Source organism: Pinus tabuliformis, chromosome J, assembly GCF_031772625.1.
Source record: "Pinus tabuliformis cultivar Carrire ecotype Pingquan chromosome J, CPIR1, whole genome shotgun sequence".
Lineage (NCBI taxonomy): Eukaryota > Viridiplantae > Streptophyta > Pinopsida > Pinales > Pinaceae > Pinus > Pinus tabuliformis.
This window is the reverse complement of record NC_142295.1, coordinates 2,869,574-3,013,752: the sequence shown is the minus strand read 5'-3', so window position 1 is coordinate 3,013,752 and position 144,179 is coordinate 2,869,574.

Genomic DNA, 144,179 nt, shown 5'->3' with positions numbered 1-144,179 from the left:
AGCTTGTATAAGTTCTTCACATTAACCACAATCTTCTTCACCTATCTTGTGGCTATGTGTCTCAGGAATGTTGTTCCTTTTCTAAAGATCACATCATAACCACGGTCTTCCAAAACTGCAATAGAGACGAGATTGTTCTTTAGGGCCGGAACATACATGACATCTTTGAGCCCAAGGGGGGGGCCTAACTCCCTCTGAAAGGTGACTATACCAATCCCGGTCGCACTATACCTTTCGTCATCCCACATCTCGATGTGCATATGCAAATATTTCTCCTCCAGGTCACTAGAAAAGTCTCTATTCCTCGTCATGTGGAACGCTGCACTTGAATCCAAGTACCACATACTCCCCATCATTGTGTTGACCATGAATGCAATGAGGGTAAAGTCAAGCTTGAACTGTGAAGCGAAATCTTCACCTACTGCTCCTCTTGAGGTCTTATTACTTGTCTTCCTGTGTGGACACTTCATAGCATAGTTCTTGAGTTCATGACAATGGAAGCATTTAATTTTTGACAAATCTTTCTTCTTGTACCCTTGACTGCATTCTGGTTTGGATTGGGATTTCTTCCCTTTTTTCTTTTTTGCCTTTCCATCCAATGAAAATTTTTCTTCATCCTCACCCTTGGATGAAGTCCCATATCTAGTATTTTGTCTTATTTCCACCTATACCAAATCATACCATAAGCGCTCCCAATTTGGTAGTTTCTCCCTCCCATTCATTGAATCTTTATAGTTATTCCAGCTCTTGGGAAGGCCTAGAAGGGCTAGGCTTACCAAGTCTTCTTCAAAGACATTAACACTGACCCGGCCAAGTTCATCACGACATTGTGTAAACTTGCTCAGATATTGCGGAATTGTTTCATTCTTTTTCACCTTGATACTTCAAAGTTCATCCTTGAGCGCCAACTTCTTGTGGTCGATACTTTTCTCAAGCAATTATGTTAGTGCTTTCTACATTGCGAACAAAGTTTCTTTTCTATGGAGATTCGAGACAATATGATCCCATACTCCCTCTAAGATTATTCTCCTCACCTTGGCTACATCTTTCTTCCACTGAACAAGGTTCTGGGAATCAAATGCTTATGGTTTTGCAACATCTATCTTGATGTATTCTAATACTCCAATGTCATCCAATAATGCCTCCATGCAGTCCTTCCATGCAACAAAATTAGAGGTGTCTTCCAAGGCATACTATAGCCTTATTCCATTGAAGGCCATCTTCTCAGCTTTGAAGAAGCCCTCCCACACTGATCTTCAAGTTAGAACCTCTGAGAAACAACTTCGAATTTCCTCCTCTAATGTGAATCCAACTTTGATACCATGTAGAAATTAGGTTGTAGATTTGCAACTGCTCATGAATTTTTAATCAAAATCACAAGACACAAAGCTACTCTACTACTCTGTGGACATTAATTCACAACAAAACTACTCTACTACTATGCGGACATTAATTCACAAGAACAAAAATCTCAGACATGCAAGAAGAAATAACACACATGCAACAAGTATTTTCATCTAGGGAAAACAATCTGCTAAAAACCCCAATTCCTTCTTGCATTAATAAAATTAATACAGATGTATTACAATTTATTTTCTCAACTGAGTTCACCCTGCAAGTGCACAACCTATCTCTCTGCTCATTGAAGGCCTCTGACCCAGACTTAGTCAAATTTTGCCTCAGCTTGAGCTCCTATTTCCTTGCATTGTTCCTTGAGGAATTAGACCCTATTATTTAGGAAATTCCTCTAATTGAATTGCACAATTCCTTAGGTTGATCATCTGACTACATGCAACACCTATACACTCAATACTAGTCTACAACTGATGTTACACTACCTTGGAATATCCACCTCAATTGGGTAACTCGAATTCTCTACATGCACTAGCTATTTTGGGTTGATTGATCAGTTAACTGGATGATTACTGAGTTTGACTAAAGTCTTACTGCTTAACTGACCTTCCACTAGTTCCTCCAAAAGTTGGAACAAGTTTAACTAAAAACAATATGAGATAACTGACCTTGATTGCTAAAAATTAGCAATCACACATGCAAAACTGAAATCTAACTTCTCCACCTCAAATTTACTAAGTAAATTGGGTGACACAAGCCATGTCACACAATTAAAATCATCCAAGTTAACTACTGATGTGGAAATTCAAATTTTCTCAATTTAATCAAGGCAAAATCAATTTGAGAATTTCTTGCTGCATTTTTCAACACACACACACACAAAGAGAGGGGGGGGGGAGGGGAGACAGTGGGAGGTGGGAGATAAAGGGAGAGAGAGGAAGGAAGAGAGATGAATCAAGAGAGATAAGGAGAGAGAGAGATGGAGAGAGCGATGAAGTTGGAGGGGGAGAGAGAGAGAGGGAAGAAGAAAGACATATTGGGAGAAAGAAGGAGAGAGAGAGTGACAAGGGAGAGATGAGAGAGAGAGAGAGAGAGAGAGAGAGAGAGAGAGAGAGAGAGAGAGGAGAGAAGAGGGATAGAGAGAGATATAGATAGATATGGAGAGAGTGTGTGTATGTTTGGGGGGTGAGATAGAGAGAGAGAATAAGAAAGAGACACATAGATACAAATATAGATATTATATAGTATTATATAACCAACCTAGATCCATTTTAACCTTGGATCTGCCAAGCACCCAGAGGGATCAAATATCTCAAGGTGAAAACCTTTCCTTAAGATTTGCACTAAAAAAAGAGGTTTACACCTTGAGATATTTGATCCCTCTCGAACCTTGATAGATCCGAGGTTAAAATTACTCAATTAATTCAATATTAGGTTGATTAGTTGTTAGTTATTTTGGAAAAGTTATTGCATGTGCAATGAAGGCATACAAAAAGATGTATTAATAAAATTGGGTAAATAATATGAAATATATTTGGGTATCTCACTTATATAACCATTTTTCACAAATTCAACCTAATTTTATCCCTTTACATAAGTGTTTTTTAATATATATATGTATGTCACATGAAAGCATGGTCTCTTTTAAGGATTTCGGTTTACCACCTTCGCACATAGTATATAAATGAGATTATTCACATGAAAGCATGGTCTCTTTTAAGGATTTCGGTTTACCACCTTCGCACAAAGTATAAAAGTTCATTTACAAAAAGCCATGTTTTTTTTTGGTTTTGATTTATCACATTCAAATATGATAAATTAGCTTTTTAAGTATTTCTAATATATTTAAATAGATATAACAAAATGTTTTATTTATAATCTATAAATTAAAGTATTCAATGGAATGAAATTATTTCTCAATATTAATATTTAAATGTAATAGTCAAGTCCCACTAGCACAACCGGTTGAGGATGGGCCTCGTTAGCAAGGCGATTGTGGATCAAACCTCACAGAGGCTATTTTGCCCATCCTAAGGGGAGGAGACATGCTAAAAATCTAGTCAACTTAGGGTTGGTGTGGCCCAGGCCGAGTGCGATCCTTGGGTGACTTTGATGGATTAGATGCCCCTGGGTCGCAATTTCTCAACCCACAAAACAAGCCTAGAGGATCACAGACAACTTGAGAAACAAAGAAAAATATATATTTAAATGTAATAAGAATATAATAGTTAAAAATAATAATTCTAAATATTTAATTTATTTTTAGATGAGTAAGTTAGCCATTAGGTTCAATTCCTATATAAAAATACATCAAATCTTAATGATCACTTTATTAATAATTAAAACTTGTTACAATTAAGTCTCTAGAACCCATTAAATATGGAAATTTACAAAGATCCAACAAATATACATTAAATCACATTGAGTCACTACACACAACTCTAGATATGGAGTCATTTTGGACAAATCTTTGCAAAGAGTCACCTTCTCGAGACTTCATCAATATATAAGCTTTAACAATGAGAAGCTCATTTCACATGATAAATGTGGTATAATAAAAAACTCAACGTACCAAGTCACTTAGCTATATATATTAAGTGACGAGGAGCCACATATAAGCTCCACTAAAAGACCCTAACAAATATAATAATGCCAGGGGTGGAAGGAGGGGGAGTTTATCATTAATCCCAAAGGAAAATTTGTCATCAAGTACTCCTGGAGGTTGGGCAAGAAGACCAACAACCAAGCGGAAATGTATGGTCTATTATTATGCATAATTCTGGTTCAAGATATGGGAATCCCCAAATAGTAATATTGGGAGACTATTTGATTAGTATACAACACCTAAACAACGATCATATCCTAAAGAGAATCACCCCAAGCTCTTTCTTCAAAGAATCGATCATGCTTTACAACACTTTCTCTCGAAATTTTTCTTTCTTATTCTCAAAGGCCAAAATATAGAAGCAGATCATCAAGCTAACCTAGCATGCCTCCTTAATGTGGGTCAGACTAAAATAAATGGCTCTAGGGGCTAGAGAACTATACCTTAGGTATTAAGAATGATTTTAATGAATCTGATGCCAATCTCACCGCATCAAACTCTTGGTGGCATATTAATGGAAAATTAAAGGCTATGAAATTATACGTAAAGGGCTATGTTTGTTGGTGTCATGGCTGCAGTTGAGCAAGTGAACCATGCATGGGAGGCCTCCTCTTTAAATTCACACTTTCCATCCTCAGCGTTAGGATGGAACCACTTGCCTCGTATTGACCCAACACTTCTCTTTGTATCGAGTCCTGAGAAGCTATGCATCATGAATTTTAATGGTGATACGATGGTCTTGTATGTGAGGTTAATGGCTCTCATATTAAATTCAAGGCCTGTGTCTAGCTCCCTGATATTTATGAAAAGGTGAAATATTCGTGGGTGCATCCTCCAAATCACTCCCATATGCAATGTGTGTCAATCCATTATGAAATAATTGTTGTACTTGCTACTCCGAGTGACGATGGGCTCTACAATCGGCTCCCTATGAATGCTTGTTATTTCAATATCAATGGGTCCTTTAATGGTAGTAAGGTCAATTGGAGAAATATCCATCCAGGGGCTCAATATACTTATCAATCCATGTAGATAATTAACAACCACTAGGTTCGTGGTTGCCTCAAAATTTTGGACACCAACAATAGTGGATGAATTTCTCAAGTTTTTTATATTTACTTGAGCTTTTCTATTATTTGATCTCCTTTATCCACTAGGTATAAAACCTCCACTTTCCTTACATTTCTCTACCTTTGGTTGTTGGTTACCCTTCACTGGACATTCTCTCTTCCTTGGGTTTGCTCAATTTTCCCAAATGTTTCCCCTCTTGTCTTTGTTATTTCTGCCAACTATGTGCTTGTAGACGTCTCCTGCACCCCCTTCAACAACTCTATCACCCCTAGTTTGAATTCCTTGAGCAACAGAGAATCATTTTCTTCAAGTGCTCTCTCACCTTTTGACATTGAACCTCCTTATTGTGTTATTTCTACCAACTTTGCACTGGATGGAATCTCCTATACCCCATGTGACATCTCTAACACGTCATGCTCGAAATTCCAAAACCCAACCTTCTTAGTCACCTAGGCCCCCCATTCTGCATTATCAACCATGCTAACTAGAAATGACATCTCCACTATTGTTGGAGGCAATAGTTCCCGTAACATATGCAACAACCGAATTGAGGCCCTTCATATGGAGAACATGGATATCAAATGGAAATTTCATCAATAAGTGATTTTTCTTATCTTCCTCACTGAGGAAATTAGTCACTAAAAGACATCATTTCCCATCAAGATGACGAAATTGATGCTCTACGGTGATAGATAAAGCACCTAAAGAAAAAACCTCGACCTCCAGAGAACCAGGACATCACTAGTATTTCTTCAAGCCCCCACACAGGAAATATGAAATTAGATCTAAACAAGCCTCCAGAGGAGGCTTTCTTCTTCCTTTAATAATGGGTTCCTACTGTAAATGTGTCCTTCTATTAGCACAAATTTGTAAGACCTATGCATGCCAACTTGCTATTATAGTTTGTTTCTATCATAGTTTTTTTCGGTCTATCAGATAGTTCCTTTGTGGAGGATCCTATGAAAGAAAATGCAATGTATTGAATATCCCGTGTATTCGCTATAGGATTCCTCTACCAAGTTGTAGTCTCCTTGTGAGCACCACAAGTCAAATTTTTATCATTCACAATTTTAGAGTCGATTGTAGAGCCCATCGTCACCCGAAGTAGTGATTACAACAATAATTTCAGAATGGATTGACACACATTGCATATGGGAGTGATTGGGAGGATGCACCCACGAAGATTGCACCATGGCATAACTATTTGGGAAACAGAAATAGGCCTTGAATTTAATATGGGAACCGATAGCCTCACATGGATAGACTCTTATATCACCATTAAAATTCATGATTCCTAGCTTCTCAGGGTTCATCACATAGGGAAGTGTTGGGTTAGTATGAGGCAAGCAGTTTCGTCCAAATGCTGAGGATGAAAAGTGTGAATTTAAAGAGGAGGAATCCCATGCATGGTTTACTTGCTCGACTGCAACCACGACACCAACAAACATAACCCTTTGTGTATAATTTCATAGTCTAGTTTTTTCCATTAACACACCACCAAGAATTTGATGTGGTGAGATTAGCATAAGATTTATTAAAATCATTCTTGATACCTAAGGTATAGTTCTCCAACCCTTGAAGCCATTTATTTTAGTCTGACCCACATTGAGGAGGAAGGCTAGATTAGCTTGACAATTTGCTTCTATATTTTTTTGCCTCTAAGAATATGAAAAAAAGACTTCGAGAGAAAGTGTTGTAGAGCGTGTTCGATTCTTTGAAGAAGGAGCTTAAGGTGATTCTCTTTAGGATAGGATCCTTTGTTAAGAAGTTGTATAATAATCATATGGTCTCCCAATATTACTTGGGGATTCCCATATATTGAGCCAAAATTATGCATAATAATAGACCATAGATTTTCTCTTGGTTGTTGGTCTTCCTGCCCAACCCCCAGGAGTACTTGATGATAATTTTTCCTTCAGGATTGATGATAACCCCTCCCCCTCTTGCTGCCTCTGGCATTATTAGATTTGTTAGGGTCTTTTAGTGGAGGTTATACGTGGCTCCTTGTCACTTAATATATGAAGCTAAGTGACTTGGTACTTTGAGTTTTTATTGTACCACATTTATCATGTGAAATGAGCTTCTCATTGTTAAAGCTTATATATTGATGAAACCTTGAGCTCATAGTCATCATCAAGGTGACTCTTTGCAAATATTTGTCCAAGATGACTCCATATCTAGAGTTGTGTGTAGTGACTCAATGTGATTTAATGTATATTTGGTGGATCTTTGTAAAGTTTCATATTTAATGAGTTCCAGAGACTTAATTGTAACCCGTTTTAATGATCAATAAAGTGATAATTAATATTTGATGTATTTTTATTTAGGGATTGAACTTGGCTAACTTACTCATCTCAAAATAAATTAAGGATTTAGAATTATTATTTTTAACTATTATATTATTATTACATTTAAATATTAATATTGGGAAATAATTTCATTTCATTGAATACTTTAATAAATTATAAATAAAATCATTTCGTTATATCTATTTAAATATATTATAAAAATTTAAAAAGCTAATTTATCATATTTGAATGTGATAAATCAAAACATCCCCAAAAAAACCATGGTTTTATGTCAATGATATTTTATACTATGTGCGAAGGTGGTAAACCAAAATCCTTAAAAGAGACCATGCATTCATGTGAATAATTTCATATATATACATATATACACTTCTATATTAAAAAAACACTTAGGTAAAGGGATAACATTAGGTTGAGTTTGTAAAAAATTTCTATAAGTGAGATACCCAAATGTATTTCATATTGTATATCCAATTTTAATTCATACACCTTCCCTTATGCCCTCTTTGCACATGCAATAACTTTTCTAAAATAAATAAAAATTAATCTACCTAATATTGAATTAATTGAGTAATTTTAACCTCGGACCTATCAAGCGCTAAGAGGGGTCAAATATCTCTAGGTGCAAACCTATTTTTTGAGTGCAAAGCTTGAGGAAAGGTTTGCACCTTGAGATATTTAATCCCTCTGGGTTCTTGATAGATCTAGGGTTAAAATGGATCTAGGATGGTTATATCATACTATATAATATCTATATTTGTATCTATGTGTCTCTTGCTGAGTGTGGAGCATGATTATCTTCTTTATTCAGAGGTATTGTCGCCTTGGACCCTAGTTCGTAACGGGGAAACAAAGCTGCCCGTCGTTTAACTGTCATTATGGGGGTCCAAGGGGGGCGACAACGATTTTATGAGCCCCCCCTGGCGAGGATTCGGGGGCAGCGCCCCTGAAGCTAAAAATAGATGTAAATTTGCCTTGTTAAATGTTGTAATTTCGTAGTCAACCTGAGCTGTTCATTAGGCGGATGATCTGACTGTAGAAGTTATGTTTAATTTAGGTTTTTTTTTTTTTTTTTTTTTTTTTTTTTTTTTTTAATTTTAATTTTAATTTCTATTTTTTTCCCTAGAAGGCAACCCCTCTATTTATATATGAGGGCATTGTATTGCGGCTGAATATATGTGTATTTTGAGCGAGAAAGAGATATGATATTGTGTGAGAGCGAAGAGGAAATTACATCGAATCAGTTGTAGGTTGTATCTCTTCATTTTGTGGATAATATAAAAGGAAGGACTGGGTGTTTCTCCATGGACATAGCCCAAATTGGGTGAACCACGTATATCTGTGTCTCTCTCTTGTTTTATGAATTTTTTGTGTTTGTGTTTTTGCAATATTTTATGTGTTCCATTGCTTTGTAATATATAATTTTCTAACATCTCTTTCTTATTACCTCTCTCTATCTCACCCCCCAAACATACACACTCTCTCTCCACATCTATCTATCTCTCTCCCTCCCTCTTCCTCTCCCCCTCTCTCTCTTTCTCTTCCCCTTCTCTCCCTCCCTCTCTCCTTCTCTCTCTATTCCGCTCTCCTCTCTCCCTCACTCTCTATCCATCTCTCCCTTGTGACTCCCTCTTTCTCTCCATCTTTATCCCTTTGTCTTTCTTCTTCCCCCTCTCTCTCTCTCTCTTGATTCCTCTCTCTCCCTTTCTCTCTCACCTCCCTCTGTCTCTTCCCCCCATCACACACACACTCTCGCTCTCTCTCCCCTCAAACTCTATCACTATCTCCCTGCCACTCCACTTCTTGTGAAAATTCCTTGAAATGAAACAACTGGAATTAATTCTCCTAATTAATTATTCAGTTTATTAATTTTCTGATTAATATTGAATTAATCACACTACAATTTATTCACAAAATAAAATAAACGTTGTGGAAATAAGAATTTTGGAAGCTGATAAATGCTAGCACACACACAAAAATTATGACACTGTTATTTTTGGACAAATGTCCCTGGAAAAACCCAATGTGGGAAAACTGGTGCAACAATGGTGTTTTTTATTATTATGCAACAACATAATTTCTGATTGCAATAAAATGTCACCAAATTGGTTATTCTATCCAAGAGAAATATTGGAAAAAATATAATGAGGGATTTTACCCTCTCTCTAAACAATCCTAGCACCTGACTTCCTCTGAAAAGCAAGGCATCCACCCTGCTCTACACAGGCCCTCTAATGTTCAGCCTAGAAATCTTGCAAATCAAGTCATCCTGCTTGCTTCTGACTGGGAAACTGTCTCTCTGGCACTTTGAAAAACCTTCTCGGCCTCTGGAACTGAAAACAAGCTTCTCCTCATCTAAATCTAACTACTCAAATTGAGGCTCTGCGGTGTCCTTGCGCAACCTTCTGGAGATAAATTTTGACCTCCTCTTTCTAACTCTCCAAAACTGGAAAATCCTCTAGAATACTGCTCTATTACCCCTCTACCACTTGCTACTCACCCACTGGCTTGATCTCCACTATTGAATCACTCCAACTACTGGGAATTCGAATTGCCTAGGCAACTAAGTATTTGCACTGGTGTACCCTCCATCTACCCATGAACCTCTTCTTATAATCTCCACTTGGAACTCCAACAACCACGGTTAAAACTTAATTGATCGTTGATATCATCTCCAAGTCGAAACATGTGAGTTTTAAGATGATTCACACCTTTCTCAATTAATTCCTATTAATTAACCACTTTTCCAATGTTAGACATAGGAAATTTTTTTTTTATGGTCAATTAATTTAATTGATCCATATCTAGGTGGAATTTCCATAAATGATTTCTAGGTTTTGGATAAATCTTGTGTTTTAGCCTCTCCACAAAGTCTCAAGACTAAAACATCATCCGATGCTACAAAAAACTAACACTCCTTCTGAGCGAGGAAGGTGTTTTCTCCAACTAGTGTTGGACAACTGTCACAACACCCTGTCTCTGCAACATCCTCCAACCATGCTGTTGATGTCTTACAACTGTAGTTGCCTACCATTGTCCACCAACTACTGTGCTAACTATGATTCATCTACCACTGATTGTAGTGGAACCAAACTGTTTCATTTGTGTTGTTGCTAACACTACATTGTACAACTTGTACTATTGCAAACTCTACATATGCACTCCAACTCAACTCCCTCTCAACTGTTGTTGCTACTACTGTAACCACTGCAATTGAGAGCATCCAAAATAATTAATCAATTGTGTCTTTGTGCTCCAACTGTCTCCTGATTTTTTTACTGCTACTAGCCTTTGTACTATCTACTGAGAAATGTGTGTTGTTGTTGACTCGGCTACTAAGCCTCTTGCTCTGCTATCAACATTGCCCTGCGCTCCTAAACATTTGATTTCCACTAGAATGCAACGGTCACTCTAGAACTGACTGCAACAACTGACGTTGATCCTCTTGCTACTAAATACTATGGGGCCTCATAGCAAGGTAATTATCCATGAGGAAACACCATATGATGCTTATGTCAACAGAGCCAACCCAAATCTTTGTGAAACTCTAGGAATAAAGCTCCATATCACCCCACCTCACTCCTAGAGGTATAACTGCAAACATAGAAAAATATTCCTCTAGCCTAGAGGATAATTTTTCTATCTCTGCAGGTGTTGCTACCTGATCCTGCTTCTCTTGCTCATCCTTCTTCCTTTGAAGACACTAAGTATTGTAGTGGCCAAAATCGCCACACTCGAAGCACTTTACCTTACATATATTATTATTTTTGTTCTTCGCCCCATGTGAACCTTCCCTTGAACTGGGACCCTTCGATACAAGGGCCACACTATCTTCCTCCTTCACACCTTTTGATCCATTACTGTTGTTGTTGCTGCCGTTGATGGAGGTCTTCACAAGCGCTCGCCTCATCTCCTCCCGCTGTAAGTCTGACAACATCCTGTCCCATCTTGGTAATGTATCTCATCCAAAAATACATTGGACGAAGATTTCTCAATTCTTTGTGACACTGTTTAGGGCCAAATGTACAAGCTCTGTATCTCAAGGTGCTTCTCAAGCGACTGCAAGTTGATCTTGGATTTCCAGAATTTTGGTGATAAAGGGATCAATGCCTTCACCCTTATGCATCTTGATGTTCCTCATTTCTCTTTCAAGGACATTTTGTTGTTCGGAAGGATTCTGGTATAGCCCTGCGAGAGCATCTCACATCTCCTTGGCCGTATTCTTTACTGATATATGTGAGACTGTATGGTCCCAGACTCCATCCAGGATCATCTGCTTCATCATGGTCGTCTCCTTCTTGAATTATTTCAATTCAACTTGTCCTGACGATGAACCAGACTGGTTGGTTCGAAACGCGTCGACAGAAATTTCTCCATGTGATTTTCGCCGAATAATTCTTCAAATAATTATTTCAATTGATCTGCATCAGTAGGTTATGCCACAATGTTCTTTGCATAGGTCTTTAGACCATGCTCATCAATGAGAAAGGACATCACGGTCTTCCAAATGACATAGTTGGAGGCACCATCCAATTTGTCTTGATCTCTAAGCGCGACTGTGGCCATATCTGCAAAAAGTCAAAACCGGAATTTCCTCTTGTTTCCTGCTCAAGTGCCAATTCTGAAACTTGCACTCCCTTCTTGAATGCGTATAATTGTTATTTCTACCTCTCTCTACCTTCAACTGTTGTCTGTAACTACTCACTCAACCTTTTTGATTGTCCCACTTTGGAAACTGGCACACGAACTATAACCCCAACAAATCGAACTGGATTTTCTGCCAAATTCACGTGACCTTCTGAAACTGGAAAATTATGGTTTTCCTCCATAAAACTGGAACTCAAAACCCTCTAGGAAAATTTGGAAATTCCTTCCTCTGCGTGTGAACTTTCTCTTCCACCCGACACTGATTATTCTCTAGAAAGCTGCTGCAAAAACTTTTATGCCTAGACACAAAAATTTCTCAGTGCAAATACTGAGTTGTTGTTGCTTCCTTTGTTAGTTGGAATCATTTTTTAGACAAATCAAAATTTCCCGCATCTGCAGCTGGAAAATCAAACCCTTTCTCAACAATTCACACTACCTGTCTAGGCACTGCGCAGCCCCAAAAAATTTCGGCATATTGCTCCCTCTAAACAATGAATTTTTCTTCATCCACCTCTGAGGTTCTCTTCTGTCAATATTGCTCTAATACCATGTGAAAATTCCTTGAAATGCAACAATTGGAATTAATTCTCATAACTGATTATTCAATTTATTAATTTTTTGATTAATATCAAATTAATCACATTGCAATTTCTTCACAAAATAAAAGAAATGCTCCAGAAATAAGAATTGTGGAAACTGAGAATGCTAGCACACACACAAAAATTATGACACTATTATTTTTGGATAAATGGCCCCAGAAAAACCCAATGTGGGAAAACCGGCGCAACAATGAGGGTTTTTATTATTACACAACAACATAATGTATGAGTACAATAAAATGGCACCAAACTGGCAATTCTATCCAAGAGAAATACTAGCATAAATATACAAAGGGATTTTTACCTCTCTCTGAACAACCCCAACACTTGAATACCTCTGAAAAGAAAGTCATCCACCCTGCTCTACACAGGCCTTGCGTCACTTCTGCGCAAACCCTCTCACGCTCAGCCCGGAACTCCTGCAAATCAAGCTGTCCTTCCTGCTTCTGTCTAGGAAACTGTCTCTCTGACACTCTGGAAAATATTCCTAGACTCTGGAATTGAAAATAAGCTTCTCCTTAGCTAAATTGAACTATTTAAACTTAGGCTTTGTGATATCCCTGCACAGCCTCCTGGAGATAAATTTCAGCCTCCTCTTTCTAACTCTCCAGAACTGGAAACTCCTCCAAAATGCTGCTCTACTTCCCCTCTTCCACCTGCTACTCAACCACTGGCTCGATCTCCTCTGTTGAATCAGTCCAACTACTAGGAATTTGAACTGCCAGACAACAAAGTATTTTCATTGGTGTATCCTCCATCTATCCATCAACCTCTTCTTATAATCTCTAGTTGGAACTCCAACCACCACGATTAAAACTTAATATATGGATGAGATCATATCCAAGTCGATCTGTGTGAGTTTCTAGATGATTCACATCTTTCTCAATTAATTCCTATTAATTAACCACTTTTCTTAAGTTAGACTTAGGAAATTTTTAATTATGGTCAATTAATTTAATTGAGCCATCTCTAGGTGGAATTTCCAAAAACGATTCTGGGTTTTGGACAAGTCTTGTGTTTTAGCCTCTCCACAAAGTCTCAAAACTAGAACACCATCTAATGCTACAAAAACTAACACTTCCTCTCAACGAGGAAGGTGTTTTGTCCAACTAGTGTTGCACAATTGTCACAACACCTTGTCTCCGCAACACCCTCTAGTCTGACAACTATAGTTTCCTGGAACTGTCCACCAACTATTGCGCTAACTCCAATTCATCTACCACTGACTATAATTGAACCAAACTAATGCATCTTTTTTGTTGCTGACAGTGCATTGTACAGCCTGTACTATTTCCAACTTTGCATCTGCATTGCAACTTAACTCCCTCTCAACTGTTTCTATTGCTACTACAACCACTACAATTGAGAAGCATCCAAAATACCAAATCAACTATGTCTCTGTGCTACAACTATCTCCTGAGTTTTTGACTGCTACTAGCCTTTGCACTGTCTATTGAGAAATTTTCACTGCTACTGAACCTCTTTCTCTGCTATCAACACTACTTTGCGCTCCTCAACATATGACTCCAAATAGTATGCGACAGTCACTCTAGAAATGACTTCAACAATTGACATTGATCCTCATGCTACTGAATATTTTGGGCACTCATAGTAAGGTAATGATCCAAGAGGAAACAACATCTAATGCTTACCTCAATGGACCTTGCCCAAATATTTATGGAACTCTGGGGTTAAAGCTCCATATAACCCCACCTCACTTTTGGAGGTATAACTGCAAACATAACAAAATATTCCTCCAACCTGGAGGATAAATTATCCATCTCTACGTATATTTCCACCTAATCTTGCTTCTCCTACTTGTCCTTCTTCGTTTTAGGACACTGAGTAATTTAGTGGCCAAACTCGCCACACTTGAAGCACTTGACCTTAAATAGATCCTTCTGTTTCTTATTCTTCCCTTACGAACCTTGTCCCTAACTGGGACCCTTTGATGCAAGGGCTGCATTATCTTCCTCCTTCACACCTTTCGATCCCTTGCTGCTGCTACTGCTGATGGAGGTCTTCACAAATGATCATCTCATCTCCTCCTATTGTAGGTCTTGTTGGGGCCTTTATTTTTGGAGGAATTAAGAGGTTTTGGAGAGAAATCAAAAAGTTGGCGGCAAGTTGTGAAAATGGATATTGGAGAGCTCTGGAAATAACAACCGGGAAAAAGAATGAACTTGCGAAAGACTTGAAGTTGTAGGGAGGGCGAGAAGGAGCAGATACAATCGAGTGACTAAAGAGAAATGACAACGGAGGAATGGAGACAACCAAGCAAGGGAGAAGGCGGATAGACTAGGAAGATATTGGTAGTTCAGGTTGGTGCATAGAGAGAAGGAAGAAGAATACAAAAGGTAGAAAGGAGAACCAAAAGGGATTATTGTTGTTGATGTTGTTCTTCTTGTGTTGCAGAGCTATGAGAACTACTATGTGTCTATCATTCCATAAGCTTGTATTTTGTCTTATTAGAGTCCTATATGTTGAGGAAGAGGCCTTGAGCCTAATGTAATGTATTCACCTTTCTTATTAATAATGAAGACTGCTATTGGGATCATAGTGTGTTAGTTGTATGTTATTCTGATTCTTTAAAATTTTAAGTATGTGCATATTTAATTAATCTCTCTGTTACAACAAGTATGGCCTGTTGCGATCTGACTTACTTGTAGAATTATTCAATGTTCTCTGCTCTTTATTCTCTGATATGGTCCCCCTTGATACTAGATTTCAACTCTGATCTAACTAAGGCTGTGACACACCTCGAGTGAGACTCCTTACCCATTCTGGGTAAGGTGAGAATTTCAACATTGTTTTAGACTACAACAGAGCCTTGTTGGCCCCTACGCCCGAACCCGGGGTCTCGACCCTATTTCTATTTCTGTGCCAAAAAATGGTTCTATTACTGGGACCTAAAATTTAAAAGGGGGGTTTGGAATATGGTATCGAGGGTATTTAAGAAAGAAATGGAAAACTAGGGGGATGAGCAGGTGGACCAGTTTGTTTCTTAGCAAGTTCAACTCCGCCAATGAACTATTGGGAAGCTAAAGGAAAAAATCATGTACTTGGAGCTGGATAGTGATCAATATGAGATCTTTTGGTGCAAGTTCCTAGAAGAACTTTACAACTGGTTGCAGAGATTTCAGGTGAAAGGAAAGTCTATTGGACAAAACCCATATCGTCGCACCTAGGCTCAAGCGGATCTCAATACGCTACATCGTCTTTATACATATCTGACGAGAGCGGTAGATTTTTGGGTACAGACCACACTGGAAGGGTATATTATTGAATTTGCAGCAGAAATCCATCAATCTTTTCGAAAGCTAAAGCAATGTTCTGATCAGGGTTGCGTGGGAAGCTACCAAAATAGGTTACCCTGTGGATCAAGGTCTTAATGGTGGAAGAGGGCTTGCTAGTGTTCCAGAATCCAAGCATGGCAGCGTAAACACCTAATACTGGGGAAAGGACCTAAAGGGAGGGATGCTACCTTGCAGGGAACTATGAGATTGTCACGAGGATGGACGCAAATGACTCCCAAAAGGCCAGGGGTCTAAGAGCATAAACGAGAGCGTGGATAGCAAAGAAATGGAAGGAAAGGGCCATATAGGCGATTAAAAGGCAACTGAAGGGATTGCACAAAATAGGGGCAGTGTTGAGAGATCCAGAAGTAGGAGAATGTATGGAAGGAAGCTCAGTGGGAAGGGAAAAGATGGTCGTTATTGGCATTCAAATTTGAATCATGCAGTTCACCCAATTCCACATTAATTTTCAACCCAGGGATCTACAAGTTATTTCAAGGCTATCATGCAAAGTATATGTATGCCACAATTTCCCTACCCAATACTGAACATTCAATTATAAACTTAGCAATGTGTAATAGCAAGCAACAACTGTAACAACAATAAGAGTAACAACAAGTAATGATTGTAACATCAATAAGAGTAATAATAAAGCAGATTCACAACAACACACTGATAATAATTCACATCAATAAATAAATTAACTGAAATAAACCTATGCACACATCTATCGAACAACACCTAGTCAGGAGAGTGGTCCCAACTCCCTGATGAGGAGAGTGGTCCCAACTCCTTCATCAGAGTTGTGGCAAGATCAAGAAGCCACAAAATGCTCAAAAGATCATAATTTCATTAATCAAAAAGATAATACAACGTAAGTTGTTGCAGACTCAAAGTTAACGTAATTCTCTATGATATTAACTGTCGACTTTCATAGCCTCGTATCTCTACTTATACAATTTGTTAAGACTAACAACTCCTAGAATTATGATAGTTGTCTGCCTACAATTACATAGTGGTTTCTTAAGCAAAACAAAATATAAAGATAATAGTGCGTTAAGTGAAAGGTTGATCCACCATTGCAACTGATGTCTCAAGATAGCGCTGCCAGCTTGATGGTCACCATTTGTTGAACCACGGTCTTGATCATACTTCCTCCAAATTTGCAAGAATAATTGAATTAACAAGCTACTTAGGCAACAATCCCCTATGACTATGGTTAATTGATTAATGATTCATAACGACATGACAAGAGGTATACCTGTGCAGTTTATAATGTAAATTGACCAACAATGGTGTAAAATGGACATCAGAAACAAGGTAAAAAGGTGGGTAAAAACATGCAAATTCAACCACCAACAATCGTAACCGCAGTGGGTCTAGAAGGTGATAGGGACCCACCCCCGCTAGTGGAGAGGGAGATGTTGGATGGAACAAGCCACTTAGGCTTGGAGGGAAGCCTAGAAGATGACATGCATTTTGCTATAACGAGACTGTTAGGTGAAGATGGTGTGTCCAAAGGAATCAACGATTGCCTCCCCGGAGCTCAGGTATCACAATCCTAACAAGTTCATATCTATGTTAATCAAAACTATAAGAGTTCATAGTGTGCATGCTAATTATAAAGCTAGTGCTAGTAGGAGTGGAATTAGTTGTAGTGGTACAAGTTTACACAGATCGCTACAACTTGGTTTGCAAGGATTTGTTCTTTTAGCATGGATTTAGTAAAAAATGGTGGGATCATTCACAAGGTATCTCGAGTTCTCTGGTAAAGGGAACGACGATGTAGAACAACACTCATGTCTGTGTGAAGCTATCCGTAGGGCCCGCTAGATGCCAGATGATGTGAAGTTAATTGAGTTTCAGACCACTCTCAGGGAAATGGACTTGAGATGGTTCATAAAGTGTTCAGAATTACACCAGAACCCAACTATGGATGATGTTAAAAGAGAATTTGTACAAGAATTTAAACTTCCACAAACTAATCAGCAAGGGTTGTCGGAGTTGTGGGAGATAAAACAATGGGAGGGAGAGACTGCATGGGAGCTGATGCAAAGATTTAAGGACGCAATCGGTAAACTAAGTTACCCGATAGATCCAAATCACCAAAGGGACTGGTTTGTCAAAGCACTATTTCCTATCACCTGCACGCCATTGATGCAACAAAAAATTGATACACTACAAGATGCTCTCGAGCAAGCAACTAAGATTGAAGCTATGGAAGGATACCCACACGAGTACCGAGGGGAGCGACACTACATGATTCAACCATTTTGGGTCTCCAACATTAAATTGCAAGTCTGATAGAGAACTTGAAGGATCTGCAACCATCCCGCACAACGCGACCAAATGTATGGTGTACAACTTGCTTAGTGGAAGGTCATGTTGCTACTGAATGTCTAAGGTTATGAGGCACAAGTAGTACGTCTACACCAGTAGAACCACCTAGGCCTACACCCACAGTAGAAGTCACATAAATAGGATTGCAAGGTTTATATCTTGGGCACATCCAACAGGAGTAATGTGAGGTATGCAGGGGGTATGGACACCCCCCTTGTCTATGCCTAATACTACAAAAATACTCCAATGTTCCAAATAAAAATTAATGTGAATTATGTGCTTCAACACCTCACCACACTGACCTATGTAGGGCATTGGATGCTCTACTTGATCATTTAGACCGCTCAACCTTCCTAGTCAACAAGAATCCTTGAGGGTGAGGAGGAGGAGGAACAAGGGGTGAAAGGGTAGGAGGCAGAGGTATAGTTCACTATTACAACTATGATCAAGAAGGGCATGTTGCATGTGATTTCCCACTACCAAGAAGACCATGGTGCTCTCAGTGCAGGGTCAACGCGTATGCAATAGAGGACTTTCGAGAAGTAAATGCAAGATGGGAAGAGCAGAACCCATAGAGGGGAGGGAATTTAATTAATGAAAAGTCAAGGGTACCAAAGGAAGCCCCCTCTCAAATATCAATATAGTCCCATGAGGAGGAAAAATGACTAGGGCTGATCGTGGAGCCACAAACCAACCTACGATTATAAGACTAGCCTCCCCAAAGCATTCATACGACCCTAAGCAACAAAAGCAATATTAAAAGGAAGCAACAAAAATTTTCGACAATTTGACTTGAGGTGGAGGGTCACAGAAGGAGCAACGAGAATCTCTTAAAGCGAAGAGCCTATACCTATCACAATCCACAACAGTCTGACCCATCAAAGACTGGTTCATATTATTTCTGCAAATCGTGAACGGTGACCAGATGTTGGGGCAGTTGCGGAAGAGTCTGAAAGTGGACATCCTAGAAGAGGAGGTTTAGGGAGGAGTCATCTCCGCTAACTTACCCGAAATACACTCTAGGAGGGTACGGAGGAGCAAGAAGAGAACAGGAAGAGGGTTCCAGATTGATGTTCAAATTGTGTGGTTCTAGATTAAGGACACTATGTTGGATCCAGGCTCAAATGTCAACATTTTTCCAAGGAAAATATGGGAAGCGTTGGGAAAACCTCAATTGACATTTTCACCAATAAAATTGCAGATGGTGAATCAGTATTGTATCCTTCCAATTGGGCACCTCAAGGATGTGGAAGTGGATGTAGTAGGGGTGAAGACCCACACATATTTCGAGGTAATAAACATCATGGGAGACAAGGACCCCTACCTAGCATTGCTCGGGATAGACTGGGCCTTTGAGAAATATGCCATAATCAACTTGAAGAAAAAACTAATGAATTTGAGGTAGAAGGGGTTAGGGTGATCCAACCTCTAGATCCATATCAGGGACCGAGATTCACAAAACCAACAAATGATAGAGAAGATTTATAATTGTTGGATTAACTCTATAAAATAATAACAGGAAGAAGGGAGGACTACATTAACCCAATGGTTGAAGGGTCTATCAGCTGGTGGAGCATTCAGAGTTCAGAGGTTGGCTCAGAGGTCGCTTGGGATGATTGGTAGTAGAGTGGATATGAGATCAACACTAGACACTAGGCCACAATCTGTCGGGTCAATTGGATTGGCATTGAGGTACAAGACTTCCCTATATTTAATGGTATAGATTATGTAAATTCATTTATCAACAATATTGATGCAACTGTTATTGAAGAACATAAAGTACCTCTACTAAATGTCATGTTACAAGCAACACTGGCAACGTGGTGGGTAGGTCACCGTAATTACCTTCGAGAATGGGAGAAGGTCAAAATAGCCATGAAAGTAAGATTTAGAAAAGCGGGGGAGTACCCTCAAGATTTCGCCAAATACAAGGGGACTTTGACCCTCGACAACATTTGAAGAACTATAAGGATAAATGGAATCGGGAAGGAGTTCCAAAGGAGTTGTGGGTGCATGGTTTTATACACACCTTAGGAACCTTTCCAAAAGCTTGGTATGCACAAGAAGAAATAAGGAGACAAACGATAGACTGGGATAATTTGGCTGACTAGTTTGTCAACAACTTTTCCTTCTCAGAAAATGATTAGAGGTTGAATGAGTCATTGCACTCTATTAAGAGGATTCTACTCACAATAGGTCAGCTAATGGATGGGTGCATAGATCAGAAGACCTTAGAGCATATATATGAGTTTGGGTATCATGAAGCATTGGCTTGTGGGAAGGTTGAAAGAGAACTAAATGAGGATAATATGGAGGAATTATGACATCTATCATTCCATGAAACTGAAGGGGAAAATGACATCAAGGATGGACCTATAATCGATTCTCCACACATACTCCTAATGAGGTTGTGGAAACATAACATCGAGATTGATGACAAACCAAAGCTAGCCTCAATTGGAGATTATTGGGATGATCGGACTACCAAAGATATTTTTGACCTCCTAAGAGAATATGAATATTTTTTTCCCTTCGCCAGTTGCGGAATTGAAAGGGATCAAGGGAGATCTAGGGGAGATGAAAATTGTCCTAAAACCAGATGCAAAACTAGTAAAGCACCAACCATACAGATTGAACTCGAGGGTTAAGGAGAAAGTGAAGAAATAGATAAATAAGATGCTAGTAGCAGGGCTTATATTTCTGGTGGATGAGGCAGAATGGGTGAGTCTAATTGTGATACAAAACAAGAAATACACTAGATAGATACGGGTCTGTGTGGACTACCGTAGTTGAACAATGCTTGTGCGCATGACCCATTTCCTACACCATTCAATGATGAAGTTCTAGATAATGTACCAAGGAATGAAGCTTACTCTTTTACAGAAGGATTCTCTGACTATCACCAAGTCAGAATCACCGAGGAGGATAAGACGAAAACTACATTTACTATAGAATGGGGATCCTATGCCTATCATGTTACGCAATTTGGTCTCAAGAATGTACCCGCAGTGTTATCAAGAATTGTAATTGCTTCCTTTAGAGATTACATCCACAGGTTCCTAGAAGTCTATATGGATGAATATATGGTCTATAGTATGCTGAAGAAATAGTCCAGTCTGCTGAGGATCATGTTCAAATGATCTAGACAACTACATATCTCGTTGAATTTGAAGAAGTGCATATTTGTAGTCCCTTTTGGCACGCTTTTGGGCCACATAGTGTGCAAAGAAGGAGTATGTGTAGATCCTGCTAAGGTTGCAGCGATAGTGAATATGGACCCACCTGCAAGTGTAAAACAACTCAAATCCACCTTGGGACATAATGGGTACTACAGGAGATTTTTCCGCAACTATGCCTCAATTACTACAGCTATGGAGAAACTACCAAGGAAGGTTGAATGATTCATGTGGTCAGGAGAATGCCAGTATGCAATCAACATACTGAAAGAAAAACTAGTAAGTGCACTGATTCTGGTCTACCCTGACTGGAACAAACAATTCCATGTCCACATTGATGCATCAGGCATTGCTTTGGGTGTTGTTGTGGCTCAGCCGGGGGAAGGGAGCCTCGACCACCCAATCTATTTTGCCAATAGAAAATTGTCCAAAACACAAAAATTACTATATCACAACTGAGCGGGAAGCATTGGTGATGGTATATTCACTTTAAAAATTCGTACGCTATTTGTTGGGAGGCCCGTTTAAGTTTTTTACTGACCATTCCACTTTGAAATATTTAGTGAACAAGCTTGTGCTTGAAGGAAGAATTTGCAGGTGGTTGTTGTTATTCCAGGAATTCACTTTTGAGGTAATTGTTAATCTTGGTCGATTGAATTTGGGACTTGATCACCTCTCACGACTGGAATCAGGAGAAAGAGGAGGATCCTTGGATGATTAGCTGCCAGACGTCGATCTATTCTAGATTGAAGCAATACCAGATTACCTAGAATACATTGCAGCCTTTTTAGCTACAGGAAAATGTCCAGACGAATACACAACCACACAAAGGATACATATGGTCATCTGAGCTGCCGATTACCAATTGATTGTGGGGAATGTATGAATTGGTCCATGAGCACGTGTTGCACAGATGCGTCCTTCACCATGAGAGACACAATGTACTATGGGAATTTCATTTAGGAGTTGCAGGTGGCCATGTTGGGGGAAAGGCTACCGCAAGGAAAGTGTTGCATGTAGGACTATGGTGGCCAATGGTTTTCAAAGATGAGAAAGAATATGCCAGAGGTTGTGATGTTTGCTAAAGGTTTGGAAGACCATCAGACTGTGATTAACTTCCATTGAAACAGGTATGTGCACTGCAGATATTTGAGAAATGGGAGGCTGACTTTATAGGGCTTATCAATTTGTCAGTGCGTCACTCTCATGTCAGGTATATAATCATCGCAATAAAGTACCTCACCAGATGGGCAACAAAAACACTGGTTAAGGGTTGTACTACAAATACTGCCACTAGATTCATATTGGAGAACATCATATCCAGATTTGGGTGCCCCTGGAGTCTCACTAGTGATCAGGGGAGCCACTTGATAAATGAAACAATTTCCTCATTACTTCAAAACTTCATGATACAACACCACCGAAGAAAACCGTATCACCCTTAGGCTAATGGTACCTTAGAGGCCTTCAAGAAGATATTGGAGAAGGGGTTGAAAAAGATATTCTCAGCCAACTAGGATGATGGGGACGAGAGAGTGCCAAAAACTCTATGGGCATATCGAACCACTCTTAAGCAGTTACACAAGCATACACCTTTGTAGCTTGTGTATGGATGGGAAGCTGTGGTACCATATGAATATGCTATTCCTAGCCTTTTCATAGCCCAGACCACTCACATGATAGAGGAGGAATCAATTCGGAAGAGGCTAAACAAACTCTTGGAGCTCAATGAGGTAGGGTTTATGGAAAATTTCCATCAAATGGTCGAAAAACAAAGGTAAAAGGCATGGCATGACAAACATATTAAGAGGAAATCATTCACAGTTTGAGGGCATGTTCTGCTATACGATAGCACATTCTTGAAGTTTCCCGGGAAGCTACAAATGCATTGGTTAGGTCCGTTTGTTGTTGTGGAAGTGAGGGAGTTAGGAGTTGTTCATCTTGCGCAATTGGATGGGGTATTTCTACCAGGTTGGGCGAACAATGCACGCCTGAAACCTTTCCACAAATCAAACAATGTTACTCAGAATTGATTAGATCTATGAAATGAGACCATAGGTAGGAGTAGGTTAGAGTAGGTAGGATTCATTTAGTTGGGTCGTCACTAGTCGTGTCAGTTATTTTTCTTTTCTTTTCTTTGGCCAGTTGGTTCTTTACATTTCCAAATAAAAATCTCGCCAAGTCATTCCCAGTTGTGGATGTTCTTGCACCACACTGCAACTGCTTGTCATCAGGGGGAGTCACATGTGTTAAGAGTTCTTTCAGTAATACTTATACAATAATTCTGGTGTCATCTTGGATTCCCGTTAAATATTTCTCATTATAGCAATAATCAATTCCTAACCGTAATCGATCATGATAACATAATTACCCATCAAATCCACCTTTCATTTTTCAGTATTGCATCATCTGAGTCAGGTCTAGCTCAGCTAACAAAAGGATTAACACGATTGAGTATGCATAGGGAAAGTTTTCATAGCAATTAGTTAGGAGGTCTCTTCAGAAATTTTGTTTCAAGCTATTCTACTTAATTTACATGGAAATGTTGAATTCCTTAGAATATGAATCCAAGTTGGTATAGTTTCTTAGTTTATAGTTTGGTTCTAAGTCATGTTGTTCTACAATCTATTACCAACCCCAATGTATTTTGTGTTTATCAGCCACCACTTCGAGATGACGAAGATAATCATATATATTCCAGAGGTTGGGTTGGATGAGATAATTGTGCACAGGGAGTCGATTTACAACAAGTATGATAAGGTTGTGCTGGTTGACAACGATCTCTCAGAATCCTTCTAGTTTATGGCCATGAAACGTGAAGTCTACATAGAATCAGTATCGAAGGAGGATGGGAGTGCAACAATCAAATTCAAAACTGACTTCAGAGGAATCCAACGGTTCACCTTACTGAATTTGAGAAGTCTTCCTGCATTTGGGATGACAATGTAAAAAATGCAATGCAAAAAGTTACTGGTTAGAAGGATGCATGGAGTATCGCTCTGGATCAACAAAGAAAACCAAATTCATGTAGTGGACATTCAAAGGCTCATGATTTTATCGATGAGAGGAGACGCGGTTTCAAATGCATTCCAGAAAACTTCTAAGAGAAAGAAGAAGACAAGGAATGACGACTACTACAATAAGTATGATACCATGAGAGGAGGAAAGGGAGATCACATAGATTTGATCAACACCCCATCATTGAAGAAATCCCACCCTCCACTTCAGTTCTGTCACCAAGCTCGCGCAACCCATCATCGCATACTGCATCCACATCCGCCACCATCTCAGACACTATACCCTCAGGAACATTGTTGGGAACAAACATGGACATGGAGGTTGACACTATTGTCAAGTCCATCACGACAATCTCCAAGAAAGAAGTTGTCACTGATTCCATGATGTTTTATTGCAAGAGCCAGGTACACTAATAATCATGAGACCCATCATTACCCAGCCACTCACTGCCACTATCAACCTAATGTCACTACCACTTCATATGTTTCCTTCAATTACACCACTCCCCATCTCCACCCAAACCACTCCTCCATCGGTTGAATCGTCACTGCAAGCTACCTCTCTCCATAGACACTTAGACAAGTCTGTCACTAGTGGGAAACCATTGTAGAGTTAGTTCCCAGATCCCTCCACTATGCACCAAGATGATCTTCAGGGCTGGTCCTCAACCAAATTGCTTACTTGTATTCAGCAAGCCACACAAAAGGCCACAATGCTACACAATGATTTAACAACTGAGCATGAACAACAACAACAAAAAATTACTTCACTCAACAAAATGTGATCAACTCCACCAAGATAAGAAACAACTCCAAGGGTAGCTAGAGTAGATCACTACAAAATTCCAGGTAATGTGGCCGTCAATTTCTGATGTTGTGACTAATGCCCTAGAAGACTTTTTAGCTTGAACATTGGTTGAATTTGTGACCATATCCAGGCTACATGCCATGATTTAATCTCTACCAATCAAGAACTCGAGTAAACCCTAACTGCAACAAGAAGTGCATTGTCGGACCCTCCCACGACATATGCAAATGAAATAGAACATAAGATAACCGCCACAGTCGTCCTCAAAGATGCTGAAGAATCAAGGGTAGTTATGTATAGTAGGATTCTTCTAGACTTGATAACAATTTGTGAAGCACTTTTCCAATTTATCTTTGTTAGCTTTATCTTATTCTTCTTCTTATTACTGTGTGTGTTTGCTTCATCAAATTGATACCAAAATATAAGAATCAAGAACACAAGATGTTGGTTCTTTTCCAGGGCAAAACCTCTCCCTCTTAGAGAGGAAAATACTTTCGTAAACTTCTCTTATTGAAGCTTCTATTGATAAATTCCAAACCCTAGAACCTTGACAAGAAGATCCTCCAAGCACAAGTCAAGCCCTTTCAAGATCACTTCCTCTTGCAACACTTTGTCCTCCCTCTCCCGACATTTTGTCCTCCTCCTTCCAACACTTTCTTCTTCTTCTTCCGGCAACTGTAGAAACCCTAGATGGTATGCGTTAGAGTGATGCTTGTCCTTTTCTTCCTTAAATTGAGATGGAGCATTTCTATCTTAAGAATATGAACTTATCACCTCCCAACTAAGCCTTCTTTTCTTCACAAAGATTACAAACTTAGAGCAGCAATAATACAACCCTAATTCTTCGCACATGTGAGGGGATACCTTCACAAAAACTATGTTAGATTCCTTCTTCTTCCTTCACTTGTGTAACCTTCTTTCACACTTGAATGAGAGGCCTTATAGGCACTCTTTTATAGACCAAACACTTATCCTTTATGACTGCAATAGGAGATATTTATATGACTGCAGAATAACCTTCTTGCCTTTGCAAGTGTAACTGCAATTATCCTAGAATAGTTCCCAAAAACTCACTTTACTTCCTTCCTTCTTCATTGCATTTGGAAACCTCTTTCCTTGAATTATTCGTGCCCTTTACTCATCCTCTTTCTCATTGATTTTAGAGATAATATGATAATACTTTAAGGAGGTCGAATGGCTCCTTATATAGGAGTATGTCTCCTTCTTTTAGGCTGACTTGAGGCTAACATGAAGACTTGAAGATGACTTGCTCTATATAATTCAGATTGCTTCTTTTGATGGTGCCAATGCTTGGAGGAGGCTTATGACTTTGCTTGGAGGTCTTCTTATGACTTTAATACATATTATTACATAGTGTAACAAGCCCATAAGGGTCTTTTAATAAATACATTGACTCTTTCACTTCTTAGAAGCACTTAAATATGTGCTTGACCTAATCAATGAGAAATAAACTCATTGTTAAAAATAACAAAAATAATATTTATTTTTATTTACAAGTACAAAGATCAAAATTACATTTATGAAGACCGAATCTAGTTACACTTTCTTCAACAAAAGACTCCATTGTCAATGTTGCGCATGACACCTACACTCTCTTGCAACAAGTTCACGGCTGGTCAGGCTGCCTTGCGAAGAAGAACCAACCAGCCTACCCCCTTTGTGACTGGGTCAATCAAATCCTCATTGATTCCAGGAAAACTAAATACAAATATCAAAGGAAGATGATTAGGGCAGAGATAGGCACTCTTGAGGCCAACATTCAGCATACCAAGGATGATTTAGCCAAGACAAAGCAGATACTCTGAGATCTTCGCCTCCCAACTCAAACACACTTAGAGACACTGCAACATCTAAGTGAGGACATGGAAACACAATGAACTTCCTTGTTGATGATAGGACCGACCCAACCGACGTCTCACACGACATATGAGTTCCTCAAATAGGCAGCTGCAATCATAGATATATGGCAGGAAACGCTCAATGACTACACCCAATTACCCCAGGCGGCCATCGCGTATATCCTTGAATTGAGGCCTTCGTTTGAAGTGACTAGCCAAGAGGAAGCATGAGGAGAAGCATCAACAACAACACTAACAACATAAGCATTATCAATACCGATGGTGCAAAAGAAATATTGACTCTGGGATGAGTCAATGAATTGTGGTCGGGGCTTGTTGGGGCCTTCGCTTTTGGAGGAATTAGGACGTTTTGGAGAAAATTCAAAGGTTGGTGACAAGTGGCGGAAATGGCCATTGGAGAGCTGCGGAAATAAAAACTGGAAAAAATGAAGGAGCTTGCAGAAGAGTGGCAGTTGCGGCGGGAAAACCGAAAGGAGCAGAAACAGCCGAGCGGGAAAAGAGCAAGGAAAAACGAGGAATGGAGACAACCGAGCAAGGGAGAAGGCAAAGAGCCTGGGAAGAAACTGACAATTTAGGTTGGCATGTAGAGAGAAGGAGGAAGAACACAAAAGGCAAAAAGGAGAACCAAAAATATTTATTGTTGTTGGTGTTTTTCTTCTTGTGTTGCGGAGCTACGAGAATTGCTTTGTTTCTATCATTCCATAAGCTTGTATTCTATCTTGCTAGAGTTATGTATGTTGAGGAAGAGGCCTTGATCCTGATGTAATGTATTCACCTATCATATAAATAATTAAGAATTCTATTGGTATCATAGTGTGTTAGTTGTATGTTATTATGGTTCTTTAAAATTTTAAGTATGCGCATATTTAAGTAATCTCTTTGTTACAACATGTATGGCATGTTGTGATCTAACTTCCATGTAAAATGATTCAATGTTCTTTGGTCTTTATTCTCTAATATGGTTCCCCCTGATAATAGATTTCAACCCTCATCTAACTAAGGTTGTGATACACCTAAGGTGAGACTCCTTACCCATTCTAGGTAAGATGAGAATGTCGGCATTGTGCTAGACTAAATCAGAGCCTTGTTGGCCCCTACGCCCTAACCTAAGGTCTTGACCCTGTTTCTATTTCTGCGACAACAGGCTGACCACATCCTATCCCATATTGGTATTTTTCTTGTCCCAAAATACTTTGGACGAAGATTTCCCAATCCTCTGCGACACTATTCAAGGTCAAACACACAATATCTGTATCTTGAGGCGCTTCTCGTACCACTGCAAGTTGATCCCACATTTCATGAATTTTGGTGAAAAAGGGATTAATGCCTTCACCCTCATGCATCTTGATATTCCTCAGATTCTCTTTCAAGAAAAATCTTCCACTACTCGGAAGGATTTTGGTATATCCCTGCGAGAGTATCGCACATCTCCTTGGTTATAGTCTTGGTCGATATATGAGAGACTATATGGTCTCAGAATCCATTTAAGATCATCTACTTCATCTTGGCCATATCCTTCTTGAATTATTTCAACTGAACTACATCAGTAGGTTCTGCCACAACGTTCTCTGTGTAGGTCTTCATACCATGCTCATCACGGAGAAAGGACATCATGGACTTACAAATGACATAGTTGGAGGCATCATCCAATCTGTCTTGATCTCCAATCCTGATTGTGGCCATCTTTGCAAAAAATCAAAATTGGAAACTCCTCCTATTTTCCTACTTGACTTCCTGTTTTGAAACTGGGACTCCCTCCTGGAATGCAGAAAACTACTATGTCTACCTCGCATTGACTTCAACAACTGTTTGGAACTACTCGCTCAACTTTTCTGAATGTCCTTCTCAGGAAATTGGAAAATCCTTTCTATTTCATTTTCAAAAACAAGCAGGCAATATATAACATCATTTACGTTCAAATGATCTCAACCTGTCCATTGGGAAACTAGGTCTATTGGTCATCTAACAACATTATAGGCCAACCAAAATCTGAAAAGTTTGAGAATGTCTTGCAGAGTTAGATACACCTGAGTGCCTTTTAGTATCTATATACAATATATCTATAGCAAAAAACCATAAGCTTCCTACTATTAATAACTACATATCAAACATAAACATCGAGACAATACTAACAAAACTATTAATCATCAGAAGGTTCAATTGGCATTGGGTCTTTGGCATTAGATCCCAACAATTTAGTTTATGGGAGGCAAGGAATACTCTCCTCAATGCTGCCGAGGTGGGTATTTTCTGCTGTTTCTAGCACTGAGTGAGCTAGAATTCACTGTGAATTTCCTGTATTTCCACTGTTGGTCCCGAATGATTGAAAAGGTATTCACCACAACTTTTGTCAAGAGGTTTTTCATCATCCAAAATAGAAAGAGGGTCCGTTGGAACTGGGTGTATCTACCTATGGTATGACTCGGATCTGGAATGAGATCCCCACACTCCTCAAACTGTATATTATTTGCTTCTAGCTGCTACTTCAATTCATCCTCCCATCCCAGAATTATCTAACAGGACCGAGGGTGAGCGTTCATTCTATAGGACCGCACAACTTCCAAAATTAAGTCGCCAATATTTATACGACCTCAACTGTTGGTAGGCCAAGCCTGGGTTTGTCCACCACCACAACGATGACCTTGACCCTACCTGCAACCTCAGTCATGATCCCCCCTCGCATTTTCTTCCCATTTTAAAGCCCATCAAGCCATCTGATAGCAGTGCCGATCACCAGGGGAGAAATGACAATCATTCTCAGACCCAAATCCATCCACCTCTAAAGACCTCATCCAGGCAGCAATCTAGTGCACTAGAAGATGGACCCATAAATGATTCTCCTTAACTAAGTCAAACCTATTCGTATAAGTTCTAAATCACCACATTTAATCGAACAGAGAGAATTAGACAAATGAGACCCAAATTTCCCCACCCTCAAGACATGAGTTTGATCAGATAATCCACTCACATATGCACCACAAGAACTATAATTCTGTAGATAGACAACAAGATGAAGGCCCAGGAATACCCTCGCATTCCCTCCTCGACTCCAACTAGACAAATGATTCTTTTGAATGCCAAAATAAAGGAAGGATACTCTCAAACAATGGATTAACACCATGATTAAGGCCAAAAACCCAGATTGCATGCAACCCCAGGAAGACAAATTACTAAAAGAAACAACATACTTTCTAATTAAGGGCCATAAGTTTCCATATAAGCCAACGAAAATGTCAATCTTGGCTCGCCATATATAACAGGAAGACTTTATACCAAATGAAAAGGACAAACTAGGAATATCCATGCATTGATTAGATAAACACCAACAAAAAGCATGGAACAAAGCACTCATGGGAATTATATTAAGAACATACCCGCTACTTCAACTACAGAAGGATTGGATTTCGATAACACCATCTAGGGTCTAAGCCTAAGAAATATCCTGTGCTACCTCCCATCTGATTTTTCTCTGCCTGTTACTGTTTATGGCACCAGTATCGTGATGAGCAAGCTGACCAAGGCCACCCACCATAACCCCAAAATTCTTACCTTCTAAGTATTTTAAACACTGATACTTGCGAGCATTAAACTGTTGCACTAGAGTCACCCCTGGGGACGCATGTGTGAAGATATCTAACCTGCCACCTGCCAATCCTTCTCATTATTATTCTGACCATGGCACTAATGCCATCATGTCCACTCGTTTGGCTCTCACCCCAATTGGGCATCTCTGAATTAGGTCTTGGTGATTGAGATGACAATCATTATCATCTTTTTCCAAGATCCATTTTAGAATATCCATATATACTCTATTATCATCAATTGGCCATTAGGATTTCAACACCTTGCCTATATTTTGGTAGCCCCAATTTGCAAGAAAGTATGTCGCTTGATTACCATCCCTTCTGATGTGGGATGGAATTATATAATTGAACTCCTTAAGAACATTCCCAATAATTTTTACCAAACGGTCCATTCTCCAGCTCTGATTAATCTTCTCGTTGTTGGATCCTTGGTTCAATTTTTTCACTGCTTCAATCCATAAACGAGAATCTCCTTTGATCACCAATTTTCTATATCCTTCCGTTATGGCTAGGAGCAAGCCTTTCTCCAGGGCAGTAAATTTTGCATCATTATTTGTAGCAAATTCATAGTCCACAAAGTAAATGATTTTAATCTGATTCTGCATATCTCTAATTATCCCCCGATACCATGCGTCTCCCGGATTACCTTTGGAGGCACCGTCAAAGTTTAGCTTTAAAAAACCTTCTGGAAGAGAAGAGTAATGATTTAAATAAGTTGAGGGTGGGATTATTAGCTTCCAGGATGATAGGGCTATCATCCAAGGAGACAGGTCCAATTGGTGAAGGATCTAGGTTTCATGAGGGGAAACCTGCCAATCATCCAGATGTCATTGGTATGCCAATACTGTTTCTTGGATGTTCTGAATAATTCCCTTCCAGAACACCTACTATGTGTTGTTATGTGCCTTAAATATTCTTCTGTTGTGTTCTTTCCATGTTTCCCATAGAAGGAAACCTACAACAAGGCCCCATCCTCGATTTAGGACAAGCATCGAGAAAATTCCTTTTCTCCATATCTCAGTTATTTCCTTAATACTATTATGGTCCTTGTCCATATGCCTAAAGAGAAGAGCCAGGTTACTCCATAGTTGCTCAACGAAGAGGTATGTGTTCAAGATATGTTCCATGTATTCTCCCTGTTGATTACACATAATATAGTAAGGTGGTCCCTAAAACCCTCTTTTTTGCAGTTGATCCCAAGTTAGGATCCTTCTTCGACAAACTAGCTAGAGGAAGTGATAATTTTTTTGCCAAAGGTTCTCTTTCCATATATTTGTCCACAATGGATGATAAATAGCCTAAGTTTCTTCTGCTATTAATTTATAAGCCTCTCATACATTAAACATTCCTTTGGTGGATTAACCTCATATGAGAATGTACAATCCATCCTATTTAGATTTTTTTTGGAGTTAAGTTCCTTTTCTAAGACTTGCCATTGATTGGTGATGGGGGGGTTCACCCAATCATTTTGATCCTTCCATTTTCTCCAATTAGGGTCACTTTGTGAGGGTTTCCAGAAGTGTTCTACTGAAGAGCAGTTTTGGCTGCTCATTAAGAGGAAGATTTCCCCTAGATCCTATCTACTAACTAACTTCCCTCTTTGTTTCCAAGCCTCTTGCCAAAAAAGCACAATTCTCATGTCCCGAATTTCCTAGAAGGTATGATTTTTGATAAGTTATCTATTGCTAGAGGCTAGGTTCCATGTAGATGACCCTTTTGGTATATTCATATATATTAGTTTGTCCACTTGAGAGGCCGACATCCTATATTTTCTTGTCCATATTTCCTTTCAGAGATCTATCCTTCCTTTTATCCATTGGCACCATAACTTAACTACAAGAACTTTGTTAAGGATCTTCAGATCTCTGAGACCAAGTCCTCCTACTAATTTAGGTTTTATTACATTGGACCAGGATACTAAAACCCATTTTTTTATTGTTGGGTTCTTCTCCATAATCGTTTTTAGAAATCTCCATCATGGAAAGATAAGTTGATTTAGGGGCAATTAGGCCCGAGAGTTGGTATATTGGGATAGACTGCAAGATTTATTTCAAAAGGACCATTATTCCTGCTAAGTTTAGAGCTCTAAAAGCCCATCCACTGAGTTTGGACTGAATTTTCTGAAGGATTTCCCTTCAACACATTGTCGTGAGGGAGTTAACGATAAGAGGAACACCCAAATACATAATAGGAAGGGATCCAATACCAAAGCCTAACATTCTAGTGTTGAAAAATGGCAACAAGAAATGCTAAAAATCGAAGTGCTAAAAATAGCACTGCTAAAAATAGCAGTTTAGGTACCAGTGTTGGATTGAGCAACAGGGAATGAAAAATGGAAGTGATAAAAATAGCAGTCTATTTTTAGCAGTTCAGGATGGATTCCTATTTTAGTCAGTCCCTAGGCCAAAAATAGGAAGTAAAATTTGAATTTGAACTTAACAACTATTTGAAAATAAATTAATTAATTCTCCATGAGTTAATTAGTTGTGAAAAATCAAACATGAAGTCTATGTGAGGACATGCAACAATTTCTCTATTAATTGAGGAATTTATCCATCAGTTAAAGAGATAAGGATGAGTTCTAATTTGAGTAGTAATTAGTTGGCTCAGTTAACTGAGTCAAGTCTAGTTATATTTGATTTAAACAGTTTGTTTAAATTAATGTGAGTTCAGTTAGTTAATGCATGCTAGCATATAACTGCTGTTCTTCAGATAATTGAATATTCTCTCATGAATAACTCATGCATGTCAGTTCAGACAGAGACCTAGTTGAGATCAAAGAAGGGACAACGTACTATTAGTTGGATGAATATTTTTCCTATAAAGGAAGCTCATCCATGATGAGGCTTTATCTCCTTCAGGACTGCGTAGTTGGATCAGAGGTTAATGAGTGTGTGAAGAGGCCAATTCACACAAGTGGCTGCACTGGACCCCAATCAGAATTGTGCAAAGAAATAGGTAGCTTGGAGGGCATACCAAAGGTTAGATAGAGGCCTTTGACTGTCTGTGAGCAGCAGAGGTATTGCAGAGAGAGCAGGATAGCTTTTGAGCTGATTCTTTTTGTAATAATGGTTATATTTCCACTTGTATGATAATACAGAGATGGGGTTTTAGGCTGGTGCTTTCCCATGGTTATATCTTTCGTGTTATGTGTGATTTTCTCCATATCAATTATATGTGTTCTTATTGATGTTGCTCAAATTCAATTAATCTTCTGCTAAATTGGTTGTAGAAGTAGATCAAGTATTTTGCTTTAGTCTATTGCATTATCAGGTGATCTACAGGTGGGAATTTCTACATGGTATCGGAGCATAGGTGATCAAGGAAGAAAAATATACAAGAAGGGAGAAGTTGAAGTTTGTGATTCCTGAATATATAAATCGAGTTCTTATCACATCTCTATTTCACCTATGGCGTTCAATGGTTTGAGACTCAAATATTCCCTTGGTGTCAGTTCGAATGATATATCCTGGAAGGATCGCATGGAAGTAGTACTAGAGGATAACAGTCTAAAGGACTTCATTGATCAAGAAGTCCCCAAGCCGACTGGTGCTGTTGAATTGGCTGAATGGAGGAAATGTGTGGCTAGAGCAAGGAGAATCCTTCGAAAGGGAGTTTGAGATCACATTGTCTCGAGTCTCCATGGGAAGGAGACACCATTTTCAATATGGAAAACATTGAAAGATCTATTTCAGAATAGCAGTGATTAGAGGAATCTGGCACTGAAGGACAAGCTTCGAAAGATCAAGTGTGAAAAGAGTGACATGATCTCTATGTATCTGAACAAGCTCACCTCATGCAGGGATGAGCTTGGAAGTGTAGGGATCGTGACAGATGATGATGACATGGTGAGTCTTGCACTCCTCGGTCTTCCTAAGAGCTGGCATAGCTGCTACAACTCGGTTAATGGAAGAGAGAAATTTCCAGATTAGGAATGACTTTGGTCAAATTTGATGCAGGAGGAGATAAGAAGAAGCACCAGAGATGGTTCTTCATCCATGGAGGATGAAGAAAACTCTGCCCTAGCGAGTAAGCCAAAGAAGGGGACGGAGAAGGATTCTCTTTCCCAATCCAGTTCTTCCTAAGGTGGGAAGAAGTTTGACAAATCGAAAGTGCGATGCTTTCGTTGTCATGAGGTGGGCCATTTTGCTACAAATTGTCCACTGAGGAAATCCAAGAAAGGATCCGTGGAAGGATCAGAAGGTGAGGCACTGGCCTTAGAGTTCGAGTTGGATTTCACACTATTTTCATGCATGGTTTCATCCATGGTGGGAAGTGGTTGGTTTCTTGACAATGGAGCTTCTTTCCACATGACCGACGAGAAGATTTTGTTCAGTACTTTGGAGGAGAAAGATATCCACATACTCATAGCGATGCGTAGTGACGAAAAGTAAAGTGTCTCAAGTGTAGGCACAATTATTTTTCAGAGGGAGCATGGAGCTTGCCTTACCTTGACATATGTCAAGTATGTACCAGGACTGAAGAAAAACCTGGTGTCGATCGTGATGCTGGAAGACAGAGGCTATGATGTAGTCTTCAGTAAGGGAAAGGTTTTCCTTAGACACATCATCACTAGACAGGTGAAGCAGATTGGTTCACGGGTCAAGAACCTGTATGTTCTTGAGGTTCAAGGTGCATGCAAATCCTTGAGCAGCAAGGCAACTGATGGAGACTTGGTGGTTGAGATGGAGATTACATTACCTCTTAACATGTAGCGCCAGAAGAAGTCTTAAACGATTGTGGAGGAGCCACGATTGGTGCAGCAGCTTTAGGAGGTTGTGGAACAGCCACAACAAGGGAAGCTGAGAGGAGATCGAGTAGAGACATCTACTCATGCAGAGACCTCTAGTAGGGGGAAACTTCGAGCTAGGTGGGTATAGGGATCACATGTAGCCATACCTCCAGGTAGGAGGTGGGGCGATGTGGAGTGATCGTCCAACGAAGGCTAATATAGGGGCAAGATCCTTGAGGTACCCAACCTCTTTGATTCAAATTTTCTACAGGAACCCCAATGAGGAGTAGCAGGACTGATTGATTGGGTAGAGATATATGCGGATGGAGTGGCAGAGAGAGCTATAGTGCACGAGTCCCAGGACTTTGTAGAGCTAGCAGGCTGCAACAATGCAAGAGGCATAGGAGTGTTTCACCAGTGCAGGATGGCACAAAGAGGTGTGCAATGGTGTGAGATGCATGGAGTGTTGCAGTAGCTCAGAGGTAAGAGAGGGAGCAGTTTTCAGCAGCAGGTAGAGCTTGAGCATCAGAGTATGTTTCTAGCCCAACAGAGAGGTCAATTGGCAGTTTTTTTTTGTTCCGAGAGTTTCTAGAGCAACCACACTTGGTAGAAGTGTTGCATGTAGAACATTCCAGAGGTACAGGATCGGGTTCGAGTTGAATCCTTTCTTGTTGAGAGGGAGTGTTGAAAAATGGCAACAAGAAATGCTAAAAATAGAAGTGCTAAAAATAGCAGTTTGGGTACCAGTGCTGGATTGAGCAACAGGGAATGAAAAATGGAAGTGCTAAAAATAGCATTCTATTTTTAGCAGTTCAGGATGGATTCCTATTTTAGTCAGTCCCTGGACTAAAAATAGGAAGTAAAATTCGAATTTGAACTTAACAGCTATTTGAAAATAAATTAATTAATTCTCCATGAGTTAATTAGTTGTGAAAAATCAAACATGAAGTCTATGTGAGGACATGCAACAGTTTCTCTATTAATTGAGGAATTTATCCATCAGTTAAAGAGATAAGGATGAGTTCTAATTTGAGTAGTAATTAGTTGGCTCAGTTAACTGAGTCAAGTCCAGTTATATTTGATTTAAACAGTTTTTTTAAATTAATGTGAGTTCAGTTAGTTAATGCATGTTAGCATATAATTGTTGTTCTTTAGATAACTGAATATTCTCTCATGAATAACTCATGCATGTCAGTTTAGATAGAGACCAAGTTGAGATCAGAGAAGGGACAGTGTACTATCAGTTGGATGAATATTTTTCCTATAAAGGAAGCTCATCCATGATGAGGATTTATCTCCTTTAGGACTACGTAGTTGGATCAGAGGTTAGTGAGTGTGTGAAGAGGCCAATTCACACAAGTGGCTGCACTGGACCCCAATCAGAATTGTACAAAGAAATAGGAGGCTTGGAGGGCAGACCAGAGGTTAGATAGAGGCCTTTGACTGTTTATGAGCAGTAAAGGTATTGCAGAGAGAGCAAGATATCTTTTGAGCTGATTCTTTTTGTAACACTGGTTATATTTCCACTTGTATGATAACACAGAGATGGGGTTTTAGGCTGGTTCTTTCCCCTAGTTATATCTTCTGTGTTATGTGTGACTGATTTCTCCATATCAGTTATATGTGTTCTTATTGATGTTGCTCAAATTCAATTAAGCTTCTACTAAATTGGTTGTAGAAGTAGATCAAGTATTTTGCTTTAGTCTATTGCATTATCAGGTGATCTACAGGTGGGAATTTCTACATCTAGCCAAGAAGGTTTGGATGGAAGTCAGCGTATTAAATAAGAAGATGTTAGATTTCTCATTATTAATCAAAGTTATAGATGCCTGCATAAATCCATACAATATATACTTGAACTTTCTCACTTCACGTAAGGAAACTTTACGGAAAATCATAATATCTTCCACAAATTGTTGGTGCATGATTGAGAAGCTTGACGAAAGCTTAATGGAAGCCATAATCAAAGTTTTAGATTTCTACATAAATCTGTACAAGATATCCTTGAACATTCTCACTTCATGTAAGGAAACTTTACAGAAAATAATAATATCTTCCACAAATTTTTGGAAGATTGATGGAAGCCTAGTGGAAGACCCTTGATTTAAGAGTTGTCTGTCGAATGGATATATCCGCCCAATCCTTCAACAGTAAGAATGAACAGGAAAGGTGATAGAGGATATCCTCTGCGAAGTCCTCGAGAAGGGTTGACGGTTTTCGAGGGAGAACCATTAATTAAGATAGAGAAAAAAGGGGTGGAGATGAGAGAAAAGACCCATCTAATCCATCTCAGATCGAAACCATAAGCTTCCAAAATGATCAAAAGGTAAATAAAACTAAGGCGATCATAAGCCTTGGATAGGTCTAATTTAATAATCATGCCATGGGTTTTAAGCTACATGAGTGAACTACTTCTCGAGAGGTAATGATTCCATCTAGAATCTCACGGCCTTCCACAAATCTAGTTTGTTCAGGAGAGATGCTTGGGAATAAGGGGTTTGAGACTTCTACCATAATAGTGGAAATGATTTTGTATATAACATTGCATAAAGCTATAGGACATAAGCCACTTGGATCTCCAAAGTGATTCGATTTAGTAATTGAAGCAAGGAAAGTGGATTTGAGACGAGGATTTACATTTTTCAACCTCCTGGATTCCTCTACCACATCCAAAATGTCTTGACCCATGAAGTGCCATGTTTCTTGAAAGAATTTATCTGTCAAACCATTTGTCCCCGAGGCTTTGTTTCTCGCCATTTCTTTGAAAACTTCTTCCACTTGTTCAATGAAGATCACCCTCATCAGTTCAAAGTTGTGATCCTTGTTCACCAACTAGGGTATATGCCTTATTATTCTTTGAATGGCCTCCATTCTATCTAGGACAGACTCTGAAAGAAGGGAATGGTAATGATCGACCAAAATATCTTCCATTTCCTCATGCTGAGTGATATGGTTCCCAACCTCATCCTTCAGAGCGAAGTTACGCTTCTGCTATTGATGCTTGGTCATTGCCTTGTGGAAGAATCATGTGTTCTTTTGGCCTCCCTACAACCATTGGAATCTTACTTTCTACTTCCATTAAATCTCCTCCTCTTTCCTTCTTTCCTCTATTTGGTTCAACACTTATCCTTCTACCACAACTAACTCTTCCAATTGACCTGTCTTGATCATGCACTGTTGGATCTCCTGCATTTGGTCTTGTAGACATCGTTGTTCCATCATTATGTTCCCAAACTCAATATTATTCCAACATTTAATTTGTCTTTTTAGAGCTTTTAATTTTAGCTAAAAGGTGTGCATATAATTCCTGCCTTGCTCTGTACTAGTTTTCCACCAGGCTTCCATCTTACCAACAAAAGTAAGGTCTCTAATCTCGAAGGATTCAAATTTGAATGGTCTATTTTGAGGGGCTATCTTAAGGCCTATATGTATCCTTATCAACCAATGGTCCAAGCCTGAACAAGGAAGGATTGAGGCTTCGAAGAAAATGTCCTTGCTTACTAGTTGCTCTGATACTAAGAACCTATTCAATCCTGAAGCCACTTGATGATTTCCTCCTTGACGATTGCTCCATGTAAATATACTGTTATTTGTTGGGATATCTACTAGTTTCATATCTGTAATCAAATTATTCAATGTTTCCATGTCGATATATAATAAGCTAATTCCATCTTTCTTCTCGCCCAACGAAGAAATAAGATTGAAATCGCCTTTTATCATGCATAGATATTTTGTTTGGTACCTTCATAGCTTCCCAAAGTTTTGAAGGAAAGATGCTTTTTCTCCTGGAATATGGAGTCCATAAGAAACTGATATTATAGCCCAATCTCAAGTGCCAATGTGTCTAAACTTCCTTGTAAGAATTCGTGGTAGGTTGATCCCTTTATCAAATATTATCTCCATTGGATTCCAGAGGATTGCTAAATCCCCAACGCTTCCTTTTGCATCCAAAGCCATGAATTCATAATGGGGCTTAAATCAACTGATAATTTCCTATAGGCGACCTTCTGACACTTTGGTTTCCTAGATCAACATGATACCCCATTGCTCGTGCTTAATTATTTCCTTGAGATATCTTTGTTTACCTTAGTTGTTTAGACCCCTCACATTCCGATAGATAATTTTCATTAGGAAGGTTTATTGATTTGGTGGAATACTGCAATCATTGGTACCACTCGCCTTATGTTCACTAAAAGGTCACCAACCATATGAATTGACTCCTACGGGTTCTTTCGTCCTCTCTTTTTCCCAATTTTCCCTTGCGAAATCAGATCTGGGCTGTTGCCTGGTTGGGAACTGGGATTACATTGTTGTTCTGTTGGCACTTGTCTTTGCTTAGCTTGATACTTCTATAATGTTTCCCTATAAAGTATTTTTTGGTATTTTGGTATGAATCTTTCATCTATATTATGCCATGCATTCAATAACCATTTTAATACTACTTCTTTTGTGCTAAATTATTCCCCTACCCCATCGATCTCCATAGTTTCCTGATCCCTTGTGTTCTCTTCTTCCTCCTACTCTTTAGGATCTTCTTGTGATTTTATTTTAATCTTGTTGTTTCCTTTGGGTGGAGTCATCCCTCCCTCGGCATCCCTGCTTTTAACTAGCTCACTTGGGCTTTCGCTGACTTCCACTATAGGTTCATATCTATTGTTGATGACCTGGTTCTTGATTGCGGCTTCTGGGTTTTTGTTGGCTGGGATTTTAGAGCCTTCCATTTATTGATCACCATTTGAAAGTCGTCTTGATCTTCCTGGGCTTTAGCCCATTCCTTTATGGTTTCCTACTCCATTGTAGCTGGGAGATTTAAAGGGAAATCTTTGAAGAGGTGTCCATATTCATGGCATTTCCAACAGCGAAAAGGGACATGATCATATTCCAATGGTTGCTTCCATACTTCATGTTGATACTCCAGTTCTATAAATTCTGGGAGGGGTTCTGTGATATTCATGTAGACTCATATCCTTGCATATGATGTATATCATCATCTCCGTGTGGAGTCAACTACTTTGACAAATCTCCCAATGGTGTTTTTGATCCTCTCTAGAATTTCTAGATCCAAAAAATCATCCAGAAGGGAGAACAATCAATCCAAAATAGGGGCTGCCATAATTTTTTTTTATCTAGATTGTATCATTCCTCCTAAAATCACATGAATAGACCTACATTGTAGAAAAAATATGACCCATTTTCGAAAACGCTCTCCTTATCCTCTAGGCTAGTGAAAACCACTATGAAAAAACCTCTAGCTCGAAGATTTAGATCTATATGACCTTTGGGATGCCATTTCAAGTGGATCCATTTGATGAGGTCTTTCTCTAATGAACAAATCCCAATAAACTTGCATATAAACACATGATCCCTCATATATTTGCAACAAGATTCCGGTTTGTTGTTTGGAATAACAAACGTTGGTATCTTTTTGGCTTGCGACAGACATTGGCCTCTGATTAGAGCCTATCACTGCGTTCCCATTACTAGATTACCATTTGCCTCACTGCCACTTTTATTTTCCCATGATTTCCATCCTTTTCCATTGGAGTCACCGGTTACTATGTTTCAAATGGAGGGGATCCCTCCCCCCCTGCCCGCTAACACACTCATCCCGTCACCAAAAGGTCATGGGTTGGCGAATAACCTTTGATGCGATATATCTGAAATGTTGTAGAGAGTTCAGGTTTTGAAGAACGAAAACCTAACGTGCATCAACTTGCTCCTTTTTTAATGCTTAAGGCGCCTTATAAACTTTTTGATTGTGAAATAAGTTATGATTTTTGGGAATGTGTTATTAATAAACCATGGTATTGTAACAAAGACTGTTCACAAGTCCATAATATCAATGGCAAAGTGGAAGTGAATATCCATGGTTAAGAATCTTGTCATATTGTTATTAAATATTTTGATTGTGAAATAAGTTATATTTTTTAGGTATGTGGTATTGATAAACCATGGTATTGGCTAATGGCATTGTAAAAAAACCTATTTACATGTTAATAATGATCCATGGTAAAGTGGGGGTGAATATCTATGGCTAAGAATCTTGTCATATTGTTATAAAATATTTTGATTGTGAAATATGTTATGTTTCTTGGGCATGCTGTATTGATAAGCCATGGTATTGGCCTATGGTATTGTAACAAAGTCTATTTACAAGTTAATAATATCCGCGGTAAAGTGGGGTTGAATATACATGGTTATGAATCTTGTTATAAAATATTTTGATTGTGAAATAAGTTATGGTTTTGGGCATGTGGTATTGATAAGCCATGTATTGGCCCATGGTATTGTAACAAATCCTATTTAAAAGTTAATAACTAAATCAAAATATAACAAATTGAATTTTATTACTTTTATTAGTTTTAACTTTTTATTATCAATTGAGCCAACATTTAAATGTTTACACTCATCCACAATATTGGGGTTTATAAGATTGCATTGGTGCCTTGCGGGGCAGAGGATTTATTGGGGTTTATAAGATTGCATTCGTGCCTTGGGTGCAGGGCAAAGGCTTTATTGGGGTTTATAAGATTGCATTCGTGCATTGGGTGCGGGGCAGAGGATTTCTAGTTTTAGAGAAATGGTCTATGGGCTTTGATCTTGTCATATTGTTATAAAATATTTTGATTGTGAAATATGTTATGTTTCTTGGGCATGTTGTATTGATAAGCCATGGTATTGGCCCATGGTATTGTAATAAAGCCTATTTACATGTTAATAATATCCGCGGTAAAATGGGGGTGAATATCCATGGTTATGAATCTTGTTATATTGTTATAAAATACTTTGATTGTGAAATAAGTTATGGTTTTGGGCATGTGGTATTGATAAGCCATGTATTGGCCCATGGTATTGTAACAAAGCCTATTCAAAAGTTAATAAATAAATCAAAATATAACAAATTGAATTTTATTACTATTATTACTTTTAACTTTTTATTATTAATTGAGCCAACATTTAAATGTTCACACTCATCCCCAATATTGGGGTTTATAAGATTGCATTCGTGCCTTGGGTGTGGGGTAGAGGATTTATTGGGGTTTATAATATTGCATTCATGCCTTGGGTGCGGGGCATAGGATTGCTAGTTTTATAGAAATGGTCTATGGGCTTTGATCCTATTAAGGAAGTTCCCAAGCGGAAAATCATATGGACAAAGACCTTCCTTTGGAGCTTTGGTCTAAGAAACCCATAATGGAAATCGCCAATAATATTGGTAAGTTTTTTTTATCAAGGTGGATATTGGTGGCCACGCACCTATTCCACTTGGAACCCCACTGTTGTTTCTTTTTAGTTTCCTTAATTGTAGCACAACTTACTATTTTTGGAAGTTTTTCGGGTCATAAACTTCCGAAGCCGGTTTGAGGGACTAAAAGACGTTTTTAGGGAAAACAAAGAGACCAGAAAAGTCTCTAATATTGGTTTTTTTTTGGCCTCCTCTTCAACTTCGAGATATTGGAAACGAGGTATTATGATAGCCAAATAGAGATCATATGCCAAAGTTACAATCCCAAGAAGTTGATGTACCAATTTACCCAAACGAGGACCACAGTTTTGGCGCTTCATCTCTTAGGGTTAGGTTTTTGGATGTTTAGGGTTTTCCATTGTTTCTAAATAATAAATAGGCCTTTCAGTCTCCTTGTAATGTGATAGCTCAGAGGCATGTAGCCACCACATCTCTTCTAAGAGATAAGATACCATCGCCCGAGTTAATTTATTTCCATTTTTGTATGTAGGCATATTTTAGTTCTTTGATATTAGTGAAATGAAGTTTTATTCTGCTTCATCTCTTTGTTTATGTATATATCTGTATTTTGTTGCATTTCTGCATATGTTTGGATCAATTTTACTATGTAGATGAAGGTTGCTTGGGACTCTTAGACAAAATAATTGCTTGGGTTCTTGTTGAGGTGGATTACTTTGGTGAGCTACCAGCTACTCTGGATATATATTGGGGTCCTTTCTCCATTCGCCAACACGTGGACTATTGGGGGTCCCTTTCAGATGCTTAGTCTACCATTAAACTAGTTATTTGATTGCAAAGTGTCCTCTGCGCTTCGGTGGCTGAATTCACAGGATGGACAGGGAGACTTATTTTAAGATTTGCGATCCAAAATGGCATAAATAGGTGGAGTGGCCTCTTAGAGCCACCTATGGGCTATTGATGCAAGCTCCTATGGAGGCTCACTTGAAGTATATCTATCCCCATACACTATTGCAGTTGAGGCTAGATAAGGAGGGAGACTCATGCAATTCCAGGTGGAGCTACTAATCTATCCTAGAGAAGGGTGTGTCAGACTTGGAACTAGACATGGACCCCTTCACTTCTATATCTCGATCCAAAGATAAGGAATTATCTATTCAACAAGTCCCAAGGCCTCTTCTACAGATGCTTTGTGAAATGGGACCTACAAAAGATAGAAATTTATCTCCTCTCTTTGAGGATGATGAATTGGAATGTTTAGCTCGTGAGGGGTCATTGGGACTAGAATTTTTGACAATTCAAAAATATTTATTCCAAGAGAAATATGTACTTGCAAAAACTGAATAGAGGCAGGGTGGGATAACCTGAAAGAAGAAAGGCCCTAAATACAAGAAAATCTCTGTATGTGTGTATACCCGGACTGATTTGAACTCTTGTTTCTTAGAGGCTCTAGAGGAGGTACTATACCCACCTTTTTATCCAGGTGATTCTATCAGCACTTATGGCACATATGAAGGTTTTGACCTATGAGACCTTAGAGGGGAAAAGCCTGATGACACCCCATTCTAATGAAGATAATGTCATTAAATGTTCAGAGCATGGGATCGACTCAAACTATAATATCCTTACACAATATGATACAATATAATCCAAGTGAATATTGGTGGCCACCCACCTATTCCACCTAGACCTCCAGTCAGTTTCATTAGTTTCCTTAATTATAGCAACATTTACTATTTTTAGCAGTTTTTCGGGTCTTGAACTTCCAAAGTTGTTTTGACCACCTAAACGACATTTTTTTGAGGTCCAGAATAGGGCTTTGATGTTGTGCTTCGTCGATAAGTAGAGGCATGTCATAGATCTTGTAGTACTTGGAGATATCTTTCTAATAAGGTATCCTACGCACCAAATAGAGATTATATGACTAAGTTACGACCCCGATAAGTCAGCTTCCCAACTAACCCCAACAGGGCCCACAAATTGTTGGTGTTCCATCTCCTAGGGATAGGGTTTTGGTTGTTTAGGGTTTCCCTTTATTGTTCAATAATAAAAAGGACCTCGAGCCTCATTGTAACATAGTTTAGAGGCATGTAGTCGATACATCTCTTCTCAGAGATAAGCTACCTTTGCCTGAGCTAGTTTATTTCCATTCTGTATGTGAGCATATTTTAGTTCTTTGATATTAATGAAGTAAGATTTATTTCTGCTACATCTCTATGTTTATGTCTATGTCTGTATTTTGTTGCATTCTTGTATAAGTCTGGATCTATGGTATCAGAGCGGTATGATATTTCTCTATATTTCTTTGCATGTCCCCAATGAGGTTGGGGTATAACGAGTTATGAATAGAATTGGTTGAAAATTTGCAAGACCAGCCTTGGAAACCCCAACGACCTCCCATTGCGAAAGAAAATAAAGATGAGGGAGCAAGAGTTCCTTTCAAAATATTGCTTAAAGAAGCTCTCGAGCGACAGAGGACACAATGATGGATAACTTTGCCGAGATCCTTCGGCAGATGCCCACATGCGACACATCTTCATCCAACAACCACTCTAGAGTCGCCACTCCCTTCAAGGTACAAGTCAACTTTGACATTCCCATATTTGAAGGCCAAATAGATGCAGACGTCGTAGATAAATGGTTAAATCTGTTGGAATGATATTTTTCGGTTCATGATTTTTCCAATCGAGAAAAGATTACTTTTGCACTCCTCAAAGCCACCACCATGTCAAGTGATGGGAAAAATATTGTGAACAGACGGACGAGAGAGAACCCTCACTATTTTCAGCTGCACCCACTTGGAATTATTTTTAAGACGCCATTAAGGAACAATATTAACCCGTGGGGAGTTATGAGGACAAGTACATACAATGGACTATGCTGCAATGACAAAGGGATCAAGATGTACATGAGTTGATGAATCTTTTCCATACCCTATGCACAACGTCGGATATCAAAGATTATGAAAAACATATGGTGCTCAAGTAATGCAATTGCTTGCACAAATACATTTAGGAGGAAATGGAGTTTCTAGACGTCTCCTCACTTGGTGCAACATACTGATATCCTACCAAGACTGAGCAGAAATTCAAGTAGAAGAAGTGAGACTTTGGATCTGCGAACCCAAAGCAAAGCAAGGTGCTCCCAAACCACAAAGAAAAAGGCAAAGATAGTCGGTGACCCCACAAGACAACTCCTCTAAGAAGCAAGCTAAGAATAATGGAAAGGTGAAGAAGGACACCGACAAGTGGTGTGAGTTCCATAAAACTCTCACTCACAACACGAATTAATGTCGTGCGAAGCAGGAACTGGTGGCTGAGCTAAAAGACTCAGATTCAAAGGCATGCTCTAACTCTGAGCCGAAACCTGACAAGAGAAAGCATATCATTGACGTCGAACCCACTATGACGGTAGCTACCACCAAGCTCTAAAAGGCGGAACCTGAGGATCCAGAGGAGGGGGAGGGCCTCTTCCACTCATATATGTGGGTAAAGGGTTTGTTGGTGCAGTTCATCGTTGACAGAGGGAGCCAAAAGAAACTAATCTCAACCAATTTTGTTAAGAGATTGAATCTTCCAACAATGTCGCACCCACAACCTTACACCATCGGGTGGCTTCACCAAGGGCGAGATCTTCGTGTCAACCTATTGTAGCTCAATTTGGCACAGCTAAAATATTAAATATCTTCAAGAAAGTTCTTGCACATATTTTTTTGTTCTATAATAAGTAGTGGAATGGATTTTAGAGCTCAACATTAGGTTGCAACTCTTCAGCACCAGTTTCAAAGGATTTCTTTTCTCATGTTAACAAACGCTCCTATGAGAGATCTTGCAGCTGTTCCAACACCTAGAGGACATAGAAGCCTTATGAAACTTGTAGAACATATGACAAATAAGTTTTGTAGTGGAGTGCATTAATTGAGTAGGAATAAATGGACTAAGCTATCTCAGGGCACTGGCGACAATGATGTCCGAGTGATGTCAAGAAAGAACATGGATGATCCTGGAGAGCCCCCTAGAGTAGTTCTAAGTGCATCAATATCTCTCTGGCTGCGAGTTTCTCCAAACCACTTGTTTGACTTCTTAAGAGACCAAAGTTTTAGAAATGAGTGGGATATATTGTCCAATGGAGACCTAATATAAGAAGTAACCCACATATCCAATGCAAAGGATTGTGGCAACAAGGTTTCTGTTCTTAGTGCCAAAAACTCTAGTCAGAGCAACACGTTAATATTACAAGAGAGCGACGCAGACTTGTATGGATTGATGATGGCTTATGATTTAGTGGAAATTTTAGCAATTCATCAAGTTATGAATGACAATGAATAAATTAATGTTTCTCTCCTTCCTTCGGGTTTTTTCATATTTCCAGAGGGACTGCCGGAGAGCCGATCCCTAGTTGATAATCGACAAGTCACAGGATTGATCTTTACCATTGCATTTCAGATACTTGTTAGCGATCTCCCAATGAAAAACCTAACGTTGGAGTTTGTTGATACTGTCAAAAACCTCATTTCATGCACTACACAAAGAATCAAAGCTGCTCTACAGAAAGTCGAGGATGTTTGATGTTCAGAGATCCATTGCAAGTCAATCACAAATGAGTAATCAAACCATGGTGAAAGCGATCTAATGCCGAGATTCCTTGAAGTTGTATAAAATAGGATTATCGTTATGACAGGTTCCAATGCAATCGAGCGTTCATAACATTCATACCTTGATCCAATGGATTTTCGGGAGGACAAAGTGCATGAACGATAAGATGGGGAGTGGTCTCAGAGGCAGATTTCACAAAACTCTCCCTCATATAAATCAATGGTTATAACCCATTGCGACAACACTCCCTCGTACTTCCACAAACCAGCAGGGGTGGTTCCGTAAGTGGTTTTATGGTTTCCAAAATCCATATGTGGTTTTTCCAAGTCATACAAGGGTACAACACCAGAACCCACATCGACATCCATACTTCAATGAGTTGCGAAAACCAAAGATTGAAACTCATATATGATTTTATGACAAAGAATCGAGATATGCTTCTTAATGAAGGTCACTATATATGTATTTTTACTTTAAGATTTATCATTTTTATTTAACAAAAAAAAGATTCTATATTTTTAATAAATAATTTTTATAACTGTTTAAAAATAACTTTGTAACTAAATCAAGCATCGGTTCTTAAACTGAATCAATTTGACAATTAGTCAGTTAGGTTGGGGAGGGAAGATACAATCCTAGAAATGACATTTGTGGGGGTTCAGAGTCCAGTCTTGATGACTGGGTATTGTAATCCAAAAATAATTTTGAAGCCTGAATAATATATTGCAGTTTGATACCAGTTATGGGGAGTTGCTGCCATTATTTTTCTTCCCATGTCTCAGTATTCATCCATATATTTTCTTCTCCTGGACAATGTAAGATGCAGCTGGTGCTTCAGTTTAATTTTTAATGAATTTACTTAATTGTACTCATGATAATTAATATTGAATCCCTTAACGGGCGCTCCACATCCAGGAACCTCATTCACATTTTGTTAGTCTTACATTATTCTTTCTGTAGTAGTCCAAATTCAGATTCTTAAGTGCCTAGTTTGGACTCTATTCTTTGTTCTTTTTCAACCCACTCCTCTAGTTCAACATTTTGCACTTCTCAGAGCCTCTAGCCATTATGATTTGTAATGCTAAGGTTTCAGAACTAGAAATTTTGGTTACAAGCCTTCATGGCCTGTACTTCCAACCACTAATTTTAATTATTTTATCTAATTTCAAAATGTCTCGAGCACTGGTTCCCCCACAGGCAGGAACTATCTCCTGAGGTACAACATAACCAACAATGTTGCCTGCCTTACAACTTGAAGCCCTTTACAGATGAGGTATTGTGTGATGTTTACCCTCTTGACGTTTATGATGTTTTATTAGGTCAGCTATACCTATGGAAGCATCATGCTATGTATGAATCTAGACCTTGTTCCGTTATTATTACTTTGGATCAGAATTTGTACAAGATACTAAAGGTAGCGCTACCTACCACCCTTTATTTGATCTCTACTAAACAATGCAGTAAGAAAATTTCCCAAACATAAAAAATCGACTTCCTTATGATTTTCCCTCAGAACAAGAGGAATATTGTGGCCACATACATAGTCTCTAGACAAGGCTCCTTCGCATGACAACAGATGGACAAGGTAATGGAGGAGTACAAGGACATATTCACCTCACCCATAGGGGCACCCCTACACTGTCATGTCAAGCACTCCATTGATATGACCTCGGGCGCGTCGCTACCCAATGGACGAATACATCAACACTCTATTATAGAGAATGATGAAATCAAGAGGCAGATTTAGGAGTTGTTGTAAAAAGGGCACATTAAGCCAAGTTCATCACCCTATGGAAGCCCGATCGTGTTGGCACAAAAGAAGGACAAAACATGGAGGCTTTGTATTGACTATCAGGTACTGAATAAGATCATTGTCGAGAATAGGTACCCAATCCCATGGATTGATGATCTTTTGGACCTGCTTAAGGGGGCCAAATATTTCAACAATATTGACTTGAAGTCTGGCAATCACCAGGTACCAATTGAGCCCTCCTATGTTTGGAAGACTACCTTCAAATCCAAGGAGAGCCTCTTCGAATGGATGGTCATGCCTTTTGGGTTGATGAATTCCCCTGTGCGGATGATGGATGACATCTTACTGCCATTCACCAATTCGTTCGTGGTAGTATACCTGGACGACATCCCAATCTTCAACCAAAGTTGGGAAGAGCACATACACCATATTCGAAAGATCCTCCAAACCCTGCAACAACGCAAATTGTGTGCCAATTTGGAGAAATGCACTTTTGGTATGGCCTAGGTTCAATATCCGGGGTACATCATTTATGAGTGAGGTGTGCATATGGACTCAACCAAGATATAAATTATTCGGGTTTGTCCAACCCCAACCACTTTAATAGAGCTCCACAAATTTCTTGTTCTTGCCAATTTCTATCGCAGGTTCATGTTGGGGTTCTCTCATATCATTTGGCCTTTAAGTCAAGTCACCAAGGGCAGAGTGAAAGTAAATTTATTTTTGTATGAATCTAAACAAAAGGTGTTTGCCGAGTTGAAACATCGCCTCTACTCTACACCAGTGCTTACATTACCAGACCTACAACAACCATTTGAAATTGAGACAGATGCCTCCAACTATGTTATTAGTGTAGTTCTTACCCAACAGGGGCATCTAGTGGCATATCATAGTGAGACACTCTCAGATATTGTCTGAAAGTATCCCAACTATGACAAGGAGATGTATTCCATTGTGAAGGCCTACCGACAATGGAAGCATTACATTATAGGGAAGGAAATGATCATCCACATAGACCACTGAACCTTGCAGTCCATACAAACATAAGGAAAGTTGCAGAACAATCGCCATAAAAAATGGTCCACATATATGTAACATTTCCATTTGAATATTAAGTACAAGAATGGAAACAACAATAATGTTGTACACTGCCTCAATGGACCACAGGTTATGCCGCTGACCACTATGCTCAACTCTTGTGGGCACGAGACTTCGAGATGACCACATCTTTACAAGAGTGATCTAGAATTCATCACCACATACCGTATGCTCATGGAAGGTTCGCAAGTTCTAGACTTTCACCTCGAGGACACACTGTTATGCCACCATGGACACCTCTGTGTTCCTTCAAGCGAGCGTGCCAAGATGATTTGGGAGGTACACTACATTCGGGTTCTTGGACATTTTGGTGTAGAGAAGACAGTGGAAGTGCTGCAGCAGTATTTTTATTGGCCGAACCTTTGACAGGATGTTGGGAAGTACATCAGATCCTGCACTACCTACGCCATTACCAAACCTACAATCAAGAAACAAGGATTGTATATTCCTATGCCTACTCCTAGCCGACCCTGGGAATCCATCTCCATGGATTACATGTCAGGCCTTCCTTCTACCAAGAATGGAAATGAATATGTTTTCGTGGTCTTAGACAAATTCTCTTAGATGGCCATTCTAGTGGCCTGCAAGAAGAGTATCACAGCAGAACCCACTGCCAAAATCTTCTTTGAACGAGTATGGGTACACTTTGGGATCCCGCAATCTATTATCTCAAATCGAGATAGCCGGTTCCTAATTGCATTCTGGTCAAGCCTCTGGTCATTGTTGGATACCAAGCTCACTAAGTCCACAACCTTTCACCCCCAAATTGATTGCCAAACAGAGGTTGTCAACAGGATGATCGTGCACATCCTGCACATGTATAACTTGAAGCACCCACTGTAGGAATTTACAGGGTAAGTTCCACAGAAAGAATACCAAAAGGACACCGCTCACAACCAGATCTCAAATCAATACACCAATATTTTTGACGTGGTTAAAACCCTCAGAGTGCAAGGAGGGAAACAGTCCACGGCCTGTCCCAACGTGGGTACTACAGGCAATTTATTAATCAAAGAATGAAAATTTACATAAGCTTCTCTCATGCACGGATTACCCGAACAATGACCCTCCATGCGCTTTAAATAGAACTCATGGACCAATCGGGTGTCAAGCCACGGATCAAGTGTCGGTAATACCGAGGTGAGAGTGAACCGTCGGATCACTACATATCGTGACCGTCGGATTGTAAGTTACAAAATGTACAACGGTAAAGAAACACACTTTACCTAACTCTAACCTAACTCTATACTAGACCAAGTTGAACTTAACTATATCCTATTTGTCGGAATATCCTAACATCCCCCGTTAAGAACAACTTGGGATAGGATTGAAGGATTTACAAATATGACACAATAGGAGAAGGAAGGAGGCACTAGAGCCTATCCCCCCTTAGTGACAACTTCCTGAACTCCAAGCATATATCGAAGTTTAGTGAACTTCGCCTCTGTGAGAGCCTTTGTGAAGATGTCTGCAACCTGATCATCTGTTGGACAATATTGCACTTCAAGAACATGGTCATGAATGAGCTTTCTGATGAAGTGCATGTGTAGTTCAATGTGTTTGCTGCGCTGATGCTGGACTGGATCTTTGCATAGCTGAATGGCACTTTGATTATCACACCAAAGTGTGGTTGGATGCTGCTGCTCAAAGCCAAACTCTGATAGGATCTGACGAAGCCACAAGGCTTCCTTACTAGCTTCCACGGCACCACGATATTCTGCTTCTGTTGACGAAAGAGAAATGGCAGCCTGTTTCTTACAAGCCCATGTAATAGGTCCTGAACCAAGAGTGAAGACATAACTGGCAGTAGACTTCCGATCATCAGGGTCACCAGCCCAATCAGAATCAGTGAAACCAACTAACAGAGGAGCTGCTTTGGCACTGTAATGAATCCCAAACTGTACTGTACCTCGAACATAACGAAGTATTCTTTTAGCTGCTTTCCAATGACTTTCACGGGGGTTTTGCATAAAACGAGCAACAAGGCCAACAACAAAGGAAAGATCAGGACGAGTATGGGTTAAATACAAGAGTTTTCCGACAAGTTGACGGTATAAGGTAGCATCAACTTCAGGAGAAGTACAAGAGACTGAAAGTTTGACTCCAGACTGAAAGGGAGAAGGGGCTGGCTTACAGTCTTCCATGTGAAAATGACGAAGAATGTCACAAGCATACTTGGACTGGGAAAGGAAAATACCCTCTTGGGATTGCAGGACTTGAAGACCGAGAAAATAGTGTAAATGTCCTAAGTCTGTCATTTCAAATTTCTTTTTAAGGCTGGACTTCACATGGTTTATAAGGTTGGGATCACTACCAGTAAGAATAAGATCATCAACATAAAGAACAAGGATGATAAGAGAGTTGCCCACTTTCTTGGTGTAGACAGTATTGTCAGAATGACACCTAGAAAAGCCAGATTCTAAAAGAAAGTTATCCATTTTGGCATACCAAGCCCGAGGAGCTTGCTTGAGGCCATAAAGGGATTTCTTAAGTCGAAAAACAAGGCTGGAGTCTGTTTGTATGAAGCCAATGGGTTGTTCCATATAGATTTCTTCCTGCAAGTCCCCATGCAAGAAGGCAGATTTAACATCCATCTGATGGACTTCCCATTTTAAAGAGGCAGCAAGGGAAAGAACAAGGCGGATAGAGTTCATTTTGGCAACAGGGGAGAAGGTTTCAGTGTAGTCAATGCCTTCAACCTGTGAAAAGCCCTTAGCAACGAGACAAGCTTTATGTTTATCAACTTTCCCATCTGGTCCATACTTGGTTCTGTAAACCCATTTACATCTAACAAGTTTGCGTCCCTTTGGTAGAGGAACAAGATCCCATGTATCATTTGTCATTAATGAATGATATTCTTCATTCATAGCTGCTTCCCAATGTGGATGGCCTGAAGCTTCTGCAAAAGTGTCAGGATCATGATTTACTGGAGCTTGAGCCAGTAAAGAAGAGGCTCTTTCAAACTGAGAACGTGTACGTCGCTGATCTGTAGGATCACCGGCAAGATCACCTGCTGCATCCCGAGTAGCATGGACCCATCTTGGAAGTTGAGGATCCTGAGAAGGTGGGGGAGGATTATCATCCTCGCTTTCATCATCTGAAGAAGAAAGGTTTTCAAAAGTAGAAGAGATAGGAAGAGGTGGCACATCCGCCGGACTAGGCTCGCAGGCCGATTTATTTTCATCAAATTTTACATCTCTTCTAATGATAACATTTTTGGACTTAAATGGAATAAGTCTATAACCTTTTACATCTTCAGAATATCCAACAAAAGTACATTTCTCACTCTTAGGTTCTAAAGCTTTATGCTTTTCATCTGGAATATGGGCCCATGCTTCACTTCCAAACACACGAAAGTGACTTACATCTGGTTTAATGGAACTCCAAGCTTCTTCTGGAGTGATATTCTCTAGAACCTTAGTAGGAGTGCGATTGATTATATAATTTGCACAATTAATTGCTTCGGCCCAAAAACTAAGACTGAGTCCTTTAGATTGCAGCATACAATTAGCCATTTCCTTTAAGGTGCGATTTTTCCTTTCAGCTACACCATTTTGTTGTGGAGTGTATGGAACAGTATGTTGCATTTGAATTCCATTTTCGGTGCAAAAGTTGATGAATGTGTTTTTAACATATTCTCCACCATTATCAGTTCTTAGCTTAAGAATTTGATGTCCAGATTGTTTTTCAACAAAGGCTTTGAAGGCCAAAAAAGTGTTAAATACTTCGCTCTTGAGTTTTAAGAAGTATACCCAAGTGCGTCTGGAGAAATCATCAATGAAAGTTAAGAAGTACTTGCAGCCAGAGAATGAAGCAACAGGAAGAGGACCACATAAATCACTGTGCACAAGCTGTAAAGGGGCTGAGGCGTGCCAAGAGGCACGTTTGTCAAAACTGTCCCGATGATGTTTTCCGAGTACACATCCGGAACAAACACCATCTCTGCAAGATACCATAGGAAGACCTGTCACCATATTTTCTTTACATAGATGCTGAAGGGAGCGATAGTTTAAGTGACCAAATCGCTCATGCCAAAGTTTGCTCACTTCATCATTATGAGCAACAAATACTGAGGGAAGATTGGATGACCCAAAGTTGTGAAACTTATACAACCTTTTGGAATCATCAGCAAGACCAGTAGCTAGAATCTGTTTAGGATCTTTTAGATCCTTGATTACAACATCATGAGGTGAAAATTCAACAATTTTACCTTCACCTGAGTGAGTTATCTGATAGACAGATAGAAGGTTGCAGGATAAGGTTGGAACACATAATACATCATTAAACTGACCATTGTCTAGATGAACAGTTCCAGTCCCTACAACATTAAGAGATCTATCATCACCAATATATATATTTTTGGTGTTACAATCATTTAAAGAAGAAAACATGGCTTGGTTTTTGGCCATGTGACAAGAGGCTCCAGAATCAATGAGCCACTCATGAGAATGAGAAGAAGAAGAAGATACATTTAATGCATAACCAGACTGAGATGATTGACAATGAGATGCAGAAAGTGCCATTCCGGAAGTTGAAGTTGAAGTAGGCTCCACATGGATGTTATGTTTCTTCATTGCGGCTTCCAAGGCTTCCATCTTCTTAAAGCATTTAGATTCTAAGTGGCCATCTCGATTACAAAAGTTACAATGTCTATCAGTCTTCTTCCATTTGTTTTTATTGGTCTTATCATTTTGCTGAAATGATCTTTCATTTTGAGGCTGAGATGGTTTAGGACCATTCTTTTGAGGATATGACTTCTTAGGATTCTTTGAATTTGGTTGCTGCTGGGCGGCTAACGCTTTCGTGGAAGAGTTTCCAAGATTAAGAAGACCAAGGTGTAAGAGTTTTTCTTGTTCTCTTATTAAGGAATCACAAAAGGAGTCAAAGGAAGGGGCCTTGTAGTCTTGTCCTTGACAAATGAAAGCTTCCCTTGTAGAATGGAAAGTGGAAACAAATACAGAGTAGGCTGGTCCCAACTTAGTAAGGATGGAATAAATAAGGTTACCATCTTCTTTCTTAACTTTAACACCTTCCAAGAGATATCTAAGGGTCTTGAATTTGGACAAGAAATCTTCAATGCAAGAAAAATTATTAGGATCCAAAGTAAGCAGCTCATTTTCAAGTTGATGGGCTCTAATTTCATTTTTAATCCCAAAAACTTTAGCAAGTTTTTCTAATGCTTCATGAGGAGTCTCAAGTCCTGCAATGTGGAATCTAAGATCAGGAGAAATAGACATCCTTATCAAACCACGTGCTTGATCTTGTCTATTTTCCCATTTTGCCGCCTTGTCTTCATCTTTTGGTTTCTTCTCTTGGTTTGTGGCTATTCTGAAGAGACCTTTACTTCTAAGTAAATCTTCCATGTATTCTACCCATTGGAAGTAGTTAGTGCTGTCAAGAATGACTTGGCATGGAATTTCCATTTAAAAAAAAACTGAAGCTGAAGATGCTGAAATTAAGTGTTCCAACGGATAGATCTCGAAAAAATAGGCGGTTTTAAAAAAAACGGCTCTGAAAAAGGCTTCCGGATGAAGAAGTTATGGCTTTTTGAAAAAAAATTGTTGACGTTGCCGGCAAAGTGCGCGAATGTGCGGGAATGAAAAAATCCGCCCCCACAAAATGGAGACTTGAACCCAAGACCTCTACTCTCTTAAAATAGCTTTGAACCAATTGATCTATACAAAAAATTTGAGAGAGAGAGAGAGAGAGAGAGAGAGAGAGGGGGGGGGGGGGGGGGGGGGCGGGCCTTGGTTTGCGTGCTTGCCTTGAGAAAGCTCTTTTTCCCTACAAAACACAAAACACAAAACCCAACACGAATATGCAAAGAAAAACGAACCTTTAGCTTTAGCCGAAAAACTAAATATTTTTCTCAATGTTTCTGATTTTCCGAGATCACACTAAGGTGCAGGGAAAAGAGCATACACATGAGAAAAATCCTTCCTTTCTGTTTCTGATTTGCCCAGATCGCACAGAGTCGCAGGGCAAAGAGCATACGCAGAAATGAAAGGTATAGATCCGGTTAAAAAAAAAGGCTAAATAAACTGAGACCGAAATAAGCAGAGAGAAAATAACAGTAAACTGCAAAAGAAACACTGTATACCTCCCGATCTGAAAAATGACGCAGCTAGGGCTACCGGAAACCTTTTCGCGTGAAACGAAAGGGGTTCCTCACTGGAACAGATGCTCCGAACGCAACAGAGTAGTCCTCTCGGCCTGAAAGCAGTCAGAAACAGCAGATCTAGGAAACGACAGCCGCATGCAGTTCTACCGGCTTCAGATTTGGATCACCAACGGACGCGGCCCTCAAATAGCTCTGATACCATGTAGGAATTTACAGGGTAAGTTCCACAGAAAGAATACCAAAAGGACACCGCTCACAACCAGATCTCAAATCAATACACCAGTATTTTTGACGTGGTTAAAACCCTCAGAGTGCAAGGAGGGAAACAGTCCACGGCCTGTCCCAACGTGGGTACTACAGGCAATTTATTAATCAAAGAATGAAAATTTACATAAGCTTCTCTCATGCACGGATTACCCGAACAATGGCCCTCCATGCGCTTTAAATAGAACTCATGGACCAATCGGGTGTCAAGCCACGGATCAAGTGTCGGTAATACCGAGGTGAGAGTGAACTGTCGGATCACTACATATCGTGACCGTCGGATTGTAAGTTACAAAATGTACAACGGTAAAGAAACACACTTTACCTAACTCTAACCTAACTCTATACTAGACCAAGTTGAACTTAACTATATCCTATGTGTCGGAATATCCTAACACCCACACACATGGGATGAGAGACTCCACTATGTCCAACAAAGCTAAAATAAGGCTCTCTACAACTCAAATTGCCACAACCCCTTTCATGTGGGATTGGGATTTCAACCACTATATCCTATTGATGTTGCCATACCATTTGCAACTCCTCAAGCAGATTCAGCTCATGTCCAGTGCGAAGCTGATAGGACTAACAAATTCATTGAGTGCACTCAACACATCTACCATTAGGTCCATGAAATATTGGACAGAGTGAATGCTAAGTACAAGAAATATCATGATCAACATCAAGTGCCACACAAGTTCCAGGTGGGCGACAAAGTTTGGTTACATTTGCAAAAGGAGTGCCTCGCTAGGTCCCACCACAACCTTCACCCGCTTTGATGTGGGCCTTGCACCATCACTAAGGTTGTAGGAGACAATTCCTTCGAGCTTAGAATTCCACCTTTCTTTAGCTTGCACCTAGTATTCAATGTGGATTGGCCACATCCATACTTTCCCCCATTTTGGATACATACGACGTTGCTGAGTAGCTGACACCAATAGAGCTAAACTCGAGTTGTATCGAATAGGCCACAACTGATAGGATTATGGACACATAGATCAAGAACACTCACCAATAGATGATCCAACTATATTCAGTTGTCAAAGCAGGCCAACTCCTTCGCCAGTGCACGTGGCTCACGAAAGACCAGGTTTAACATAAATTTCCTTACCTCTTGGAGGCTCTGCATGCAATGGGGACCATTTCTTCCTAAGGAGATACCACTGATGCAAACTTATAGATGAATGCAACCAAATACAAATATAAACATAAACACAAAGATGCACCAGAAATAAATCTTACTTCATTAATATCAAAGAACTGAAAGATGCTTACATACATAATGGAAATAACTAGATTGGGTGATGGTAGCTTATCTTTGAGAAGAGATGTGGCAACTGCATGCCTCTGAACTATGTTACAATGAGGCTCAAGGGCCTTTTTATTATTTAACAATAAACGGAAACCATAAACAACCAAAACCCTAACCCTTGGAGATGGAATGCCAAGAGTTTGTGGGCCTCGTTGGGATTAGTTAGGAAGCCAAATTCTCGGGGTCATAACTTGGTCATATGATCTATGTTTGGCGCATACTATACCTCATTAGAAATATCTATCTGAGTACTACATGATTTTTGGCAAGTCTCGAAGCGAACCTCAAAAAAATGTTGTTTAAGGGGTCAAAACAACTCCATAAGTTCAGGATTTGAAAACTTACTAAAAATAGTAAACGCTGTTATAATTAAGGAAACTGATGAAACTGACTAGAGGTCTAAGTGTAATAGGTGGGTGGCCACCAATATCCACTTGAATCATAATAAAAGCAACCCTTTGTTGTCCTTCTTCAGGAGACGATGTCTAGCAAAGATAAATCTAGGGACTACTTACATAAATATTTCCTTTCTTGTGAGGTATGTGCCATTAGTGCCTCGGCCCCATTTGGGGGTATGAATGCATGTTAAGATCCAAAAATGTTTTCTTTCAAAGCTTTCAAATCCTTTGCTGATATTATTATGACTAGATATACCATGGGATCTGACAATCACATGTGCATACTAAGTATTAATGCTCCATACTTCAACTGTAAACCTTTTTGGGACATGCTAGACTCTTGTGGCCTTCTGGACATTCATTCCCTCATTGTAGTTGGGGACTTGAATTTGGCGATGGAAGAGAGGGAGATTTGGGATCAGAAAACCAATGTGCTTGTTGGGTACTTCAAGGACCTATTTTCCAGTAAAATGCTTTGGGATATAATCCCCTGTCCTATTTTCCCAACTTGGAGGAATGGGCGCTTCAAAGCTAATCTTGTTTGAGAGCCATGGCTCCAACCTTTAGATACTAATCCAAGACATAATATGGAAAAGGTGACTCTCAAATTGAATAGGCTTAAGTCGGTGGTTCGCTTATGGACAATGATCTAACTAAGATTTTTTTTCTATGCTAAAATTCCTTTTTAGAATATATTAAATATGCTTGAGGAGTTACGAAATTATTTGCAAGTTTAAACATGGGTTTTTGAGTTCTTTTATGTAATTTTTATGTGTAAATTAACATAAAAAAATGACTAAACAACAACATATAATAGACATAAACATAGCCATAAACAATATCACAACAACACATGATGAAGGAGTTCACCCCTCTTGGGCTATGTCTCCTTGGTCTAGCTTCCAATGGCTGGGCCCTCTCTATTATGCTAAAAAATGTGAATACAACAGATTACAATGCTCAAAAAGCTCTGAAACCTATTCTAATGACTCCAGAATGCCCAAAAATGCTTGTGTAACCTCTTTCTACTCCTGATTTGGTAAAAAACTGAAGAAGTAATTGCCTTTCCCAATCTTCTGCTAATCGCACTGCAAATTCCCCAAAATATGGCACCATCCTACAAAATTGCCCCAAAATGAGCTAATGGAGCGACAATTTCGCCGCAAATCGGGCGAAATTGTTAGACACTTTAAATGTCTGCTAACGCCTGAATTCCAAAAAATTTGGGCACGTGGGGGGTCATGTGCCCGGGGTTAATTCCGACGGCCCACCCTCACCTGCCGGGCCCCCATTCCTCTCCGCCAGTGGTCATATGTGGGTGGTGCGACCAAGGGTCGACTTCCATGGGCTAGCCCTACTCCGAATTGGCACACAAATGCAATTTAAATATAATCCGTGAACTAATATGGTTAAGTACTTCCGCTATGGCGTATTGGTAGTTGGCTATGCTCACTCCTTGGTGGTCGCGGGTTCGACCCTAGCTGTTGTTGCCTGGACTTGACCCAAAATTTTGGTGGCCTACCGAGCTGCCACGTGGCAGCCTTCGGCTGGGCCACGTGCCAGTCTATGGTTGGCCACCAATCTAGCTAATCAAAACGCAAAATTTTGAATAATTGAGAATGTGCCACTTGGCACAATACGATTCACCGAAGACACTTGACTAGTCAACCTTCCACATACACCTGCCCAGTCAGCGCCATGTAAGTAGTACAAACTGCTGAATGGGCTGTCAATTTTTTTTTTAAATTCACATGTTTGGGAAAGTGAATAGAACATGATTCTGGGAGAATACAGTGTCTGTTTCTCGCGAAAAGAGTTACCCCAGATTCAGGATGACGAGCACTACACGGTCATCCAGGTTCCACACCAATCCGAAAACTTTTAATTTTGAACTATTTTTTGAGCATCTGATTAGACAAGAAAGACGAAGATGGAGCTTTCCAAGTAATTTTCGATCATAGAACAAGAGAGCGTGGCTCTGACTAACCCTACAGGTCTTGATTTTTTTGCTGAACATACTAAGAAGGCTCTTTTCGATCTAGTGGCCAGAAAACAAAAATGATTGAAATAACAAGCAAAATAATGGAGACTAAAGTGCAAATCGGTATGGGTGGCAGGCGAGGATAATAATACTCACTTTTTTCAAAGGGTGGCTTTGAAAAGTAAGCAAGAAAACACAATTTGGCATATTATAGGTGGAGAGAACAAATTATTCACTTCATAAAAAGATATTCAATCTTTTCCCCCGGATGGTGAAGGAGGAAGAGATTGAGATGATGGACAGACCAATTACATCAGGTGAGCTACAAGAGGTAATGAAGGCTCTGGCGAGGACCAAAAGACTTGACCCAAATGGATGATCGATTGAACTCTTCATCTACTTTTATGATACCATGGGCTCATATTTCTTGCAAATGGTGGAATAATCTCGTCGCATGGGCTATATATCAAGTGTTGTTAATGCAACTTTCATCACCCTTATTCCTAAAAAGTCTAAAACATCACATTTTTCAGATTTCAAGCCAATTTCATTATGCAATTTTGTTTAAAAGTTGGTTTCTAAATTGATAGCTAACAAAATTAAGCAAATCTTGTCTAATCATATTACTCTAGAATAGTTTGGATTCTTCCCTAATAAACCGTTACAAGACATTGTGGCCATCTCACAAGAATGCATCCATTCAATCAAAACTCACAAGCTGAAGACTTGTCTGATGAAAATTGACCTGATAAAATCATATGACAGGGCTGATTGGGACTTCCTCAGGCTGATACTTCACAAAGTTGGTTTCCACCACCGACATATAGACTCGATCATGGCATATGTCACATCAGTGAACTTGGTTGTTTTTATCAATGGATTTCCAATATATTTCTTTAGTATATCTAGAGACTTGTGTCAAGGATGTGCACTTTCGTTATTGCTATTTATATTAGTCATAGACAGACTTAGAAAAGGGATCAGGGACACTAAGGAGGATAGCTTGATTATCGATTGTAGGGTTACAAAAAATATTTCTATCTCACACCTCATGTTCATTGATGATGTGCTCTTCTCAGGTGAAGCCAAGGTATATGAATGGAGGGCCTTTCATTAAATCATTTCCGAATTTGGTTTTTCCTTCAAGCTCATCATGAATAAGGAGAAATATGAATTGACCTCAGACGGGTCAGACGAGGTGGCTATGGGGAAAACCATTGATTTATTTGGTGTGAAATGAGATCATTGGTAGAGTGATTTAAGTATATTGGATTCCACCTGAATCCAAACAATTATGAAAGGCAGAACTAGGATTGGCTTGTTGAAAAATTTAAAAAGAAATTGGCCTTGTGGGAGCATAGATGGTTGTCATTGGGAGGTAGGCTTATCATGATTAATGTTTTCCTATAGGGTATAACAATATATTGGATGCACTTATTTCATTTACCCAAAAGGGTCATGCAGTGAATCGATTCTATTGTTGCCAAATCTTTATGGGGAGGTGTAGACAATAGAAAGAAATTCCATTTGGTTCGAGTGGAGACATTATCTAGGAGTGAGGCGGAAGGAGGATGGGGATTCAGAGATGTCGAGAGATTTAATTTAGCTCTCCTCACCAATAAACGTTGGAGGGTGTTTAATGAACCTAGCATCTAACATCATATTATCAGCGAAAAATATCTCCTTTATTATAATATAGAAGAATGGATAAATTTTGAAGCGCCAGAAAAGAAGAATGGATCTTATATATGGCACAACTTGATGAAAGTCAAGCCTTGCCTATGCGATAAATAGAGATGGGAGGTTAGTAAAGGAAACAAGGTTTCTATCAGTCTCAGTGCAATTAAAGGTCGGGAAGGAGATCACCTCCTTTCTGTCCCAACTATACAATATATTAATGACCATGGATTTTTCTCTCTGACACATATTGGCTGTCATTGTGATAATTTCCTTTCCTCTACCTATTGGCTCACGTTTAGTGAACTTGCGATGTCAATGTATTTAGTGGCAAAGTGGGAGCAATATCGATATAAACTCTACCAAGTGGGCATTAGGCCTGCTGAGAAGGAAGATAGACTTGCATGGGTCGACCTGGCTCTAGGAGGTAGCACTTTGATAAAAGAGATATACTCCTTCATCTCACAGAATAACAAGATCAACATTAACGTTGATTGGGTGGCTAAAATGTGGAGATGGGAAGCTCCACTTAAATTGGAGTGCTTCACTTGGTTTGTTCTACATAATAAGATACTCACTTGGGAGAATATCTCTAGGAGGGGTTTTTAGGGTCTAAGGATCTGTTCCATGTGCTAGAGGGGAAATAAAGAGGCGTTGCACTTATTTCTGAGTTGCCCTTTTGTTGTCACCATCTGGGATGATGTTTTTAAATTTCTAAAGATATGGGATGTGGTGGATAGATCATCTATCCAAACATGTCTCACTAGTTGGATGGCGCACCAAAAGGAATTTCACACTCTCCCATTTTATATCTTGTGGGGCATTTGGCACAGTAGAAAAGTAGAAATGCCTAAATATTTGAAAATAAGGTCCCTGATGTGCGACTTTCCTCTATGAAGAACTTGTTTTTTTCTTCTTCAAGAATTTGGGTCATGGCGACCTAAGCCTCATCGAAGAATTTGTGTCTTCTAGGATTTTGGGCTTTCATATCCTCTTGCATACTTTGATGGGGCATCATCGGGCGGGGAGTGTGGGTGTGGGGCTTATACTGTGCTGGAGTCTGCCCTGACCTATAATTTCTTGTGGTTAGGGGGCTCTGGGACCAATAACAGAGAAAACATGGTGGCACTTTGGGGATTATTGAGGTGTGCCTCTTGGATGCATATAAAGGAGATTCACATCATTGGTGACTCTAAATCGATCATCGACTGGGTTTAAGGTCAATCACCATTTGGGGTGCCATCTTTGTTCAATTGGATTCAACATATTAGATCCTTGATGGAGTCTTTCAAGGGCCTATCTTTCACCCACATTTACCACGAGTAGAATTTGATGGTTGATCTCCTTTCTAAAAGAGGTGTTTCTGCTTTGCCTGGTAAAATTTACTATCAACTTCTTCTCAATGGTTTGATCAACTGCTCGAGGGCTTTTTCTATTTGAGAGGAGGTCTTGTTTTTTATGTTGTTTGGATATGAATCTTTTTAGTTTCATTTTTCCTCATTTTCTCTTTTTGTGATACATCCTCACTGATTTACAACGATTTATGTTTTTGTATTGACGCTTTGGTCATGCTCATCGGTTTTATTTGGCCTGTGGCATGGATCTTGCTAACTTCTGGGGAGTATTGCCCTTTGTTTTCCTTGGTTTTTGTTCCTTGATAGTTCCTTTAAGGAAACGTTTTGAACATTGGGGATTCTGAAATTCACAGATATAACTACTTTTATATTTAATGAAAGATAGTTATTTTTTCTTGTGAATATATATATATATATATATATATATATATACATGGAACAAGATTCTTAATCATGGAGATTTACCTTCACTTTACCATGGGCCAATATCATGACTTATCAATACCACATGCCCAAAAAAACTATAACCCACTTCATATGGCCCTTGTTTCTATGACTTTTTCTACTAAAAGAGAAAAAAAGTCAAAACTACTTTGGGGATAAAATTTAATTAAAAAAGCAAAAAAATCATAACTACTCTAAAAATAAATTTCAATATTTGATTTATGTATACTACTATGAATATTCTAGAATATTATATGGAAATTAAATCTCTACCATTCATCTAATCATTATTATACCATCCATTTAATCATTATTGTAAAAACTTTATAAAAATAACAATTTTATTAATCAAAATTGCAGTTTTAACCAAAAAAAAAATAAAATTATATAACCCATTTATACTCATATAAATCCAAAAAAATTAAAATAACATAAAAAAATTCAACATTTTTTTTAAATATATATCTATTTTTCCTTAACTTTAAATTAATATAATAATAAATAATAAATTTTAAAATATACCATACTGACTTATATCACACTCCCCTAACCTATATTGCACTCTCTTGTATATTTGAAGGCTAACTTTAATCTTTTGTACTACACTCAATGTGTTAACCCAATATAATTAGATCATATTAAGGAACTAGAGTTGTTTTCAAACCATTTTTCTCTTACATGTCCCTTTGTTCTATGATATTTGATGAGTTATTTTTAAAAAATGATTATTAAAGGTTATTTTAGTGAATAATTTGTTCGGTAGTATGTTGAAAGAATTTTGTCTAATGATTTATTAAAATATTTTTACAGATTGATTGTTTTGTAATATGTTGAGAGGATTTTAGTTTAAGGGCGAAGCGATATTCATGTAAACATTATAGTAAAATGAAAAAAATAAAATTAATTGGTTTTATATTTAATAAATTTAAGGTTAAAATAAATTTCAATGGGTATTATTAAAATTTTCAATTATATTATTATTTTTTAAAAGAAAATTTTATAAAATATTATCTAAATAGATAATGGTGTTAATTTTTAATTGTACAAGTCACAATTAAAAGTAATGAGCTTTTTCTTTGCAATATATTTTTGGTAAATGTATTCAAGAATCTGCATCAGTGAGCCTTTAGCGAAGTTCTGCTTTCCAATCATTACTTGAACTGCAGCAAACTTCTATCCAAAGGGATAATTTCAGACAATAACTTCAGAATCGTTGCCTTCTGCCCACTCACATTCAGAAGATCTCAGGCACAGAACCATAACGAGGACAAGAAGAGTTCCCCCCTGCCTCCAATATGTCTGGCAATCCTTTGGACCAGATCGAGAGCAACAGCAACTGCGCACTCTGCAAGGCAAATTGCTTCATGATCGGCCGCTTCATCAAATATTTCAATGAGCTCAAGGCTGAAGTGGAGTCTGAAAATAAATCCAAGAAGAAGAAATTCGAGAAGCAGAAAGTAGAAATCGAAGGGCTAAAAGAAAAATGTCAACATCTGGAAGAAGCAGTAAGATACATAAAGACATTGAATCAAAGCGAACAAGGCGAAGCCTCGACCAAGCTCAGCGACAAGAAAGACAAGCCTCTAGATGATTCTGTTAATCAGTTTTGGTGACCCCTTTGATAACTTCCTATGCAATGTAATTTTTGTTTACTATTAGGGCAGTTCATTCGACAATATAGTCGTTATGTATTTCAAATTTTAAGAAGCTTGAGCAGTGATTTGGAAGAAGGGACTGCGTTCTCATTTTGCTCCAATCCCACTGACCTTCCCTCTCCATATGTACTGGGACCTAGTCCCCCTCTTGTTGTTTTATAATATATCAGTAACCGATCTTGTAAAATATATATATATATATATATATATAGTAAATGTGCTGAATTAAGTTTGGGTATATATCATCGTGTGTGAGAGTTACATAAATTGATTTGAAGTAATTAGTTTCAAAGAAAATATTATTAAGAAATTATGGATTTAAATTTGGTAGAGTTTTTTTAGGTTATCAACGATGGTTATATTATAATAACATTTACTTTAGTTATCATTCATGGAATGTGAGAAAGCTTGAGAGGGATTCTCTAATGACATATTTATTTAAAAAGTTAGTGGGTCTAATTTGGTAGTTAAGAGAACAAATTCTTATGCTTATCACTTAGGTTCAAATATTATTTGTGACATGTTTGCCAACTTGTGTGGCTAACGAGAGTAGGGTCAATCCAAGGTACTAAGAATCACACTCTTGCTTAAATACTTGAAATTTGAATGAGATGTTCAAAAAACAACCCTAATAGTTAACTCAAATAGTTTGACTTTCCATATCAAAGTCGACTCAAATAGTTTGACTTTCCATATCAAAGTTGTGTTGACCAAAAATTTTTACAAAATTGTATCTAGTTGAACCCATTAAAAGTTGTGTTGACCAAAAAAAATTTACAAAATTGTATCTAGTTGAACCCATTAAAATTAGATATACATGTTATTTTCTTATAACATTTACTCCATATGTTATTTGCTAAAAATAAAAAAAAAAATATCTTAAATTTGTTTTTGATTCCATACACACATATTATTATATTATGATTCTTAACACACTCAAACACTAATGTTAAAATCTACTACTGAGAGCACTTAGGTACTATGTAATCGCAATATTTGAAGATTAATATAAATGTAGATTCATAAACTCACATCATATGTCAATAAAAATGTTAAAGGTAAAATATAATATTATATTAAAACTTACTTAAAAATTAATCAATTGGGAAATTTTGTATTAATAAAAGTTGTAGTAAAGTTTGCAAAAAAAAATACATCATAATTTTTAATTAGGAAACTTTTAAACAAAAAATAATTAACTAGAAGCCTCTAACAAAAACTATCTACATATTTAAGTAATACATTCCATTATTAATTTCTTTAACCAAAATGAGAAATTTGTATTACTAAAAATATGCCTAATGAGTGCATCATGTACCTCATAAAGGGTTAATTGAGATAGTCTTATGAGAATCATGCTCAACCAAAAAGTATTTACTTCCTCAAAAATTCTAATGTATAACGTGTCTAAATTATTATGCTAATAGGGGTATATGCGGCAAAAAACACTCAAAAGTTTTATAAAACTTGCAAAACATGTTAACTCATATAGGAAGGGGGGTCATTCCCCAAACTAGAGAGGAGGAGGAGAATTTAGGTCAAGAAGCTCTTGTGCATTAGAGTTATTTGAGGAGGAGGGTTCCATATAGGCCTGATTAATGCATATTTGCAATTCTTCCACTTAATGACATAGACTGGACACATCTTATTCAGTTTTCTACGTGGTGGTTCTTTGTTCAATTAATAGGGCCATACATGTGGTCATACTCACTATATTATAATTTACCTGATTTGTATATTTAGAAAATCTTCTTAAAGGAGAGAAACTCAATCCTTTAAATGTCTTATCTCCTCCCTGAGAGGGGCCATAATTACTACCCTAAATCTCTCTCGATTCTAGTTGAATGTAGAGGAGGAGAGTTGAGCCTTAGTAGACAAAAATCTCAATTTCTTCTTCATCCCAACACATATGTTCTATCCCATAGGATGTGGCATCTCTATTACCATCCAAATTATTCACTGGATCAACCCAACAACTTTGTATATCCTTAGCCAAATTAACAAAATTTGAAAACAAATACTAATCCCATTATACCATATGCCCTAGAGGAAGATAAGATAATTCATGAGAAAGTATGGATATTCATTGCATGGGGAGTATACAACATATTTCCTTCATAGATAGTGAAAAACGAGCTCAACGTTGGTTGAGCTCAAAATCCTCCCTTTTCCTTTAATTCACATGGAGCATAATTATATCATTTGACTAGTTCATTGCCACTTCCAACACTTGAAAATTAAACCAATTCTTCAAATTCCCAATCTACTCATTTTCATGTTCCATCTAGGTGCAATAAGACATTGCAAGGAGCACTGAGATATAAGAGACAAAAGACACCATTTCCTCAGGGCTCCCCAACTCCTCCTAGATAAAAAATAATGTAACTATAACCACCAATACTTTGAATAACATCCCCAATACCATAAACCTTAATAAAATCTTCAAGGATCATATTTAACTACGTGCATGTCAACACTAAAATAGAAATGAAGATGATGCAAGGAGCTACTAATGATAAAAATGTGAAAATTCCCTGAATTGCAGCAACTGGAAATTATTCTCCTGACTTTAAGAGTTTATTTGTCTTCTATAATTATTACAGAAATAACAAATAATTCACATTGCAATTATTCACAACAAAATTACATTGCGGAAATATAAAAATTGCAACTAAGAAATAGATGCACTCACACAATAAAAAATGACATGGTTATTTTTGGACAATTGTCCTTGGGAAAACCTTGAAGGGAAACCAGTGTAGTAGCTGAGGGTTTTATCATTATGCAAAACTTTGAGAGAAATTTACAACTGGTTGCGAATTTCGAAAACCTCTGGCAATCAATTGGCAAAATATCTGGAGACACCCTGTCTTCCTCTGCAACCAATTCAACCTCTCTCCAGCCACTCACACTTCCCAACAATTCACATTTTTGGACTGGAAATGCACATGACTTGGCTGAAGGAAATCATACAACCCCTAAAACCCTTCGAGGTGAGTCGTATTCCCTCCCTCTGCCTTTGGAAATCACTCGCTCTGCTTTCAAGAAATATATTTGGCCTTCAGTAACTGAAACAAGCCTCTTCTAGCAACTGGCAATGGGTAAATGGCTGACTCGCACTGCTCTGGACGACCTATTCTATAGATGATTCAACCTCCCTTCTCCTGTCTCTATGACACTAGAAAATCACTTGGAATATCTCTAGAGTATTGTTATTCCAAAATCTCTACTACTCCCTCTCTCTGATGCTCTTCCCTAGCTTCAACTGTACCCTCGCTGAATGCTGCAAACTGGGTAGTCAAACTTCCTTGTTCACTCGATGTGTTTTCTCTAATCCCTTTGACCTGCTCTTATAATCTCTTACTGGAGCATCAATGACCAAGATATAATCATGATCGATCGATCAGATCACCTTAGACTCCATCAAGTCAATTTTTTGGAAGTCTCTAGAGAAAAAGCAATTTTCTCAATTAATACCCATTAATTAATCACTTTTCCTAAGTTAAATTGGGAACTTTTTAATTATTGATCAATTAATTTAATTGAGAGGTTTCTAAGTGTTTTCTCTCGAAACCTTTTTTGGGTTTTGGAGATCTTGTGTTCCTTAGCCTCTTTGGCACCTTGGAGACTAGAACACCTATCTGATACTACAATATCCGATGCAACTGGAAATTATTCTCCTAACTTTAACAATTTATTTGTCTTTTGTAATTACTATGATAAATAATGAATAATTCACACTACAATCCTTCACAATAAAATTACACTTCGAGATTATAAAAACTAGAACTGAGTAATAGATGCACACACACAATAAAAAATGACACTGTTATTTTTAGACAATTGTCCTTAGAAAAACCCTAAAGGGAAAACATGTGCAACAGATGAGGGTTTTATTATTATGCAGCAATTTGAGATAAATTTACAACTAGTTTCCAATCTGGAAAACCTCTAACAATCAAATGGAAGAATATTTGGAGACACTTTGTCTCCCTTTGCATCTAATTTTAACTCTCTCTATCCACTTGCATGCCGCATCAATTCACACTACTGGATAGGAAATGCGCACAACTTGGCTGAAGAAAATCATACATCCCCTAAAAACCCTCCAGGTGAGTCGTACTGCCTCCCTTTGCCTTTGGAAATCACTCGCTCTGCCTTTTGGAAATAGATCCAACTTTCAGAAACTGAAATAAGCTCTTCTAACAACTCACAATGGGTAACTAGCTAACTTGCACGACTTTGTACTGCCTCCTCTGTAGATGATTCAACCTCCCTTATCATGTCTCTCTGACACTAGAAAATCACTAGGAATCTCTCTGGAATCTTGATACTTCCAAATATCTACTGCTCCCTTTCTCCAATGCTCTTCCCTAGATTCAATTGTGCCCTTATTGAATTCTACAAACTAGGTAGCCAAACTTCCTTGCTCACTCGATGTGTGTTCTCCAATCCCTTTGACCTACTCTTATAATATCTTGTTGGAGCATCAACGACCATGATTTAATCATGATCGATGGCTTAGATCACCTTAGACTCTATCAAGTCAATTTTTTATAAGTCTCTAGAGGAAAATCATTTTTCTCGATTAATACCCATTACTTAATCAATTTTTCTAAGTTAGACTTAGGAAAATTTTAATCATTGATCAATTGATTTAAGTGAGAGGTTTCTAAGTGTTTTATCTCTAAACCTTTTCTAGGTTTTGGAGATCTTGTGTTCCTTAGCCACTCTAACACCTTAGAGACTAGAACACCTATCCAATGTTACCAGATCCACCAAAAACTAACAAAAAAGCCAAAATTTCCCTTACCTCACACCCTTTTAAGTGAATCACCAACTTAAAGAGTAAACATAATCAATCATTGATTTTATTATAGGATTTAAGTATTTTGTGCCTAGATATCCACTTTCCTACATGATTATAATTTCACTCCTAATGTTTAATGATCATCATATCAATTATGCAAATTTCATCACCTAGATTATCCTCACACAAGAGTGTTTTTCCCACAGTGCGTCATAAAACTTGAAACATGGTGCCATTAAAGCTCAATACCTCATTTTCTTTGTTGAAGTACCAAAGTACATATAAGATTTCACATCTTTTTAACACTATCACAATCTCACTCACCAATGGGTTTGAGGAAATTTTGAAACCCATCATTGGATAGTACATCCCACACTTTCATAGTGATGACACCTTGGCTTGAGGCCTAACGTTTCTCCACATGCCACCTTGATTCATAAATTCCATTGCATGGCCTATCCCTTGCTTGGGTGTGCCACATGACACTCCAAACCCAAGGTATTTTTCCCATCATAGACCATGGAATGCATTTTAAAACTTGAATATTATTTATTCTTAATGTTCCTTGTGCTAATGACATACCAACTTTAGCTAGAGAATCTGCTAAGGAATTATGTTGTCTCAATATATGATGAAACACATAAGAATTTAATTTTTTTAGGATCCTCCAAATATACTTGAGGATTGTTTAAGCCCAATTCATTTGGGCGAGTCTATGTGATTTAGCTATGAATAGTGAGTTTTGAACCCCCAATAATCAAGATATTAGATATTTGTCTTACGTGAGCAAGCATTAGTCCTTGAAGAAGGTCATACGCTTTTGCATGATTATTTTATTTATGTCTTAGTCCTCAAGAGAAAGTAAATTCTATTGCTTCATCAGGGCAAAGAAAAGCTCCTCCCGCTCCTACCACCCTAAATATATTCCATTGTTTCTTGATAGTATCGACTACAAAATAAACCTAAAACCCTAATTACTTTAAAAAACATAGAACCTAATAGAAAGCATAAGGATCTATTTCTTCTTCCTTAGCTATGTTCACTGAGTTTGGATCCTACTTCATAATTTCCATGTCATCAAGTAGTTAGTGAATCATTTCTTCTTCCTTCATCTCATTGTAGTTGGAATTAACTAACTGCACTTAATTTGAAGCTCTTGATTGATATTTCTTACTCAAATTTATGAACATGTCCTTGGGCATGTTGCATTCCACCTCCAAATAACCATTTGACCCTTGTTGAACCAAATTGCCCATAATTGTTGTTATTTAAGCAGTGACCTAATTCCCATTCTCATGAAATTTTCTTGTGGCTACAAAGATTAGGGTTCTATTACTCTATATAGATTCCTCATTGTTCCTAAGTACCCATAAAATATCCTACAATTCTCGATCATAATTACCAATTCTACAATCAAATCTCCTTGTTAATATTATGTTCTTTGCATTTCCCTTTGCCTATATTCCTTGGTTCACCTTCAAACCACATAATTCCCAGTTTTATATCATACAAGAGACATTAATATCTAGACACCACCCACTAGAACATAAGTATTGTAACATACCACCCTCCTAATCCCCTACAAAACAGGAGTTAAGAGGAGGATAGTTACTATGCTGACCCAAGATCCATTAAGGTGTCATTATGGAATGGGGTACAAAAATTTTGATCTTTCCAACTCACTTAAATCCTAGGTTTGACATTACCATTGTGTTTGTCTCATTGAGATGATTAGGAGATATACAATTTTACTTCAGTATGACCTCTAGATCAAAAAATGGGACCATTGAAGTTCTGATGAATTATAGGACACCACATCATAATCTTGGCCGTGTGGAATGCACATGGCGATACCCTTAGCTACCCCTACGCCACTGGAAATTAATTATTTAGCTGTCGACCCATTCATGGGTTTGGGTTCTGCAACCCCACGCTATGCATTGAAATGAAAATTATATATATATATATATATTATCGACCACATGACGGGCCATTATCTGCTACCAATATTCCCGTTACTCGAGCTTTGTTACCCAACCCATTGCAATTGCACACTTCACATTTTCTCTGGGGTTGACCCTTCGAGCTGACCCGTCTGTGGGTTTGCACATCTTCCATGCTCTAATGAACGAGTCTTTTGGTCCATGTGTATGCCACCATAGCCCAAGATGGTGTCATTCAACTCCCCTCCACTTGCGTCTTGCTTGCACTCCTGGGGGATAACCTTCGAGCTTACTTGCCCTAGCGGGTCTAAAATACTGTGTTGGAAATGCTTGTGAGTGGTCATCATTCCTATGTGGCAACGCAATGTCGAGTCATCTCGACTCTCCCTTCATCACTGCATGAGGCCTCCTCTGGGAAATAGTCTTCGGGATGTGAAAGTTCCTATCGGTTGTCGTTGAAACTCTTATCCATGCAAGCATGTTTTTACACCTCGTAACGCTATGATAGGTCCACTTATATGGGAAGTGGTGTTGGGTCCTTCGTTTTTTGGAAAATGCAGTAAATAACAGTTGTGGAAGAAAAATGGAAAAATCTGCTGGAAACAGATCACTGGAAGTATAAAATCGGTAGAGAAATAAAGAATTGGAACTTGTGTAGCCAAAAACCTGGGAAGTACACCGCAAAAGTAGGAAAGTGGAATCAAGTTTGAAGAAATCAATAGGAAGAAGGGGAAAACGGTTCCATGATTTTGGGAAAAAGGGACCAAATCTACGTGAGATCAAGAAGCTACCGAAGAAGACTAGTGTTGGGTGTGGAGCCTGATTATCTTTTTTATTCAGAGGTATCACCACATTGGACCCTAATTCGTAATTTGGTGGCAATGCTACCCATAATATTTTCATTTCAAGGGGGTCTAGGGGGGGATGTGATCCTTGGGAACCCCCCCCCCTAGCGGGGGATCGGGGGAAGTGCCCCCAAAGCTAAAAATAGATGTAAAATTTCCTTGTAAAATGTTGTAATTTCGTAGTCAATTTGGGCCGTTCATTAGGCGAAGATCTGACGGTAGAAGTTATGATTAATTTAGGTTTTTTTTTTCCCTAGAAGGCAACCCCTCGCTATATATGATGGAGTTTTATTGCGTTTATGTATCTCTGTATTCTGAGTGAGAAAGAGAGAGGAGATTGTGTGAGAGCGAAGAGGGAATATAGTGAATCTGCTGTAGGTTGTATCTCGTAAGTTTGCTGGATAATATAAAAGGAAGGACTGGCTGTTTCTCCGTGGACGTAGCCCAAACTGGGTGAACCACGTATATCCATGTCTCTCTTGTTTTATGTGTTTTCTGTGTTTATATTTCTGCAATATATTTTATGTGTTCCATTGCTCTGTGATATATAATTTTCTAACAACTAGATCAAGTGAGTGTGCCTATAAAGGGAAGCATATAGGAGCTAATTCAACAACAATTCTCCATATAGGTTGAGTCTCTGCATTAGTGAATTTTGTGTCACAGATATATGTATTTGTGCAAAATATATAGCATATGTTTTGTAGAGGTTGATGTAATATTTTGAGGAACATAGTCCTGTAGATTTGTTTGATCTCTGATGTAATGGCTGAAGTTAATAATAAAATGGAGTTTGGGAAATTATGTGTTGATATTTTGATTATGTGATGAATAAATGGCCCCCTCTAAATTTTTAGTTTTATTCGTATAAGCACTGTTCTGAATTATGTTGTAATGGCTGCATGTTTTCATCCTAGCATAGTTGCATAGATGATAGTTGATTGTGATGTGAATTACATTACGATATTAATCTAGAATCCCTTTACTTTTTTGTGGTTCTAGCTCGCCTTGAGTGAGACGCTCCATTGCAAAAGGGAGTGAAAATCTCAGTGAAGAGCTAGACTACGACAAATTCCTTTATTGGCAACCCAGGCTAAAACTGGGTCGTTAATTGTTCAAAATTTTTCGGCAACAAATGGTTCCATTGCCACAACCCTAAGCTCAAAAGGGGATCTAGATCATGGTATCTAGAATATTTGTTAAGGGTATTCATAATTTTTGGCATGAGAAAATCGATCACTTTATTTTGCAACAATCTCAACTACAACAAAAGAATCGAGACTAGGTTAGGCCATAAGTTATGTATGTTCAACTTGCTTGTGATCAATACGAAATATTTTGGTGTGAGTTTCTTGAGAAGCTACAGGATTGGCTAAAATGATTGCAAATCAAGGTGGGGGTAGGAAGTCAGCTTGCAATCCATGGAGACTGGTCAACCACTAATCTGGCTAAACTCCACCGACTAGATATAGATCTGACAAGGGCTGTTGATTTTTGGGTAAATGCAACAATGAAAGGTTATATTAATGAATCAATCGAAGATCATCAGTCCTTTTCTAGGGCAAAAGCAATTTTCAAGTTCGGATTACGGGAAAGATTGTTGAAGGAAATTCCCCTATGGATCGAGGTATTTATGGTTGAAGAAAATCTGCTACCGTTCCAAGAATATCGAATGGCCATTTAAAACTCTAGGTGCCAGGAGTTGGACCTAGGGGGAGGAATGTTGTCCAGTTAAGGAAAATGAGGGGTTGTTGCGATGGATCCCAAGGATTTGCACAAGGCATGATATTTTAGAGCACTGCAAAGGGCAAGAATAACTGATGAGTGGCGAGAAAGGAAGTTGCGAAAGATAAGGTGTAGGATGAGAGAGTTGCCTAGGATAAGAGAAGCGGTGATAGGTTTGGTGACGCGAAAGTATAGCATGGATGGTCCTGAGTTGCGGAGAAGTGGAGAGCATGAACGAAATTCTTAAGGCGAAGTAGGAGATGTCAAACAAATTTTTGGGGGGAATTCAATAGGTATTAGTAGACCCCACTCAGAGTCAAAAGGATTGCATACTGTCAGACCAGGTAGTAAGTCCTCAAAGCAAAATTGATTCGTATATTCAATTCCTTCAGGTAGGTCTTCATTATATACATGAGGGAGAGACTGTTCACTTCATCTCCTGATGATTGTTCATATTACTTATTTATTTATTTACATTATATTCACCCAATCCTGATGATTAGGTGTCAACATTCCCCCCCTTAATCTGAAGGGATGTTGGTGAGTCCAAGCATCATTCTGAATCGTTCAAGCTTTTCTCTTCCAAGCGCTTTGGTGAAGATGTCTGCAATTTTCTCATTAGTGGAACAATGACGGAGATGGATTGTTTTGGCCTCAACATGATGTCGAATCAGATGATATTTAGTATTGATGTGCTTTGTTTGATCATGGAACTTTGGGTTCTTGGCCAACTTTATTGCAGAGGTATTGTCAATCATGAGTGGAGTTGATTGTACTTGTTTTACCTGCAAATATTCAAGAATTTTCTTGAGCCACACAATTTCTTTTGTTGCTTCAGCTACTGCAACATATTCTGCTTCTGTTGTGGAATCTGCTGGAACTGATTGTTTGCGTGATCTCCAGGAGACAGCTCCTGATCCAAGACTCATAGCATATCCTGAAGTAGATACCCCATTTTCTTTGTCTCCATCGAAGTCTGAATCAGAGTATCCAATCAAGCTGAAGTCGTCCACCTATGTATACTTGATTCCAAAGTCTTGAGTTCCCTTCAAGTACCTTAGAACTCTTTTTGCAGCAGACCAATGTCCCTCACAAGGCTTTTGCATAAACCTGGAGAGGATTCCAACAACGAACGAAATGTCTGGTCTGGTAGTAGTTAGGTAGTTGAGACTTCCTACAAGCTGTCTGTAGTTTGTTGCATCCTCAAATTCTTTTCCTTCAATAGATATGAGCTTTAAGTTTTGTTCCATTGGAGTAGTAAGAGGATTGCATTCTGTCATGCCAAACCTGTTCAACATATCTCCAATGTATTTCTTTTGAGAAAGAAATATGGACTTCAGATGTTGGGTTACTTCAATACCAAGATAGTAACGAACATAGCCCAAATCAGTCATTTCAAAGCTTTTTCCCAATTCCTTCTTTATGGATGCAACATAGTTTTCATTGTTCCCTGTCATTAAAAGATCATCTACATATACCACAAGATATACAACTGTTTTGCCAACTTTCTTGACAAATAAAGTTGCATCATCAAGATCATAATGTTCGAAATTGAGTTTCAGAAGATGCTCAATTAGTTTTTCATACCAGGCTCGCGGTGCTTGTTTGAGGCCATAAAAGGACTTCACTAGTTTGCATACTTTATCTTCACGTCCTTTCACAGCAAATTCTTCAGGATGGGACATAAAAACATTCTCTTTTAGATCTCCATTTAAGAAAGTAGTTTTTACATCCATTTGATGGACTTTCCAACCGTTCTGAGCTGCTAGGGAAAAGAGTGTCTAGATGGTAGCCCATTTTGCTGTGGGGGCAAAAGTCTCCTCATAATCGACCAGTTCCTTCTGTGCAAAACCTTTTGCCACAAGCCTAGCTTTGTGCTTGTCAAGTGAGCCATAAGCTTTATACTTTTTCTTGTAGACCCACTTGCAGCGAATTGGTTTGGTTCCTAATGGAGGATCAACCAGCTTCCAAGTGCCATTCTTTATGAGGGCATCATACTCCTTTTGCATCGCTTCTTTCCATTCATCATGAGAAGCAGCTTCTTTGAAGGAAGTTGGTTCAAAATCTGTAGACAAGTTCAATTTACAATCATAAGAAACATCCATATCAACAGGTGAATTAGAGTCATCTACATCACCTCCATTTTTCTGGTTTGAATTTCTAGTTCCTGTCTTTCCAACCTCATTAGGATGAACACTTTCAAGTGTCTTTGTCAATCACTTTGGGGGACCTTTTTTAGATGGTCCAGGCTGCTCCACTGATTGAGTTGGGACTGAATCAAGATTGAGTCTCCCAATTCTTTCAATCACATCACTTAAAGCATCATCCGTTGTTGGAGTTTCATGCAAGGGAGAGTGTTCTTCAGAAGAAGATTCCAAATGTTGATCTAGTATAGGAATCCCCCCTTCAAGATGTGGAATCTGATTATCAAATTATTGAAATCATTTTGCTTTTGCGAATCTATCCAAGCGATCAAGTTGCCGCTCAACAACATTGTCAGTTTTGGATGATTCAAGAAAAATTACATCTCTAGATACAACAAATTTTTTATTTACTTCATCATAGAGACGATATGCTTTGGAGGTGTTTGAAAACCCCAGGAAGATACATTTACGACTTCTAGCACCAAGTTTGTTTCTATGTACCTTTGGTATCAAGGCATAATAGGTGGAACCAAAGACCCTGAGATGCTGTACCGAAGGAACATGTCCATACCACATTTCATATGGAGTCTTGTTTCTAATAGCATTAGATGGACATCTATTCTTTATATATGCAGCACATAGAACAGCATCAGCCCAAAACATTATCTTTACATTTTTGAAGAAGAGCATGGATCGTACCATCTTTAAGATTGTCCTATTCATTCTTTCAGCTACACCATTATGTTGGGGATTATAAGGCACAATTGTTTGATGTTTGATCCCATGTTGGCGAAGATATTTTTCAAATTCATTTGATGTGTATTCTTTTCCATTATCAGTGCGAATAGACCCAATATGAGATTGTGCATCATTTTCAATCCATTTATGAAAGTTCTTGAATGTTTGAAAAGCATCAGATTTGTTCTTCAATAAATAAACCCAACACATTCTGGTGTAGTCATCAATAAATGTCATCATATACTTAATTCCATTTGCAGAAGGAACATGCATTGGACCACATAAATATGAATGAACGAGTTCAAATTTTCTATGTGCTCTTGAATGTGAATCATGAAAATACTGTTTGCTATGCTTTCCTAGAATACAAGCATCACATTGCTTAAATTTCCTAGGAATTGTAGGCAAACCAACAACACCATTTTTCTTCAACAAGCGGAGGCTGTCATAGTTCAAATGTCAAAAACTATCATGCCATAATAAACTGATGGAAGTGTACCTTCTTCATAATGAGAATTGTATGAGAAATGTTGTGCACGAGCAGAGGTTCCTTGCAGCTTGAGAAGCCTTTCTTCTTCTATTCCCCTCATGACAAGTGAGTGGTCAGATGCTTTTCTTACCTCAAGCTTGCCATCAAACATATGAATGGAATGATCTTGCTGACAGATGTGGACCAAGGACAACAAGTTTCTCTTGAGCTGTGGGAGATAAAGAACATGATGCAGAAGAAAGTCTGGAAGACCAGGCAATTGAAGCCTGATTGTGCCAAGCCCCGATGGCTTGATTTTTGATTGGTCTGCAAAGTATACTGCTCCATCAACATTGTCAGTGAATTCTTCAAAAAAATCTTTTCTATGAGTCATGTGGCAGGTTGCTTCTGAATCAAGCAACCAATCATTTTTCCAAGAAGCAAGTGAAGCATTAAATAAATCTTCATTTACTCCAATATTGCATTGTGCCACAACACAGTGAGCGGATTCAGGTGCTTTACCTTTGTCTGTATCATCAGTTTTACCTTTCTGTCGGTTTCTTTACTGCTCAATTTTGTCCCGTGGTAACTTGAATGTAGAGGCATCATGTGATCCATTTCTTTTGCAACGTATGTAGTGCAAATTTGCCTTTTCTCCTTAAGAGTGTCTGCCCCCCTGCCTCTAAAATATCTTCCTCTTCCTCTTTGACCACCTCTTCCTCTTAAAGAATATTGAGCAGGATGCTTTTCTTTATGATCAAGGCACACAACCTCTTCAGAAGATTCAGGGGTTGTCTTCTTTCCAAAAGCTTTCTCTCTTTCAACAAACTTTTTCACAAGAGAGTCAAAGGTGATATATTTGAGATTTCCATTTGCTTGCAATGACTCAAGATAATTGGAGTAAGTAGGATAAAGTGCCTTGAGAAAAGCGATAAGAGGAATATCCAATTCAACCTTAGTGGATTTAATATCATGCATTATAGACTTTACTTCAGATGCAAGAGCAAGAGGATTATTATTTTGCAGTTCAATAGTGAAGAGTTTAATCATGAGTTGAACAACTTCAAGTGCAGAATGTGAGTCATAGAGTTCTTTAAGCTTTTGTAAGGCTTCAAAAGCAGTTGAAAATGGCGAAATATGGCGACTCACCTCTTCATTTACAGATGCTGCAATTAATGCATAAGCTTTGCTGTTCTTGTTTTCCCAAATGACGAGATATTTGTCTGAGGTAGGCTGTTTTGGATCTTTGCCTCCGTCTCCAACACACACTCCTTTCCACAACTCATTGAAAATGAGGGTGTGTTTTATCATTCGGGACCACTCAAGATAGTTCTCCTTTCCATTGAGAACTATTCCCACAATGGATATGATTGAATGCATTATAAAATCTTGTACTGTAAAAACACTGTGTACTGTAAAAAAATATACTTTCACTGCCAATATATAAAATATTTTCACTTCTGGTGTTAAAGAAAAACTCCAATATAATGGAAATAATTTTTAGTTTAGTTTTTTTTTTCAATCTAAATGGAAAAAAAAATCATCCCGAGATTCAACGGGCATTGCAGTCAGTTGTCTCAAAAAATGTAGCAGCTAAAAAAGTTGTCATCGAATCTAGATGGTCCATCGAAGATCCAGATTTTACTTTATTTTATTGACATTAATCATCCAATTTTTAGCCCCAGCAAGTGCTAAACTTCTAATACATAGCAGTTTCCGAGATTTTTCAAAGCAAAAATATGAATGTGCTGAGAATTTAGCCTGGGTTATTTGTGGCACACTCCCATACATCCACCGAGCATTCCAATAAATAAAAACAAACCTCTCAGAAAAACTGAGTCTCACGGGAAGAAGCTTAAGGGATTTGAACCCTCAAATGCATGGAGGCACCAGCGTTCAAATGCCAAAAAAACTTCAGCGTTCAGGATACATAGCCCAACAATGTTCAGAATACATTCAAATGCCAAAGTATAAATGCCCCATACAAATGCCAAAAAAACTTCAGCGTTCAAGATAGTTCAATGCATGGAATTTAGCAAAAAAATAGTTCAACGTATATACCAGCGTTATAATGTAATGAGCAGCGTTCAACCAATGGACCAGCATACAACACACAACAACCCTTCAAAAATTTTGACACACAACGTTAATACACAGCTGATTCACGCATGGTTCTTCAACCTTCTGGTTTTGTTCAACGGATGGTTCTGGGTTAGACAGTGGCAGTGACTACAGAGTGGTAGCGACTGTGGAGGGGACAGAGAGTGCAGTAGATAGTGGATAGAGAGCAGTAGGCAGTGGACAGAGAGCAGTAGGCAGAAGGGAGTTACAACTATTTTGGGAGCTGGCTCTGATACCATGTCAGACCAGGCAGTAACTCCTCAAAGCAAAATTGATTCGTATATTCAATTCCTTCAGGTAGGTCTTCATTATATACATGAGGGAGAGAATGTTCACTTCATCTCCCGATGACTATTCATATTACTTATTTATTTATTTACATTATATTCACCCAATCCTGATGATTAGGTGTCAACACATACACTATAACCACCTGTTCAACTGATTACGATGTTAAGGGAGCATACTCCATCAGATGATGAAATGAATTTTGTGATGAGACGATTATTATTTGAAGACGAGTCAGTCCCCAGTAACAACAATCCATAACATACAACTAAAACTCCTCCTCTACCGAACCTTCCCCTAGTACTGTATCAAAACCCTGATCAATTCTTTTCTAATTTAACTAAAACTATCAAATTTCAGCGAGTACACTCTAGGTATAGTGTAGGTAGCTCTAGTGGAGGAACTGGTACTAGTAGTGGTGTTTAGTCCAGTTCAGTCAATAATTTTTAGCCTGGCTCCAAGGGATTTATAATTGTTCAGTCGGGACACACAATCATGGTTGGAAATATGGACGGGTCACTTATCCAATATCCAAAAATTTTAGGACGAGGTGGCGAAGATGTTGAAAAACATTGAAACTAGTTGGTGGGCTCAACAGACTCCTGATGCCACTAAACTGGTTGAGTTGCAAACTACCCTATGGAATCGGGCACTCAGATGGTTTATTAAATGGATCAATGCCAATCCTAATGCCTCTATGGATGTTGTGAAACAATAATTTCTTCAATAATTCAAGTTACCTCAGTCGAATCAGCGAGGCTTAGCGGAATTTTTGGATATCGGTCAAAAAGAAGGAGAATCCTCTTGGTAGTGCATGTAATAGTTCAAAGATGATATCTGTAAACTATCATATCCCATTAATCCTCATCATCATAGGGATTTATTTATTAAATCTTTGCTACCTATGACTAGGATTACATTATCGCAACAAAAGATTGCTACATTACAGGATGCTTTGGAACAAGAAATGTAGATTGAAGCAATGGAAGGATATTTGCAGGACTATAAATTGGGTGCTCCCTTGTCTAACCTTGCTATTACGGGACTTCATAATCAAATCATCACTGTTACTGAAATACTAAAGGATATTTCTTTTGCGTGACCCATGCGACCTCATGTTTGGTGCACAAACTGCCAAGTTGAAGGGAATCATGTCACTAAATGTCTATGGCTAAGGAGTCAAGGCTCAATGAGTTTTCCTATGGGTCCTCTGCCACCATCACTACACAATCCTGAAGTTGTTCAAATCTATTCAACAATGCCATTTCAGGGTCCAACTCAGTATCAATCGTTCCCTCTGCATCAAGGTATGTCCATGAACGAGTATTGTGAAATTTGTCGATCCTATGGACACTCACATCGTGTGTGTCCTATTTTACAAAAGTATTCCAATGTGCCCAACACTCTATTTTGTGAATTTTGTGGGTTTCCCACACATCATACAAACCAATGTCGGGCTTAGATGCTCTGGATGATCATCTAGACTGTACAACTTTTCAAATCAATGAATCTCGTCAAGCATGATGAGGTGGTGCCCCGATGGGGGGAAGGATAGGAGGAAGAGGGACGATCAGGTGTTATAACTGTGACCAAGAAGGCCATGTTGCAAGAGAATGTCCAATGTCGAGAATACCTTGGTGTTCACATTGTTGGGTGAATACACATGTTATAGAAGATTGTCCAGAGTTGATTTCTCATTGGGAATAATGTAACCAGATGAAGGGAGCTAATCTGATTAATGATGAACCACAAGAACTAGAGCCGGCGGCACAACAAAATATTAATATTGTGACTAGAGGAGAGAGAAGAACTAGAGCTGATGTTGGAACCTATGAGAAACCAACTGTTATAAGTCCAACATCGCCAAATAAATCCTATGCTTCCAACCAACATAAATAATACTATAAGGATGCAGCTTAATTATTCTAACAATTAATGTCTTCTCAAGGACTAATTGAGCATAAAAAAAAGTAAATATAAAATCCTAAGATCATTATAGGAGACATATCTACCATTTATAAAGTGGTTTAAGCCATTCTTACAAATAATGAATGATGAGAAACTTATTGGTCAATTGCACAAAAAGTTAAAAGTTGTTGTGACGGGTGATCCATTATCATAAGAACCCATCTCTATTAATATTCCCGAAAGGCATTCTAGGAGAGTTTGACGAAATAAGAAGAGGACTGTAAGAGAATTTCAGGATGATGCTCAAATTGTTGGATACTAGATCAAATATTCCATTAAGTATTAATGGGTTTACACAGTGCATTATATTAGATATCATTTTTGGGATTCAACTGCGATAAGTAAGTCATTCATGTATGACCATTTCCATGAGAGGCAGTCGTAACTGACTAAGTGGACTATTAAAAAATCATGAGAAATTAGTCTGTTATGACTACCTCTCATGGAAATGGTCATACATGAATGACTTACTTAACGTAGTTGAATCCCAAAAATGATATCTAGTACAAAGATTCCATGTTAGATCTTGGTTCAAATGTTAATATTTTACCAAGGAAAACTTGGGAGGCGCTCGGGAAACCCAAATTGGTCTTTTCACCCATTCAATTGCGAATGAAAAATCAATATTGTATTCTTCCTATTGGGAGACTAGAATATGTTGAGGTTGATATTGCAGGTGTTAAAACTTATGTAAATTTTGAAGTAATTGACATTATGGATGAAAAGGATCCATATCCATATTTTTTGGGTATCGACTGGGCTTTTGAAAATTATGCAGTGATCGATTTAAAATGGGAAACTTTGACCTTTAAGGTGGATGGAGTTCGGGCCATACAACCACAGAATCCATATCAAAACCCACGATTTAATGAGCCCATAGATGATGTTGAGGAGCCCAATTTGTTAGACCAATTGTATCAATTAACAACTGGAAAAGGGAGGATTATATTAACCCCACGATGGCCAAATCTATTAGCTGGAGAAGTGTTCAAAGCACAAAGGTAAAATCTGATGTCGCAATGGAGGATTGGAAGCAAGGGGATCATGAGCTTCATTTGTAGCATTGTGTGATTGTTAGGTGTCCTCGCTAGATCGGTACTGAGGTACGCAATTATCTTGTTTTTAATGGTACTGAATTTGTTGCGAATTTTATTCAAGAAGTTGATTCCTGAATAGAGGATGGTCAAAATATGTCTTTAATGAATGTTTCTTTACAAGAGACCCCTACAAGATGGTGGGTAACCCATCATGACCGATTTCATGACTGGGATAGTATTAAAACTGCTATGGTTTATAGATTTTCACCTTCAGATAGAATCTCCAGTAATATTCCTATTCATGATGGACGTACTAGCTCGCAAAAGCATATCTAGGATTGTTGTTCCACGTGGAAGGATGACAATGTACTAGTTGTGATGTGGACACATTGGTTCATTCATACTTTAGGTATTATTCCGCAAGATTGGTACCTGAAGGAAGAGATGAAAAGACAAACAACAGACTGGGATAGGATGATTGATCAGTTCTACAAATATTTTTCATTTCAGGACACTGATGAAAAAATAGCTGAAGCTCTTAAGGCTATAAAGAGAGTGTTATTTCCGTCCAGGAAAGCTCTAGTGGAATGCAAGAAATATGGATATTTTGCACGACAATATGAGTCAGGGTTTCATGAAGTTGTATCTTGTGGAAAAATTAACAGAGAACCTGATGAAGACTTAGAAGAGTTAAAGCATTTATCTTTTAAAGAGTCTAAAGGGGAGTGAGGAATAAAAGAATATACTATTACTGATGCACCACATTTACAACCACTCAAGCTAAAGAAGCTGAATATTGGAACTGAAGAAAAACACAAACTTGCTTCTATTGGTGATTATTGGGATGAGAAGACTACCAAAGAAGTTTTTGATTTGCTTAAGGAGTATGAATATTTATTTCCTGCTTCAGTTTCAGAGTTAAAGGGCATCAAAAGGGAACTTGGAGAGATGAAGATAACACTAAATCGAGAAGTGAATCCAGTTAAGAATCGACCTTATCGATTGAATCCAAGGGCTAAAAAAATAGTGAAAAATGAGATTGACAAGATGCTAGTTTCCGGAATATATTTCCCTATGATGAGGCTTAGTGGATAAGCTTGATTGCCATCCAAGATAAGAAATATTCCCAAGAGATCCGGGTGTGTGTTGATTATAGAAGTTTCAAAAATGCTTGTGTGTATGACCCGTTCCCCACCCATTTTAGTGATGAAGTTTTGGAAAGTGTTGCGAGAAACAAGGCCTATTCTTTTATGGATGGATTTTCGGGTTATCATCAAGTCAAGATTGTAGAGGAGGACAAGAAGAAAACTACATTTACCACTGAATGGGGTCTTATGCATATAATGTCATGCCATTTTGTTTAAAGAATGCTCTTGCTATCTTCTCACGAATTGTGATAGCTGCTTTTCGAGATTATATTCACAAATTTCTTGAGGTTTACATGGATGACTGGACAATTTACAGTTTTCTAAACAATCATTCTAGTTTGTTAAGAGTGATGTTTGACAGATGTAGGCAACTTCAAATCTCTTTAAAATTAAAGAAATGCATTTTTTCTATCCCCTTTGGAACCTTATTAGGCCACATAGTGTGTAAGGAAGGAGTGTGTGTGGACCCCACTAAAGTCGTGATGATATTGAATATGCCACCTCCAACTTCTGTGAAGCATTTGCAGTTAACTTTGGGACATATCGGGTATTATTGCAGGTTCATTCAAAAATTTTCTTTAATTACTGTAACGTTGGAGAAGCTTTTGGAGAAATTAGAAAGGTTTGTTTGGTCTACTGAGTGTGATTCTACATTTGACACTCTTAAAGAGAAACTTGCAAGTGCCTCTATTTTGGTTTATCTTGATTGGAATAAGGAATTCCATGTGCATATCGATGCATTTAAAAATTGCGTTAGGAGCTATCTTGATGCAACCTGGAGAGGCAAATTTGGATCATCCCATATATTTTTCTAGCCACAAACTCTCTACTATAGAGAATAATTATACAACTATAGAAAGGGAAGCTCTTGCTATGGTGTATTCCCTCTAGAAGTTTTGACATTATTTATTAGGAGGACCATTTAAGTTATTTACAAATCATTCAACATTGAAGTATTTGGTTAACAAGCCAGTGTTGGAAGGAAGAATTTGCCATTGCCTTTACTATTCCAGGAGTTCACCTTTGAAGTTAATTTTAAGATAGGGAGATCAAATGTATGTCCTGATCATTTATCTCATCTTGAATAAGGGGGATTAGGTTATGGCTAGTTGTCAGATGCTCACTTATTTCACATTGAGGTAATTCCAGATTTTTTGGAAGATATTGCCTTATTTCTCGCAATAGGTCAATGCATGGGGGAATATACATCCATGCAAAGATGAGATATGGTTGTTTGTGCCATTGATTATCAATTGATTACAGACCAGTTGTATAAAATGGGACTTGATCACATTCTAAGGCATTATGTATTGAATCATGAGCGGGATAATATTTTATGGGAATGTCATGCAGGTGTTGCTGGAGGTCATGTTGGAGGAAAGGCTATTGCTTGTAAGGTGTTACAAGTTGGTTTATGGTGGCCCACTTTGTTCAAATATGCCAAGGAATATGCAAAGTAGTGTGATGTTTTCCAAAGGGTTGGTCGACCGTCATGACAAAATGAGATGCCTCTACATCCAGTCTGGGCACTAGAAGCATTTGAGAAATTATCCATTGATTTCATTGGACCAATCAACCCACTTTATCGCCACTCCCACAGTTGATATATAATCACTGCAATAGATTATTTGACTTATTAGGCAGAAGCAACCCCTGTTAAAGACTGCACCATTGATACAACAACACAAATCATTTTTGAAAGCATAATCACTAGATTTGGATGTCCTTGAAGTATTACTAGTGATCAAGGCTCCAATTTCATTAATGAGACAGTCCGAATGTTGCTACAAAAATTTATGATACAACACCACAAGAGTAGTCCTTATCATCTGCATGCAAATGGCACTGTTGAACTGTTTAATAAGATATTGGAGAATGGTCTTACTAAATTTTTATTTGCAAATAGTGATGATTGAGATGAATGGGTTCCTGCGACATTGTTGGCTCACTGCACTACAACTAAGAGATTGCATAAATATACCCCTTTCTGGTTGCTTTATGGGCGAGAAGCAGTCGTTCCAACATAATTTATAGTTCCTAACCACTTTATTTCTCATGATAACTAGATGTCCGAGGATGAATCAATCCCATAAAGGTTGCAGGAATTATGGAAATTGGATGAACAATGCTTCCTTGCTGACTTTCACTAGATAGTGGAGAAAGAAAGACAAAAGGCTTGGCATGATTGACACATTAAGAGGAAGACATTTTCTGTTCAGGATCATGTGTTACTTTATGACTGTAAGTACATCAAGCATCCTCGTAAGCTCCAAATGCACTAGCTTGGTCCATTTAAGTTGCGGAAATTCGAAGTTCTGGAGCTGTCAAGATTACTCAATTAGATGGAATCCTTTTGCCAGGTTGGGTGAATGGCGCTCACTTGAAGCCCTATTTTAGTTCATTAATTTCTGATTAATGTGATCTCTTAAAAGGGGAGTACTAGTTAGGTTCTTACAGTAGTTAAGTTCTTTATAGTTAGTGTTCATTCATTTGTTATTTCTATCAGTCTTAGCTTGAGTCGGTATTTTATGGATAGTAGGTCAATAAGGATTTTCAGGTCGTGACCCACCGCAAGTGATTGTGGTCGGGGAGAGTTTTGGCACGTCTTGTCTTGTCATTTGGTTTTATTTCTTGTCTTATTAGTCATTAAGTATAGTCTTTCCTTAACTAGTTCACAATCTGATCTGCTTGCCTATCGATAAGATTTCCCATTACTCCTTGATCCGAAGTGTCAGTCATATAAGTTATCAAAGCAAGTGGAGCGGTTTGTCATAATCATGAGGGATTTTCAGGTCCAATGCATATCCATAGTGTAACGGTAAATTAATTTAAACCTTCCACTGTACACCTCTCTATATAACCCTCGATTGTTGCCTTTCACATGTCATTCCACTTAGCATTTCTCCATTTTTTCACCCTGGCTTATGTGTTTTTTTCTACTGAGTATACAGTCAGTTGTCGCCCTCCTGTTCAGTTTGTTTACAGTCACTGCTCTTATACCATGGTACGCACCATTAAAACTGACGTGTCTCTTTTTCCAATAGATTTCTGTATCCATTCATATGATTACCTCCATGGCAAATATGACAAAGCCACTCTAGTCGAAAATGATCTCTCAGACCCTAAAGTTTTCCCCTCCCTTGGAGGATTCTTCCCAGGTCACCAAGAGAGTACTCAGGGACCTTCGTCCAGAAGCATAATGCCACTGTCTTACATTGAGTGCCCTTACAACTAGTGTGGATGAAAAACTACAACAACTCCTTCAATTGCAACCCACTGAGCTCACCGTCGAAGCAACTACAACGTTTGCGGAACAAGTTTCTATAGTATTGAACACATGGAATGTTGTTTTTTCCGCATACATCACTTTCAAGGATAATGTGTTGCAATCAGTACCAGAGTTGGGTCCTTCATTTGAAGGAGAAGCATTTGCAGCTAGTGAAGCACAAGTGAGCTAAGAGCTAAATGTATTAGCAGCACATTGACTTGAGGGCGAGTCAATGGATTGTGGCCAGGGTCTATCGGGTCCTTCATTTTTGGAAAATGCAGTAAACATTAGTTGCGGAAGGAAAATGGAGAAAGAGGTAAAAAACAGATCACCAAAAGTATAAAATAAACAAAAAAATAAAGTATTGGAACTTGCGCAGTCAAAAATCAGGGAAGTACACCACGAAAGTAAGAAAATGGAATCAAGTTTAAAGAAATTAACAGGAAAAAGGGGAAAACGGTTCCTAGATTTTGGGAAAAAGGGACCAAATCTACATGGGATCAAGAAGCTACTGAAGAAGACCAGATCAAGAAAGTATGCCTATAAAGGGAATCACAGAGGAGAAAATTCAACAACAATTCTCTATATAGGTTGAGTCTTTGTATCAGTGATTTATGTGCTGTAGATATTCGTGTTTGCACAAAAGATCTAGCATATGTTTTATAGAGATTGATGTAATATTTTGAGTAACAGAGTCCCGCAAATCTATCCGATCTCTGATGTAATGACTAAAGTTAATAATAAAATGGATTTCAGGAAATTATGTGTTGATATTGTGATTATGTGATAAATAAATGGGCCCCTTTAACTTTTTTATTTTATTCGTATAAGTACTGTTTTGAAATCTTTTGTAATGGCCGCATGTTTCCATCCTAGCATAGTTGTGTAGATGATAGTTTATCATCATGTGAATTACATTCTGATATTAATCAAGAATCCCTTTATTTTTCTGTGGTTCTGACTTGCCTCGGTGAGACGCTCCTTTGCAAAAGGGAGTGAAATTTCCAGCGAAGAGCTAGACTATGACAACTTCCTTTGCTGGAAACTCAGGCTAAACCTGGGTCATTAATTGTTCTAAATTTTATGCCAACAAGTGGTTCCTTTGTTAGCCTATGCATAGATTCCATGTCATCTCGACCTTCCCACGTTGCAGGCCCTGCCACACCATCATGGTCGTTGTTATCTCAAGTGTTTCTCTTGAGCGACCTCATGTGGCTTTCAAGATGCAACCCCTTTGAGCTTACGCCATTCCAGATTTCTTGTGGGCTGTAAATTTTCTCATGCTCAATCTCAACCAACCATTATACCAGCTTCAAGCTCGGTTATGCAATGCAGTCGTACAGGTTAACAACTTGACCTTTAAGCCAACCTTCACATAGCCCAATAAATCTTGTCATGATCACGTATGAGGTTAAAGGGCTTTAGGATATGATTTTTGTGCCTGAGCTATTAGTGAAGGTTTACGAACATGGATTTTCCACGATGGTTCTACAAATGTTTAGACTCACTCCAAAACTCTACGTCATTATTAAAGCTATGTGAAGCATGCACTGGTTCTATCCCTCCTAAGATACAACCAAATTACCTCCTTTGGGTTCTCGATGGATGAAATATAAGACATGAAATAATGAGAGTTCCATCCATCCATTTAAAGTTGCAGAGATCTATGGTCTCCCTGATGATCAAAGCAACATACCAAAACCTATATGTGTGATGAGAATCACGAAAAGGTATACAAGTCCATAAGGAACATATTTCAATCATGCTCATGGCTTAGAGACAGAACCATGCCAAACTAGAAAACATAAGCCTAAGTGAGGAAAGTTCTTTTGAAGAGATCTCCTCCATAGTAAGGAGAACAAGGCCTTCTCGACCCTAAGCATGGAAAAAGTAAAAATACCAACCCAAGATTTGGGTCTACACTATGGGAAAGCTCGAAGCAACACTCATACAAAATGAACAAGTCAACAGGGTAGGTAGGAGAGAGAGGAATCTCCAATACGCTACCCCAGACTGTATGCAGTGTTGGAATAAGTTTATTATCAAAACAAGTTCATGTTCTACAATTCATGAAGGAGCTTCCATACAGGTTAATATCAAAGAATAACCAATATGTATATATATATTACTATTGTTATCACCTGGATTGAACCTCAAGCTAAAGGAAGGAAATGCCAGGGTAACCACAAACCATGCTTAGCCAAGTAACTAGGCCTACTAGGCCAGGAGAGGGCTCTCTCCATAAGGATCCCAGCCAAGATGACTGGATCAAGAAAATGATATCAGGCTAGGTATAGTAGCACAAGGTTTGATTTGATTTTGACGGGTTTTGCTGGATCAGGAGGAGCCAAATAGTTAGGGCAAGGAAATTAGGTCAAAATTGCAGGGTGTTCGATGGGGCAAGGTAGGCACAATGATCAGAACCTTAGGGTTTGATGGATGATTTGAAAATACAGGTGAGGAGCTAGGAAGAGCATATAAACTTCATGGATTCTTCCTAAACTGAAGAAAACATAGATTGTGAAATGTCTACCCAAAACAGAGCATAAGTTATGGATTCTGCCTTTCAGACTTGTATACATTCACATAAAGAGCATGAAATGATGAAATAGAATCAAAAATACATTTTAACACATGAAAACATAAGTAAAATTGAACTGAGCATCATACCACGTGGATCCCAAAGAAATAGCTACAATTTTTCATTAATCTCCTGCTGCTGTAATTGATACAAAATGATGTCTATCAAAGCCTAAGCATCCCACTGAGTCCAACCCTTTACAATGAGAAAGAAAAAGAAGATATAGACTTCAATTCAACCTCCTCCCATCCTCAGGGGTCGAATACCTAAGATGAGGAACTAATCCATCAAAATCTGAACAAGAAACTAGAATCTAGGCAACCTTAACAACTTGCCTCTAAAAGGGAGGAAACTAATTCATTTGACTTCAAGATAACTTTTGATCTAATGAATCTACCATCCAGTAACTACTATCCATCTTATTTACATGCCTAGTCACAATTTACATCAATAAAAACATCATACATGAGAGAAAACCCAAAAATTATAGTCATGGCACAGTAAAGTGCAAATTGAGCAGAAAATTGTCCTATGCACAACGCTCAAGCTCTATGTGTAGCACTTTTTGCAGAGCCATTTTGGAGACCTTCCTAGTGTCCAAATTGGGCCCAAAATATCTTGTTCAAAATCTCTTCAAGTATACTTTCCATAACATCTTGAATTTTTTCATTTGGAGTTCATTTGACCCCTCAAAAACTAATTCTCCCAAGACTGCTTCTGTGGCTCAAAAGGAGGGCAGAAAGGTCATTTTTTGGGGTTTTTTTGACCTTTTGGTTGAATAGTTTTGCTCCAAAAGCTTAGAAAATGCACAGGGTGCATGTACTTATCATTGTGAATATAGAAATGCTGACCATTTCCTCATTGGATTCCCCTAGGAAAAGCGCAGCACCAGTGGCGCTGCGGATAGAGCCAATTTTTCTGAATAAAAAATTGCAAAATTCTTCAAAAAGGAAAAAATTCTCAAAACCTACTCAAAATTGTGGAGAACACCACCATCAAGTGTCTGGGTTAGCCAAGGAAGCTTCAACAAGCAACTTAAGCCTATCACCTTCCTTTTTGCCTTTGAGTGCTTGTTTTAGCCTTGTCTTCATTTGCTTGACTCTTATGTTGCAAATCTTGTTCTGAGTCCTGTAATGGCGAGCCATGTGCCTAATGATTTAATTGTCCCTGTTGGCCCTTTGTAGCAGCTTCTCCAAATTCAAATTGACCTTGTCAAGCCATGTTTCTCTATCCTCCTCAATCTCCTTTTCAAGCCTTTGTTTTGTAGTCAAGGTGGCTGGGGTCTTTTCCTCTTGCATTACTGATTTTCCTTTGTCATATTGCCTCTTTGCCTTGAGAATTTCTAGCTCCATGAGGACCTATTTTTCACTTAGCTGCTTGTTCTCTTACTCAAGGTACGAAATGACATACTTAGCTCTCGCCAAGTTCGCCATTAGTGCTTGGATCTGTGCATCTTTTTCCTTTATGATTATATTTTGATTTGTCGCCTCATCTTGAGCCTCCAAGTTGACTATCTCAATGCCATGATGAATGTGTGGCTGTTCTGGTTCATCATGTTCCATCAAATCAAATTCCCTTTCCTCTTCATCATTTAGGCTTTCCTCCAACATATTTTCCTTCCCTTTATGCACCTGCTACACCTGTTGTACCTGTTGTGTTGATGAAGAAGGAAAATCCCCTTCCACCATTTTTGGAGCAAGCATTTTCCTATGAGATGATGAAGAAGGCAAGGGCCCTTCCACATCAGTTGGAGTAAACACTTGCCTATCTGCTGCAAACAAATTTCTAGCCCCTCTCTAATAATTTTACCTCCCTTATGTGGTTTTCTCTAATGCTGAGGTTCATCTTCCATGCTTTCACTGCCACTAGTTTCCTCCTCCTCATAATATCTATCCTCTTTATCCATGTTTGTTGAATTTTGAAGCTTTGAAACCTTGTTTAGAAGTTCTAGGTGGCAAAAGAGCAATTTGGATGATTGATAGGGTGGTTTTGGTGCTTGCTAGCCTTATGCACAACGCCTTGTATAGGTGCGTAGCACTCTGGATCTATGCGCAGTGCCATGAAAAAATGCACTGACAAATAGGCCCTATGCACAACACTCTGTCTGTATGCATAGTGCTCCCTCCTCTACGTGCAACGCCTCTTGCTCTATGCACAACGCCTCCTGCTCTATGTGAAAAGCCTTTTTAATACCACTTTTGGAGGCTTTCCCAGTGTTAAAATTGAGCCCATGATAGCTCGTTGGAAAGGTATCTCTCTTGGCTACACAATGGACCTATCAAGCACTAAAAATGATCAATTATAGCCCCTGAAAAGTCAATTCTCCCAAGACTGGTCAAAAAGTGCAGAATGAGGGTGCAAAAATGAAGTGTTCTCTTGCAGGAAACTTTTGGAGGTCTTCCTCAACTCCAAATTGAGTGCATGATATCTCATTGGAAATATATTTTTGTCTAGTTATCATTTTACCCATCAAGAAAGTCATTTGGAGACTCCAGATAGAAGAAAAAGTGATTTTTCCAAAGTCACTCCAGAAGTGCAACAACTCTCTTGTAGCAACTGTATTTTTGACATTTATCTAAAACCATGACACTTGTGTAAAAATTGAAGGAGGTTTTTAATCCGTAGTCTATTATGGACAAAAAGCTCTCTCACATTTGCCAAATTCATCCCTGTTTGGTCTAAAACATATTTTGAAGAAAAACTGGCCCTTATGTGTGGTGAATGACTTGTCCCTTGGAATGAATTCTTGACAAATTATGGAGACATGATGTTTATGAGTTGGAATGTCCTCATACTTGCTGAAATTACCTCCTTTATGCCTCCTCTACTCAGATATCTCTGATTCCATAGCAAACCCTAGCTCAGTGGGAGAGGAAATTAGGGTTTAGTGAAGGGAAAACATGGGATTTGTAGAAATGAAGGGAAATGAAGGGGATGGGGGATTCTAAATTCTTAGGAAAATTTTGGGAGGTAGGGAGGGATGTTAGGAAACAGGGGAAAGTGAAATTCCAAATATTGAGTGACAGTAAGGGGTCCAAAAGGGAAAAACACAGGCCTAGCCTAAAAAAAGTGTCAAATTGTAACAATAGGCTAGGGTTTGTGGGAAAATGGTGAATTTGAGGGATATAAGTGATGGGAAGTGTTTAAGTATATGAAGGGTATGGGAAGGCATATGAGCATTAGGATATAATTTTTTTTTTATTTTTTTTATCATGGGATATAAGTACTGGTCCATGGGGTGACATGGACCAATACTTGGAAAACTTTGGAAGGAGTGAAAACAGTCATAGACCTAATACTCAATGACCAAATTTTTACTTGAAGACTCACTGAAATGAAAATATTTGACTTTGACACCCTAAGGACACTTTGTAAGAGCATGTTTGATCACTGGTGGAAGGCTGCAAGTACTGACACTAACAACTACCTTACAACACAACAATGTTAATACAAGCTTGGAGCCAACAAAATCACCATATTGCAATAAAGAAGAGTGCTCATGCTAAATTTTACTATGGCTTAACTTCTAATCGTACTCACCATCCCAGTTCCTTTAGTATTAGCATAACAGATGAGTCAATCCTCTAAATAATAATAACACACACATGTTTCATGCATAATAACACCAATTCAACTAGGAAGTGTAAATGCATTTTATTGTGAATAAAGAGCATAATAACACTTATTTTAAACAATGCATAAATGTTTCAACTGAGAGTGGGACTTTAACTCTCCACCCAACCATAAACAATATACAACCACTATTACTTGTAGTTGTCACTCTCAAGCCAGATTTCAAAGCTTGAGTTCGAGTGATTTCAGAGGGAAGCCTTCAACGAATGCACAACTGAACCAGACTACCACCAGGCCACCCTACCTTCATCCCAAGGCAAGCCTTTACTCTCTTTGTAATGCTTATTCCCATAAATATTTCAATAGGGCCCTTTAGCTGGTTTATAGGTCTCTTCAACTCTCAACAGTGCTGCTCGAGATGTTACCTCTTTTGTCTCTTCTATAGTAGTTCTATGTGCTAAGAGGTTTTCTCCCTCTACACATTCTCCGTGTGTCTCTCTGTATTTTTTTATCACACCTCAAGAGCACATGTAGACCCCTGTAACATTCCCCTAATACTCTTTGGGTCTTCCCCCCTTTTTCCATCCATGACTAACTGCCCTCTTCTCAACAATTTCCCAACAATCCCCCTCGTGGATAGTGCAACCCATGCTGCTTTAACGTTTTTGTCTTTTTTTGCTTGCTAAATGAGTCAAAGGACACTTTCCCTTGTCCTTTTTCTTTCAGTTAATTTATGGCACGATCAACCCACTCAACCAACTAGGATTGATATTTAAAACAAAAATTCCCTCAAGCAATCTCCTGCCTCAAGCAATGGAATATGTGTCCCTCTCTCATCCTTTTTAAAATAATTACAATTATTTACAAGAGAAATATTAACGAGAGGATGTTATAATCCCCTCCCCCTTGAGGGGAACACCATCCTCGATATTCAATAACCATATAAGATAAACATGTTGTTATATCCATCTTTGATGATTATGGAGATTTATATACACAACTCATTTCAACTTTTACAACACATCTTATATGAATAGTGGCTTACCCGCCACTCGATAATCATTAACTGATAAATTCAACCATTTTCCCATGGACTTTTGAAGTCTTTTGATGTTTTATAGGTGTTTAAGCCAACTTGGATTGTTATATTTGTTGTTTTCTTTACACACACTAGATTGGTTTCCAACCTAGCAAGCATCTAGTGGCCTTCTCTTCTCTTTGACCACGTACACATAGTGGATTGATTTCCAAACCCGAAAAGCACCCAATGCCTTCACTTCTCTTTGACCTCATACACACACTAGATTGGTTTCTAAACCCGACAAGCACCGAGTGCCTTCACTTCTCTTTGACCTCATACACACACTGGATCAATTTCCAAACCTGGCAAGCACCCAACGCCTTCACTTCTCTTTGACTTCATACAAACACTAGATCGATTTCCAAACCCAACTAACATCCAATGCCTTCACTTCTCTTTGACCTTGTACACACACTAGATCGGTTTCCAAACTTTGCAAGCACCCAATGTTTTCATTTATATTTGACCTCGTACACACACTGAATTGGGTGAAAAATTTGGCAAGCTCCGAGTGCATTCTCTTCGATTACCACACATTGGATCGACTGCCAAAATGACAAGCACCCAATGGTTGATATATATATACACACACACATAGACATATATGGGATATAAATATGTATATATGATTAAGCCCAGTCACTACCCAAACGAATATGGGCACTACCAATACACACACACACACACACATATGGGATATAAATATGTATATATGATTAAGCCCAGTCGCTACCCAAACGAATATGGGCACTACCAATCTCAATAGTCTTCTTTCGACATGAATATAGGTGTATTCCACACCTTCATAGGCCCAGATAGTCCCAAACCTATCTGTTCCATACACATTATGCAACACAAGGGCCCAAATAGTCCCATACCTTCTTGACCCCAAAAAATTACACAATACATGCACATGTACATAATGTACCAAAACACATACACATGCACATGATACACACAACGAATGCACATATACAACACAATACACATAGCATAGTACGATATGTACACACCACTGTTTCCCAACCCAGAGACCACACTGTCTCTATCCACAAACACCAAGTCACACTGCCTCTAGTGCCTTTCCCACGCTTCGTCATAGGCATCCAAAATTCAAATATAGGATCTGAGGTTTATTCAAGCTTCTCTTGACATGTCACAGATCACATTTCTTTCATCCAGTTGATATATCCTTCAACATTCTCTAAATGTAACATAAACATGGGCATACTATAAGAATCATATTCTTATGATGTTAAAATCATAGATCAACCATGCTACTTTTTCCCAATTGAGTCCTCACACAACCAAGAGTCTTGACGACATCCAAATTTACATAAAATGAATTTAAATCATCATTCTTCTACAAGAATGACTCTCAACAAAACTTGTTAGTCACAATGGAATTTACATATGTATATAAATATTGGCCTGATCATGGGCATCTCACAAATATATATATATATATATATATATATATATAAGAGTTCTCATTGCTAAGTACCTTGCCAATTGGCAGGTCATGGGGTCAAATCTCCTCAACGCCCTTGGGGTTAGGCCCGACCAGATAAGTCGGTGGGTGGATCTACCTGAATTATTACCCGTGGATGTAGCGGCCACTCAATGACGGCCATTATATATCTATATATATATATATATATATACTTGTTAGTCACAATGGAATTTACATATGTATATAAATATTGGCCTGATCATGGGCATCTCACAAATTTATCTATATATATATATATATATATATATATATATATATATATATATATAGATAAGAGTTCTCGTTGTTAAGTACCTTGCCAATTGGGAGGTCACGGGGTCAAATCTCCTCGACGCCCTTGGGGTTAGGCCCGACCAGATAAGTTGGTGGGTGGATCTACCTGAATTATTACCCGTGGATGTAGCGGCCACTCAATGACGACCATTATATATCTATATATATATATATATATATATATATATATATATATATATATTGCTACTGTGGTTCATAATCACTGAGTGGCCGCTACATCCATGGGTAATAATTTAGGCAGATCCACCCACTGGCTTATCTGGTCGGGCCTAACCCCAAGGGCGTCGAGGAGATTTGACCCCATGACCTCGCAATTGGCAAGGTACTTAGCAACGAGAACTCAACCAATTGAGATATCCCTTGGGGCTTATATATATATATATATATATATATATATATATATATATATATATATATATATATATATATATATATATATATATAGATATATATATATATATGGAGTTAGGGTCATAAAACTTCCATTCTGCCATTCTCATGGATACCATGCCACTATCCATCATTTCGCATGAACTGACCAACCACTTGACCATCATGATTTTTCCTTTCACATTGTTGTTATGCAACAACTTCTAGCCAATTGTGTTTTTTCCTAGACCCATTGTCATGTCTAGGAGTAACTCTTCGATATGTTTCAACATTGGCATTTTTCTAGCCCATCTGCCAAGCTTGAAGTTCCTCATTGCTTGGAACTTGCTCATCTGATCATTATTCATGTCCATTGCATGCATCCATCTTTAGTTCTCTTTCACCAAAGCTTCATGGCCTCCCTACTATTAGAAATTAAATAACAAAGCAATGGAACACACAAAATATTGTAGAAAAACAAACACAAAAAACCATAAACAAGAGAGACATAGATATATGTGGTTCACCCAATTTGGGCTATGTCCACAGAGAAACAACCGGTTCTTCCGTTTACATTATCCAACAAAATGAAGGGATACAACCTACAACAAATATGTTGTAACTTCCTCTTCACTCTCACATAGTCTCCTCTCTTCTTCTCACACAGAATAATACACAGCCACAATATAATTAGCTCATATAAACCAAGTGTTTCCCTCTAAGGAAAAAATCCCTAAAGTAACATAACTTCTACTATCAGATCTTATGCCTAATGAATGACCCAGATTGACTATGAAATTACAATATTTTACAAGGAAAATTTTCTCTAATTCTTCTCTTTGGGGGCACTACCACTGAACCCCTTCCAGGGGAGGCCTGGGTGGCTATCGCCACCTGCCCTAGACCCCCCCGGTGGAAATAATGGTGGGGAAGCCCCCCCACACCCCCTATCAAGGACTGGGATCCAACCACTATTGAAACAAAAAACCTCTGAACAACCACGAAGATAATCAGGCTCCACACCCAAAACTTTCCACCTTCACTCGATTTGTCTCAAGGCTATAAGCCTCGAGTATGTAAATTAAAAACCTACCATAACATCAATAGGAAATGCAAGAGGCAGAATAATAGGTAACATCACAAAAGAAGATAAAATCCATGAGCACAATCATAGAGGAAACCACATAGAAAACAACATGGTAATGTATAAACCTAAAATCAAAATGATGGCAGTCATAGAAACAATAAATTAAGAACCACCACATATAGGCATTAACATAAATGAATCCCCAAAAGGTAGGTTTTATCCCCTTGAGTCAAATGTTCATGGCACTCCGAGCCATGATACAAGTGTGCATAGTTATACATGTACATATGCATATTCATAAACCAAAATCAGTTCAAGACTTCTTTAAAAGGCTCACAACAACCTTGAAGTCTTACATACCCCAAAATTTCATAGGGGATCTTTCAACACATACATATATATCTATGTCAAGGAATGACCCCTCTTCCTTCTCGTCATCCCTCACTATTAATTCATGTCCCTTTGTCTTGTAGGGGCTATTTTATTTCTTCTTCTTCTTCCTATGGGCACAATCCTTTCTTAGATGCTCTTCTCCACAACACCAATAGGATATTATCTTCCTCTTTTTTAGCCTCATGAGGCCTCTTCTTTCCATTACCATTTTTCATTTTTGAGGTTTCATTTTGATATGTCATTTTTCGCAACTATTTTTTCAGTTCAACATTCCACTCAGCTAACTTTGGCTATTTTTGGGTGAGCTTTCTAAGTTCTGGCCTGCAGCTCTTTAATTTATCTTCCAAGTCCTTGAGCTCAACCTCCAAATTCCTGAAGGTTCTCTTCCTTTAGAGGGATGTCCCTCTTTCTCATTCTTGATGGACTTGGTCCATATCCTACTACACCATGGGACAATACATGTTTCCTTTCACTGCTACTGAGTCTTTCTATGTTCTGCCACACACACTCAACTTCTAGTGAATTAATAGATATAAACAAGTATACTAGTTGCTTTGCCCTGCTGTTCTGATCATGCTACCCTGCAACTGCACACTTGTCTCCATTTAAGTATTAGTCACATGTCTCAAAATCCAGGACATAAATATTTTAACAAAAGTTTCAAAAACCATAATTTCTACATGCACATGCACATATCAACTCATTTATAACCATTCTTTTAGAAGAATTTAGTTTCTTTGTTAAGTCAAACTATAATTGGAAACCAACTACTATGCCAAAATCAACATCATTAGTTTCATTCAGTGTCTATATCGAGACCCAAAACAACAATTTAAATTCAACCCTTATACCAAGGCTAGTAATTAGGACATCTGCAATCTTAAGGAATTAATTAGAAACCCTTTAACACATCAACATTATTTCATGTTTAATCATTTATTTACAAGATTAATTTTCATACTTTTACCCAAAATTATCAACATTGATTACTATCAGCCTCTTCTTTGAGACCCCTATTATTACCAAATAAATCAACCTTTGAAATGGAAGGAGTGTCAACCTTCATGGGCTTCATTCAATCTCTTTACTGAGACTATCGCCACTAATCAAAAGGTCAACTTTTCCACAAGAAACCTAAGTGGCAAGTATATTCAACCTCTTCATGTGAGGCCAACAACAACAAGCATATGATTGACTATCACATGCAACCAAACCATTGACATCTTCAACCATGTCCTCATCATCTAGGCTACATTATCCAATTGATTTGTCCACTATACTGGAAGAATACCCATATGGATAAGATAAATATTTACTGAAGAGGATGGTGTTACACACGGGACTCCTGATGAATCAATATAAAATCTATTATGCAATCTCTTTCTCTAGCAGGGTTACAAATTCTCCATCTACAAATTCTATACAAGGCCCTTGCCTTTTAATTAATTTAGTTCAGGTATTAATCATGGGTGTCCTATCTCATAATGAGATGACATTCTTTCAAGCTTCAACCAGTCATTTTCATCTGTCACATCCCATTCCTCAAACAGGGGAGACATTAACCACGAATACAAGCATTCATAAAATAAATTTCCATCAATATAAATAAGAGGACAATCTCCGCTGAGGATCTATGTCATATAACGACCAGGTGATAGGACTCCCCCATCCTAGTCAATATATTCATATAAATATCACTTTGCAACGTATAACTTTTCCCATTTGTGCAATATAGCATACGTGTGCATATAGTTTCACAATTAATGGATATATATAGTCACCCAGTTGTGGTGCCACACCCGACACCTACATGCAGAAGCAATTATTCACCAAGGAGGAAAAGCATTGATAAGGTGGGACATAACATCAACATATAGGGAACAATCAACCTCTACTAAGATTCTTAGCCTCCTACAACATACATATCACGGGGTTTCCACATCCCAACCAACATATAATACATATGCCTACCATTCATGGAACCAAACAATATTGTACAAAATACACATCACACAGGGGTTCTTCCTCAAGTCCCTTAGACCTTATGGACATAATTCTCCCAAGCATACAAGATCCCATAACTCAACCAATGGTAATGGTATGCTATTATTACTCACTACACTACAGGTAGTTCTACAAAATTAAAGTGAGGATAGCTTCCAAGGCCATAACCACCAGTTGTCCAACCTTCAAGTGGCCAAATAGAAAGCGCATGCATTGCCGAGGCATTTATCAAGTCAACCTATCAATCATCCTTGTAATTAATATGTAATCCAAATCAATACTAAGAGTAGATTCCATCATACTCACATTCAGATACTATTCCCAGAGTCGAGCTCCATCCCTAAACCAAGGACCCGTGCATATTACTATACAAGCAATACATCATTTATAGACCAAATTTTAACACCTAAACATTTATTTAGTTAATTTCTAAAAAAATCATTATGAGACCCCTTACTTATATAACCTGATAAACTGAGTTTCGACTCATTAGCCCATGATAAAGCCCATCCAGTCTCAATGTTGAACTTGGATGCTCTGATACCACTTTGTAACATAACCCCCTCCTAATCCCTTACAAAACGCCGGTTAGGAGGAGGATAGTTACTATGTTGACCCAAGATCCAAGGTGTTGTTATGGAAATGGGATCTAAAAATTTAGATCTTTCTTATTCACTTAAAGCTTGAGTTTGACATTTCCATTGCATTTGTCTCATCAAGACAATTCAGTGATATAAAATTTTACTTCAATCCAACCTCTGGATCAAAATACGAGACCATTGAAGTTCCCGTGAATTAGAGGACACCACATCACAGTCTTGGCCACGTGGCATCCACGTGACCATACCCCCTAGCTAACCCCACGCCACATGGCAATTAATTATTAGTTATTGACCTGTTCATGGGTTTGGGTTCTAAAACCCCACAATAGACATTAAAATTCAATATATATATATATATAGATGTATGTATGTATGTATTACCAACCACACGACGGATCGTTATCTGCCGCCAATCTTCCTGTCACCTGGGCTCTATTACCCGACCTGTTGCAATTGCATGCTTAAAATTTTCTCTGGGGTTGATGCGCCTGTGGGTCTGCACATCCTCCATGCTCCAATGAATGGGTTGTTGGGCCTGTGTGTATGCCACCGTAACTCGTGCTGTCATCATCCCGCTACCCTCAACTTACATCTTGCTTGCACTCCAAGAATTCTGTCAATGTGAGGACCATTAATGTTGAAGTAACTCATCGATAAGAGATCCATCTACACATTGGTTATTGACAAGAGTCTCAACATCATGCAAGATGTTGATAAGAGGGTCGTGGCAAGTAAGTTTTCAACTAGAGTGCCACTGACGAGTGAGTTGTTGAAAGCAAATTCTCATTGTAGCTTTTAATGTTGATGAAATATCAATTAATAAAGTTGTTATTGACAATGAGAAAATGCTTGCATAAACACCATATGGACTAGTAAGAGTGTTACGTGTAAAATACAACAATTTATCAAATATCCATTAAATATTCACTTATTCTATGTTTATAACAGAGATATTGTTTGAAATTCAAAATAATTAAGGGGAAAACTATGAATGCTTAATGGGGGATTACATCTAGTGAGTTGTTGTGTTGGTTAGATAAACCAAACTCCAAATCAATCATATGGTTCAATAACATCAATTATCAACTTCAAACTCGGTTTTATGGATGTATATGACAACTTACAATCTATATGTCAAGCCTCTAAAATAACTCTTTTGCATACCTACTTTGTAAAAAGAAAATGTTGTTTTTATTCTACCATGCTTCTAAGACTAAGATACAATGTGTAATGCTCAAAATTGTTTCTAAAAAATACAATGTAATTTTTCTTCACATATTAGGTTTTCAAAAATTTCTATAATAATTCAATTATAAATAAATAGTGTCACCACACCACTTTTATCAACACTTAAAATATATTTTATATATAATTATCTCATAGTATTAATATTTATATTTTGATTATATATATAGAAGTTGAATTGATAAAAGTCTAAATTTATCTTCATCATATATATTTTTATTCAAATCCATAAAAAAATAAAAAATAAAAATAAAATAACAAACCTATAAAATATTAAAATTTTAATAAAAAATATAACATAACATTCATAACTTTTTTCATAAATAACTAAAAAAATATTTACAAATAACTAAAAATAAATAAATAAAATATTATTATTAAATAAAAATAAAATATTAGGATATTTTTATCAAATAAATATCACTATCAAAACATAATTTTATTATTATAATAATTTTATTTAAAATTACACATTAACTAAATATCAAATCTAAAACATATAAAACCTATACTTTTAAGACAGAAAAAGTCTTCATATAACCATTCCTATTCACTTCAATTAAAAAAACCCTTCAAACTATAAATTAAATTTATATTAATTTATAATATAAAAACATTTCTTACAAAAAGTACATCCTCCAAACATATGGGATCCTCTCATGATTAAACAAGATTGGATATAACTTACAGTGCAAACAAGGATGGGCCATACTTTCCACTGAACCCAAAAAAGCAAATCTATACAATCATTAACTATTAGTTTAGTTGGACCAAATTAAGCACCTACAAAGGTCAATGTCTTTAGGCCAATGGTCAACCAATACTGTCCCAATCTAGTTACAGTCTAGTTCACTCAAGTAACCAATCATAAGAAATGATGGCCTTTTTCTTTTGTTTGAAAACAATACCTTCCATGAGATACTATATGATCTCATGTCCATGGGTACATTATCCTTATTGCTTATTATAAAGATAAAGTGAGACATGGAAAAGTACAGGCCACCTCCACTTGTATGCAATAGAGTCAATAACAATCTAAATCTTTCAGTATAATCTATTGATGTGACAAAGTCGGTTGGGAAAGGTACTAAATACTTTCTGTATCCATGATTTGTGGCAATCCATCTTTGATTGCCCTTGCCCTTGCCTATCCTTAATTTTTTATTTCAGTGTCTTGGGTACAGTTAGTCAAATAAATTATGATATGCAGGGAACTTTTGAACTTGAAATCCTTAGGAGGCCAAAGCACTCGTTATTTATCATGCATTTCAAGGTAGTTTGATTTTACTTGTATGAATGGGAACCATAATTCTGGATCACCATTTTAAAGATTCAGTCTGTGATTATGAGAATCATGCATATATTTGATCTCCTGTACTTCATATTATCGTTATGATGTTTAGTTGCCTATGAGTGTACAAGTTATCATTATTTTGGTACAATCAAATATCAGTCTTTTGAGGATGCAACTTTATCATGTGAAATTGTACTCAATGGTGTGGAAAAATAGGTTTGAATATGGGATATATGGAGTCATGAATATAGATTTAATAATGTTAAGTAAATAAAGGAGTAAGATGTTTTAAATTTTCAATTTTATTAAAGGTAAAAGTGAATATCTTATTACTATTGAAAGATAATTTTTTGATATTTTTACAATTTATAAGAAGAATATGGAGAGGATTTTGTTTGCATTTATGTATACATAATTAGTGCAATCAATGTTTCACATGTTCATTTCTTTTTAAAATTAATTTTAAAAACCGCTTTAATATCGTATTTGTGGTTTTACATTCTTTGTAAGTAATAATAAGCTAAGATTTAAAATAGATACTAAGTATTGTTATGGATGATGACAAAATAAATTTGGAAGCAAGTCATGGAGAAGAAAGGATTTAATAAAAGTCATTTTTATAGGATAAAAAGATTATTGGAAAGTCCATATGTGCCATGAATGAGAAGGAACTTTTCAACATTAATAGATAAATGATCCAAGAAAAAAAGGAAATTATTGCACCAAGAGTTTCAACTTGAGTGGAAGAGATATTTTATGCTATTTGTAACATTAATAAATTTAAATGGAAAATAAATGACATTCGAAGTTTATTGTTAGAAGAAAGGGAAAAAATGGGGGAAAATGACATAAATTTTTCATCTTATTTTAAATAACATAGAATCATCTTCATCCATGAGGTTTAAGTAATGAGAGATTAGCACTTAGGATGTTTATCATTTTTAGGCTTAATTAAAATAGATCTAGGGTGTCAAATATCTACAACCTACCCCAATTTTTCTTTGCAAACTTAAGTTCCTCCCAACTTTGCTTCGACAAATGATGTCATATAGCATTGTCTTACCTCAATTGTTGGGGCTTGGTCAAAATGTGTCTACTACAGCCATACTACACCTCTTCACTTAAGGTTTGCCCATAAATTCTCATTAACCTATAATTTATCAAATGCAACTAAGTCCTATTCAACCAAGTTCATTCAACAATAGGAACACATCTAGCCATGACCTTTAAAACACCTTAGTAATACTTTAACACTTAGCCAACTCAAATCAAAGAAAAAACAATAACATCCAACCTAATTGTTATTTTTTTAAATAACATAGGTTCATGCTCATCCATGATGTTTAGGTAATCAGAGATTAACACCTAGGATATTTATCATTTTTATGCTTAATTAAAATAGATATGGGTGTCACATGCCTACAGTCTACCCTACTTTTTCTTTGCAAACTTTAGTTCCTCCCAACTTTGTTTCAACACATGAGATCATGTGGCATTGTCTTACCTCATCTGCAGGGGCTTCACCAACATGTGCCTACTACAACCAAACTACACCTCTTCACTTAAGGTTTGTCCAAAAAATTGCCTTAAGCTATAATTTATCCAATGAAACTAACTCCTATTCAACCAAGTTCATTCAACAATAGGAACACTTCCAATAATGGCCTTTAAAATACCTTTGCAATACTTTAACACTTAGCCAACTCAAAGCAAAGAAAAACACAATAACATCCAACAATCATAAAGAGTGCACAAAACACAAGTATAGGTGACACCCAAAGCACGTGCATTAAAACTCTTTATGAAGAATTTCATAAGTTTACAACAAGGGAGTTGCAACCACCTTCTTACAACTCTATTATGGATGTACAAAGATTCTAAGGCAAATAGCCTTCTACCTACTTCTTAAAAGACTTTCACAACCCAACCCATGAAGAAATTGCACGTCTTCCTCCTACTAATCATGTTTTCTTCTTATTCTCATCCAATCAATGTAATTCACCCTATTATGCCTAACCCTAAACTTCACACCATTGTAGAGATACTTTTACACCCTTGGTTATTTGTCTTTGCATGACTACCTTCACATGGTGTACATTGCACCGGGTGCAAGTGGGAGGGGGGCGAGGAATCACAAAGGGGATGGAAACCCTCCATGTTTGAGGAGGACACATGAGAAGCGAAGCCCCCCCTACTCGAGGAGTTCATAGGAGGGCGAAAGCTCCCCTACACGAGGGTTCATGGGCAACAACCTTGAAAGAAAATTGGGCAATTTTTTTGCGTCCATTCTTTTCGCAAATTTTCACATATAATTTTCTCCTTTAGCACTTCTGTGGTGTATGGTGGTTTATCCCATTGTTTTTTGGTTTTATTTAAGGAACTATGGTTTTATTTTAATCCAAGGTAAATGGATTCATTGTTTATGGATAAAAAATACATGTATACATATACATATTGATTATAAAGAAGAATATACTAAAAAATCTTTCTGCTTTTCCTTGTTTGCATTTTTAGGGTAAAATTTCTATGTTAATGTATGCACTTGTCATTGCATCTTTTCTATTTTACTAAGAACCTGTTTACAACAATTAATTGTATAGGGTTAAAACCTACATTTGGTATCAAAGTAGTTTTGGTTTCAAGGGGATGCTTTGGTGGCTAATGGGTTTTTCTAGGCTTGTGGTAGACCCTGTACACTGGGAGATCTATGGAATTGATTCTCATGGTGAAAGGAAATGGTGACTAGTACAAAGATAGAGATCAAGAAATCATATGGACAGAGATTTGAGCTATGGAAGCTCAAAATGAAATATTTATCAACAAAAAAAGATCAATGGATTGTTGTGGAACCAGGTACTTCACCAATAGGGATATTAATAAAAGACTGGACCAAGTTAGATTGAATGGAAAAGAGCATAATACAACTGTGTCTCTTAGATTTAGTATTATTGAATGTTTCATAAGAAGCTAAAATGAAGGAATTGTGGAACATGTTAGGGACCTTGATCAATTTAAGTCCCTAGTGAAAAAAATGTTCCTACAAAAGAAGTTGTATAACCTGAGGATGAAAGATGGAGACTCAATGACAAAACATCTAAATACCTTCAATACTATGGTAAGTCAATTACTATTTGTGTTATTAAAATTTTAGATGAACATAAGTGTATCAGTTTGTTGTGTTCTTTACCAGACTCATGGGGTAATTTTGTTGTTGCCATAGGTAGTAACAAAACTATTGTTTTGATGATACATTCTCATCCTTATTATTAGAGGAGACGAAACAAAAGAATATGGAAAGTTAGAACATATATTCCTGTCTATAAGAGTATGGCCCCAAAATAGAAATAAAAATAAGTCTTCAAGTGGAAGATCTAAATCTCTCAGAAAATTTTTAACGGTATTTTGGAGATGAGAGAAAAAAGGGACTTACAAGAAATATTATAAATCCATAAGTGTTGAGAGAGGGAGGGGATCTAATGATTCTCATTCTATAGAAGTGAAAACCTCCTCAAATGAAGAATAGGATGTGTATTTGTCTTCTTCAAGTACACATGTAGATCATGAAGCATGGTTGGTCAACTTATGTGCATCCTTTCATATGACTCCTCACAAGGAGTCGTTTTGTGAGTATGAAATATATGATGGTGGTGATGTTTTCTTATGAGTTGAATTGAAAAACCAAAATCATAGGATGAGGAAAACTAAATTTGAATCTCATATATGGAAGGATGATAACACTACCTAGTGTTCTGCACATCCTAAGGTTATCCAAACATTTGATTTATGTAACCAAGATAAGCGATGCAAGTGTAATAATAGTGTTTGAAAAGGATACATGTAAGATGATTTAAGGAGCAATGGTATTTCTTACGAGAGTTCAAATTGAAACTCTGTATAAGTCGTTGTGAAGCACTATTAGTGATGGGTTACAAATTTTGTTATTCCTAAGAGTGAAGTAGAAGTAGGAAAAAATCCTACAACCTCTAGAGGCACTACACAGAAAATACCTTCTAGCAAAGGTTATAACAGAGGTTTTTAGTGTTATAAAATTGGAAAAATTTGTCAAAAAAACATCCGCTAAAACATATGTTTGTGATAGCAGATTTTTTAGTGGATATTATAACGGAACTTCATCACAATTGAAAAAATTTGGGTGGCCAGAGGTTTTAGCAGATGTTTTTTTTTGCGGTGCGCTTCATGGAAAAAGTAACACCGATGTGCTACATATATAAAAGCACCAGGGTGCATACATAACTAAAATCACTAATGCGTTGAACGCAAAGAACACCATTGTGCGAATTGTATACCGCTCCAGTGCTTGTATATCAAAAAAGGCCCCAGGGCGTTCTTTTAAGGAATGGCACCGCGACACGCAAAAAATTATTGCAGTTCGGGTGATTTTCTTTATACTCGCAACGCCGATGTGTATTGTTAGTATAAATGCACCGATGTGTTAGGGATATAAAAGGACCGATGTTGTTAATTTTAATAATTAATGCACCAGGGCTGTAAACAATATTTTGTAGGGCCAGGGCGTTAGTTCTATGAAAGCACTGGTGCGTTAAGAATTACAATGAACTGGGGGGTTAATTGCAAACAACACCAGTGCTTGAATAACTAAATACCTTTGTGCATTATGATAGCTATTATCCTTATGGTTTTATTGTTGAATTTATGAAGTGTAATTTATTAATTATAAATTGGAATTGTTAAAACAAGATCTATATCATTAGAAGTAATTATCAGTATTTTAGAAATTTGTGCTTGTATCTACTACACTTGAAAAACCAACAAGAAAGAGGCATTCAATTTGCCTCATGCTAGGTTCATTTCCCTATATTCTATGTAGAAAGTGGTTCTTTCAGGAGGTAATTTGAAGCTGATTTATCATGGAGATTTCAGTATGGCATTCAATGGATTCAGGGTAGAATAATAGAATTCATGATGGCTCTCACAATTCTAGCATTGGGCTCCCTCACGGCTACATTCGTCGAAAAATCATATATATCTTGCTCTGGACTCTAAAAATTTCATGGTATGGCTCCAGAAACACAATGGTTAACAAATCTAAATCCCACAAATTGGTGTTAACATTGGGTAAATTCATCATGGTGAACATGGGATCCTCTTCATGTGACTCATAATCCGTTGACATCAACACAATCCTAGAAAGGGTCCTTCAGGCTATGGAATGCATGTAACTCGCCTTCAAGAAGAGATAAGAAGCTGGTGAAAAGGCTTGCAATTCTCTTCAAGTGCTAACCAATTTAAGGATTAAGTTATTTCCGATTAAAATTGATCGCCTCCATAATGAACTGAGGAACAAGATACCATCCATTCACCACAAAATGGTGGAGATGGAGGATTTGTTTGTTGCAGGGCTACAACTAGTTCCATTGAATGTCGAACCCATGAAGAGGCAATGTGAAAAAGAGAAAAGTTGGTCCAATTTCTAAATGAGCAAAAAAAAATTCTAAAAATGCACCTTTGGTGGCAAGTTTTGGATTCTTTTCACTTAAATTTTAGTTGTTAATATTTTTCAAATTTCGTATTTTTCTAGGCATATACTATAGGATATATAGTAGGAATTTATTTATAATTATCAGCAAAAAATTCCATCAGCATTGGTTGCATATATTGGACATCAGAGATACGATTATGGTGGAATTGGATGAATTATGTAAGGGTTCTAGCCCAAAAATAAGATTTTGTTTTTAATAGAAATCCTTTAATTGTTCCTTTGAAAAACAAATGTCACATTATATATTTATTACTTCAAAATATTATACAATTATGTATAATAGTTAAATGGAAAATATAAAATTATAATAAAATTAATTACTTATGATATTATATAACTTCTAGCTGATGATGAACCACACTAGCTGGTTCGAAACGCATCGGCAAAATTTTCTCCTATGTGATTTCTACCGAAAAGACTCTTCTTAATGTAATATGGATCACAAAAGCCTAAATTCAAAAACTTCTATATACTAATTAATTTATATTCTCTTAATATTTTCAATTCATGTAAATCTGTATACCAAATGTTCAATTCTCTGCTCTGCTATGCAAATTATAGCCTTTTTTCTACATAATCGTCTATGCTTGTCTCCATGAGAGGAGGACTTTCCTCCTCCTTTAACCAGATTGTTCAAGGAGTTCATAAAAAATCTGGATGTATTGGTATTCCCCTTCAATCTCCTCATATTCAACATCATTTTCATAGATCAACTAGGTGAAGTGAGTTTTCTAGTTTCGTGGCAAACCCTCCAATGGGTGCATCGTGGCAAGATGGAAATCCAGGGCAATTTATACCAAAAGTTGTGAAATATTCAAAATATGACTTTAAATATAGCAATATTAGAGAATGTATCCAATAGATGCTGGATCACACTCGTATCTGAAAATTTATTAGATTATGGCCCTCCGAAAATTCTTTGATTAGGTAGATCCAAAACAAATGGAACATGCAAGGTTAAATAGAATTAGACCTAGGGGAAAAAGGTTTCTTCACAATCATTTAAATAGCTTGGAATACTGATTGAGGGTTTCCTAGGGAGGGTCGTATTTTTTCAATAATGCAGGGATCGACATACGATTTCGGAAGGAGCAATATAACCTAGAGAAGAAATATTTACTTTTTTCCATGGTGTGGGGTTGTCTCTTTTCTCTTACCAAGGAATATTGGGAGGAGATAACCCTTAAAGATATCGATAATGTCATCGACAACTTTGTCAAAGTACCAGAGGATACTAAGAGAGAGGGTAAACATTATATGCTCGGATATATGTTTACGTGAATATCTCCCAACCTCTTCCATCCTCCATAGATATTTATTATCGGGATAGTGTTTAGAAGCAATCTCTAGATTATGAACATGTCATAGTTAGATGTAGATGGTGTCATGAATATGGTAATATTATTATGGATTATCTGATGAATTCCAAGTAATCGCCTAAATCACACACTTCTAAAAAACAACAAGATTATTGGAGAAAACTCCCCAAAGAAGAACAAATTTGATTCTTCATGGTACCTCAAATCCTGACCAGACCCCCATATATGGAAATAGGTTCGAGTCTCTCTCCTCTCCAAAGGATTCTCTATAGCATGAAAACTTTCAATCAAGTATGTAATTAGTAGAATGAAAATGTCATAACCGTCTATCAAATCCTATCGAACTTGTGCAAAAGTCTTTTGAAGATCACCAGCAAAATATAACACCACAATAAATGATTAGCTCCCCTTTGGAAGAAGCCGAAGTAGATCCGTACCAGAAGATGTGGATCTGGATGAACCATGATTTATTTCCCTTAAAGAATAATGGCATAGGAAAGATGTGAAGGCCATCCCAGATCATCAGGCTAGGATTCTATATAATGCCTATCTTCGAAGTAAGGAAACAAACCAACTAAGCTCGAGTTCTTCACAGTTTGGACTTAGGGTTCAAACAAATGATTTCAGGTGGCCTCCAAGCAAGAAAAAGAAGCCAAAAAATGAAGCCACAAGAGATATAAGGCACTGGTCCAAGAAGATGGTGATCAATTAGTTAACTCAAGGAAAATCATGGCAATGTTAGAGGCATTCCCCCCCTTGAAATATTGAATCTTCAACGAGTTTCTATGTAGTCATTATTATTATAGTCGATTTCTAATTGTCTGTTATTGGTATCCAGCTTTTTATTTTGAAGAAGCTCCTGGATTTTAGTCCTTCTTTAGAAATTCAAACTATATGTGGCTTTTTTTTTTTATTAATGAAAGGATTTTACCCCATAAAAAAACTTTGATAAAGTTCTATCATTAATCCATATTATAAATAAGTTTGCACAAAACAAAATAAACTTGGCCTTTTCCTAATTGATTCATTATATTATATATTATTATTTCAAGATCATATTAAATATTAGTATATTATATTATAAATTTATAAATGTTTTTAAAATTACATATATTTATAATATAATTATGTTATACTAATTAATTAATATTTTATTATATATAATGTATTTTTGTATTACAAATTATTATTTTAATATATAAAAAATATATTATTTCATAGATTCTCAGATTTGGATTCCAAGGGGGGCATTGAAGGTCATGTCATCCTTCATGATAGTTGATCTATCAACTTTTAAAGTTGGAGTTTGGTAATGCCTTCTACCTGTCATCTCCACAAGCTCTGTCCTCTGCATTAGTTGGTGTGGTTGGATAATGAGAGAGGCATTTAATGAATGCTGAGGATTTGAACTCCATCACAACAAAGCATATTTTCCCCCCTTCACCACTTTCATTCCTTTGCACAGAGCTAAGTTTGAGAAAGTTTACAGAGGAGGATTTAGAGGGCACACTCTGATCACTATAGTTCGAGAGCACAGAAGGCCTTGTAGAGGAGGGAGAGGTAGGGGTTTTCATCCTTCTCCTCGCTGGCACATTTATGTAATTTATCGATATGATGAAGACATCACAAGGCATATCCACAGGTTGATAGCTGACATGGAGGATGAGGAGATCGAGAACATTAGTGATGACCATTAAGTGATGAGGAACCTATTTGGTATACATTTGTGGGATCAAGAAGAGATGATGTGGGTGGTAGAGGTTCACATTGTCGACCTAGACTCTTACATAGTCCAAGTGATAGTTGTCTTGCGTGTTCTAGTCGGGACACTAGGAATCTGGTTCCCTCCTCCTCCCATGGCTCCAGAGCCTTCCAACTCTCAATATTACCAAGACTCCTCCTTCCAAATTCCCCTGGATTTGGTCAAGCTAACTAGCCCTATGATGTTGGTGCCTAACAGTAGAACTGATATGATCTCTAAACAACCAAATACCATGCAACAAAGAAATGGCTCAGGCTACCAACAACAAGAAAGTCGAGCTAGACAAGAAATATGAGGAAAATTCATAGTAGCATTTTGACACTAGCTATGGAACAATGATCATGTGGGATGGTCTACCATGGTTGAAAGAGGGACGGGAAAATCCATGTAGTTAACATGTTTGGCATGTCTCAGACTCAAAATTCAGGAAAGGCCTTTCTTCATTTTTTAGAACTCTCTCTTTTTTCATATTCAATTTTTTGCAAGCATAGTGCATTTTGTAACATTCTAGGAGGCCATCTACTTTTCCAATTTTGGGCAGATGCCCATTCTCAATCTTTGAATAATGCTAGTTCCAGGTTAAATAAGTTTCATTGCTTTTTACCTATGCTAAATCCAGACTCTTTTTGTAAACATCTCCACTCACCTGTATCATATGTAATTTCTCAATAATTTAAAGGAAGCTTATTTATAAAAAAAAGATATATTATTTCATAGAGTTTATATTATATTTTATTATTAATTAATATGGTGTGAAATTTATTTATTTTATTTATTTATCTACCCTAATTTAAATTTATCATTTTTATTTAACTTTCATTTCATAATTATATATTAATTTGGTTTAGATGACATTGTGATGTAGAATATGCAGCTTTGATGTTGTACACATGAATTATTATTTTTTTATTTTCGTAAAAGGTTCACTTTAGGAGCAAATATCCTTCAAATATTCTCATGATTGGGCTTGTAGAAACAATCAACACCAACCAAAAGCAAGTTGAGTTTTAAGAGAGTATGAAGAGAGGTGAAGAAGCTAGCTCCTACTAAAAGAGGCAAAGGAGTTAACACCCAATAAGAGAGTCAAAGGTGCCTTGATTTGAAAATCTTTTAATGGTTCTTCTAGCCATCTTAAAGCTAGATTGTTTGGAAGAACATAAGTAGTGTAACATCAAATGGGAACGAATATAGTTGATCTTGATCTTGTATCTAAATGATGGGGGTACTTCTCTCGAGGTCAAAGAGCTTCCTCCTTATGCAAGTTTTCTTCTTACATCGTCTTGATTTGTACACTAATTTTGGTGAGTTAGCCTAATTATTTTGTGTTTATTTATTTTTACCTTGAAAAATGTGGCACTTTATGAAACTTAATTGGGAAGGCCTACGTGGTTTGTTTTGTCAAGGTTTGTGCTTTCCATTGACATATTACGTTGGCCAACTAACAAACAAAACAAGAGGCATAAATATATGAAAAAAGGGTCATATATTCTCAAGTAAAAATAGGTTAAGGGTCATAGTGTCTTAACGGGTTATTATGTTCAATGTCATAGTGTTAGGTATGATAGAGTGTTAAGAGGTTATTACATTAATGGTCTTCGTTTTTTATTAAGGGTGATATGTACCAAACAACTTGAATTTCATAAGAACTAAATGATTACAATTCACTTTGAGGGGAATCTCTTTTTACAATGAATCCAATTTACAAAACAATGTATCATGATCCTAGGACTAGGTATGCTTGGTATATATATATATATGAGACAAATGGTACAATTATAATGAAAGGGTACAATGAAAGGTTCTAGACAACTTAATAATATAACAAATAAACTAATAATGAATTCTTATTAGGGCCTTAACATATCCTTCCTTTTTTGAAAAAGATTTCCCTTCAAAGCTTGTAATTGATGATGTTTCATCACAAACTACTTTTTTTCCCATATAGCTTCTTCTAGAAGCATATTTTTCCACTTGATTAGTTATTTCTTAACCATTCCATTATAAAGAGATAGATCATGTTGATACATACTCTTTCTAGTTCAAGAATCAACTTCTGTTCTTCAACTAATTCTGGAAGTTTTGCTTCCACTAGCATAGTTTGTCCCAAAACATATTTTAAACAAGATACATGAAAAATCTTATGAATGTGAGAATAAGGAAAACATAACTCATACATCACTTGTCCATTCTTCTAAATAATCGTGTAGGATCCATAAAATTTTGGAGCTAATTTCTTATTCTTCTTTTGCTTGAGTGTAGATTGCTTATAAGGTTGTAGTCTCAAAAATACCCAATCACCCTCCCCAAATTGTATTTCACTTCGATGTTGATATAATCTCTACTTCCCCTTATTTTCCATCATTTGGAGGTTTTCCTTAAAAAAATTCAATGTTTCTTTAGTCTTCTCCGTATGTGACTCAATTGTATATACTTTGGAATTATCTTGTAAAGGGTATGAGATATTAGGAGCTATATATTTGTCAAATGCAATTCAGTTGGACTCTTATGAACATCCACACAAGTGTAGTTATTAACCTTGTATAGCTAATTACTCCAAATAGATTCTTAAAAATATAAAATATATGCAATGGAAAACATTAACATAGCGATTTTATGCTAGAAATCTAAACTGGAAAAGCTAAAAGAAAAATTTCAATATATATTGATCGTTTTCCAGGGTAGGCAGGTGGGACTACCCATGAGGGATTTGAACCGATGGCCTATTGCAAGGAGTTCCTTAAAAATGCACATGTTCATTATCAATCCAAAATCTTGTGGGATACAAGATTTTCAAAGAAGGACATGGTGGTTGGCTTTGATCCACTTATGTGTGCATGTGTCATGAAACCATCTAATATGATCTCTCTCAGTGTAAATACACATTTTACCACTACCTCAAGATTCCCGCATGGTTCCAAGTTAAGCCCTCATTGGAATTGAACCTTGACAAATTGTGAAAAACTCTTGGCTTTCCACCATTGAATACCATATATATATATATATATATATATATATATAAGCAAATGTATTCATAAAGGAGAATATATACATTGTTGTCTTTGCATCCAGTTTCCCTGAGAGGATCTTATGTGAATCATTACTTCTTTACATCATATAATCCTATTTTCAAAAAAACAACTATTTCTTCTTTCCAACTTTAGTATTCTTTAAAAAATTAGGATGAACATTACAAAATTTATCAAATAGTGAACAAGGAAATAGGAGATAACAGTGGGTTGAGAGAGAGTATTATAGTCAAGTCTCCATAGATTCTAATTCTTACCCATTTTTGAATTCATATAACCCTACAGAACTCAGAGGGACCTCAAGAGCTTCTTTGGAAATAAAATCTACTTCCTCATTTAATTCCCGCAGTATATGATTGTATAAATTCATTCAAAGGATGAAGCCATCTACTAGATGTCCTGTAACAACTTATAAAAGAAAATATTTTAGAATATAACCCTTTTGTTGGCTTAGTCTATGACCAACTTGTAAGCACCAAGTACCTTGAGTCTAGAGATATTTTTCTTCTTGACTATTTCAGGGAGAAACCATAGATCAATGAATTTTTCGTTATTGTTGGACCCTCTGCTAAGAAAATAATGATACTAAAGAAAATGAATTCGGTTGAAACATAGGACCACTCAAACACCACATTGAATCATATTTCCTTGGCTTGTTCCATCAAAGAAGCCCCAAGGGATGTCATAATTGAGTGTTGGCGTGCGTGGCACACTCTACAAAGACAATTTTTTTTCAGTCCTCTATTATTTTGCATAGGATATCATTTATGTAGCACATAAGTTAGGAGGGATCTCCTTGTTTAGGAACGTAATGGAGTTTTGGGCTCTCCGGGTATTATCAACCTTAATGTAGTGGATATCGGAAAAGGATCGTATAGATTTGTCCAAAATCCATTGTCTAATGGTACTATCAACTATTGATGAAGTCCATCGAGCTTTAGAGTTGAACTCAGACTGTATAATATGATTAAAATACCATAAATATATAATATATGTATGTATGTATGTATCCTTCAGAATACATAACCCACATATCCATTTACCCTGGATTATTTATAACCATAGTTCCTTAACTGAAACTACAAAACCTTGAGAAAAACTAGCATGTGTGACAAAATTTCTAAAGGAGAAAATTGTGCTAAAAAAATGGATGCAAAAGCAACCCAAAAAAAATTGAGGATGCTACTCCCAAACACCCACAGAGGGGGGATTCCCCTCCCCCCGGTTACAACTCGCTCACTGCATCTAGTACAATATACAGTGTGTGGGGGTATTCGTGAAAATAATATAACATATACTCAATATTTTACCACTTGTCATTTTCTTTGCACATAGGGGGTCACAAGAGAACATGATTAAGAATCTAGGGAAATAATTCTCATTGTTTCTATACACCAAGATAACTTATCAATGTTGGGTGTGGAGCCTGATTATCTTCTGTATTCAAAGGTATTGCCGCATTGGACCCCAGTTCGAAGCCGCCCGTAAAATATTCGCTGCAGGGGGGGTCCAGGGGGGACAGTTGAAGCTAGAAAAGATACAAACTAGCAAGAAGCCTACATATATGTTAACAAAAGTTGTAACCAGGGAGAAACTGAGAATCTGATCAGTTTCAATTGGTCTTCAAGTATGATGAAGAAGATGAGAAACAACCAGGTCCAAAGAGGAGTCATTGTCCAGCAAATGGAGCAGCAGTGGAGTTGCTATAATCAATCTCCAAGTGGGAGATTGTTGGGTGTGGAGCCTGATTATCTTTTGTATTCAAAGGTATCGCCGCATTGGACCCCAGTTTGAAATGGGGCGGCAACACCGCCCGTAAAATATTCGCTACAGGGGGGGGGGGGGTCCAGGGGGGGCAACTGCTACCTTTGGGGAGCCCCCCCCCCCCCCCTGACGGGGGTTTCAGGGGCTGCGCCCTAGAAGCTAAGAATAGATGTAAAATTTCCTTGTAAAAGTATAGTAATTTCTAGTCAATCTGGGCCGTTCATTAGGCGGAGATCTGATGGTAGAAGTTATGTTTAATTTAGAGTTTTTTGCCCTAGAAGGCAACCCCTCACTATATATGAGGGAATTGTATTGCATCTATATATATTTGTATTCTGAGTGAGGAAGAGAGAGGAGATTGAGAGCGAAGAGGGTGTTACAGCGGATCTATTGTAGGTTGTATCTCTTCAGTTTGCTGGATAATATAATAAAAGAAGGACTAGTTGTTTCTCCGTGGATGTAGCCCAAACTGGGTGAACCATGTATATCTATGTCTCTCTTGTTTTATGTGTTTCTGTGTTTATATTTCTGCAATATTTTATGTGTTCCATTGCTCTGTAATATATAATTTTCTAGCAATCAACACTCACATATTTTGTTAATGAATCTGCAACAATCTTAAAGGTGTCCCTCTTTACTAGCAACATCTTCTTTTCTTCAATAATATCTCTCACACAGTGATATTGACCATTAATATGCTTTGCCTTATATTGATATGTTGGGTTCTTCATCAGGAAAATTGCACTCTAACTATCACAATATATCCTCACAACTCGTTGTATCAACCCAATACTTGAACAAAATCTCTATAACCATACTTATTCCTAGGTTGCATGAGAAACTACCACGTATTCAACGTTTGTAGTTGAGAGTGCCACTACAGGCTGTCTCTTTCTCATCCAATTGAATTCTCCTCCGTGAAAGTTAAACACATGCCCACATGTAGATATTTTTAAATCTATATCTCCAACCCAATTCGCATCGACAAAACCATGTATGTCCAACACTATATCCAATCCTAGTATTCCTTGGTAACATTGTCCATAGCCAGTAGTTCCATGCAAATAATTGAAAACCCTATTTACTAATGTCTAATGCCACTTCCCTAGTTTTGACTGCATATACCTTCTTAGAACTCCCACTGCATGTGCATTGTTCAATCTAGTACAAACCAGTAAATATATCAAACTTCCAACTGCATTGGCTTATGGAGCATGGGACATGTCCTCTTCCTCTTCATGTGTCTTGGGACATTGTTTCATAGATAATTTTATACCTACATGAATCAAGACCTTTACTAGTTTACATTCTTGCATATTAAACCTCTGCAATAATGTCTCAATATATTTCCTCTAATTTAACATGAGTTTCCCATTTTCCCAATCTCTTTTAATTTCCCCACTCGAAACTAAATTTGCAACATCGAGATTGTCAGTGTCAAATTTATAGCACAATTTATTTTTCACTTCCTAGATGATTTCCCTATCATTTCTAATCAACAACATATCATCCACATACAAGGCCATATAAATAATATGATCAACAATTAATTTGAAATTCACATAATGATCCTCTTTTCTCCTTGTGAATCCAAGTCCCAATATATAAGTATCAATTTTTCGATACCATGGCATTGGTGATTTCCTTAACACGAATAGGATGTTTTTTAACTCGCATGATAGTTTGTTCTTTACCTTCACTTCAAAGTCTTTTCGTTGCCTCGTGTAGATTTCTTCTTATAGATACCCATGTAAGAATGTTTGTTTGTCCATCTATTATACTTTAAGATCAAAAGTAATAGAAACATATAAAATAAATCTCATAGAATTTAACCTGGAAATAAGAGAATATATCTCACCAAAGTCAATTCTCTCTTCCTGGGAATAACATTTTGCTATCAACCGAGCTTTGTATTTCTACACTTTTCCATTTACATTCAAATTATTCTTAAAACTCATTTTTTTACTAATGGGATTTCTTCCAGTCAGCAACTCCAAAAAATCCAAGCCTCATTTTTGTTTAAGGTTGACATTTCTTCAATCATGGCCTTTTTCCAAAGTTTTCCATCCTCTTAACTCATTGTCTCCCTAACAATTCTAGGATCATCATCAATAATAAACAAAAGAAATTTTGAATGGAAATCAAGTGGAGTATACCTTTATGGTTGTCTTCTTTCCCAAGTAGATCTCCTCAATACCAAAGTATGTGATTATTATTCTTATTACTATTCTTATGTAGAGCAGGATTCATCATCATTCAATTCAAACTCTAACTTCTCTAGTTATTTCTCCTTGGTAGGACTTTTCATATTTATTATCTAGCTTACCCTTATTCTCCTTTAGAACAAGTATATAAGATTCACATCCAAATACCTTGAGATGTTTAGGATAATGTTTATTATTAGTCCATACCTCATGTAGAGTCTTATCATCAAAAACTAATGAGGGTGATCTATTTACTAGGTAACACGCAATATCCACTGCCTCTTCCCAAAATTTGTGTCTTAACTTGACACCATTAAGCATGTCCATTGCTTTCTCCACTAGAATTCAATCCATCCTTTCTACAAATCTATTATACCAAGGTGTGTATGGATTAGTCTTCTACCTTGCTATACTGCACTTCTGACAAATTCTTCAAATTCATTCCCATATAATTCCCCACTATTATCTATCCTCAACACCTTAATTTTATTCTCTATCTGATTTTCTACAAGCACCTTAAAATATTTGAATTTTTCAAATAATTTATCTTTCTTGCTAAGGAAATAAATCTATGTGTTCCTCAAGAATTCATCTATAAATGATAAATAGTACATATATCTACCCAATGATGGAACAACATAGGTCCAAACACATCATTGTGCACCAACTATAATATTCCCTCTACCCTCACAACACCAGGCAAGAATATTAGCCTATTATACTTCCACATAAAAAAATGTAGAAAGTAATCAAAATATAGAGTGAAATTAGACATACATTATACCAAACCATTACCATGTATTACTCATTTAAAGCCCTTCTCTATATATGTCCTATTCTTTGATGCCATAACATAGTCTTTTCTCTAAAGACTACAAGATTTCTTTCCTTCTTCAGCTCCACTCTTATAACAATGGAACTATTGAACCCATCACTAACAATGATTCCCAACATCTTATACCAATTTAAAATCCAAATGTCCCTTAGAAATACCATTTTTCCTCAAACAATCCTACAAGTCCTTTTGAAACATTTTTTTACACTGACAATTACAAGTATCCCTCCTTCATTTGAGGGGATCCCCTCTTTCATTTACAAGGTTTAGTAAATACAATTATCCTATTGGAAATATTTGTAAAGGTTTTACAGTTATTCCCCAATAAGAGAGTATCCCCCTTTTCATTTGAGGATATTTTTTCTTATGTAGAAGGAGCATCATCACATCCCTTCCCTTTCTTGACAATTTTGGATCTAGAATAATTCCCATATATTCCACATCTCCAAAATAGCTCTACAAATTTTCCCATAGATTCAAACCTTCCCCTAGATTTATATCTCCCATTTGAGTACCTATTGTATTTTTTTCCTAGGAGTGTCCTCTTTTTAACAAGGCATTCGTGCTCCTTTATTAGAGGATATTTTTGCTTCTATGAAGAAACATCATTTGATACCTTCCCTTTCTAAGCATTTCTTGATCTACATATTTGGTATTGTAATGCCCATCCTTTCCACATCTCCAAAACACCTTTACATATTTTCCAGGATATTTGGAACTTCCTCTATATTTATATCTCCCATTTAAAGGATTATTTTTATTTCTATCCTGAGATCGTCCTCTTATAGACAAGGCATATGTGTTATGAATTTCCATGTTTTCCCATCTCATCTCCTTGGATAACAAGGATGAGTCAATATCATCTGTAACACACTCCTCCCACATCTACCCAAGCAACCATCTAAATGGGGTAAACATGTGATGAGAGGCCACTATGATATGATTCGACCTCCCAAGTCACGTTAAGGAAGTGGAATCGATGGAAACACACCATACATACATTAATTATCAGCTACAGGACCCTCAGGAACCAATCCAATACTTTAGACAACTTTCCTTGGGGTCCCACTAAGCTTTTGGACAATTTGAGGCTCAGTCGCTCCCATGTTATAGGCATGAGTGCGACCAGCAACTCAAAGTCGCTCTCACAGGCTTGCCTGCCAGTGACCAGAGACCAAAACAGTCAGTGCTATGCCAGCGACTCCGGGATTTGAGCCACTTTTTCAGGCCCATAGCCCAGGTGACTGCCTAGGTTTGAACCATCTCTTCATATTAGTAAATTAACATGGAAATGATAGTACTAAAGCAAATACTTGCTCAAGACCTTGACTAGACCCCTACTAGCCACGACATGCATTTCGTCAAACATATTGCAAACGTGTAATCTACAGGTGTAATTAACGATTTTGAGCATAGGGGTCTCATACTTAGCTGATGATCTAGATTTAAACAGGAACGCAACAAATTACAGAGATAACCATATACACAAAGATGCAGCGGAAATAATACTTCATTTCATTAATGGAAAATACTGAAATATGCTTACAGACAGAAATGGAAATAAACTAGCTAGGGCGATGGTAGCTTATCTCTGAGAAGAGATGTGATGGCTACATGCCTCTGAACTGTGTTACAATGAGGCTCGAAGGCCTATTTATTGTTGAGAAACAATGGAAAAACCCTTAACATTCCAAAACCTAACCCTAGGAGATGAAACGCCAAACTGTGGGCCCCGTTTGGGGGTAAGTTGGTACATCAACTTCCCGGGGTCGTAACTTTGGCATATGATCTCCGTTTGACGCGTACAATAGCTCATTAGAAAGATCTATCCGAGCACTATCATTGTTGGAACGGGATGGACTTGTGTTGCCCCCGGATTCCCCAAAAAAACGTCGTTTAGGGCCTCAAAACGGCTCCGGAAGTTCAGGACCCGAAAAACTGCTAAAAATAGTAAGTTGTGCTACAATTAAGGAAACTGAAAATGCTGAGAAAGACAATGGTGGGGGTCCAGGTGGACTTGGCAGGTGGCCACCAATATCCACCTGGATCATTCCTCCCCCCTTAGGAAGCAATGGTCCCCATTGCGTTGAGCTCCTCCATGAGATGAGGAAACTTCTGCTGAACTTGTTCCCTGGTGAGCCACTTGCCCTGCTGAAGGAGTTGGCCCGCTTTGACAACTCGATACAGTTGGATATTCTGTTGGCGAGTGTTCTTGATCTATGTGTCCATGATCCGATCAGTTGCAGCTTGTTCCATGCAATCTGGATTTAATTCTGTGGGTTTGAGCTGTTCTGCAATGTCGGATGTGTCTAGCAATGGTGGAAAGTATGGCCGAAGGCGGTCCACATTGAATACTGGGTGCAGGCCAAGGAATGGGGGAATGCTGAGCTCAAATGCATTGTCTCCCATAGCCTTAGTAATGGTGTAAGGACCATATCGGAGTGGTCTCAATTTCCGATAGGCTCCAGTAAGGTGTTCCTTTTGCAAATGCAACCAGACTTTGTCGCCCACCTGAAACTTGTGTGGCACCCGATGTTGATCATGTCGCTGCTTGTACTTGGCATTTGATTTCTCAAGAATGTCATGGACCTGCTGGCGAATATGTTGGATGCGCTCAATGAAGCTGGTGGCCTTATCTGTTTCGGACTGGACATGAGCTGAATTCATGTGAGTAGCTGCAAGTGGCATGGCCACATCAATGGGGCATAGTGGCTGGAATCCCAAACCCACCTGAAAAGGGCTATGGCCAGTGGAGCTGTGAAGAGCTCGGTTGTAGCTGTGTTGAACGTAGGGGAGGCTCTCATCCCATGTGCGTGGATGCTTTGAGTTATACATGCGTAGAATGTGCACAATCATCCTATTGACAACCTCTGTCTGGCCATCAGTTTGAGGATGGAAGGCTGTGGACTTCGTGAGTTTGGTGTCCAGCATTGACCAGAGACTGGACCAAAAGGTGCTGAGAAACCGACTGTCCCGATCTGAGATGATAGACTGTGGGATCCCAAAGTGCACCCACACTCGTTCAAAGAAGAGTTTAGCAGTGGATTCTGCTGTGATATTCTTCTTGCAGGCCATCATAATGGCCATCTTTGAGAACCTGTCGACGACCACAGAAACACAGTCATTTCCATGCTTAGTGGAAGGAAGGCCTGACATGTAATCCATGGAGATGGATTCCCAAGGTCGACTAGGGGTAGGCAACGGGGTATAGAGGCCTTGCTTCTTAATGGTCGGTTTGGCAATGGCATAGGCAGTACATGATCGGATGTACTTCCCAACATCCTGTCGAAGATTCGGCCAATAGAAATAGTTTTGCAATACTGCCACTGTTTTCTCGACCCCGAAATGCCCAGCAGCCCGACTGTAGTGTGCTTCCCAAATCATCTTGGCACGCTCGCTTGAAGGAACACAAAGGTGACCGAGGTGGCATAATAGGGCATCTTGGAGGTGAAAATCTGCAACCTGCCAACCCTCCAAGAGTGTCTGGTATGTGTGGCCGAATTCTGGGTCGCTTTTGTAGAGAAGTGGCCAATCAGAAGTCTCGTGCCCGCAAGAGTTGAGCATGGTGGTTAGCGCCATGATCGGTGGTCGACTGAGGCAATCTGCAACATTATTGGTGCTGCCCTTTTTATACTTGATATTCAAGTGAAACTGTTGCATGTATGTAGACCACTTCTGATGGCGATCATTCTGCAATTTCCCTTGGGTCTGTATGAACTGCAGAGGTCGGTGGTCTGTGTGGATGACCGTTTCCTTCCCCAAAATGTAATGCTTCCATTGTCGGCAGGCCTGTACAATGGAATACATCTCTTTATCATAAGTGGGGTACTTCCGGACTGTGTCTGAAAGTGTTTCACTGTGATATGCCACTGGATGTCCATGTTGAGTAAGGACTGCCCCAATAGCATAGTCAGAGGCATCTGTCTCGACCTCAAATGGTTGTTGTAAATCTGGTAACGCGAGCACTGGTGCCGTGCAGAGGCGATCCTTCAACTCCCTGAATGCCTTCTGTTGAGATTCAGACCAAAAGAATTTTGCTTTCGCCCCGCCCTTGGTGACTTGACTCAAGGGCCAAGAAATATGAGAAAATCCCAACACAAACCTGCGGTAGAAGTTGGCAAGACCTAGAAAGCTGCGGAGCTCTGTTAGAGTGGTTGGAGAGGGCCAATCCCGAATGACTTGGACCTTGGCTGGATCGACATGCACCCCCTGTTCATCAATGATGTATCCCAGATACTGAACCTTGGTCATGCCAAAAGTGCATTTCTCCAAATTGGCACATAGCTTGTGTTGCCGCAATGTTTGGAGAACCTGTCAGATGTGTTGGAGGTGCTCTTCCCAACTCTGGCTGAAGATCAGAATGTCATCCAAGTATACTACTACAAAGGAGTTGGTGAATGGCCGCAAGATGTCATCCATTAGCCTCATAAAGGTTGCAGGAGCATTCGTCAATCCGAAAGGCATGACCAACCATTCGAAGAGGCCCTCCTTGGTTTTGAAGGCAGTCTTCCACACATCTGAGGGTTCAATTGGTACCTGGTGATATCCTGACTTCAGATCGATCTTGCTGAAATATTTCACCCCCTTTAGTTGGTCTAGGAGGTCATCAATCTGCGGAATCGGGTACCTATTACGGACAGTGATCTTGTTCAACGCCCGATAGTCAATACAGAGTCTCCACGTCCCATCCTTCTTCTGTACCAACACTATCGGGCTCCCACAGGGCGAAGAACTCGGACGGATGTGACCTTTCTGCAGGAGCTCCTGAATCTGCCTCTTGATTTCATTGTTCTCCAGAACGGAGCGCCGATAAATTGGTCCATTGGGTAGCGGCGCACCTGGGGTCAGATCGATGGAGTGCTTGACTTGACAGTGCAGAGGAACCCCTGCCGGGGAGGTGAAGATGTCTTCGTACTCCTCCACAATCTTGTCCATCTGTAGCTGCCGTGCAGAGGGACCCCGTTTGGAGGTCGCGGCCACTGTCTTCTTCTTCCCTTGAGGGCGTATCGTCAGGAAAACAAATTTCCTGGTTTTGGAAATGATCTTACTGCATTGTTTTGCAGTAATCAAAGAGATGGCGGCAGGTGGTGCTACCTCTGGTATCCTGAACAACTTATTTCCCAATGTAATAATAACAGCACGGGGCCTTGATTCATACACAGCATGTCGCTTCCACAAGTATGGTTGTCCTAGTAATACGTCACAAACTTCAAGGGGAGCAATGTCACACAATACCTCATCCGTGAAGGGCTTGATGTTGTATGGAAGGCGACACTGCTGGCTCACGCGAAGATCTCGCCCTTGGTGAAGCCACCCAATGGTGTATGGTTGTGGATGTGCTGTGGTCGGTAAGCCCAACCGCTTCACGACCTCTGCCGAAATGAGGTTCTTTTGACTCCCGCTATCAACAATGAACTGTATCGGGGAGCCCTTTACCCACATATGGGAGTGGAAGAGACGCTCCTCCTCCTCTGGATCTTCGGGTTCATTTTTCTGGATCTTTGCGGTAGCAACAGTGGCGCTGGGATCCGCATCAATGATCTGCTTCCCTTTTTCATACTCCTTATCTGTTTCTGACTTAGAGTCGGAACATGCATCTGATTCTGAAACCTTTAGCTCAACCACTAGTGACTGCTTGGCCCGACACTCACTTGTGTTGTGAGTGGAGCTCTTATGGAACTCGCACCATTTTCCAGTGTCCTTTCTCGGCTTCGCGGCGTTGCTCTTTGCTTGCAGCTTCGCCTGGTTGTCTTGGGCTGTCCCGCCTTGGCTTTGTCCTTTGTTCTGTGGTTTAGGGGCACCTTTCCCCTGCTTTGGATTCGCAGATCCAAAGTCTCGCTTCTTTTGTTTAAACTTCTGCTCGACCTTGACGGCATACCGGTATGCTGCGCCGAGCGAGGGGATGTTTAGGAACTGTATTTCTTCCTGGATGTACTTGTGCAGGCAGCCACGGTATTTGAGTATCAAATGTTGCTCCGAATCCTTGATACCCAACTTTGTGCGAAGGGTATGGAAAAGATTGGTGAACTCCGGCACGTCTTGGTCCCTTCCCTGCCGCAACGTGGTCCACTTTATGTATTCATCCTCATAGCTTCTGACAGGGTAGTACTGCTCCTTGATGGCATCCCGGAACAAATCCCAGGTGGGTGCGGCTGAAAATAGTGAGCCAGTACTTTCATCCTTCTGCTCGCAGTAGGTTTCCCACCAGTCCTTGACGTGGGGGGCTACTTTGAGAAGAGCAAAAACAATCTTTTCCCGACTCGAAAATTCATGAACAGAAAAATAACCCTCTAGCAGATTTAACCATTTATCTACGGCATCGGCATCTATCTGACCCTCGAATATGGGGATTTCAAAATTAACTTGTACCTTAAAGGGTGTGGCGTTTCCAGAGGAGCTGCTGGAAGCCGATGCGCCGCTTCTGGGTAGCCGCTGAAGGATCTGCGAAAAGCTGTCCATCATCGCGTTCCGTTGTCGCTCGAGCGCTTCTTCGAGCAAGATTTTGATGGGATCTCCTGCCCCCTCGTCTTTCTTCTCGTCCGCCATGGGAGGCCGTCGGGATTTGCGAGGCTGGTCTTGCAAAGGTTCAACCAGTTCAAGCCCTAACTCCTTATATCCCGACCTTGTTGGGGACATGCAAAGAAAAACAGAGAAAAAGCAGACCGCTCTGATACCACTGATCCAGATTTAAACAGGAACGCAACAAATTACAGAGATAACCATATACACAAAGATGCAGCGGAAATAATACTTCATTTCATTAATGGAAAATACTGAAATATGCTTACAGACAGAAATGGAAATAAACTAGCTAGGACGATGGTAGCTTATCTCTGAGAAGAGATGTGATGGCTACATGCCTCTGAACTGTGTTACAATGAGGCTCGAAGGCCTATTTATTGTTGAGAAACAATGGAAAAACCCTTAACATTCCAAAACCTAACCCTAGGAGATGAAACGCCAAACTGTGGGCCCCGTTTGGGGGTAAGTTGGTACATCAACTTCCCGGGGTCGTAACTTTGGCATATGATCTCCGTTTGACGCGTACAATATCTCATTAGAAAGATCTATCCGAGCACTATCATTGTTGGAACGGGAAACACCAGTCCATTCCATGGACTCGTGTTGCCCCCGGATTCCCCAAAAAACGTCGTTTAGGGCCTCAAAACGGCTCCGGAAGTTCAGGACCCGAAAAACTGCTAAAAATAGTAAGTTGTGCTACAATTAAGGAAACTGAAAATGCTGAGAAAGACAATGGTGGGGGTCCAGGTGGACTTGGCAGGTGGCCACCAATATCCACCTGGATCAGCTGAGAATCGCTAATAACCATTGATGCCTCAACACATAAACTGTAATTCCATCCATTAGGTCATATATACATTGATCATTCAATTACAAGTAAAACCATGAGGAAAGAAATAAATGGTTTTTGTCATAAAACACATACATAACCAACATAATAGGGAAATAAATACTCATGAAAGTACAACCATATAGACTACGTACAATCCATCAAAACTATCATAGAAATACAAGGAGAAATAACCTTTCATTGATGATGCAAAATCCAAACCCGAGATGGGACTTCCATGTTCCACCCGATCGTAGAATGGCTGAGCCAAATCTTTCTTCATCCATTCACCCCATTGCCATATTCCAAGCATGAATGTGGGATCTCATAGAACACATCAATCAAAAATCATCAAGGGCTTCCATAGGCCATCCATCTCAACCCATCAAACATTGATTCCACCTTGCAGTCGGACATCACAAAACCATCATCAGATCGGTCTCTATCCCAGCCATCCAAGGCTCCAAAGCATTTGTCCAACCCAACTATGGGACTAGTAACTCAACCCACAGATTTTACCAGGCTCCATAGTGTTTGTCCAACCAAGGCTACTGGACTAGTAACTCAACCCACCAAGGGCTCCAACGCGTTTGTCCAACCGAGGCTACGAGACTAATAACTCAACCCAAGTTGTTCCAAGGCTCCAAAGCGTTTCTCCAACCAAGGTTATGGGACTAATAACTCAATCCAATCTAAGGAAACATGAGAACCAACCAAAAACACAACAAGGAAATAAACTCACAATCACCATGGTTATTCGGGAAATGGAAAGGCTAGGAAATCCACTGTCAATCCCATCCATCCTCCATGCCAATGAAAGATCACAACCAACAAACCACATGCATATTCCATGCATGCCAAACCTAATGAAGGAAACATACATGCAACTCGGTACTTGTAAACAAATTTGATGTAGTTGTTGATCCCAATGCCTTCTTGTCCTTTCTTGTTCTTCCTTTATCTTCTTGCTCCAAGAATCCAAGTATGCCACACCCTCCAAGAGTGCTCCAATAAAACTCTAAGTATCCAAAAGTATGAGAGAGAGAGTGAGAAAAATGAGAGAGCTCCAACACTGAACTGAAAAAAGGATACCAACTAATCCTCAGAAGCATTTTTATGGATGAGGCCTCCATTTTCTTCATTTTCCATTATTTTCCTTCATTTTCCTCCTCACATGCAACATTTGACCTTTAACCTCCCTTTTCTCCTAATTTCCATTATTTTCATAAATAATATGCCAAAATTTCCATTTTTCCTTTCCAAATCCTTAGACATTGCCTTTGCCAATTTCCTTAGCCATAAACAACCAAATCAACACCCCCTAGGATGTCTTAACCAACATTCACCTTGGAACAAGTGTTTGATTCATTCGTGGTTTTTTTTTTTTTTTTTTTTTAACTTTTATTACATGGAATTTTCACTAGGGTTGTTATAGAACCCTCCCCCTTGGGGGACACCATCCTCAGGGTTCAATCACACATATACCTCAGTACCCTGCTAAAAGAAGACATATTTCTCATGGAGATTTATAACACAGCTCGATGCAGTATTTACAATGAAATATTTGCTCAAGAGAAAAACATCATGACAACATAACAACATACCACATAGTGGATATTTATAACACAACTCATTACGGTATTTACAATGATCATATTGTTGCGTGCCAACTCACATGACATCATAACATCATGATAATATAACCACATGATAGCATAATAACATGACACCTATATCGCATAGTGGAGCTTTATAACATAACTCATTACCATATTTACATCCATACATAGGTGTACATATAGCAACACCATCAAATATATATATATATATATATATATATATATATACACACATCAAACATATGCCAATTCATATGCCAAAGCATATATCAAAACATATACTAAACACCATATCTAAGCATATATCAAAACATCCTATAGGATATATGGAACCATCATAAACAAAATACCAAACCACCATAAATAAAATACCACACCACCATATCAGTTGCTTTACCTCAACTAGAAAACAAGGAGGGATACATGGGCCACATCTGATCTACCATCTCCCGTGTAGCTTCATCGGGCCCAAAGTGCTTCCATTTCACTTTAACTTGCTTGATTGCTCGATTCCAGAGCATGAGCACCTTTTTCTACAATATACACTAAGGCTTTGGTTGGAATTCTCCATCTGGTTCCACCTGCAATACAGACCAATCAATCACATGATCAACATATTTAACATACTTCTTAAGCAATGAGACATGGAAAACATCATGGAATTTCACTGTCAGAGGCAGTGCAAGTCAATAGGCTACTAGCCCAATCCTATCAATAATGTTGAAGGGTCCACGAAACCGTGGTTTTAGCTTAGAAAATGATCCAATCCACAATGAGATCTTTGGTTTGATATGCAGGTACACCTATTCCCCAACCTGAAGCTCGTTGAAGAACTTGTTCCTATCTTCATAACTCTTCTGCCTATCCTGTGCTACCTTTAGATTTTTGCTACATAATAATTTGTCACTCTCCTATCACTCCCCATTCCTGATCCTGGAGAACCCTTGTAGTGACTACTGTGTTATACTTTCACCATGAAACCTATGCTCTTGCATCCCTTGAAGTTTGAAGAAAGTAGTCCCCACTCCCTTCAAAACATTTCCAAAGAATCCTTCTTAAAACCTAGTTTTTAAAGATCACCGCTCTTTCCTAGTGTCTTACTCACGCCAATGGAAGAGTTTTACACAATGACCCACGCCTATTAGCACTACTGTTAGCCCAATACCTGTGCCAGTCTACTTCTAGATTGTTTTTATAAAAGGAAATAGAGTTTCACGTCTAGAAACTTCTAGTGGCGATGTGATGGATGTTCGTTTGGTTGGATAAGGGCCGAGAACTCCATATAAGGTTCTTTCCCCCTTAAAAGTGGACCTTCCCAAGGAGATAAGACCTTATTCCCCCTTGAGTGGATCTGATTCTTATCCTCCTCTCCCTATATAAACCACTTCCTCTTACCCTTTTTGGTTTCAATACAACACATAGTGAAAGTGGTGGAGAGGTAGAACCAATTGCAAAATTCTGAAACCTTTAGCTTTTGATAGAAGAAGATTAGTCTTAGATGAAAAAAGACTATTCTTTGGTAGCTAAAGCATGCAGAGAGAGAGTTAGAGCTTGGAAGCCATTTCATGTCAAGCTAGAGGAGGAAAAGAGTGTTGAAAATTCATGTAGTGGGACTTGGATACTGCAAAGGATATCTCCAACGTCAAGGCTTCGGTTGTATTTCTCTTTGAATTTTATTTTAATACAACTAATGGTTCATTTCTTATATCGGATGTAATATTACATTTGATAGCTTAGAACTCCTTGACCTTTTAAGTAGATTGGATTCGATATTATGCTACCATGTTTGTTGTTGTTTCTTGCATGTTTGTTTCAAGTACTTGAACTAAAGGAATGAAAGGAAGTTGGAACAAGTAAGCAAGATAACCATAAATTGGATTAGTGTTATAAGAGGTAGGCCCTCTTATTCAATTCTAATCTAAGGAAATTTACATTAGATTGTCTTGCTGTTATAGATCCATTTGGGCATATCACTCCCATCATCCAGATCAGTGTTTTAGGGCTCATCAAACCCTAATTTCAGTTGCTATATGCCCTAAACAAGTCACCCATTTGAATGCCTCCTTCCCAGACAGTTTCATGACTTGAAGAAATCTTGAAATGACCTCTAAAGGGACCAGCACAAGTAGGACCATGTAAGGGTGCGCTGCAGATCAGTTGAGTCCATGCCAGGGTGCTCTACAGAGCACTTACGCCCTCTTTCACCTGCGCTGGGCGAGATTGAGCGAAATTCACATAGCGTTTGGGAAATATTCTTATCTCTTGGAGTCATATAGAAGTTTCCCTCACTTATCAACTCCTATGAGCTTGAAAATGGATGAGGAATGAGTTAAGATGCATCCTATCCTCTCATCCCTTCCACCATGGACTAATTCTAAGTATGTAAGGCCATTCAATACCTCATTTATGACAACCTCCTTCATCTTCCTATAAATTGAACACTCATCTAAGTGATTAGGGGCTGGACTATGTTGAATTGTAAGGAGATAATGTTGCTATGAGAATTGACTTTGAGACAAGTATTGTTATGCTACAAGTTTTTCATGCTTTTGATGTGACATGGAAGGGATCTAAGCTGGAGGAGTGACTTCGAATTAGACTTGATCGTTGTAATTCCTTCTTCTATTTCAATAAAGTATTTGAACCTTTTTCCCATATGCTTATCTTGTTATATGATGCTTATATATGTGAATGTATCTGATTCCATTTACTTGTATTCAATAGATATTTTGCTTTGATTGGTTCTTTGTCTTCTGTTGATGTTTACAGGTACTTCTCAAGCATGTTAAGTACGGGAAGGAGCGACAAGATCGATACAAAGGAGACAAGAGGAAAGCAGAACTACAATTAGGTCTTCTAATCTTCTTTGTATTATCTATTTCTTATAGGAAAAGGCTAAAGTGCTTTAAACTGTTGTTCTAGATATGACTACTTATCTAGGGAATTAGTATTTGTCCGTAGATACCAAATTATCCAAAACGAATTGGCAACTCCGCTGGGGAAGATCATCCTTCCAAGTATCTTATCCACATCCTAGGACACTCTAGCAGAAATTACTTCCTTTCATTGATTGTATTTCAGCCTTGTTGAAGTGTTATTTGGTCAAAAAATTGAGTTTAGATGACTCTTGAGTGGCCTCTCAGGAATCAGCACAAGCTTGGTTAGGGGACAGTGCTCTGCAGAGCACCCTTGAGTGAGAGACAGTGCTCTGTAGCGTAGTTAGGCCCTCTTTGACCTGCGCTGATCCACCTTAGGGCTGCGGTGATCCTTCTTAAGCCAAAAATTCTACCTTTGACTTGATTTTTTCCAAATTTCCTTCTAAAGTGGTTTGCTGAAAGATCAATGATTGTCATGTCTCTAAAATCAAGATTGTATCTCATTTGCTAGCCCTACTTCGGCTTGATTGATTAATGTGTCTTAAATGATTTCTTTATCATTATCATTTCATTGCCAAAGTTAGATTATAGTCGATTAATCTTTGTTCAAAAGAAAGTGTCATAAAAGTCTTAATTTCTTTCGAAAAGGAACTGTCATAAAGTCTTCGTTCTTGCAAAAATATTGATTGATTGTATGTGCATTAGTTTCTTTTTATTCATCTTAACATTAAGGAAATTGAAAAGAAAAACTTGCATCATTCATATTGTAGTTTGTGAATTCTTGAAAGGAATAGCGAGGGAAATTGAATTAGATGTGCTCTTTTCTCTTTGTCAAAGATCTACTTGCTCTATCCCTACTAGCTAAGGTTTTCATTGTTCAATTGAATGAGAAGAATGCTTCTCATATTAGTTTCATTTTAGGAATTGAAAACATACATCACATGGTGAACCTTGAAAGGCAAATTCTAAAGAAGATCAACTTAAACTTAACATCAATTTACCTAATGGAGCATTGTCGCCTAACGAATAACATTTAGAGGTTCTAGGATAGAGACGTGTTCCGGCATTGTAAAACATAGTAGATGTCGCTAACTTGTCTGCAATACATCCCGAGTTTGATATCTCATTCCGCGTACGTGAGTATATCGTAGCTCATCCATGTACGTTCGGGTATATAGGGCGATATTACAGTACGTAAATTATTTGGGAATGCTCTCACTGTGCAGTTTTGCATTAGACAGTGCTAATATGGATTTGGCCTCCACGTACTTTCGGGTATATATGGGAGGACAACACTAGGTTGCTATCCATCCTTAGGTAACCGAGTCGGTCGCCTTGTACATTGTGATACACCGAACACAACATTCGAGGAGATTGCCTTCCCGTACTTCTCAGTTCGCCGGGAGGTATTCTGCAGTTCACAGTTGCTTGGTAAACCTTTTGCCTAGATTATCCTTTTTTTTTGTTATGTTACTTTGATTAAAATAAAATTAATTGACCGCGGATAACATCCTCCACGCTCGCTCCTTAGTTGGTCTTAGGTTGAGACATATGGCAACAAATCCAGAGTCCATCGATCAAGGAATTCCTTTTGATGGGAATCCTAGTCCTTTTCCTCCTTTTGGAAATATTGGTGCTCCATATATGGCTACATTGTCCCTTCTAGGATTTACCATTGGCTTGCCATTATGGGATTTACCATTGGTGGCCTCTCAGGAATCAGCGCAGGCTTGGTCAGGGGATAGTGCTCTGCAGAGCACTCTTGAGTGAGAGACAGTGCTCTGTAGTGTAGTTAGGCCCTCTTTGACCTACGGTGATCCACCTTAGGGCTGCGATGATCCTTCTTAAGCCAAAAATTCTACCTTTGACTTGATTCTTTCCAAATTTCCTTCTAAAGTGGTTTGCTGAAAGATCAATGATTGTCATGTCTCTAAAATCAAGATTGTATCTCATTTGCTAGCCCTACTTTGGCTTGATTGATTAATGTTTCTTAAATGATTTCTTTATCATTATCATTTCATTGCCAAAGTTAGATTATAGTCGATTAATCTTTGTTCAAAAGAAAGTGTCATAAAAGTCTTAATTTCTTTCGAAAAGGAACTGTCGTAAAGTCTTCGTTCTTGAAAAAGATTGATTGATTGTATGTGCATTAGTTTCCTTTTGTTCATCTTAACATTAAGGAATTTGAAAAGAAAAACTCGAATCGTTCATATTGTAGTTTTTGAATTCTTGAAAGGAATAGCTAGGGAAATTGCATTAGATGTGCTCTTTTCTCTTTGTCAAAGATCTAATTGCTCTATCCCTACTAGCTAAGGTTTTCATTGTTCAATTGAATGAGAAGAATGCTTATCATATTAGTTTCATTTTAGGAATTGCAAACATACCTCGCGTGGTGAAACTTGAAAGGAAAATTCTAAAGAAGATCAACTTAAAATTAACATCAATTTACCTAATGGAGCATTGTCACCTAACGAATAACATTTAGAGGTTCTAGGCTAGAGACGTGTTCCAGCATCGTAAAACATAGTAGATGTCACTAACTTGTCTGCAATACATCCCAAATGTGATATCTCATTCCACGTACGTGAGTATATCGTAGCTCATCCATGTACCTTCGGGTATATAGGGCGGTATTATAGTACGTAAATTATTTGGGAATGCTCTCACTGTGTAGTTTTGCATTAGACATTGCTAAGATGGATTTGGCCTCCATGTACTTTTGGGTATATATGGGAGGACAACACTAGGTTGCTATCCATCCTTAGGTAACCGAGTCGGTCGCCTTGTACATTGTGATACACCAAACACAACATTCGGGGAGACTGCCTTCCTGTACTTCTCGGGTCACTGGGAGGTATTCTGCAGTTCACAATTGCTTGGTAAACCTTTTGCCTATATTATCCCTCTTTTGTTTTGTTATGTTACTTTGATTAAAATAAAATTAATTGACCGTGGATAACATCCTCCACGCTCGCTCCTTAGTTGGTCTTAGGTTGAGGCATATGGCAACAAATCTGGAGTCCATTGATCAAGGAATTCCTTTTGATGGGAATCCTAGTCCTTTTCCTCCTTTTGGAAATATTGGTGCTCCATATATGGCTACATTGTCCCTTCTGGGATTTACCATTGGCTTGCCATTATGGTTGTTTTCAACCTCTTTGGTTCAAAATGTTGTGATTTCTCCGCAATCAAGTACTCCTCCAACTGGACAAAATCAACCTCTAGTTGATCCTAAAGTTGACCCTTTGCCTTCTTCCTCAGTTGTTTCTTCCTCCCATTCTTCCTCTTTGCCTAGTGAAAGTATTGGTACTAGTAACCAGGTGGCTAAGAAGAAGAAGAAAGGGAAGAAGAAGAAGAAGAAGCAAATTCAGCAATGGGGCAACTGAGCAACCATTGCTTTGAATGCAACATATGATGAGAAATCGTCTGTCAAGCCTCACAAAGTTCGATATCCATGCAAAATTTGTTCAGGAGACCATCTTCTTCGAAAATTTTCTAGTATTCCTCGGATCGTAGAAGAATGGTCTTCCCGTTCACATCATCATGTGTCATCACCTTCTGGAGATCATGCTGGTGACACACCATCAACTAGTGATAGTATTGTTCATGGAAAGAAGGGTAGAGTTAAGTTTCCCTGTAGGTTATGTGAACAGAATCACCCCATTCACCTTTGTCCCTATCTGGATGAAGCCAAAAAAGTGTTGGATAACCATCTTGCTTCTCCGCATCGAATTCCATCTAGTTACAAGAGACTATCCCTTAATCCTTCACTAGTTGATAAATTGACTGACCCAAATCAACCGTCAGTCAAACCCACTCTCTCTGAATGTGAATCCCATGAGTCTATACTTGACCCACCACAGGTCGAGGAAACAGTTGACCCATTTTCACCTTCAGTTAATCATACCTTTCCCATATAGATTGAGTATGATACCACTCAGGTTCTTTTCGTTTCTTCAAATTCGAATGAGCTTAGAGGCAACCCTCCTATTTCATCAAGATAGGAGGAAAATCCTCCAGTTCTAGTAACTCAAGGGGGTAATTCTCCCGTTCTTTCGGACCCCCTCCAAGTAGCTTGGTCACTTCCTTTGATTGGAATCGGTTGGTAGGATTTCGTCTTCCTTCTTATGTGCCTTTCTAGATCATAGTACAGGTTTGTAATATGATTGTATCTGGCACTATTATAGATGAAGGTGCATCTATGAGTATCCTTTCCTCCACTACTTGGCAAGCGCTCAGTTCACTGCCACTTGTGCCTGTTACCCAGAATTTGTTGGCTTTTAACAGAGGAACCGGTCAACCATTAGGGATCCTTCCTCAGTTGCGTATTACTTTGGGAGGAAAAATCGTTTATTTGAAAGTGATGGTAGTCCCAGGCCCTTTAGAATACAATTTACTTCTTGGGCGCGACTATGTTTATGAAATGGGAGCTATTGTTTCAGCTCTCTTTCGAGTGATGTGTTTCCCGCATGAAGGCATAATTGTCACCATTGACCAACTTTCATTTCCCAGTCCAAATATGGCTTCCAGTCAACCATATTCCCTAAATGGTCCTTTTGTACAAATGGTATCATCCCCACCATGGGTTAATTATGTGGCAACCCATTCCATGCCTACATCAACTGAAGATCAATTAAGTGATGTTGTACATTATGTATTGGGGGCATTGGAACCAGATCTTTTGTTGGGCGCGGGATCCCCCAAGGGAAGTTTTGGGGCTTAGAGCCCAGATTTTGGTCAAAAGTTGTAACCCCGATGTAAAGTCTCTGCATTTTGTGGGCACAGTGCGTGTAGTTTGTAAAAGATTCATAGGGTTTTCTGCCCTCAATTTTGTAATGTAATGTCAGCTATTGTATAAATAGAACGAGGCTCTAAGTAGTTAAAGAAATCAATGGAATAATAATGATAAGGATGAAGGATTGAGTCGTATCTAAGGTGTAAGGTATCTTTTTGGGTCGTAGAGTAGGAGAAGGCTCTACAGCTGAGTGCGCAGAGGCCTAGTAGTCCACAACTGAGTGCGCGGACCCCTGCAGCTGAGTGTGCAGGGCAAGTCGAGTCTGTAATAGTTGAAGCATTAATAAAGAGAAGTTTCATATCCATTCTGCATGTCTATTTCCTTTTTTATGCATTTATTACATTGAATATACAATGCACTTTTAATGCTTATATGATGCGCGAATATATATGAATGTGTTTATTACGTGAATACAAGATAGAATATCTGTTTACGAGAAGTTAACTAAGATCTTTAAGAAGATAAGTAAGATATGCAGTGTAGTATGGGGAAGTAGCGCAAGATGCTGCCATAGCAGCGTGAAAACATCTCAGCCCCTGGTTAGGGCTTCAAGAAGGTGATTATAATAGATCGTGAAGGTATTCAAGGTTAGGATAGTGTGTGAAGTGACCTGCACAAAGGTAGGCATAGTTGATCTAAATCGACACCTCAGACATCTCAAGGGTGCGGAAACTTGGTTCCCGCATCCCCCCATACTGCTTCGGGTGAGACTTCAGTCCACGCTCCGCGAGCTAATGCCGAAAGGGCCAGTAGTGTACGGATTTTTTTGGCTAAATAACTCCAAACTTGGGGCAAGCCCCATCAAGCCAAAAAATAGTTCCATTGCCGGGACCAGAATCTGCATAGAGATGTCTGATGTCGTATCATTGGAATCCAACTAAGAAGGAAATTGAAGGTTGGCTGGACAGAAGAATTCACGAGTTCGCAACGCAGGCGAATAGGAACCTGTGACTGTCAAAAGAAGAGTGGTTAGACTGCTACCTGTACATAGAGAGCCATGAAATCTTCTTCGCGTCTTTCCCTACTGAGTTGTACGAGTGGATCGCAAAGCTAGAAGATAGCCAAGGAAGGTGGAAACTCGACAATCCTATTTTGTTGACCCCAAAGCTAGTACGAAGATTGGAGGCATCGAAAGATAAGATCACGTGCGCCATTGATCATTGGCTTGATCATATTATAGGAGGATTCATTACTAAGTTCGTGGTTGACACCTCAGTTAGCTATAGTGAGGCAAAACGACGCTTTCTCAAGGGACCGCAAGGTAAGTACGTAAAGTCTTTGAATACTTGGATTAAAATGCTATGTGTGAAAAGAGGGTTATGTAGTTATCTTGATGTTTGAGGCTACGTGAAGTGGAAAAGCTTACAAGAATGAAGGAAGTAAGGGACCTGAAACTAGCCCCTTGATTTCATCTCTGCAAAGGGACGAGGAAGAGCTCGCGAAGGTCTCACTGCGAAATGTGATCCCTATGATAAGGCAAAGAATTCTGTGAATACCACCTCCACCCACACCTCCACTAGCTTCACCACCATCTTCACCCGTACCACCTCCTCCACCACCGCGATTCAATATGGCAAGCACAGTGAAGTTACCTATGTTCAAAGGTTTCGGAAATGAAGATTCGGACCAATTTTGGTTCGTGGCAAGGGTTGTATGGGAAGCTCAAGGAATTACAGATGAAAATATAAAGAAAGAAACACTAGTTAGTTCCCTACAGGACCGCACGCTGACCTGTTATATTAAGCACTCTAATGATAATCCAAATGTGGGAATCCCGGATATCCAAGCAATGCTAAACAGAGAATTTAGCAGGCCGAAGTCTAAAGCAGAGTCAATCATTGGATTCAAAGAGATCATGATGCTACCAGGAAAGACTCCTTGGAAGCTGGATCAGAGGCTGAAATGTACGATTCGCAAAGCTAATATGAATCTGATGGATAGACAACATCGTGAATGGTTTGTAGCTTCGCTACTGCCACATTTAAGAAGTGCGCTATCACAGCAGAAGATAACGACTCAAGAGGAGGCCTTAGAGATTGATATGAGGCTATATGAGACCCCAATATAGGATCCTAACTTAGGATTTTAGTGGATCCACGCGCAGCTGAAGAATTTATGCCTTGAGATGCATAGTTTGAAATAGGACAGGACAACTCAACCAAAAGTGCGTGAAGAGGTGTGATGCGTAAAATGCAAGAGTTAGGGACATGACAAGGACCACTGCCCGATTTTCACAAATTGCCTCACAGGAGGAGGACCCATGCCATTAAGGCCGGAAGCACAAGCAGGACCTAGCACGACACCTACTATGTGGTGCGAGATTTTTCAAATAGCTGGAAAGCATGCCACAGACAATTGTCACTTGTTAAAGAAGTATATGCAAAATTCGAAACAGTTATTCTACAACTTTTGTAGGTCAGTGGGACACGATGAGTGCACTTGTAGAAGCTATGAATTGATGATAGATAGAACTCCTACCTACAGAGTGCAGGCCAAAACGCGGCCCCTTGACCAAAATGCAGGAATGGCACAAACAGGATTTCAGGGGCGCGAACAAGGCTGAGGTGAAGGAGGACCTAGAAGAGGTCGCGGACAGTTGATATGATACAATTGCAGAGGGCCAGGACATTATGCCCGTGATTGCACAAATCCAACGCACACGTCGTGTTTGTATTGCAACTTATTTGACCATGAGACAAAATATTGTCCTACACTGATAACTAGGATACGCAACAAAGGAGCGCTACCGCCTCCCCCGACTTAGAACTTGCAGATGATGAGGTCTGAGCTGCGTGAGGAAGATTTGAATGTAAACATTGTGCTCCAAAGTGGAATCACGGTGGGAGATGATAAAGGCAAACAACCAGAAGATAGTACTTGGGTTTGAAAAGCTCTGACGAAGGAATCAGAGTTTGATTTGGAGCGCAATCAGGAAACCTTCATGGAATCCAAGAAGAGCTTCATGGATGCCTCCACTTCCGAAAGCAAAGATAAACTGGAGTTGGAGGCGGTGAAAGGGTTACAGGAACTCATTAACAGATGAGTTGGGACCACACTAGGAGAACCACGTGTAGTCAGGAAGATCGAAAAACATAAGACAAGAATGGGAAGAGAAATGAGAATGACCGTGCAGATTGGAGAATATGAGATGGATCAAGTTATCTTGGATTTAGGATCAGATGCAAATTTTCTGCCGAAGCAGACATGGGAGCGAATGGGGAGACCTACGATGTAGTGGTCTCCTATTCAATTGTGAATGGAAAACCAATAGAAAATAATACCCATGGGGAAATTACAAGGAACAACCGTGGATATTGAGGGAGCGAGAGTGCTGGTAGAGTTTGAAGTGATAGAGATTGTTGATGACAAGAATCCCTACCCTGCTCTCTTAGGGATTGATTGGGCCAATGACATGAACGGGGTGATTAATCTGAAGAAGCGCAAGATGACTTTTGAGAAGAAGTCACTACGCGTAATTATACCCCTGGACCCTACTGAAAGATCATGCTATACTGAGTCGGTGCGCGACTATGAAAATGATGATGATTTGGAATGCATCTATAAGATAAAAACGCGAAACCAGGACTAGGTGAATCCCACCGTGGATGGGCAGATTGCATGGGAACATGAAAGCTCCTGTACTTCGGATTCAGATGAGGAGATAGAGCGATGGCAAAATCGGTTACATGAGGTAACTACACTGAACTATAATATGATGACAAGATCATTGTGCTGCATATCGACAGAAGTAAGAGACCTACCTACTTATGATGGTCTAAGTGAGGTAGATACCTTCTTGAATAAATTTGAAAGGGAGGTGTCAGAAAATCAATGCTTCCAGGCCTTGGACTGGGTACTGCACGCTACGCTCGAGAGATGGTGGGGTACAAACAAAGGGAGTTTGGATGACTGGCGTGAGTGTAGGGGAATGATGTGCACCCGATTTGGGAAGCCTAGGGTGTGACTGATAGATAAGTACAATGGGCAGGATGATCCACGCATGCATCTAGCCAAGTGGATGCAGGCCTATGGAGAAAAGTGATGAATCTCATCATTGAGTAATTATATGAGCCTTAATTGGCCTTAATTAACCTCCTAGATTAGTCAAACCAACTATTCTCGCAACTTATTGCATTCTTTTGATTATATTTTTCTTATGAGATGAGTTAGAATAAAGGATAAAAGCGGGGGAAATGCAGGGATAAAAGGTAAAAGCAAGGAACTATGGTAAAATACCTTGGTAAAAACTTAGATGGGACAAGGGAGAGGAATTACAGGAGGTAAATCCTTCTCATTTACTACCCATCCATTTGAATATCCCTCCATCAACTAAAAGTAAAAACAGCCAAATCAGGAGTACTAAAAGACAAGCAAGTGGAAGTACAAGCAACCTCCCTACTAGAAGGCAGTCGAGCTAGTGAAAGTGAAAGGACATGTTACCATTAAGTTGGGAGCTATAACTCCCTAATTTTGAGGGAAGTCATTGAGACTTCAAATGTATAAATAGAGAGGCTTAGGACCTCGGTGTTTTTTTAGTCAGTTAGAAAGTAGTCAGTCAACTAGTCAGGATTTGAACTTTTACTATGGAACTCTGCCTTGTAATCGTTTGATGTAATACAACTCTTTTATAATGAAGATGAGTTTTGATTTGAGCCAACACTAATTTAACTAAGAGGGTTGAAGCTCTTGGGTTAGGGCCCAACCCTAGCAGCCAAATCTCCTCTTTATTGTATTGTTATCCTAGCTTAGATTCCTGTTTTCTGTTCATTTACTTAAGCAATTCATTTCCATTGCAGCAGTAGCATAGATGCATGGTTTGATTGTTCATTTGGTTACATAGATGCATTTTCATTACAGTGGTTCAGCACAAATATGGATTTCTTGTTCATGTACTTAGGCAGCTTCTGGTTTTCTATTCATTTGCTTGAATAGTTGCAGTCTCATTACAGTAGTGCAGAACATATTAGTTGTGATTTAGTTTGCTTCACTTATGCTTTCAATTAGCCTAGTAGCAAAGAAAATATCCACAAGGTTTCTCATATGTGTCTCGGCCTCACCTCCTCCCTCTAGGACCATGATGTGAGGAAGAAACACTTCAGCAACCCCAAAAACACAAGGTTTTTGTTTTCATAAAGGGTTTATCATTTAAACACAGTCACTAATTTCATTGTCACTCTACCCCTTTAATAGTCATCAAATCCATTTGCTCTATTTTTGTCATTTACCCCTACTCACATTCCTATGTCATTCCCCTTCAGCACAAAATGCCTGAGCAAAAGCTGTTAAATTCATGTTTAAACTGTTTTTGCCGGTAAATCGCTTTACACAACAAAACTAACCAATCACCGCTCAAATTCCCTTTTGAGTTTGACTTTTCGCCCTTTAAATCCTCGCTGTAAATCCGCCTTAGCTAATCTGACGACTATCACACACCCACTCACCAAACTTCTCGGTCCATTCCCCACTATAGATCTGCCTTACCAGATCTGACAGCCTTCACGCAATATCGCATGGATCTCTTGTCCGATCGTTATCTGACCGAGGGCATGCGATATGAGCAGTTTCCACGTGCTACATGTCAGCTGGGGAGGCTAATCGCGTGAAATTATACAAAACTGCTTACAGCTTTGAGGGCACGCGATATTCTTCTTACTGCCCTCTAAACTCGCTCTCCCATTTTCGCACGTTTTATTTTGCCCGCTTCCATCTCCACCGTCGATCTGTCTCCTGATCTGACAATTGTTTCTTCACCTGATACCATTTTCGCACGTTCCTTTTGCCCGTGATCTCCGTCGTCCATCTGCCGATTGATTTTGCGATATAATCTCAGTCATCCATCCTATTAGTTGACCATGTTTGAACATCTGCCTACATACCCTCCTGCAATCCTATCTTAGTCGTTCATTCGCTTTCCACCCACCTGATCCAATGGTTCTTATGCACTATTGCTCATTACATCCCCTTTCCACCATTTTTATCTCTGACCATTCTTCCACTTAGACACAGACCTAACCTAGTTTCCATTGTTTAACCCTTAGTCTAAGTTTGGATTTTTTTACTTCTTCAACTTAGGAAATTAGTATTACATGATTTCTTTCTTCATGTCTATAGTAGAATAACTCTCCCCTAGACTAGGTTTGCTCTCCTTCCATCAAAATCAAGCTTCTTCTGACCCTATAGAAATCTGGCTTGGAACCCCTGGGGTCTCTTACCAGATGAGCAATGACAACAGGTAGTACCTTCACTTCTACTTGTGTATATAGCACAGTCACCTCCAAGTTTGTATGAACCCGGGTTGATAAGTAAAGCTGGTAGCCCTGGGAGTTGCAGCATTCTTGCTGCAATACCTAGGCTCATCACTTTTTGACACCGTTGTCGGCGAGGTGTCAAAGTAGTAGTGATTACTTTTCTTTTGTTTTATTTTCTAGTTTCCAACTTTCTTCCATTAGTTTATTTCTACAAAATTAATCTAGTTTCTTTCTTTCATTTTGTCATTTATCTACTTTCCTTTCCATTCTGCAAGTTAATGTAGTTTGCTTTCCATTTTGCAAGTAGTTTCCTTTTGTTAGTGTTTTTCATTCAATTCAGCAATTTCAATCTGCAAGTAGTTTTCTTTTTGTCAGTAGTTTCTTTTCATTCAGTCAACAATTTCAATTCAGCAAGTAGTTTCCATTCTGTTAGTAGTTTTTCATTTAATCAACAATTTCCTTTCTGCAGAGTACTTTCCAGCTTTAAAGAAAATCTCACAAAAAACCCAAAAACATTTCCTTTCATGCCTCATAGGATTAGGGATAATTCAGGAAAATTCTTGCCAAATACCCCCACCTCATCCAATAGTCAACCTTCTTTCTTCTTCACTAACGGTGAATTGGAAGCCCCTTTGGGTGAGCAACTTGACATATTTGAGGAACCTATAGGGGAAGAAGAAGAGGAAGAACCCATTCCTACTGAACCAATGGTTGAACACTTAAATGACAAAGGAGATAGAGGAAGAATTGTGAGTGCCTTCCCCATTAGGGAAACCAATGGGGACACTAAAATGAAGAATATAAGCCCCTCTGCTCTACCTCATTTCCATGGCTTGACAACAAAGGACCCTGACACTTTCCTATTTGAGTTTGTTGTTGTCTGCCAAACCTATGACTATACAGATGATGAGAAAAAGTTGAAATTGTTTCCATCTACCCTCAAGGATGCATCATTGCACTAGTTCATGGGTTTACCTGGAGATAACATAACAACTTGGGCTCAGATGCAGCAGGCCTTTAACAACAAATATAGGGACTACTGTAG